Source organism: Carcharhinus amblyrhynchos, chromosome 17 (assembly GCF_965287045.1).
Source record: "Carcharhinus amblyrhynchos chromosome 17, sCarAmb.v2.hapA, whole genome shotgun sequence".
NCBI classification, from domain to species: domain Eukaryota; kingdom Metazoa; phylum Chordata; class Chondrichthyes; order Carcharhiniformes; family Carcharhinidae; genus Carcharhinus; species Carcharhinus amblyrhynchos.
The window spans coordinates 54,752,809-54,889,299 of record NC_137340.1 but is presented as its reverse complement, the minus strand read 5'-3'; the positions used below and the strand labels follow the sequence as shown (position 1 = coordinate 54,889,299).

Genomic DNA, 136,491 nt, shown 5'->3' with positions numbered 1-136,491 from the left:
GTGACTGACAGACAGAGACAGACAATCTGTCCCTTGGTACAGAACTCAAAACACACATTTGGAAAGCAACTCACACCTTTGGCTAACTCATGAATCCTGCTGGTATAACATCAAGCTGATCATTTATGCATCCTCGGTTCTTGACATCTTGTGCATTGGATCCAACATGTGAATGACTTGCAGCTGGCCGGAGGAGAAGCTCAGTAACTTTCCTCTTTGCTCTTTGTGTTCATTTTGAGCATCTCAAGGAAGGGCGAACCCAAGAATGTAGCAGTCCACCTTGACACTCATCAAGCAGAAGCAACTGGTTCACAGGATAGAAGACAGATGCACATCTCGGGAGCCACATGACCAGTAGGATGTTAAAAGGGAGACAAAAATAAATATTTTCCCCCAGATGGTTGTAAATCTGTGGCATTCTTTTCCCCAGAGGCTGAGTCATTGAACAGTGCAAAGGCTGAGTTAGATAGATTCTTATCTAAGAAAGGAGTTAAAGGTCATCAGGGTAGTTTTTAAAGTTTATTTATTAGCATCACGAGCAGCCTTACTTAACACTGCAATGTCGTTATTGTGAAAATCCTCTAGTCCCCACACCCGGCGCCTGTTCGGGTACACTGAAGGAGCATGGCCAATGCACCTAATCAGCATGTCTTTCAGAGTGTGGGAGGAAATTGGAGCACCCAGAGGAAATTCATGCAGACACGGGGAGAACATGCAGACTCCACACAGACAGTGACTCAAGCCGGGAATCGAGACTTGGTCCCTGGCGCTGTGAGGCAGCAATGCTGCCTAGGCATGGGGGCACAGCGTAGGAAGGAAAGTGGAGAGTTGAGGCCACAGTCAGATCAGACATGATCTTATGAATGGAGGAGCTGGCTCAAGGGGATAAATGGCCAACTCTTGCTCTTAATACGTATGTTCATATGTGACAAGAAGGCCCTTAACATCAATGCTAAAAACCTGGGGAATGCTAGCTGATGACAGGGGAAAATGCCAACACCACCTGTGTGCTGGCAGGTACCACTGTGATGGTCAGTGGCTAGGCCACCAACACAAAAAAAAATAGCCCACCCTGACACCTGACAACCACTTCAAACACATCACTTGTGACAAAGCCATCTGCTCATGGATCAATGTCTTAAACCATCAGTAAAAGTGATGTCATCAGCAGTGCTATCCAGCAGAACTTACTCAGCAATAGTCTGGTCATTGCCCCACACTGGGTGTCCATCAGGGTCACTCAGCTCCTGACCTAATTACAGCCTGATTCAAACATGGACAGAAGTGCTGAACTCGAGGTGAGGTGAGAGTGACAACCCTTGACATCAGGGCAGCATTCAACCAAGTGTGGCATCATAGAGTGCTAGCAAAACTGGAATAAATGGGAATCGTTGGGGGTGGAGGGGAACCTTCCATTTGTTGGAGTCATACCTGGTACATAGGAAGATGGTTGTGGTTGTGGAGGGTCAGTCATCTCAGCTCCAGGACATCACTGCAGGAGTCCCTCAGGGGAGTGTCCGAGGCCCAACCGTCTTCAGCTGCTTCATCAGTGACCTTCCCTCCGTCATAAGGTCAGAAATGGGGATGTTTAGTAATGAATGTATGCTCGTGATTCCTCAGGTAGTGAAGCAGTCCATTTCCAAATGCAGCAAGATCTGGACAATATCCAGGCCTGGGCTGACAAGTGATAAATAACATTTATGTTGCACAAGTGCCAGGTAATGCCCATCTCCAACAAGAGAGAATCTAACCATTGCTCCTTGACATTCAATGACATTGTCATCACTGAATCCCCCACTGTCAACATTCTGGGGGTTAGCATCGACCAAATTGAATCAGACCAGCCCTAAAAGAGCAGGTCAGAGACTGGAATTCTACAGAAAATAACTCACCCCCTGATTCCTGTCCACCATCTACAAAGCTCAAGTTAGGAGAGTAATGAATGGGTGCAGTTCCAAAAACACTGTGGAAGCTCAACACTATCCAGGATAAAGCAACTCACTTGACTGATGTGTGGAATGACCTCTAATCTCCAACTCCTGAATATTTCCAATATGTAGATGATCATTAGGTGTTTTGAATCAGCAGCTGCATGTGGGGGGTTCCTTACATGTCTTTTATGCTCCACCCTGTGATCAAACTCACTGTCAAAATGGACCAATGAACTCCCTTTCCTTACCATCCTAACTGAGGAATCCTGATTAGGTGCCATTTCTTTGCGCTTTTGGCGATCTCTTCCATCACTTTACTGGTGATCGAGAGCAGGCTAATGGGGCAGTAATTGGCCAGATTGGATTTGTCCTGCCTTTGTGTACAGGACATACCTGGGCAATTTTCCACATTATCAGGTACATTCTGGTGTTGTAACTGGAAGAGCTTGGCAAGGGGTGTGGCAGGTTCTGGAGCACAAGTCTATTGCTGGAATGTTATCAAAGCCCATTGCCTTTGCAGTATCCAGTGCTTCCAACTGTTTCTTGATATCATGTGGAGTGAATCAAATTGGCTGGAGACTGGCATCTGAGATACTGGGGACCACTGGAGGAGGCTGAGATGGATCATCCACTCTGCACTTCTGGCTGAAGATTGCTGTGAATGCTTCAGCCTGATCTACTCACACTGATGTACTGGGCTCCTCTGTTACGGAGGATGGAGATATTTGTGGAGCCTCCTCTTGTGATCTGTTTAATTGTCCACCACCAATCATGACTGCAGAACTTAGATCTGATTCATTATGGGATTGCTTAACTCTGTCTATTATTTGCTGCTTATGCTGATTGGCTCACGAGTAATCCTGTGTTGTAGCTTCACCAGGTTAATACCTCGTGTTTAGATATGCCTGGTGCTGCTCCTGGCATACCCTCCTACACTCTCCATTGAACCAGGGTTGATCCCCTGGTTTGATGGTAATGGTTGAGTGGGGGAAATGCTGGACCATGTGGCTACACATTGTGCTGGAGTACAATTCCACTGCTGTTAATGGCCCACAGTGCCTCATGGCTGCCCAGCCTTGAGTTGCTAAATCTGTTCAAAGTCTATCCCATTTAGCCTGGTGACAGTGCCATACAACACAGTAGAGGGTATCCACGAGGACTGCGCAGTGGTCACTCCTCCCGATACTGTCATGGACAGATGTATCTGTGTCTGGCAGGTTGGTGAGGATGAAACCAACAATGTCTTTTCCCACTTGTTGGTTCCTTCACCAGCTGCTGCAGTCCCAGTCCAGTTGCTATGCCCTTTAGGAGTTGTGATGTGGATATGCCGGCGTTGGACTGGGGTAAACACAGTAAAAAGTCTGACAACACCAGGTTTTAGTCCAACCGATTTATTTGATAGTAAACTCACTAGCTTTCGAGGGGATTCCCTCTTCTCCAGGTGAATGGAGAGTTCTGGCCTCGGACAGAACATATAAAGCACAGACAGTTTAGAGATTACTGATTAGAATGCAAATCTTTACACCTAACCTGCTGTTCAAGTCCTAAAGTGGCCGACAATGTGTGTGGAAGGAGCACCGATCACAGGTTACAGAGATGTGTATTGTCTCCAGACAGTACAGCAAGTGAGGTTTTGCAAACCCAGGCAAGTGACGGGGGTTACAGATAGTGCGACATGAACCCAAGATCCCTGTTGAGACCGTCCTCATGTGTGCGGAACTTGGCTATCAGTCTCTGTTCAGCGACTCTGTGCTGTCGTGAGTCGTGAAGGCCGCCTTGGAGAATGCTTACCCGAAGGTCAGAGGCTGAATGCCCGTGACCACTGAAGTGTTCGCCAACAGGAAGGGAACAGTCTTGCCTGGTGATTGTCGAGCGATGTTCATTCATCCGTTGTCGTAGCGTCTGCATGGTCTCCCCAATGTACCATGCTTTGGGACATCCTTTCTTGCAACGTATCAGGTAGACAATGTTGGCCGAGTTGCAAGAGTATTTACCATGTACCTGGTGGATGGTATTCTCACGTGTGATGATGGTGTCCGTGTCGATGATCCGGCATGTCTTGCAGAGGTTGCTGTGGCAGGGTTGTGTGGTATTGTGGTCACTGTTCTCCTGAAGTTCTCACCCAGAGTAAATTCTGTGCCCTTGTCTTTTCAGCTTTTTAGGGGGTTGATGCAACTCATCGACTTGAATGGCCATTTCAGAGGGTATTTAAGAATCAGCCATATTGCTGTGGATCTGGAGTGATGTGCAGGCTAGACCAGGTAAAGATGGCAGATTTCCTTCCCTAAAGGACATTAGCCAGATAGGTTTTTAACAACAATTGACAATGGTTTCATGGTAACCATTAGACTTTTCATTCAGATTTTTATTGATTCAAATTTGATTTGAATCCAGGTCACAGGAGTGCTGCTCTGGCTCTCTGGATTATTATTCCAGTGACAATATCACTGAATTACCACCTCCCAGCACCACGAGATGAACTGTTCCTTTGGACAACCAGCGGTAATGGGCAGAATAACCTCCCTCTGTGCTGAAATAATTCTGTGATAACACTCATAGACAAACCCTAAGAATCATCCTGTCATCTTATTCACCCTAATCCTCGCAAGTACAACCAAAAAGTTAATTTGTCCAATTTATTTTATTAATGGTATTATGGATCAGACACTGTCCTATTTAAGCTTTGTTTAAAAGCTCATTTACAATGGCTTCCTCTCACCCCGGGGCAGTTTAATGGACACAGCACAGGCCTGGCTGGACAAGGCAGATGAATAAGGTTTGAAATCCCATTTAATCTGGCCTCCTGGCCCGAGGGCTGTGAACAGATAGATGGGAGAGCCAAGGCAATCCCAGAATCACAGCTCATCCACAACACAGATGGATCTGCTGATTCCCAGCAAACATGTAGGTTTCAGCACAAGCTGATTTCCACGCTTTGTTAAAAGGCCAGCAAGCATCAAACAGATGGTTGGTGCAGTTGGCTGCGGATGTATCTGAGTGACCACAGCAACACTGGGCTCACACACAGCTAATTACTAAGAAGGAGTTTCTTTAGAGCAGGATCCCGCTGCACTGATTTATTTTTACAACAAAAACACATTGGAGTGGATTTGTTGTAGCTGATAAGCTGCTGAATATTTGCTGCAGTTTGTCGCAGCTGCCCTTGAGAAGGTGGTGGTGAGCTGCCTTCTTGAATCTCTGCAGTCCCTGTGCTGTGGGTTGACCCACTATGCCATTAGGGAGGGAATTCCAGGATTTTGGCCCAGCGACTATGGAGGAGCAGCAATATATTTCCAAGTCAGGATGGTGAATGGCTTGGTGGGGAACTTACAGGGGTGGTGTTCCCATGTATCTACTGACCTTGTCCTTCTAGATGGAAGTGGTCATGGATTTGGAAGGTGCTGTCTCAGGATCTTTGGTGAATTGCTGCAGTGAATCTTGTAGATGGTACACACTGCTGCGACTGAGCTCGGTGGTGGATGGAGTGACTGTTTGTAGATGTGATGCCAGTCAAGCAGGGCTGCTTTGTCCTGGATGGTGTTGAGCTTCTTAAGTGTTGGTGGAGCTGCACCCATTCAGGCAAGTGGGGAGTATTCCATCACACTCCTGACTTGTACCTTGTAGATGGTGGACAGGCTCTGGGGAGTCAGGAGGTGAGTTACTCACTGCAGTATTCCTAATCTCTGACCTGCTCTAGTAGCCACTGTGTTTATGTGGTGAGTCCAGGTGAGTTTCTGGTCAATGGTAACCCCAAGGAAGTTCACAGTGGGAGATTCAGTGAAGGTTACACCACTGAATGTCAAGGGGCGGTGGTTAGAGTGTGTCTTATTGGTGATGGTCATTGCCTGGCATTTGTGTGGAGCGAATGTTACTGCCACTTGTCAGCCCAAGCCTGGATATTGTCCAGCTGTTGTTTCATAAATGTCTGCATAAACAGGTTGTTTCACCAGGTTAGTTTGAGAAGATCATCTTAGTGATGTGGCAGGTGAAGGGAGCTGGAGGAGTTTCTGACTTGTCCAAAATCCAGGGCTTTACCCCACCTGTATTCAGTGGCCACACTTGGCCAACAGAAAACAGAGGCAGTGAGTTGAACACAGAAAGTCATTGCATTACACCCAATTTAACAGAGAGAAAGTGAGAGAGAGAGAAAGAGGCTTACACTCTGCAACCGAGAGAGCTACATCTAGTTTAAGAACATAAGAACTAGGAACAGGAGTCGGCCATCTAGCCCCTCGAGCCTGCTCCATCATTCAATAAGATCATGGCTGATCTTTTTGTGGACTCAGCTCCACTTACCCGCCCGCTCACCATACCCTTTAATTCCTTTACTGTTCAAAAATTTATCTATCCTTGCCTTAAAAACATTCATTGAGGGAGACTCAACTGCTTCACTGGGCAGGGAATTCCACAGATTCACAACCCTTTGTGTGAAGAAGTTCCTCCTCAACTCAGTCCTAAATCTGCTCCCCCTTATTTTGAGGCCATTCCCCCTAGTTCTAGTTTCACCCGCCAGTGGAAACAACCTCCCTGCTTCTATCTTATCTATTCCCTTCATAATCTTATACGTGTCTATAAGATCTCCCCTCACTCTTCTGAATTCCAATGAGTATATCCCCAGTCTACTCAGTCTCTCCTCATGAGCCAACCCTCTCAACTCCAGAATCAACCTAGTGAATCTCCTCTGCGTCCCCTCCAGTGCCAGTATATCATTTCTCAAGTAAGGAGACCAAAACTGTACACAGTACCCCAGGTGAGGCCTCACCAGCACCTTATACAGCTGCAACATAACCTCACTGTTTTTAAACTCCATCCCTCTGGCAATGAAGGACAAAACTCCATTTGCCTTCTTAATTACCTGCTGCACCTGCAAACCAACTCCTTGAGATTCCTGCACAAGGACACCCAGGTCCCTCTGCACAGCAGCAAGCTGCAATGTTTTACCATTTAAATAATAGTCCATTTTGCTGTTAATCCTACCAAAATGGATGACCTCACATTTACCAGCATTGTACTCCATCTGCCAGACCTTCACCCACTCACTTGACTATCTATATCCCTTTGCAGACTTTCAGCGTCCTCTGCACACTTTGCTCTGCCTCCCATCTTAATGTCATCTGTGAATTTTGACACTTGGTCCCCAACTCCAAATCATCGATGTAAACAATTATGGTCCCAACACTGATCCTTGAGGCACACCACTAGTCACTGATCGCTAACCAGAAAAACATCCATTTAACCCCACTCTTTGATTTCTGTTAGTTAACCAATCCTCTATCCATGCTAACACATTGCCCATAACACTGTGCACCTTTATCTTACGTAGCAGTCTTTGGTGTGGCATCTTGTTAAATGCCTTCTGGAAATCCAGATACACCACATCCACAGGTTCCCCTTTGTCCATTCTCAAAGAATTCCACCAAATTAGTCAAACATGACCTGCCCTTCATGAGCCCATGCTGCATCTTACCAATGGGACAATTTATATCGATGGCTCATTATTTCTTCCTTGACGGTAGATTCAAGCATTTTCCCTGCTACAGAAGTTAAGCTAACCAGCCGATAGTTACCTGCCTTTTATCTAACTCCTTTTTGAAACAAGGGCGTCACATTTGCTGTTTTCCAATCTGTGGGAACCACCACAGAGTCCAGCGAATTTTAGTAAATTACCACTAGAGCATTTGCTATTTCTCCTGCCATCTCTGTTAGTATCCTGGCTTGCATTCCATCAGGACCAGGAATTTAGCACCCATTATAACAGAAAAGAGAGGGAGAGAGAAAGGCTTACGCTCTGTGCAATCCGAGACAGAGCTTCATCTAGTTTAGCGCCCAATCTAACAAAGAGTTAGAGAGATGGGTTGCAAAAGACGGACAGAATAAGACTCACAGCCAGTGTGAGAGGGAACGTGTAGGTTTCAGCACCAGCTGATTTACATACTCTGTGAAAAGGCCAGTAAACATCGAACAGATGGTGGGTGCAGTTGGTTGGGGGTGAATCTAGTGACCACAGCAACACTGGGCTCACACACAGCTAAGAGTGAGTTACACCCAGTATAACAGAAGACAGAGAGAGGGGCTTACACTCTGTGCAACAGAGAGAGCTACAGCTAGTTTAGCTCTGAGAGAGAGGAATCACATGCTGTGTAGCTGGTGGATTTGGGGAAGGTAGATTGTGTTATCGTCTTGGACTGCTTGTCCATGAGACTGAGTCAGTTTGCAGCCTGTTCTGGGCTGAGAGGGTCCAGTGTTAACCGGACCGTGGATAAATCCATTTTACTGAACCATAGACTTGGAAACCTTAACACTGACAACCCCTTTGAAAATATTGGCATCAGAGGAGAGAAAGGCAGATCAGATTGAATGATATATTCTCACTGATGCTGTGGGATTGGTCATGGTTCAGTGCTTACTCTGAAATTTATTGTTGATATACAGAGTAGAGGTGGGATAAATGGCAATGTGAGTTTGCACTTGTTCAAATTCAGGAATCTTTATTGATGGCAGCCAAGGGAATGTTTGTGTGAAATGCAGCATCTGAAAGAGCAGTTACAATAACACATTGAAATACAGCACACTTACAACCAGGCCAGGCCATCTTGTTAATGAGAAAGTATTGGGTCAAAGGAATACAAAATACAATCAAAGACAGCCAGATCTTATCAGTTATAGTGAGCAGTGCAGTGGCACAGAAGTTAGCACTGCTGCCTCTCAGTGCCAGGGACTTGGGGTTCAATTCCCGCTTGGGTCACTGTGTGGAGTTTGCACATTCTCCCCATGTCTGCATGGGATTCCTTTGGATGGTCCAGTTTCCTACCACACTCCAAAGATGTGTGGGTTAGCTGGACTGGTGAGGCTAAATTGCTCCTTCATGTCAGGGAGACTAGCTGGGGTAAACCAATGGGGTTATGGGGATGGGGCCTGGGTGGGCTTGTGGTCAGTGCAGACCTGATGGGCCAAATGGCCTCCTGCACTGTAGGGATTCTATGATTCTATGACTCCATCCCCAGATCCGAGGAAAACAATACATGCAGAGGCCAAGAGTTACAGTGGAAAAGGGCAGCAGGCGAAACCATTTCTGTGAATATATCCCACATTTGTTGGTGATAACATTCCATTCCCTGCATCAGCCCCTGGACACATTACGCCTGACCCAGGTGGACACAGTGAGTGGACTCTCAGCCAATGTGGTGGTCTGTGATCCTGTAGACATCAAGCCCTTGGTTTTAGTTACGCCTCGAAGTCTTACATCTTTGTCTGGTCCTGCTAGAGATGTATAAGGGAATATCGGTGATCAAGGGCGATTTTAATCTACACATAGATTGGGCAAATCAAATTAGCCACAATGCCACAGAGGATGAATTCCTGGAGTGTTTACGGGATGGTTTTCTTGACCAATATGTGGAGGAACCAACTAGAGAGCAGGCCATCTTTGACTGGGTACTGTGTAATGTGAAGGGAATCATTGCCAATCCAGCTGTGTGAGACCCCTTAGGGGTGAGCAACCAGAACATGATAAAATTTTCTATCAAGATGGAGAGTGAAGTAGTTTATTGGGAGACTAGGGTGCAGAATCTTAATAAAGGAAACCATGAGGATATGAGGTGTGAGTTGGCCTTGATAGATTGGGGAGAGTTACTTAAAGGGATGACAGTGGACAGGCAATGGCAAACATTTAGGGAATGCATGGGGGAACTGCAGCAACTGGTTATTCCTGTCTGGCACAAAACCAAACTGGGTAAGAGGACAATCCATGGCTTACAATGGAAATTAGAGATGGTAACCAAATCTAAGGAAGAAGCATTCAGATTGGCCAAGAAAAATAACAGGTCTGGTTGGGAACAGTTTAGAATTCAACAAAGAAGGACCAAGGGGTTGATTACGGAGGGGGAAATACAGCATGAAAGTAAACTTGTAGGGAACAAAGACTGACACGGAGAGTTTCTATAGAAACGTGAAGAGAAAGAGGTTGGTGAAGAGAAATGCTAGTCCCCTACAGACAGAAAAGGGGGAATGTACAATAGGGGAGAAAGAAATGGCCGAGAAACTGATACATACTCTGGGTCTGTCTTCACAGGAGAGGAGACAAATCAGGCACCAGAAATGTTGGAGAATGCAGGATTTAGTGAGAGGGAAGAACTGAAGGAGATCAATATTAGTAGAGAAATGGTGCTGGCATTGAAGGTGGATAAATCCCCAGGGCCTGAGAATCTACATCCCAGAGTATTTAAGGGAGTGACTCTGGAAATAGTGGATGTGTTGGTGATCATCTTCCAGGGTTCTATAGACTCTGGAACAGTCCCTGCAGATTGGAGGGCAGCGAATGTCACTCCAGTATTCAGAAAGGGAGGTAGAGAGAAAACAGGGAATTATAGAGCAGTAAGCTAAACATCGGCAGTGGGGAAAATTCTCGAATCCATTATCAAGGACTTTATAGCGGAGTATTTAGAAAGCAGTGGCAGGATCAGACAAAGGCAGCATGGATTTATGAAAGGGAAATCATGGTCGACAAATCTGTTGGAATTCTTGGAAGATGTAACTAGTAGAGTTAACAAGGGGGAACCAGTCGATGTGGTATATTTGGACTTTCAGAAAGTGTTTGACAAAGTCCCGCACAAGAGATTATCGTGCAAGATGAAAGCGTATGGGATTGGGGAAAGTGTATCGAGATGGATAGAAAACTGGTTGGCAGAGAGGAAACAAAGAGCAGGAATTAATGGGTACTTTTCAAATTGGCAGGCAGTAAACTAGTGGGGTGCCACAGGGATCAGTGCTGGGACCCAGCTATTCACAATATATATTAATGATTTGGATGATGGAACAAAATAAAACATCTCAAAGTTTGCCGATGATACCAGGTTGGGTGGGAGGGTGAACTGTGTTGAGAATGCAGAGATTCTTCAGAATGATCTGGACAGGTTGGGTAAGTGGGCTAATCAATGGCAGATGCAGTATAATTTGGATAAACGTGAGGTTATTCACTTTGGAATCAAAAACCAGGCAGCAGATTACTACCTGAATGGGTGTAAATTGGGAGAGGGGAGTGTGCAGAGGGACCTGGGTGTCCTTGTGCACCAGTCACTGAAGGTAAGCGTGCAGGTACAGCAGGCGGTAAAGAAGGTAAATGGTATGTTGGCCTTCATTGCGAGAGGTTGAGTACAGGAGCAGGGATGTGTTGTAATTATACAGGGGCCTTGGTGAGGTCACACCTAGAGTATTGTGTGCAGATTGGGATCCTTTTCTGAGGAAGGATGTTCTTGCTCTCGAGGGAGTGCAGTGAAGGTTTACCAGGCTGATTCCGGGGATGGTGGGACTGATGTACGAGGAGAGATTGACCAGGTTAGGATTGTTTTCACTGGAGTTCAGACAAATGAGGGGGGATCTTGATGTGGAGATGCTAGCGTCAGACTGGTGTAAACACAGTAAGAAGTCTCACAACACCAGGTTAAAGTCCAACAGGTTTATTTGTAGCAAACACCACTAGCTTTCGGAACAGGCTGTTCCTTCATCAGGTGGCTGGGAGTTCTGATCACAAACAGGGTACAAAGACACAAACTCAATTTGCATGAATAATGATTGGAATGTGAGTCTTTACAGCTGATCAAGGCTTAAAAAGGTACAGACAATGTGAGTGGAGAGAGCATTAAGCACTGGTTAAAAAGGTGTATTGTTTCCAGACAGGAAAGTTAGTGAGATTTTGCAAGTCCAAGCAGTTTGTGGGGGTTACAGATAGTGTGCCCATTGTCGACTTGTCAGACTACGCACTTCAACCAGAAGTTCTCAGCTGAGGGCTCAGTTTCTGCCCCACCACCAAAAATGGACCCCATCAGTCTCACTGCAGACACACAGGAATTCATCAGGTGAATGAGGCTGCGGGAGTTCCTCCACAAACCCCAAGAGGCCAACAGCAAACACAATGAGACAGCCAATGAACTAGAACAGCCAACAGAGAGATCCGCAGTGCAGCAACCAAAGAGGAAAGAGTCCAATTGGACTCCTCCGGAAGGCCACTGCCCTCGACTTGACATGTAAGCCCAAGCCGTCAGGAGGTGTGTCAACACCAGATTCATCAACCGCACTCACAAGACAGCCCCGAACATCACCCAAGCACAACGCAATGCCATTGTCATCAAACCAGCAGACAAAGGGGGGCCATCGTCATTCTGAACAGAATGGATTACTGTAAAGAAGTGTACCGACAACTAAACAATGAGGAACACTACAGACAATTACCCACAGATCCGACCAAAGAACACACCCGTCAACTCAACAATCTGATCAAGGCCTTTGATCCGGACCTTCAGAGCACCCTCCGTGCTCTCATCCCACGTACTCCCCGCATTGGAGATTTCTACTGCCTCCCAAAGATTCACAAGGCAAACACACCCGGCTGTCCCATCGTATCGGGCAATGGAACTCTGTGTGAGAACCTCTCCGGCTATGTCGAGGGCATCCTGAAACCCATTGTACAAAGAACCCCCAGCTTTTGTCGCGACACTACGGACTTCCTACAGAAACTCAGCACACGCGGAGCAGTTGAACCAGGAGCACTCCTCAGCACTCTACACCAGCATCCCCCACAATGATGGCATTGCTGCAACTGCCTCAGCACTCAACACCAACAACTGCCAGTTTCCAGATGCAATTTTACAACTCATCCGCTTTATCCTGGACCACAATGTCTTCACCTTCAACAACCAGTTCTTCATCCAGACACATAGAACAGCCATGGAGACCAAATTCGCACATCAATATGCCAACATCTTCATGCATAGGTTCGAACAAGACCTCTTCACCACACAGGACCTTCAACCGATGCTGTACACTAGATACATCGATGACGTTTTCTTCCTTTGGCCTCATGGTGAACAATCACTGAAACAACTATATGATGATATCAACAAATTCCACCCCACCATCAGACTCACCATGGACTATTCTCTGGAATCAGTTGCATTCTTGGACACACGCATCTCCATTAAGGACGGTCACCTCAGCACCTCACTGTACCGCAAGCCCACAGACAATCTCACAATGCTCCACTTCTCCAGCTTCCACCCTAAACACGTTAAAGAAGCCATCCCCTATGGACAAGCCCTCCGTATACACAGGATTTGCTCAGATGAGGAGGATCGTGACAGACACCTCCAGACCCTGAAAGATGCCCTCATAAGAACAGGAATAATTTCAACATTCGATGTTTGCTACTTAACTGGATTTGAAAAATAGTAAGCAAGTCGGTTAATTTGAATTTTTAACATTTCTTTTGTAATACGTATGTTTTGAAATGTTCAAATTGTATTGCTGCCAGATTGCTTCAAGTGTTCACTGTTGTTGGTCTGGGATCCACTCTGGACCCAAACCATCCTGCATTGTCTAATTCTGTATTTTTACATGTTTCTCTGGCAGATATTCTGAAGGATCATGAGGCACCCAGTAAATTCCTTCAATACCTCCAGGTTACATTCTGGAACACAACTGGCTTTTGCCTGTCTAGCGCTTGCAATCTCCCTCTTCTCCTGGGTCCCTGATCTTACGCAGGAGGTTCTCCACCTTTGGGAACAGCCATTGAGTAATTCCCACCAACCCATCCCTGGGTCAGGGTGTCAAACACTTCGCAAGAGCATCCACTAAGGCCCCCTCCCCTGCTGTCTACCAGCCAGTGATACTCTATATGGAGTAGTCTCACTTTTATTATCTTTTATGTTGTTTCATTTTTTCATCCTTTACATTTTATTGCCTTACTGTCAACCAGTCAGTGCGTACAAATGTTGGTCATCCTCGAGGTTCTGAGGAGGCCTCAGCAAACAGTTAGTAACTAAACACGGGTATTAAATTCATCAATTCAACCTGGCGTCTGTTCTACACAGGGGCTTACCTTTTATCAGAGCTGTCAGCAGATTCTGTTCATGAAGTTAGGGCGTATAAAGTCACACAGTTTACAGAATACAAGTCTTTACAGCTAACCTGCTATTCGAGTCTTGGGCAGCACAGTAGTTAGCGCTGCTGCTTCATAGCTCCAGGGACCTGGGTTCGATTCCCAGCTCAGGTCACTGTCTGTGTGGAGTTTGCACATTCTCCTCGTGTCTGCGTGGGTTTCCTCCCACAGTCCAAAGATGTGCGGGTTAGGCTGATTGGCTATGCAAAAATAGCCCCTTAGTGTACTAGGATGCTTAGGTTAGAGGGATTATTGGGTATAATATGAAGGGATATGGGGATAGGGCCTGGGTGGGATTGTGGTCTGTACAGGCTCGATGGGCCAAAGGGCCTCTTTCTGCACTGTAGGGTTCTATGGTTCAACATTAAATTGATCTTTCTCTACAACTTAGCTATGACTATAACACTACATTCTGCACTCTCCTTTCCTTCTCTATGAACAGTATGCTTTGTGTAGTGTGCAAGAAACATTACACTGTATGCTAATATATGTGACAAGCATAAATCAAATCAAAAGAACAATAGATGTTTTACCAATGAATATATTCAAGATAGCACTTGATAGAATTTGGGATACTAAGGGAAGCAAGGAATGTATGGGAGGATGGAGTTAAGGTGTTTTGGTTTGATTTATTGCCATATTTATTGGGATGCAGTAAAAAGTATTGTTTCTTGTGTGCTATACAGACAAAACATACTGTACATATAGTACAAAGTTTATTTGTGTCACAAGAAGGCTTACAGTAACACTGCAATGAAATTACTGTGAAAGTCCGCTAGTTGTCACACTCTGGTGCCAGTTCGGGTGCACTGCGGGAGAATTTAGCATGGCCAGTGCACCTCACCAGCATGTCTTTCAGAGTGTGGGAGGAAACCCACACTGACATGAAGAATGTGCAAACTCCAAGCTGGGAATCGAATCCCGGGTCGCTGGTGTTGTAAAGCAGCAGTGCTAACCACTGTGCCATGGTGGGGGGGAGGGAAAGGAGAGAGAGTTCAGAATGAAGTGTTACAGTCATAGATAGGGTGTAGTGAAAGATCAACTTAATATACGAGTCCATTCAAAAGTCTGCTGGCAGCAGGGAAGAAGCTGTTCTTGAGTCAGTTGGTATCTCAGACTTTTATAAGAAGGTGGAAGAGGGAATGTCCAGGGTGCATGGAGTCCTCAATTATGCTGGCTGCTTTGTCGAGGCAGCGGGAAGTGTAGACAGAATCAATGGATGGGAGGCTGGTTTGAGTGATGGACTGGGCTTAGTTCATGGCCCTTTATAGTTTCTTGTGATCTTGGTCGGAGCAGGAGTCATACCAAGCTGTGATACACCTGGAAAGGGTGTTTCCTATGGTGCATCTGTAAAATTTGGTGAGGATTCCAGCTGGTATGCCAAATTTCCTTAGCCTCCTGAGAAAGTGGAGGCGTTGGTGGGCTTTCTTAACGAGTGAATATCAAACCTGTTTTTATTGACTGGTGAAGCAGCAGAAGGCGGTGCGAGGTCTCCACTTGCCCCTGACTGGTTGTATTCACATTTAAGAAGCACAGGAGGATGTGATAGAACTAAGAACACAATTGGTTTCAGTAATGGGTGATAAAGTGTTCCTTTAAACTGACGGAAGAAGCAATCCCTCAGACAAGTTGTGGATACATTTCCAAGAACATTGCAGCATCAGAGATGCTCCTAAACTGCAGGGAGTAAACTGCCCAATCTCTGGAATCAGCTATTTCACTGGATCAGCGCAGAATAACTCCGATTCTTTTAGATGGAGTTGCGGAGTCAGATAAAAGAAACAGAGAGCTTGTCTTCGAACTTCCACACAACATGGGAAATAAAAGCTGCAGGAATCCCAGCACCTTCTCATTCGCCATTCTCACTACAATAACAAGTCCTTTATTTCCGCGTGATAGTTCCGTCTTTCCAGCAAACTTTCCCAACTCCCACCCCCTCCCGGAACTGACAGCCAGCCCTCACTCCCCATTAGCCCAGAGGATCTTCAATCAGCTTCTACCCGCTTTGGAGTGAGGTTGAGTTGGGAGTTTGGGGATGAATGTTTGCTGAGTGTCTCTGGCTGGGATCATGGTGGAAGAAGCTTATCTCTGTGAGTCTGACAATGGGAAAATCATCAGGGTAAGAATCAACTGTTTTCTGCTCTGGAGAGTAACAACTGCGTTCTCGGTGAACTAGATAGTGTTCCCTTCACTTTAACATTCTTTATAAGCGAGTGCATTTAAAATGTCAGAACCTTTTTGAATAGTTAGAGTAGTTCGGAGTCGAGTGCTGTGCAATCTCTGGCTGTTCTATGTAACAATTCCGAGCCAGTAGGTAGACCCCACTCCAGAATCTGAAATTGCCTGGCTGTCTTTGGTCTGAGCACATTAGCCAGGCTGACATTCCAGTACTGTCCTGAGGGAGGCAGTGCTGTACTGCCAGAGGCAGGGTGGGGCCACATCTGCCTCTGCAGATGAGAGTCACCAATCCTATGATACTATTCAGAGAATGGCAGAGCTTCTCTTGGTGTTTTGGCCAATGCACCCCCCTCAATAACCCACTTAAAACACCTGACTGTTCCTCTTGGTGCTATATACACAGTCCTGTTGCATTTAACTAACAGTTGATGCACATTAAGCCAGCCCATTGTGTGTGAAGAGTTTTAGAATGTTTTATGAGGGCTGGGATCAGTCATGATGTCACCAAGTCTGGTCCCTTGATTAAAAAGGTATTTTTGGGTTTTAATTTGACTGTTGCCTTTAACAGACACAATTAGCTGTTATGTACAGGTCATGGATAACATTTACCTGCTGCAGTCTCAGAATCTTCCCCATCTCATTGGAAGGATTTTCATAAGCATCTTAAGAACCAGAAGCAAGAGTAGGCCATTCAGCCCCTCGAGCCTGCTCTAAGATCTCATCTCAGCCTCCACTCCACTTTCCTGCTTGTTCACCATCACCCTCCAAACCCTTACTAATTAAAAATCTGTCCCCCTTGTCCTTAAATTTACTCAATGTCCTGGCATCCACCACACTCTGGGGAAGTGAATTCCACAGACTCACAACCCTTTGAGAGAAATAATTTCTCCTGATCTCCGTTTTAAATCTGCTACTCCTTATCCTAAAACTATAACCTCGTGTTCTAGATTGCCCCACAAGAGGAAATATCCTCTCCAAATCTAATTTGTCAATTCCCCTCATTATCTTGTACACCTCAATTAAATCTCCTCTCGTTCTTCTGAATTGCAGGGGATAGAAGCTTAAACTGCCCAATCTCTGGAATCAATCTAGTGAACCTCCTCTGAACTGCCTCCACTGCAACCATATCCCTCCTCAAGTAAGGGGACAAAGCTGTACACAATATTCTAAGTGCAATCTCACTCATGCTTTGTACAGTAACAGCAAACTTCATTACTTTTATATTCAATTCCTTTAGTAATTAATGCCAAAATTCCATTTGCCTTCTTTATTACCTGCTGTAACTGCACACTACCCTTCTGTGATTCATGCACAAGAACATTCAGATCCCTCTGCACCTAAGCATTCTGAAGTTTTTCCCCAGTTTAGATAATAATTTGCCTTTGCACATTTCCTACCAAAATGGGCAACCTCACATTTATCCATGTTAAACACCATCTGCCAAATTTTAATCTCATTCACTTCACCTATCCATGTCCATTTATAAATTTCATATTGCAACTTACTATCCCACCTATTTATCAGTATTAATTTGAGAGGCTCAGTGAATGCAGTGGAAGTGTTGAAGGAATGCAGTGTCTGGCTTTACTTTTATTGACTGAATGCAATTGTTTGATTATATTTTAGTGAAGTTAAAAGTAGCATTTTTAACTCAAAAGTCAACCAGTGGACAAGAAACAGAGGAATTCATTGTGTACTAAAAGACCAGCTGAGCTGTTAGGGAGCAGATCAGAAACTCTCAGATACATTCTGAAGTTAGCCCAGACCCTAACTTTTTTTTTTAGGTATTAGAAATCATAGAATCCTACAGTGCAGAAGGAGGCCATTGGGCCCATCGAGTGTGTACAACCACATTTCCCACCCAGGCTCTATCCCCATAACTCCATGCATTTTCCACAGCTAGTTCCCCTGCACCAAGGGGCAATTTAGCATGGTCAATCCACCTAACCCACATATCCTTGGTGAAACAACTTCACATTAGTGTGACAATAAGGTGTTTCACTTCAGGTGTGACCCTATTGACCCACTAGGAATCTTTTATTAAAAAGATACTTTATTTAATAATACAGTTTAACTATAAAAAGAATTTGCATAACCTCTGCCAATTGAGCTGTTCAAAGATGACAAGTTATCAATCTTGACTACTAGCCTATCAATATTAATTCCAATTTAAGCAATATCCCCCATAAACATAAACCCCTCTTCAGAATCAGTTAACAAAAGTACAGAGGCTTACATAGATTGCTAGTCTCCTAGCCTTTTAACACCTGTGGACAGAGGTGTGGAAAGACATCTGTCTTTTGACTCTCAGACAACAGCCTCCAGAGAAAGATCTGTATTCAAACAGCAGAACTCCAGAGAAAGAGAGAGGAACAAAACTCTTGCCTTTTGCAGACATCTGGAAAAAGATTGCTATTTTCTAGTAGGTCCCTGACATCAATTTCCAGAGAGAAAGAAAGAGCTGCTGCTCTATTTAAATTTCAACAGCAATTGCCTGCTTGTCTCTGTGTACACCTCACAATGCCCATTCACATGACTTTCTCTTGTTAATCAATCCAATTAAACTCTCCTCTAAAACCCTAGAGGACAATCCTAAGAAAGCAACGCTGCTTTAACTCAGATCAAGACAAACACCCCAATAATTAGGAGCAATTACTCTTCTCTGTGCTCTGCGTGTGGGCTGCCAGTTGTGGACAAATCAGTTCCCTTTAAACAGAGTTGAATCTTAACATCTTCTTCACAAGAAACATGACACAAAACACGCTTCTGAAAAACACAGGAAGTCACACATGCTGCAGTGTTCAAATGCTTTATCTGTGAATATGAAATAGACAGGACCGAGCAGGAGTCTCAGCTTCATTCATGTGGCATCGACCCATCTTGTAAGAAGCTGGGTTAACCCATGGTGGTCAACTCGGTGTATGCTGACCTCTTCTCAGTGCAAACACCATGAATGCACAGCAGGACTGATGGGAAGCTGTCCAGTCTTGTTTGCCTGAGATCTGAGACAGTGGTGTAAATATACCAAGTCCTCACCAGTGAGTTGCTCTACACTGACGATAGTCCCAGTTAAAATAAATGTTAAGCATCTTTGGGAAAAGAGAGGGAATTTCAATCAGGCTACTGAGTTTGATTTCCTTTTTGTGTCCTTCACACTCTACCTAACCCCATTGTTTTTAGGGTCTCCTTAGTTCATTCAATTTTTCTGCCCTCTGCTCTTTCATTACCCTTTCTTCTATCCTAGTTTCCCTCTTGACTCTTCCCCTGTCACCTTTTCTCTTTTAATTAAATCATTTGTGAGATGTGGGCATTGTTGGCAAGGTCAGTGTTTTTGCCCATCCCTGATTGCCCTTGAATCGAGGGCAGTTGAGAGTCAATCATACTGCAGTGGGTCTGGAGTCACATGTAGGCCAGACTAGGTAAGCAAGGTTGATTTCCTTCCCTAAAACTCCAAAGATATGTGGGTTAGGTTGATTGGCTGTGCTAAATTGATCCTAGTGTCAGAGGATTAGCAGCATAAATATGTGGGGTTATGGGAAGGACCTGGTGGGATTGTGGTTGGTATAGATTTGATGGGCTGAATGGCCTCGATCTGCACTGTAGGGATTCTATGAATAGTGAACCAAGTGGGTTTATTTTTATTCATTTATGGGGACATGGATTGTACAACAATCATTGACTGTTGTGTGACAAGTACTTTAGTCATGGAAAATAGCCCATCTTCAAAGACTAGGAACACTCTGGAATGATTTGTATTTTTTTAAAAGAGAGTGTTCCTTCAATGGTTATCACATGGTCTCTGGTTGCTGTTCCCTGGAAAAGACAACATTTTCCAGGAAAACATAATTAAGCAGTTTGAGTGTAGCTGGAAACCTCTTGACCCCAGTGGAATGTTGCTAAAAGGATCACATTGTGGCTTATGGCTTTGAAAGAAAAATATGTTTTGAAAAACTTGTGTTTCTAAAAACTGGTGGCCTGTTTTGCTTGGTGGGGTTTGGATTTTGCCAGGACCACCCAACTTTACATGCCTGATCCAAGCAAAAGAGCTGAACTCCAGGGGTGAGGTGAGAGTGACTGCCCCTGAAATCAAGGCAGCATTTGAGCAAGTGTGGCATCAAGGAATCATTGAATGTTAAGGGGCAATGGTTAGATCCTCTCTTGTTAGAGATTGTCTTGCCTGGTACTTGGGTGGCCAGTTTTACCTTTTATCAACACACGTCTGAATGTCATCTCAGTCTTGCTACATTTGGACATGAACTGTTTCCATATCTGCGGAGTTGTGCATGGTGCTGAATTGTGCAGTTATTTGCGAACATCCTCATCTCTGACCTGGAAGGAAGCTGTCTGAGGAAGAGCTGAAGATGTTTGGCACTCAGACACTATCCTGAGGGACTCTTGCAGTGTGGCCTGGGGCTGAGAATGTCAAACTCCAACAGCCACATCTATCTTCCTTTATGCAAGATTTGACTTGAAACAGTGGAGGGATTTCCCTTTTTGGGACAAGTAGGAGAGGCTATTTGGATCCTCAATTAGATCATTTTTTATTTAACTGCCATTCCCCCATACTGTCCCCATATCCCTTGATACCCTTAATATCCAGAAATCTATCAGGCTCTGTCATGAACCTACTCAACAACTGAGCTTCCATGGTCTTCTGGGGAAGAGAATTCACTACCCTGTTAGTGAATAAACTCCTCCTCATCTCAGTTTTAAATGGATTATCTCCTGAGACTGTATCCCTTTGTTTCCAGGGGAAACATCCTTCTTGCATTTACCATGTTGAGCCCTGTAAAGATTTTGTCCACTTCAATGCAATCACCTCTCATTCTTGTAAACTCTATAGAATACAGGGCCTGCCTGCTCAAACTCCTCTCAATGGACAGTTTGGTGATCCTTCATTGCACTCTATCTATAGCAAATAGAGGGAAGGTAAGGAATCCAAAACCACACACAATACTCTAGGTGTGGTCGCAGCAAGGGTCAATACAATTGAATCAAGACATTTTTACTCCTATACTCAAATCCTTTGAATAAAGGCTAATGTATTTTTTTGCTTCCTAATTGCTTGCTGTACCTGCATGTTAGTCTCAGTGACCTATGAACAAAGACGGCCAAGTTCCTTTGGACATCAACACTTCCCGATCTCTCATTATTGAAGAATTAACTCTGTATTTATGTTTTTCCAACCAAAGTGGAATACCCCACATTTTCCCACGTGATATTTCATCTGCCATGTTCTTGCCCACCCACTGAGTCTGAATCCCCTGGGAGCCTCTTTGAGTCCTCCTCACAACTCCCTTTCCACTGAGTTTTGCCATCGGAAAACTTGGAAATATATTGAGTCCCACATCCAAATCATTGATATAGATTGTGAACAGCTGGGGCCCAGACACTGATCCTTGCCGAATTCCACAGGTCACAGCTGACCAAGTTGAGAGTGAACCATTTATCCTGTTACTGTTCTCTGTCCATTAACCAATTCTCAATTAATGACAATATATTACCCCCAATCCCATGAGCTGTAATTTTATTTACTAATATCCCGTGTGGGACCTTCCCGAATGCATTCTGAAAGTGCAAATACATCACATCGACTGCTTCCTGCTGATCTATTCTGTGAGTTAAAATGCAGTTTCAAAAAAGGGGCAGCATGGACAAGTTGGGCCAAAGGGTCTGTTTCCATGGCTGTAAACCTCTATGATTCTATGACTCAATGAGTTACATCCTCAAAAAAATTCCAACAGCTTTGTCAAACATGATTTCACTTTCATAAATCCACACTGACTCTTCCCAATTCCAGCATTATTTTCTAAATATCTAGTTATCCCATTCTTTATAATAGATTCTAACACTTTCCCTAGTACTGATATAAAGCTAAAAGATCTGCAGTTCCCTGCTTTCTCTCTCCTTCCCTTCTTAAACAGTGGGATTAGATTTACCACTTTCCAACCTTCAGAACCCATCCCAAAATCTATCGATTCTGCATCCACGATCTCTACAGCCATCTCTTACAACACGAGGTTCCTTAATTCCAGTTGGCCTCAGTTTTGGGAGAGCTTCTTGATGTCACACTTGGTCAAATGCTGCCGTGACATCAGGGGCAGTCAGTCACTCTCACCTCACTCCTGGAGTTCTGTTTGGATCCTGGATGTAAAGAGATCTGGAGTTGCGTGGTCCTGTGAAACCCAAAGTGAATATTACTGAGTAGGTTATTACTGAATAAGTGCCCCTTGAAAGCACTGTCGACAAGACCTTCCATCACATTGCTGATGGTGGCAAGTAGACTGATTGTGTGTGAACTGTCCGGAGTAGATTTGTTCCACCTTTTATATACAGGACAAACCTGGATAATAGATGCCAGCATTGTCACTGTACTGGAAGAGCTTGGCTAGGGGTACAGCTGGTTTTGGAGTCCAAGTCTACAGTGCTATTGCTGGAATATTGTCAGCCTTTTCACTATCCAGTGCCTTCAACCAATTCTTAATATCACATGGAATCAAATTGGCTAAAGACTGAGATCTGTGATGCTGGGGAGCCCAGGGGGAGGCTGAGATGGATCATCCACTCGGCTGAAGGTTGTTGTGAATACTTCAGTCTTACCATTAACGCTGATGTGCTGGGCTCCTCCGTCATTGAGGATGGGAATATCTGTGGACCCTCCTCCTCCAGTGAGTTGTTTAAATATCCACCACCATTCACGGCTGGATGTGACAGGACAGCAGAGCTTTATCAGATCAGTCAGTTATGTATTCATGTGCCACCAAGTCTAATGGAATCACAGGCTAGTAAAGCACAGAAACAGGCCATTCGGCCCCAACAATCTATGCTGGTGTTTATGTTTCACTCAAATCTCCTCCCACCTTCTCTCATCTAAATCTACCATGTGACCCTTTGTCCCATCTCTCTCAGATACTGGTCTAGTTTCCCCTTGAATGTATCTATACTATTGTATCGAGAGACTATGATTGTGGGTTTCACATTCTCACCACACCTTGGGGAAAGACATTTCTTCAGAATTATCATATTGGATTCTTTGGTGACTATCATAATCCCTTGTTAACTCTTTCTATATACTTCCCGTTCTCAGCTCTCCCTCTCCCTGAACCTCACACTCACCCCTTACCCCCATGACCATCCCATCCACAGAATCTCTCCCTCCCTCCCTCACTTTCTCCCCTCACTTCCACTCTCCGAAGCCTTCACTTCCTGAGAGGGTTTAGGAGAAGAAAACTGTGAGCAAAAAGGTTGGTGAGCAAGTAGAATGAGTTTGTAAATTATTAAACACTTCAATAATTGTATACTTGGTACACTATGTGCAGTTATAAATGTGCTTATCCTTTACAATCCAGTTCCACTTTTACATACCAAAATATCTCTTGAGAAATAAATCACAGTGAACCTATTTTCTAGTGAATAAATACCCTGACCCCATCTAACACTCCCAGGACAGATGCAGCACAGGGTTAGATACAGAGTAAAGCTCCCTCTACACTGTCCCCATCAAACACTCCCAGGACAGGTACAGCACGGGGTTAGATACAGAGTAAAGCTCCCTCTACACTGTCCCCATCAAACACTCCCAGGACACGTACAGTATGGGGTTAGATACGGAGTAAAGCTCCCTCTACACTGTCCCCATCAAACACTCCCAGGACACGTACAGTACGGGGTTAGATACAGAGTAAAGCTCCCTCTACACTGTCCCCATCAAACACTCCCAGGACAGGTACAGCACGGGGTTAGATACAGAGTAAAGCTCCCTCTACACTGTCCCCATCAAACACTCCCAGGACAGGTACAGCACAGGGTTAGATACAGAGTAAAGCTCCCTCTACACTGTCCCCATCAAACACTCCCAGGACATGTACAGTACGGGGTTAGATACAGAGTAAAGCTCCCTCTACACTGTCCCCCATCAAACACTCCCAGGACAGGTACAGCACGGGGTTAGATACAGAGTAAAGCTCCCTCTACACTGTCCCCATCAAACACTCCTGAGTAATAACTGGGCCTGTACCCTATTGAATTGAGTTAAAATAGCTCCAGATTCTTTTCAAGGAAATTTGTTTGTCCATCATTGTGTGTTTCTGCCCTTTTTGTTTTGAAAGGTTATATAATTTTCCTGCCACAAAGCAATGGGAATGCAGGAAGTGAGTTCTCGCTATGGACACAGTTTGCAGATTATGAAAAACTCACTGGTTCTTTAAGGATTAAGTTTGTGTTGGAATGGGAGGGATGGGGAAACGGCAGATGTGGCAAGTGAATTCATCACATCCAGTCAGGCTGGCTGTGGAATCTGATAACATATGTGTAGGTCAATAAAGCATCTGTCACACAAGAAACTGAAAGCACAAAATGACTACAGGGAGCGTGGACCAGATGGGATAGACCCTCGAATTGCTTGTCGTAAGGAGGGGGGCAATAGCTGGAACACAGATTAATATTTCATAGAGTCTTGTTACTTCCTCCAGGCTGGAGAGTGGCTCCTGTATTCACAAGATTCAACAAATAGGAGTGAGCCATGCGGCTGGTGAAAGCTGATCAGTTAATCAAGCATCTGCAGTGTGTGGATGATGGAATGAAGTATCTGCCTTTCTTTCTCTCCCTTTTACCCCTTACCTTCCTGTGTGGCCCTGTCCCACCTCCCACTACTCTGCTGCTCCCTCGCTCCGATTATCCTCCACCTCTTACCTTTCTGGACATTGCCTCATGTTCCTGTATTCAGATGTCAGTTAACTATTCAACAAGAGCAGGCCATTCAGCCCTTTGATGCTGTCCACCATTCAATTGTAAGCCCACCTCACTGACATGAATCATTTATATCCAAAAACAATCTTACATTTCAACAGACATTAGTGAATTAAAGCTTCTTCAAAGAGGTTGGTCTTAAAGGAAGTAAGAGAGGTTTGAAAATTCTCAGTTATAGTCATTGAGGTCTGCAGCACAGAAAAAGGCCCTTCAGCCCATCATGTCTGTACTAGTCAGTGGGCGAAGGCGCTTCTTCTGAATCCCCTGTTGGATTTCTTGGTGATGCTCTTGTATTGACAGCCTCGAGTTCCTTGTCCCCACAAGAGGAAACATTTCTCTGTATCCACTCAGTCAAAACCTTTCAGAATCAAACACCTCTGTTCAGTCACCCCCTCAGCCTTTTATGAAGAGAAAAGAAATCCAGCTGTGTTGTGAACGTAGCCCAGCCCATCACACAAACCAGCCTCCCATCCATTCACTCGGTCTATACTTGCCTCGGTAAAGCAGTCAACATAATTAAGGACCCCAAACATTCTCTCTTCCACCTTCTTCTGTCGGGCAAAGATACAGAAGTCTGTGGTCACATACCGACTGACTCAAGAACAGCTTCTTCCCTGCTGCTGTCAGACTTTTGAATGGACGTATCGCCCATTAAGTTGATTTTCTTATACACTAACGATGACTGTAACACTACATTCTGCACTCTCTCATTTCCTTCTCTATGAATGGTATGTTTTGTCAGTAGAACACGCAAGAAACAATACTTCTCACTTTCTACTAATACATGTGAAATAATAAGTCAGATCAAATCAGTCTTTCTATCCTTTGATGGCACGGTGGCACAGTGTTTAGCACTACTGCCTCACAGCACTAGGGACCTGAGTTTGATACCTGGCTCGGGTCACTGTGTGTGCAAAGTCTGTGTGGGTTTCCTCCGGGTGCTCCAGTTTTCTTGCATAGTCTAAAGATGTGCTGGTTAGGTGCATTGACCATGCTAAATTCTCCTTCAGTGCACCCAAACAGGTGCTGGAGTGTGGCAACTAGGGGATTTTCACAGTAACTTCATTGCAGTGTTAATGTAAGCCTACTAATACATGACACTAATAAATAAATAAACAAAACTTTCCTGATTATTTATACCCACACCTTTCTGATATCACCCTTGTAAATCTTCTCTGCACCCTCTCTAGTGTTTCTGTATCCTTTATTTAACACCCAGTGCACACAGATCTTGATGTGTTCTCTAACCAAGTTTCAATGCAGCTTACACAGAATTTCCCTACATTTCAATTCTATCCCTCCAGCAATAAAGTTTAGTGCTTGATTTGCTAATGTTTATGGTTAATCTGTGGAGTGTTGTTCAGTGATAGTTTATTTGTTTTCTGAAATCCCTTTTGTCCCACTCCCCCAGCTAGACTCACACCATCTAAGTAATAGTTGATCTCTCTATTCTTCCTGCCAATATTAATCAGTGTTGAGCCTCATTTGTTGATTGTTTGTCCATTCCCAAATCTATTAATGTCCTCCTGTAATTTACAGTAAGAAGTCTCACAACACCAGATTAAAATCCAACAGGTTTACTTGGAATCACGAACCTTCGGAGCACAGCTCCTTCATCAAGTGAGTGGACAATGTCCTCCTATAATTTGTTACAGTTCTCTTCAGTGTTGACAATCACTATTTTGCCCAATTTTGTGTCGTCAGCAAATTTAGAAGTTGTGTTTGATCTCCAAGTTCAGATTGTTGATGGGAGTTGTGAACAGCGGTGACCCCAACACTGGGTCTTGAGGAATCACCATTTCCCTCCTCCTGTTGCTCTGAATAACAATCTTTTACTCCCTCTCTCTGCTCTGCCTTGAAGCAAGCAATCCATTCTGCCCCTAACGTCCTGACTGCACAATCTCCAACCTCATCCTCTGGTCTATTCTGGGCATCTTATCAAGGGCATTTTGAAATTTTGGATAAATTACATCTACTGCATTACTATTCTCTAAAACCTTCCCATTAGGGGCAAGTTGTGGTGCAATGGAACATCCCTAACTCAGGACCAGGATATCTGGCGCTAAGTTCCACTTCAGGACTTGATAGTCATGGGAAACGTGTTGATAGTTTGGCCTTAGCAGGTTGATTCCAGCCTATAAATCTTTCCACACACCTGATGGCAGGTGACAGGAATGGGAGAGTTTTACGATCAGCCAACCTGCAGAAGACAACAGCAAATCATTGCAATACTTTGCCAAGCATCAACATGAACCAATCCAATGGAATTCCATGGTCACCAATGTGCTCTTTGGGCCTGATACCAAGAGGAGGAGAACCCCTGTTACTTCTTCAAAAAAAACCCTTAAAGTTGGTCAAGCAAGATTATCCTTTTGAAATCCATGTGGACTATTCATTCCTGGACGTCTCATTTCTCGATGTTCTTCCATTCTCTCTTTTAACAAGGATTCCATTACTTTAACTACCACTGATGTTAAACTGACTAGTCTATAACTTCCTGGACGTTGTCCCCCATCTTATATATAGGAGTCACATTACCCTCCCGTCTGCCAGTCCTGTAATAATGCCTCCCTTATCTCCTCTCTGTTTTAAATATTTGGATGCAATCCATCTGCACCAGATACTTGATGTTTGTTTAATTTATTCAACACATCCATTTTATAAATTTCAATGCTCTTAATTCCTTGCTTACCTCATCTTTCAGTGTCATGTTCATCTGAGCTATCTCACTGGGAAATACAGAAGCAATATGATTCAGGATTGCTGCCATCTCTCTGTCGTGACCTGTGTTATTATCCTGACTATTCGTGAACAATTCAATTCCCATCACTGTCTTTCTCCTTTTATAAATGTGCTATAAAATATTTACTGGTTTGTTTAATGTTCCTTGAAAATTTCATTTCATAATTACACTTTGCCTTCCCAATATTTTTTCACTTTTCCCTCTGAATCTCTTTGCAATCTTTGATCTTGCACTCCTCTACTTTCTATCTACTTAATAACTCTTTCCTAACCCTGGTTGGTTTTCTAATGATTTTCTTCATCCCTGGAATCTCAGTAGTGTTCTCTCCTTTTAGTGGGATATACTTTCCCCGCACCATGAACACAATTTTAAACGATTCCCGTGTTTATTCTGCTTGGTTGTTTTCCAGTTTTGCTGTCCATTTTATTTTTCCAAGTTCCCTTTCCAGCTTTTCACAAATCTGTTGGCCTGTCTTTTTGTGTCATACTTGTGTCCTGTTCTGACATAATTTGCATATTATGGTCACTATTGCCTAGATGTTGCCCTAGTTTTACTTGTCTTAGTTGCTCTTGGCTGCTAGCCCTACTTCATCTAAATGGTGAGTCTTTCTTTATTGGACACCTTATGTATTTGGTCAGGAGGTATCCAGTACACATTGTGGAATCGACATTCCCTCAGCCCATTTACCTACTCCTTTATCCAATTAATATCAGGGTAATTGAAATCCTCCATTATTTACTCGTCTTTTACTCAGTTTTTTGCAGAATAGAAATGTCATTGAAACGCTACAGTACAGAAAGAGGCCATTCGGCCCATCGAGTCTGCACCGACCACAATCCCACCCGGGACCTACCCCCATATCCCTACATATTTTATCCACTAATTCCTCTAAGCTACGCATTTTAGGACACTGAGGGGCAATGTTTAGCTTGGCCAATCAACCTAGACTGCACATCTTTGAACTGTGGGAGGAAACTGGAGCACCCGGAGGAAACCCACGCAGACACGAGGATTATGTGCAAACTCCACACAGACAGTGACCCGAGCCAGGAATCGAACCCTGATCACTGGAGCTGTGAAGCAGCAGTGCTAATCACTGTGCTACCGTGCCGTCCATTTAATTTGCCTTCATAGGAACGGAATACGCCATTCAGCCCATTGAGCCCTGCTGTGCCATTCAATACATAGAAACTAGAAGCAGGAGGAGGCCATTTGGCCCTTCTGGCCTGCTCCACCATTCATTATGATCATGGCTGATCGTCAAATTCAATACCCTGATCCCTTTAGCCTCAAGAGCTATATCTAATTTCTTCTTGAAGTCAGATAACGTTTTGGCCTCAACTACTTTCTATGGTAGTGAATGCCACACACTCAAATGTTTCCTCATCTCAGTTCTAAAAGGTTTGCCCCTTATCCTCAAATTATTACCCCTAATTCTAGACTCCCCACCAAGTGGGAACACTCTTTTTGATTCTACCCTATCTAACCCTGTTAGAATTTTATAAGTTTCTATGAGATCCCTTCTCACTCTTCTAAACTCCAGTGAATATAATCCTAACTGACATGGTCTCTCCTCATCTCTCTCTGAAGTGATATTTCCCTTATTTTGAAATTATCCCCCTTCATTTGACCTGATGTTGAGAGACTTCTTCCTGTTTGATTTGGAAATTCTGCTGGTGATCTGAAAACAAGGTTTTGCCTTTCTGAAGGGGAGAATTTGCACTTTGTGGTTTGTTTAGAGTCTTCCTGGTGTTTTGGGAAGCTGTTCTGACTGCATTCTGAGTCTATCAAGAGAACTGCAGACTTCAATCAAAGGACCCAAATCCAGTATCACGTGAGCATTAGTCTTTGCTGTGTCAAACCTGTTTAAAGGGTTATTTACAGGATTGGTTTTGAGTGGAATAGCATAGATATATATTTGTTGAGCATTATAGCATTATAATGGTTGTTTTGTTTTTTGTTTATAATTAATAAAAATTTTTGCTGATTTTCTTACTATACATGTTAACTACATTTTTAAATAAACTTTGTTTGGCAAAAGCTCCCTAGTGGGCCATTTGAATCATAGCTGAAGTCAAGGCGCAAAACTTATGATTCAGGCAGTCTTCATGAAACACTTTGGAGTTTCTGGAGGCAGAAACTCTAAAGGTCTTTTGGAGAGTGACAGGGAGGGACAAAGAGTACAAATAAGAGGTATGGTCAGAGGAGATAAGAATGGCTTTAAACTGGAGCGGAGGAGCAAGGTTCAGGTGAAGGGACTTGGAAATTGAAAGATAAAGGATGAGGCAAATAGAAAGTTAGATGGGGGGTAGGATCTGGTTAAGAGAGTCTTTCAGACAGTAATTGCAGACTCGATGGGCTGAATGGCATCTTCTGCACTATAGGGAATCTGGATTCGATGTAGAAGCTTATAGGTGGCATCAGAGGTCAGTGGTAGAATAGCAGGGGAGTTCTAGCTGGTGTCCTGACCAGTATTTTTTCCAAAATTAACATTACAAAAGCAGTTATCTAATCAGATTGCTGTATGTGGGATCTTACTGTGCGAAAAACTGCAGCAGGCGACGGTGCAGAGGGACCTCGGGGTCCTTGTGCATGAGTCGCAAAAACCCAGCTTGCAGGTGCAGCAGGTGGTCAGGAAGGCGAATGGGATGCTGGCCTTCATAGCGAGGGGGATTGAATATAAAAGTAGGGAGGTCTTGCTGCAGCTGTATAGGGCATTGGTGAGGCCGCAGCTGGAGTACTGTGTGCAGTTTTGGTCGCCGCACTTAACACAAGGATATTTTGGCCTTGGAGGGAGTGCAGAGGAGGTTTACTAGGCTGATACCGAAGTTGAGGGGGTTGAGCTATGAGGAGAGGCTGAATAAACTAGGCTTGTACTCGTTAGAGTTTAGAAGAACGAGGGGAGATCTCATTGAGACGTATAAGATGATGAATGGGATGGATAGGATAGAGGTGGAGAAACTCTTCCCGCTCAGAAAGGATAGTAGGACTAGGGGGCACAGCCTCAAGATAAGTTGGGGGGGGGGGAGGTTTAGTACGGAGTTGAGGAGGAACTTCTTCACTCAAAGGGTGGTGAATCTCTGGAACTCTCTGCCCGTTGAAGTGGTGGAGGCTGCCTCGCTAAATATTTTTAAGACACGGGTTGATAGGTTTTTGGTAGGCAAGGGGATTAAGGGTTATGGGGAGAGGGCGGGAATGTGGAACTGAGCCACGACAGATCAGGCATGATCTTATTGAATGGTGGGGCAGGCTCGAAGGGCTAGATAGAACTTAGAACATAGAACATTACAGCGCAGAACAGGCCCTTCGGCCCACAATGTTGCGCCGACCAATTAAAAAGCAATGACCCTCTAACCTAAACCAATCCCTTTTTGTCCATAAACCTATCCATGGATCTCTTAAACGCCCCCAAACTAGGTGCATTTACAACTGCAGCTGGCAGGGCATTCCAGTCCCTCACCACCCTCTGGGTAAAGAACCTACCCCTGACATCCATCCTATAACTACCACCCCTTAATTTAAAGCTATGCCCCCTCATGCTAGCTTTCTCCATCCGAGGAAAAAGGCTATCACTGTCCACCCTATCTAAACCTCTAATCATCTTGTATGTTTCAATAAGGTCCCCCCTTAGCCGCCTTCTTTCTAATGAAAACAACCTCAAATCCCTCAGTCTCTCCTCATAGGACCTTCCCTCCATACCAGGAAACATCCTGGTAAACCTCCTCTGCACCCTCTCCAAAGCCTCCACATCCTTCCTATAATGTGGGGACCAGAACTGCACACAATACTCCAAGTGCGGACGCACCAGAGTTTTGTACAGTTGCAACATGATGCTGCGACTCCTAAATTCAATCCCCCTACCAATAAACGCCAAGACACCGTATGCCTTCCTAACAACCTTATCTACTTGATTCCCAACTTTCAGGGATCTATGTACACATACACCTAGATCCCTCTGTTCATCCACACTATTCAGAGTCCTACCATTAGCCCTATACTCCACACATCTGTTATTCCTGCCAAAGTGAATTACCTCACACTTTTCCGCATTAAACTCCATCCTCCACCTCTCAGCCCAGCTCTGCAACTTGTCCAAGTCTCTCTGTAAACTATGACACCCTTCCTCACTATCTACCACACCCCCAACTTTGGTGTCATCAGCAAATTTACTAATCCGCCCAACTATACCCTCATCCAGATCATTTATAAAAATTACAAACAGCAGTGGCCCCAAAACAGATCCCTGAGGCACACCACTTGTAACCGAACTCCATGACGAATACTTACCATCAACCACCACCCTCTGTCTCCTATCTGCTAGCCAATTCCTGATCCAATTACCTAAATCACCCTCAATCACATACATCTGCATTTTCTGCAGAAGCCTTCCATGGTGAACCTTATCAAACGCCTTACTAAAGTCCATATGTACCACGTCAACTGCCTTACCCCCATTCACCTCTTTGGTCACTTTCTCAAAAAACTCAATAAGGTTAGTAAGGCACGACCTACCCTCCACAAAACCATGCTGACTATCTCCAATCAATTCATTACTCTCTAAATAACTATAAATCCTATCCCTAATAATTTTTTCTAAAACCTTGCCCATAACAGAAGTAAGACTCACCGGTCTATAATTCCCGGGGAAGTCTCTGTTCCCCTTCTTAAACAATGGGACAACATTCGCTATCCTCCAATCTTCTGGCACTATACCTGTGACCAACGACGACCTGAAGATCAGAGCCAGAGGCTCTGCAAACGCCTCTCTTGCCTCCCAGAGAATCCTAGGGTAAATCCCGTCCGGCCCAGGGGACTTATCTATTTTCAAACCCTCAAGAATATCTAGCACATCCTCCTTATCAACTGCAATACTGTCCAGTTTACAACCCTGTAACCCAGTGTTCTCCACAGCTACATTTATGTCCCCCTGCGTAAACACCGAAGAGAAATATTGGTTCAATGCCTCTCCAATCTCTTCCGGTTCCACACATAACCTCCCACTGCTGTCTCTAACTGGCCCTAATCTTGCCCTAACCAATCTTCTGTTCTTAACATATCTATAGAACGCCTTAGGATTCTCCTTAATCCTATCAGCCAAAGTCTTCTCATGTCCAACTCCTGCTCCTATTTCTTATCTTCTTATGTTCTTATATCCTGGCTCTGAGATTCTCACATTCCAACAGTGGCTGCAGTTGAAAAAATATCATAGTCAAGAAAGTGCTAAATGTACATCTTCTGTCTTTCTTAATCCACCCTCTGTCAGGCTCCCTCCCTCCCTCTCTGTCTGTTCCCTCTGTGTGTGTGTGTGTGTGTGTGTGTGTGTCCCTCTCGCTCACCCAGGGACTATCCACTGTCTTTCCCTAGTCTCAAATCAATCAGTAATTCTCTCAGTGATGAAGCTGCTGTGACTTTGCAATGTGCACATTCATCTGTAATAAAATAAAGCTTCTCTTGTAAATCCTGCTTCTAAATCTGTAAAACATTTGAAGGGAATATTTGTGGAAATTGGAAATCAGATAATTAAATTTCCTTGTCTGGATATATAGCCAGCAGTAACTGACAAACTCGTGAGAATGCATCAGCGGGAATGAGAGAGAATCTGATTCTTGTCCCAGATTTAAGGACAGTGTAGTTAAACAAGAGATTTTTCACCTTCTGAATATAAAAACAGAAGGAGGCCACTCAGCCCCTCTGGCTGTTATCTCATTCATTTAGATCATAGCTTGTCTGTATTTTAACTCCATTCACTCGCCTTAATTTTCTTACCCTACAAAAACCAATCCGTCTCCGTTTTCAGCTGACCTGAGGCTTTACTAGCTTTCTACAGGAGAGATGTCCAGCTTCCTATTCTACTTTCTGATATCAGTGCTGAACAGGCTGGTTCCTTGGCCCAGCCACCTACAGCTGCTTCATCAATGACCTTCCCTCCATTACAAGCTCAGAAATGGGGATGTTCGCCAATAATTGCACAATGTTCAGCACCATTCACCACTCCTCAAATACTGAAGCAGTCCATGTTCAAATGCAACAAGACCTGAACAGTGTGTAACCATGGACTAGACTTACCACTGATCAGAAACTGAACTGGAATAGCCACATAAATACAAGAGCAGGTCAAAGGCTGGGAATCCTGAGATGAGTAGCTCACCTCCTGACTCCCCAGAACCATCTACAAGGCACAAGTCAACAGCGTGATGGAATACTCTCCAGATGCCAGCCCCAACAACATCAGGATTCCTGATAAAATAACTCCCCAGGAGCCAGTGACCCTTCACCAGGTTCCCTTTATTTACAAACTCTATCCCACTCCTGGATTGCTTCAGGTACAGAGTCAGAATCCAGAGCAGCAGCGGGTCTGATCCTCCCAGTTTAATATGAACAGTGAGGCTCCCTGATTGGGCAGATAATTATGATCTCAATCAGGGAGCTCTTTTTGTCTTCGAACCAAACAAACAAAATCAAATCAACTCAAAAGGGGCAGCTTCCTAAGGGAGGACAACAGCCTGAAACAAAAGGAAACTTAAAACATCAAATTAAAATGTGATCAGGGAGCTCATACTCCAAAAAGCCAACCCCCAATACATCATCAAAGTCATTACACCGCCCCCTCCACCTCCCAAGTCATAGAATCATAGAACCTACAGTGCAGAAGGAGGCCATTCGGCCCATCGAGCCTGCACTGATAACAATCCCACCCGGGCCCTATCCCTGTAACCCCACATATTTACCCTGCTAGTCCCCCTGACACTCAGAGGCAATTTAGCACAGCTAATCCACCTAACCTGCACATCTTTGAACTGTGGGAGGAAACCAGAGCACCCGGAGGAAACCCACGCAGACACGGGGAGAATGTGCAAACTCCACACAGACAGTTACCCAATGGGCTAGAATGGAACCCAGGTCCCTGAAATACCTTGCATCTCGTATTGCCCCACTTATCACATTTCCAAGGATGGCCAACAGTATATCCTCTACGCAATGCAGTTGAGCTTCAGTCAACAGCCATTTTTTGGGAAGTTACATTATTTATTCTGCATACCAAACAATCTCTTACATTTCATTAAGTGTCGATCCGAATTCGCAACCTTGTTAAGAAACCCGTGACAGACTCCCCCGTCTCCTGGAGTGCAGGGTAAACAGGTACCTTCTCAGGATCAAAGGTGGCTTAGGGTCATAATATTCCCTCACTGGGTCTGCTAATTCCCGGGAGGAGATTGTATCTGCTGCCTCCAGGAAAGTTAAGCTGCAAATGCCGACAGTCTACACACAGTCAGAAGAATAATCCAATGCTTTTCATTTGCCACAATGTCATTAGGCCTATAAAATACACATTCTATATCTCGGGCCCAGTCCTCCACAGCCGGGTCAAAAGAGTCCAGTTTCCCAAATAGAGGCATGATGCTAAAACTGCTTTACCCCCAAGAGAAGCCGGCTGTTAGCGAGCAACTTCCTTAGGGTCATTCTTTTTCCTCGTCGCCACTGAAGTAACTCCTCAGAGACTGGTGTCCAGCAGATTCCCTTTATTTACAAACTCTATTCCACTGCCAGAGGGCTTCTGGTACAAAGTCACAATCCAGAGTGTCAGTGGACCTGGCACTCCCATATTACATACAGGTGAGGCTTCCTGATAGGACAGGCAATCATTATCTCAATCGAGGAGCTCATACTCAAAGAGGCAAACCTCATTGGCCTCATTGAAGTCATTGCACTTGACACCATCCAGGACAAAACAGCCTGCTTGATTGGCACCTAATCTACAAACTTTTACTCCCTGCACCACTAATGCACAGTGGCAGCCTTGTGTACCATCTACAAGATATAGAACAGTATAGGCCCTTCAGTCTCCAATGTTGTGCCAAGTTTTGTCTGAAACCAAGATCAAACTATCCCCCTCCCTATCATTCTGGTGTGCTCCATGTGCCTATCCAATAACCGCTTGAAAGTCCCTAAAGTGTCCGACTCCACTATCCCAGCAGGCAGTGTATTCCACACCCCAACCACTCTCTGAGTAAAGAACCTACCTCGGACATCCCTCCTATATCTCCCACCATGAACTTTATAGTTATGCCCCCGAGTAACAGTTACATCCACCTGAGGAAATAGTCTCTGCACGTCGATCTATCCCCCTCATCATCTTATAAACCTCGATTAAGTTGTTTCTCATCCTCCTCCGCTCTAAAGAGAAAAGCCCCAACTCATAAGAACATAAGAAATAGGAGCAGGAGTAGGCCATCTAGCCCTTCGAGCCTGTCCCGCCATTCAATAAGATCATGGCTGATCTGAAGTGGATCAGTTCCATTTTCCCGCTTTTTCCCCATAACCCTTAATTCCCTGTCTGTCAAAAACCTATCTACCCGTGACTTAAATATATTTAGCGAGGTAGCTTCCACCACTTCAATGGGCAGAGAATTCCAGAGATTCACCACTCTTTGAGTGAAGAAGTTCCTCCTCAACTCTGATCTAAACTGTCCCCGCCTTATCTTGAGGCTGTGCTCTCTAGTCCTGCTGTCCTTTCTAAGCGGGAAGAATCTCTCTACCTCTCCCTGTCCATCCCCTTCATTATCTTATACGTCTCTATAAGATCCTCCCTCAGCCTTCTAAACTCCAATGAGTACAGACCCAGTCTATTCAGCCTCTCTTCATAGTCTAACCCCCTCATCACCGGTATCAACCTAGTGAACCTCCTCTGCGCTCCCTCCAAGGCCAATATATCCTTGCGCAAGTGTGGCGACCAAAACTGCACACAGTACTCCAGCTGCAGCCTCACCAGTGCCCTGTACAGTTGCAGCAAGACCTCCCTACTTTTATATTCAATCCCCCTCGCTATGAAGGCCAGCATCCCATTCGCCTTCCTGACCACCTGCTGCACCTGCAGACTGGGTTTTTGCGACTCATGCACAAGGACCCCCAGGTCCCTCTGCACCGCAGCATGCTGCAGCTTTTCGCCCTTTAAATAATAATCCCTCCTACTATTATTCCTGCCACAGTGGATAACCTCACACTTGCTAACATTATACTCCATCTGCCAGGTCCTCGCCCACTCACTCAGCCTATCCAGATCCCTCTGCAGACTTTCCGCACCCTCCACGCAATTTGCTTTTCCACTCATCTTGGTGTCATCAGCAAATTTTGTCACCCTACACTCAGCCCCCTCCTCCAGATCATCGATATAAATAGTAAACAGTTGAGGCCCCAGCACCGACCCCTGGGACATTCCAATAGTCACTAACTGCCAATCAGAATAGCACCCATTGATACCAGCAATGGTATCCTCCTTCAACCTTTCCTCATAAGACCTACCCTCCAAACCAGGCAGCATCCTGGTAAATCTCCTCTGCACTCTCTCCAATGCTTCCACATCCTTCTTATAGTGAGGTGACCAGAACTGAACACAATATTCCAAATGTAGTCTTACCAAGGTCCGGTATAGTTGCAGCATAACCTCATGGCTCTTAAACTCAAGCCCCCTGTTAATAAACGCTAACACACTATAAGCCTTCTTCACAGCTCTATCCACTTGAGTGGCAACCTTCAGATATCTGTAGATATGAACCCCAAGATCTCTCTGTTCCTCCACATTCCTCAGAACCCTGCCGTTGACCCTGTAATCCGCATTCAAGTTTGTCCTACCAAAATGAATAACTTCGCACTTATCAGGGTTAAACTTCATCTGCCACTTTTCGGCCCCGCTCTGCATCCTATCAATGACTCTTTGCAGCCTACAAGAGCCCTCCACCTCATCCACTACTCCACCAATCTTGGTGTCATCAGCAAATTTACTAACCCACCCTTCAGCCCCCTCTTCCAAGTCATTGATAAAAATCACAAATAGCAGAGGACCCAGCACTGACTCCTGTGGTACACTGCTGGTAACTGGCCTCCAGTTTGAAAATTCTCCTTCCACCATCTCCCGCTGTCTTCTATGAGACAGCCAGTTACTTATCCAAACAGCCAAATTTCCTTCTATCCCACACCCACTTATCTTCTTCATGAGCCTACCATGGGGAACCTTATCAAATGCCTTATTAAAATCCATGTACACAACAGCAACTGCTCTACCTTCGTCCACACACTTAGTTACCTCCTCAAAGAATTCAATCAAATTTGTGAGGCAAGAATTACCCTTCTCGAATCCGTGCTGACTATCCCGGATTAAGCTGCATCTTTCCAAATGCAATTAGAAGTCTGACAACACCAGGTTAAAGTCCAGGAAGTTTATTTGATAGTAAATCCACAAGCTTTCGGAACACTGTTCCTTCGTCAAGTGAGTGGAAAGTTCTCATCAGAAACAGGGCATATAAAGGCACATACAGTTTACAGAATACTGATTAGAATGCGAATCTTTACAGCTAATCTTCTATTCAAGTCTTAAAGGTAGTGTGACATTTGGTTCATGTCTCACTATCTGTAACCCCCATGACATGCCTGAACTTGTAACATCTCATTTACTGTCCTGTCTGGAGACAATACACATCTCTTTAACCTATGCTTAATGCTATTTCCATTCACATTGTCTGCACCTTAAAGACTTGAATAGCAGGTTAGCTGTAAAGATTTGCATTCTAATCAGTATTCTGTAAACTGTGTGTGCCTTTATATGCTCTGTTTCTGATGAGAACTTTCCACTCACCTGGTGAAGGAACAGTATTCTGAAAGCTTGTGGGTTTACTGTCAAATAAACTTGTTGGACTTTAGCCTGGTGTTGTGAGGCTTCTTACTGTGTTTACCCCAGTCCAATGCCGGCATCTCCACATCTTTCCAAATGGTCATAAATCTTATCCCTCAGGATCTTTTCCATTAACTTACCGACCACTAAAGTAAGACTGACTGGCCTATAATTACCTGGGTCATTCCTATTTCCTTTCTTGAACAGAGGAATAACATTCACCACTCTCCAGCCCTTTGGCACTATCCTCGCATCTCTACATGATGACTATCCCTGTGGACAGTGAGGAACCAAAGATCAAAGCCAAAGGCTCTGCAATTTCCTTCCTTGCCGCTCAAAGTATCCTAGGATGTATCCCATCTGGCCCAGGGGACTTACCGACCCTCAGGTTTTCAAAATTGCTAATACATCTTCCCTCAGAACATCTCCTTCCTCCAGCCTATCAGCCTGTATCATCCTCTCATCCTCAAAAACATGGCCCCTCTCCTTGGTAAACACTGAAGAAAAGTATTCATTCGTCATCTCTCCTATCTCTTCTGACTCCATGCACAAGTTCCCACTACTATCCTTGACTGGCCCTAACCTCACCCCGGTCATTCTTTTATTTCTGCAGAAACTCACCAAAATTCCTTTGGCAGCACCTTCCAAACCCACAGTCAGTACCACCTAGCAGGACAAGGGCAGCAGGTACCTGGGAATACCGCCAGCTACAAGTTCCTCCTCCAAGCCACACATCATCCCGACTTGGAAATATATCGCCATTTCTTCACTGTCGCTGGATCAAAATCCTGGGACTCCCTCCCTCCCTAGCGGCATTGTGGGTGTACCTACACCTCAGGCTCTGCAGCGGTTGAAGAAAGTAGCTCACCAGCACCTTCTGAAGGACAATTAGCGATGGGGAATAAATGCTGGCCCAGCCAGCGACACCCACATCTCGTCAATGAATAAAAAAGGACACGTCCCATTGCCCTGAATGCACTGATGCAGAAGCACATGGACAAGCACACATATACAACACACACACTCACACAAATATACAGTAAGACATGTACACGCAGGGACACGTGTGTGTGTACACATGGATAATGACACAGGGACACTGACCCACACAAACTGTACGGTCTGATGTGAAATCTGCCCCTCATTCACACAACTTGTTTTAGTGTTTCTCACCCGCAGTGATTGGATCTCTCCTGGCTTGCCGTGGGGAGAGTTGAAACAAGTGGAAATGGTCTTTGCAATGCCCTAGCACTGAGTGTGAGGGGTTTTCTCAGTGAATATCAGTGCTTTTAATGCTGGAATTGTAAATTCAGACAGGATTCCACCCATTCTCCAGCACAAGATTGGAAATGTCAGTTCTCTCTTGCTGCCTCAGTTAGTTTTCTGTTCCAGCAGCCTGTCCATTTTAATATTGTAATAATAATCAGGCCATTGAGGTCAGCCTATTGGAGTATGAACTTATTGGAGTCCTTGCCTTGTGTCTAGCTGGGAGTGTCAGTTCCTCTGGCACTCTCGAGGATAGACTGCTGGCTGCGAGCACTCTGTGTACTGCTGTTGGAATTGGAAATGAAGGGATTCTGGTGAAGGGACTTCGACCTCTGAAGATTTGTTACAAACACTTCACTTTTTTATTTAGCCATTCTCTCCCTTCCACATTCTCCCCCCATTTCTCTCTCTCGGTGTATGTCCCACTCCACTGTTAACTCTGTCTCATCCTCCCTGTTTCTCTGCGTCTCTCCACCGATCACTATCACTATCTCTCTCTTGTGTTTCCCTCTCTGCATTATGCTGATTTGTCTCTCTCCGCTGCTCCCTTTTATCCTCACACTGTGCTTAGTTTCCCTTTTCTATCTTCCTGCTTGAAAATTTACTTCACCCAAACCACGTGTTACTGGTGGCAGTAAAAATGATACAGCCTGTGTGTATTTGCTAATAGCTGTAAAGGGATACATTCTGTTTAGAATAATGAGGAAGTCGGAGGGAGTTACGGACTATAAAACACAGTCCAGAGGCTGGGACAGTCTCATAAACTACACAGCACAAGGTAAATATATTCTGGCTGCCATCTCTGTAGCAAAGCTGCCAGGTACCAAGAACATTTTCCCACTCCATGCATGGATTCCCCTCAGCTCAGAGCTGTACTCTCACTCTTAATTTCTTTCTTTTCCTCCCCGTTCCTCAATACTAACAGTGCTGTCAGTCCTGCCAGCCTACTGAGTGCTGGTTCAGACAGCACACTGCCCCATTGGGGACCCATAGACTCATGTCCCAGTGCAAAACAGCCAATACTGCAGTGACTGTGAAACGGGACAGATAATAACCAGCTCACCAGGATCGAGGACTCAACTCCTACACTCCCCTGATTCATAGGAGAAGCCTGGCAATCCTGAGACAGCAGCATGGAATCATTATATTCACTCATCTGAAAGACAACAGGCTCTGACAGTACAACACTCTGTCAGTACTGACCCCCTGACAGTGCGGCACTCCCTCAGTACTGACCCTCTGACAGTGCGGCACTCCCTCAGCACTGACCCTCTGACAGTGCAGCACTCCCTCAGCACTGACCCTCTGACAGTCAGCAGTCCCTCAGTACTGACCCTCTGACAGTGCGGCACTCCCTCAGCACTGACCTTCTGACAGTGCAGCACTCCCTCAGTACTGACCCTCTGACAGTGCGGCACTCCCTCAACACTGACCTTCTGACAGTGCCCCAGTCCCTCAGTACTGACCCTCTGACAGTGCGGCACTCCCTCAGCACTGACCCTCTGACAGTGCGGCACTCCCTCAGCACTGACCCTCTGACAGTGCGGCACTCCCTCAGCACTGACCCTCTGACAGTGCGGCACTCCCTCAGCACTGACCCTCTGACAGTGCGGCACTCCCTCAGCACTGACCCTCTGACAGTGCGGCACTCCCTCAGCACTGACCCTCTGACAGTGCGGCACTCCCTCAGCACTGACCCTCTGACAGTGCGGCACTCCCTCAGCACTGACCCTCTGACAGTGCGGCACTCCCTCAGCACTGACCCTCTGACAGTGCGGCACTCCCTCAGCACTGACCCTCTGACAGTGCGGCACTCCCTCAGCACTGACCCTCTGACAGTGCGGCACTCCCTCAGCACTGACCCTCTGACAGTGCGGCACTCCCTCAGCACTGACCCTCTGACAGTGCGGCACTCCCTCAGCACTGACCCTCTGACAGTGCGGCACTCCCTCAGCACTGACCCTCTGACAGTGCGGCACTCCCTCAGCACTGACCCTCTGACAGTCTCCAGGTGTAGGAGTCACTCTGAGCTAAAGCTAACGGGTTGGTGTATATTTTGCGGAATATTCTGGAAATAGACAGCGACACTGTCTGTAGTGCAATCAGATGGATTCATGTTTCTTTTCTGTTTATCTGAACCCAAAATATTTAACAATCGATGGAATTGGATCTCAGACATGGTGATCCTCTCTCCGAGGCTGAGTTTCTCAGGGTTGACAGTTAATCTCTGTTATTTGCTCTCCTGTCACAGCACCTGACCTGGCCTCTCCTGTCTGTCGCAATCCTCACTTCCTTTGGTTCCTCCATGGCCTATGGCTATAATCTGGCAGTGGTGAACTCTCCAGCAGAGGTAAAGTCACTGACCACATCCAGAACCGCGTGGGGGCAGGAATGGGCGAGTGTGAGGCGGGGGGGGGGGGAGGTGGTGGTGTGGAGGGGGAGGGCGAGCGTGGAGGGGGAGGGCGAGTGTGAAGGGGGGATTAGCTGTGTAAATATGTGGGGTTACAGGAATAGTGCCTGGGTAATATGCTCTGTCAGTGTGTCGATGGGCTGAATGGCCTCCGGCACTGTGGGGATTCGATGATATCTTGCTGGAGGAAGCTATCAGTCTCTGAGTCACTCAAACCTCGGGACTGCCAAACTCACAAGGCGATCGGTTAAAGTTGCTGAATGCTTGTGTTTATAATTTAACTCATGGGAGATGGGCATCGCTGGCCGGCATTTATTACCCATCCCTAATTGCCCTTGAGAGGGTGATGGTGAGCTGCCTTCCTGAATCGCTGCAGTCTGTGTAGTGTAGGTACACCCACAGTGCTATTAGGAAGGGAATTCCAGGATTTGTGGGAATAAAAACATTGGGAATATCAGGAATTGACAATAACCACTGTCCAAGTGAGAGGAGCTTTAGCGATGTTCTGGTGTGAATCTGTCTGATTGTCACAAATCATTAAGATGCACAGCTGAGAAAGAAGCCACTCTGCCCATCATCCTCATGCCAGCTCTTTGCTGTGACTATCCAGTTAGCCCCAGCCCCCCTGCTCTATTGTTCAGTCGTTACCCACTTCACTTTTGAAAGTCACACCTGAATTATTTATCCTCAGTACATTAAAGATTTCTACAATGACACCATTCTGGAACGGTTCAACCAATCTCTGTCTGCCCCTCACTTGGTGCTGCTGTACTCAGCCACTGTCTCGGTGTTTGCTGTCGGTGGGATGTGTGGTTCACTGCTGGTCGGGATGCTTGTGGCAAAGTTTGGTCGGTAAGTATCAAAGGCATTGCCTTTCTCTGCCCTGTCTCAGCTGATCCACTGCAGTAACCCTCGTTCAAGCCTTTGCTGTCTCTAGCTGGACGAACCGAATGCAGTCCTGGCTCACAGTCCATCCTCTCTCTTACCTGTGTTTTAGCTGGCACCAAGTCCTGCTACCTAATGCCCCTACCCCTCCCCATCACATGCTCACTAACAGTGGCTGCAAAGCCCTGATTTGAACATGAATATTAATTTGGAATTGGGTCTTAGTTCCATTGCTCCCTATCTCTGGAATCTCTGTTCAACAAACACCAGCCACTCCAGAACCCCTGCTTTTAATTACTCCAAGAAGTCTGACAACACCAGGTTTAAGTCCAACCAATTTATCTTTAAGACTTGAACAGCAGGTTAGTTATAAAGATTCGCATTCTAATCAGTAATCTGTAAACTGTCTGTGCTTTATATGGTCTGTCTGAGGCCAGAACTCTCCATTCGCCTGACGAAGGGGCAAACCCCGAAAGCTTGCGAGTTTACTATCAAATAAATCGGTTGGACTTAAACCTGGTGTTGTCGGACTTTTTACTGTGCTCACCCCAGTCCAACGCCGGCATCTCCACATCATGATTTTAATCACTCCACCACTGGACGCCATTATCTGCTAAACTCTGGAATCCCGGCATCTCCACCCTCCCCACCCACCCACCCTCCCAGCATCTCAACCTCACTTTAATACACCTTAGATCCGACCTAAAGCGGAAAATGCTGGAAAATCTCATCACAGCAGCACCAAGATACTTGTCAATGTACCGATAAAGGAGTTACGGGAGGGAGCCGGAGTAGGACTGGAATGCTTCATATAACCCTTAAAGAGACAGGGATAACTGGGACCCATGTGGGCATCCAGAGCCACAACTTCCACTTGGAGGAAGCGAGATGAGTTTCAGGAGAACTGGTTCTGCCTTTCTCACATTCTGATCATATAATGGGCACTTTTAGCACTTTCTCAGCCCTCTGTATTCTCATTTACATTGCTGCTGTCCAGTTCCACCTCCCCACCCCGATGGTATAAATCTCTGCCGGCTCTCTTTGCTCTCAGCTCTGACAAAGGGTCATCCTGACTCAAAAATGTTGGCTCAACTCCTTCCCCACAGATGCTGTCAGACCCGCTGAGATTTTCCAGCATTTTCTGTTCTGGTTTCAGATTCCAGCACCTGCAGTATTTTGCTTTTATGAAAACTGACCGATTTGACCAAGCGTTAGGTCACCTGACCTGATATTGTGTTCCTGTGGGTTTGGTGTTAATTTCTCCCAAAGCATTGTGGGAAGGTTTTCGATGGGAGCGGCTACATAAATACAAGTTGTTGTTGTGCGGTCGAAGATTCTGCATGGACACTCTCGCTGTTGTGTGTTGGGGGCGCTCTCTATAATATGAGCTCTTTGGTCTCTGGATTGTATGGGAGAATATTCATTGAGAACCTCGGCCATCTCCTGCAGTTCCACCATAGAATCATTGAGGTTTACAGCATGGAAACAGGCCTTTTGGCCCAACTTGTCCATGCTACCCCTTTTTTTAGTCACAAAGCTAGTCCCCATTGCCTGCATTTGGTCCATATCCCTTACCTGGTCTGGTCTACTTCCACAGCTTCTCAACTACTTTCTGAAAATGGCCCAGCAAACCACAGAATCATAGAATCCCTACAGTGCAGTAGGAGGCCACTCGGCCCGTCGAGCTAGCACCAACAATCCCAATCCAGTCCCTATCCCCGTAACCCTGCTAGTTCCCCTGACACTAAGTGGCAATTTAGCACGGCCAATCAGCCTAACCCATGGAAATATATCGGCCACCCACTGTCGCTGGGTCAAAATCCTGGAATTCTCCCCTAACAGCACTGTGGGTATCCCTGCACCACAGGGACTGCAGCAGGTCAAGAAGGCCACTACCTTCTCAAAGGAATGGACAATAAAAACACCAGTCTAGCCAGCAGCGCCTACGCCCTGTGAAAGAATCAAAAAGATTGAAGGAGCGTTTCACACATGGAAATGAACCGAGAGCAGTGGGCGGGGGAAGGTGGGAGGGGGAGGGGGAGGGGGTGAGGGAATGGGATCGATGGGAGGGACCAAGAAGGCAATCCGCGTGAGGAGCCAGAAGACAATGATAGCGCGTTAAACAAGCACGTCACATCTATCTTCACTCAGGAGGAGGAGGAGGATGTAGGTACAGAATTCAGGTAGAGAGACTGTGAGGTTCTTGAACTGTTTGACACAGAGAGTGAAGAAGGATCGGGGGTTATGGTTGGCTTAAAAGTGGATAGATCTCAAAGTCTGGATGAATTATGCCCCAGTTGTGAGTTTGAGGGACCCGGGTTCAAATCCCACTCCGGCAGCTGGTGGAATTTGAATTCAATAGAAAACACCTGGAATTAAGAATCTCGTGATGACCGTGAAACCATTGTCGATTGTCAGGAAAAACTCATCTGGTTCACTAATGTCGTTCAGGGAAGGAAATCTACCATCCTTCCCTGGTCCAGCCTACCTGCAACTCCAGACACACAGCAATGTGGTTGACTCTTAAGGAATGGGCACTAAATTCTGACCCAGCCAGCGACACCCATGTCCCACTGATGAATAAAAAATAACTAAAAAGACTGCTGTGGGAGGCCAGGGAGGAAGTTACAAGAGCCTTAACCCAAATCCTTAATTCCTCTCTGGCCACGGGGAAATGTCCCAGAGGACTGGAGGACAGCTAACATGGTTACATTTTTCAAAAAGGTAAGCGTGCAGGTACAGCAGGCGGTAAAGAAGGTAAATGGTACATTGGCCTTCATTGCGAGAGGTTGAGTACAGGAGCAGGGATGTGTTGTAATTATACAGGGGCCTTGGTGAGGCCACACCTGGAGTATTGTGTACAGTTTTGGTCTCCTTTTCTGAGGAAGGATGTTCTTGCTCTCGAGGGAGTGCAGTGAAGGTTTACCAGGCTGATTCCGGGGATGGTGGGACTGATGTATGAGGAGAGATTGACCAGGTTAGGATTGTTTTCACTGGGATTCAGACGAATGACGGGGGGATCTCATAGAGACTTATAAAATTCTAACAGGACTGGACAGGGTAGATACAGGGAGGATGTTTCTGATGGTGGGGGAGTCCAGAACCAGGATAGATGCAGGAAGGATGTACCCAATGGTCGGGGAGTCCAGAACCAGGGGTCACAGTCTGAGGATTCAGGGTAGACCATTTAGGACGGAGGTGAGGAGACATTTCTTCACCCAGAGAGTGGTGAGTCTGTGGAATTCATTCCCACAGGAAGTAGTTGATGCCAAAACATTGAATATATTCAAGAGGCGGCTGGATATAGCACTCGGGGTGAATGGGATCAAAGGTTATGGGGTGAAAGCAGGATTAGGCGAATGAGTTGGATGATCAGCCGTGATCATAATGAATGGTGGAGCAGGCTTGAAGGGCCAAATGGCCTCCTCCTGCTCCTATCTTCTATATTTCTATGTAAGAAGTGTGGTAGAGATGAACCAGGAAATTACAGACCAGTGAGTCTCACATCAGTGCTAGAGAAACCATTGGAGAAAATTCTGAAGGAGAGAACTAATCTCAACTAGGAAAAGCTCGAGTTAATTCGGGATAGTCAGCATGGCTTTGTCAGAGGGAGATCATGCCCAGCAAATTTGATAGAATTTTTTGAAGAGGTGTGTAGACAAGAGTAGCGCAGTCAATGAGGTTTATATGGATTTCACAAAGCCTTTGGCAAAGTCCTGGGAGACTGATGAGGAAGTTGACACCGCAAGAGTAATGTGGCAAATCGGATCCAGAGCTGGCTGAGTGGTAGGAGACAGAGGGTGGTGGTATGAGGCTGTTCATGTGACTGGAGGCCAGAGTCCAATGGGATACCACAGGGACCTGTTTTCAGATCCTTATTGCTCATGATATAAAGAACAGTACAGCACAGGAACAGGCCCTTCGGCCCACCAGGCCTGTGCTGACACACAATGTCTTTTTAAACTGAATGGCCTTTTGTCTCTATGTGGTCCATATCTCTCTATTCACTGTCAGTTCATGTATCTGTCCAAATGCCTCTTAAAGTGCTATCGTATCTGCTTTTACCACCTCCTTCCAAGCATTTATCACCCTCTGTGTAAAAAAACTTTCCTCTCACATCTTCTTTAAACTTTCCTCCTTTTACCTTAAACCTATGTCCCCAAGTAATGATGTTTCTATCCCAGGAAAAGGACTCTGAATATCCATTCTATTCATGCCTCTTGTAATCTTGTAGACTTCTATCCGCTCACCCCTCAGCCTCCAAAGTTCAAGTGAAAATAAACCAAGTTTTTCCAATCTCTGCTCAGAGCTAATCTCCTCCAAACCAAGCAATGTCCTTGTAAACCTTTTCTGTTCTCTCTCCAAAGCCTCCACATTCTCTGGGTAGTCTGGTGGCCAGAACTATACACAACATTCCAAATGTGGTCTAACTAAAGTTCTATACAACTGCAACATGACTTGCCAATTTTTATATTCTGTGCTTTGACTGATGAAGGCAAGCATGCCATACACTTCCTTGACCACCTCAGCCGCTGGTGTTGCCACATTCAGGGAACTGTGGATCTGTACACCCAGATCCCTCTGTATGTTAATCTTTCTAAGGGTTCTGCCATTTGCTGTTTACTTCCCTCCTGCATTAGACCTTCCAAAATGCATCACCTCACATTTGTCTGGATTAACTTCCATCTGCCATTTCTCCACCCAGGTCTCCAGCATATCTATATCCAGCTGTATCCTCTGACAATCCTCCTCACTATCCACAGCTCCCCCAATCTTTGTGTTGTCTGCAGACTTACTAATCAGATGATTAGTGTATATGTATAAACAATATAGATGAGAATTTGAGGGATTGATAAGTAAGTTTGCAGCTGACATGAAGATTGGCAGGGTGATGAATAGTGAGGAAGAAGGTTGTAGATTACACGATGATTTTGGATGGGTTGGTCAGATGGGCAGAGCAGTGACGGATAGTATTTAACCCTGATAAGTGTGAGATGATGCACTTTGAAAGAAATAACAAGGGAATATTTAATGAATGGCAGGACACTGGGAAGCTCAGAGAAACAGAGGGATCTTGGGTGCTTGTCCACAGATTCCTGGAGACAGCAGGACAAATTAATAAGATAGTTAAGAAGGCATACGGGATACTTGCTTTTATCAGTCGTGGATTAGATTATGAGAGCAGGGAGGTAATGTTTGGAGTTGTACAAAACTTTGATTAGGCCACAGCTGGAGTGCTGTGTGCAGTTCTGGTCACCTCACGAGAGGAAGGATGTGATTGCACTGGAGGGGGTGCAGAGGAGATTCAGAGGAGGTGTTGCTGGGATGGAGTGTTTGAGCTATAAGGAGAGACTGGATAGTCTTGGATTGTTTTCTTTGGAACAGAGAAGACTGAGGGGGGACATGATTGAGGAGTATAAATTATGAGGGGTATGGACAGAGCAGATAGGAAGCAGTTGTTCCCTTTAGTTTAAAGGTTAATAATGAGAGGGCCATAATGTGAAGGTGTGGGGCAGGAGGTTTAGAGGGGATCTAAGGAGAAACTTCCTCATTCAGACAGTAGTGGGAATCTGGAATGTGCTGCCTGGGACAGTAGTGGAGATGGGAAACCTCAGAACTTTACAAAGTACCTGGATGAACACTTGAAATGTTGTAACGTTCTGGGCAAGATGTTGGGAAGTGGGATTAATGTAGATTTATTGTAGTGACTCAAGGGGCTGAACACCTCCTCCTGTTCCTTTCAAAAAGGAATTAATAATTATCAGAGGAGAAAAAATTTGGCAAGTTTATAGGGAGAAGGTGGGAGAGTGGGGGTAGGTACATCGCTCGAGCTGGCACAGAAATGCTGGGCTGATTGACTCTTTTCAAGTTGTACCCATTCTGTGATTCATGTGTTCCTAAGTTCCTGTATGAGATATCTAAGGGTGGTGGGAGGAATCACAGACTCCTGTTGACTTAGCCCTCTGTAAATCATAAGAACATAAGAAATAGGAGCAGGAGTAGGCCATCTAGCCCTTCAAGCCTGCCCTGCCATTCAATAAGATCATGGCTGATCTGAAGTGGATCAGTTCCACTTTCCCACTTTCTCCCCATAACCCTTAATTCCCTTGTCTGTCAAAAACCTATCTACCCGTGACTTAAATATATTTAGCGAGGCAGCCTCCACCACTTCAACGGGCAGAGAATTCCAGAGATTCACCACCCTTTGAGTGAAGAAGTTCCTCCTCAACTCTGATCTAAACTGCACCCCCCGCCTTATTTTGAGGCTGTGCCCTCTAGTTCTAAATCATCAACATCACTACAGAGCTTAAAGTAAAATAAAAATAGCCAGAAGCTTCTGTGAGTGATAGGCGCTGTGGGATCATCACTTCACTCTTACTGTTCAGTGCCTCACCGGAGCTCCATCTGTCTAGCTGGGATTTTACTCCCAACTTCTTCAGAAATGCAGAGTGTGTCTTCAGTGGAACTTCTCGTTCACTGAGAGGAAGACAAGTCACGTTTCTTTATTCCACACCAGCTGCTGTAATGTTGAAATGTTCCAGTGTTTTTGAGGTGAATATGTCAATGTGTAGAGTTGTTAGTGGGTGAGGTTGGTGCTGGGGTGGGTGGTGGAACCGGAGGTATTGTCAGGTTGGGTCAGAGGGGAGTCACCTGGTAGGGACATGCCAGGCTGGGTCAGGGGTTCGGGAGGGGAGTCGAGGGGTTGATTGGCGAGTTGGAGGGTGAGGGCATGGTCAGTGTGAGTGATTGAGGAATCTATTGTATCGTTACCCAGGAATTAGACGGGGGATTTTTCTAACATTTCCTGGGTAACTATCCAGGTAAAGGAACACCTGCCCAAGATATCCGACTCTTAACTCAGAGTTGGAGACTTATTCAAAGATCTCTAGGAATCCAGAGAGTTATCCATTGGAAGCTCAGACTTCCCACTTAATTCCCATGGGGTCTTTGGATCCCACAGCAGATCTGGGAGAGGGAGGTTCATCCATTCTCCGACAATCCAGAGAATGGCAGGTACATGAATGGGAAGTGGAGGTGCTCGCTGTTGTGGGAGGTTGGATGTTTCACTGGTGAGTGTCTCCCACTGCCCATCTCTCCCATTGGTTAACAGGAAGGGGACCCTGGTGTACAGCACGCTCCTGATGTTACTGGCCGGACTCCTGATGGGATTCAGCAAAGTTCTGCACTCTCCAGAAATGGTCATCCTGGGACGCTTCATGACGGGGATCCACTCAGGTAGACAATGAGATTCTGCTGCTCACTTACTCACCACTACTCTCAGAGTAACTGTTCACTGAGAGAGATTTAGAATTGGGTGGAGCGAGAGAGAGAGAGCGGGAAGAATAATAGTAAAGAGAGAGAGGAACGGGATTAGAGGGATCAGTCACAGAGTGTGAGACGGGGAGACAGATAAACAGATCGAGAGAGAAGGATAGAGAGAAGCACAGATAGATTGTTAGAGATGGAGAAAGAAAGGCAAAGAGAGGGCCTCAGATAGAGAGAAAGAAAGAGGGACAATGAGAAAGGGAGAAGGATAGAGATGAGGTGCGAAGGTAACAAGTGGACAGGTTTTAAAGGCTGTGACATTAGTCCCAATAGCAGCTTCTGTCAGCACCTTAACCATTCTTTCCTGCCTGCAGGTATTTCCCTCAGCGTTGTCCCGATGTATCTGGGAGAAATTGCTCCAAAGAATCTGCGAGGATTCCTGGGCTTAGTCCCCACGATCTTCATCTGTTTTGGGGTGTTTACAGCCCAGGTGCTGGGTCTTAGTGAGCTGATGGGGAAGGTAAGAATTCCACACCTTGTCTCCTGCCTGTTTATCCAGTGTCTGATTCCCAGAAACTCACAGTGAATATCACATTCCAGCCAATCCATATACACAGGGATTTGTCTCTGACAGCTGATCTGAACACAGTAAGAAGTCTCACAACACCAGGTTAAAGTCAAACTTTTTGTACTTAAACCTGGTGTTGTGAGACTTCTTACTGTGTTTACCCCAGTTCAACACCAGTATCTCCATGTCATGACTACCAGCTGATCTGAAGACAGCTCCATTGAATCTGTTCCCACTCTGACCAAGAACTCAATCTCACATTTCCACAAAAACAAACAGACTCCATCCCTCTTCCTGGGGCTGTCTAACGCTGGGCCAGTCTGCCCATAACCCTAGTGTATTTCACCCTGATATCAGCTTCTGAACAAGTATTTGTGCCGTCGCTAAGTCCCTGTGTACCACACGCTTTCTCTTCCACTTCTACTCTGCAGCATCCTCCAGTTTCAGTTTGCCTGCTCCTGATTCCCTCATTCCCACCCTTGTTGCCTCTGTGCTCACTATTCCAATTCACACCTTGTTGGTCTCAAACATTCCACACTCTACAAACTTGAAGTGATCGGAAATCCTGCCATCCATGTCCAAATCCCGTTCCCACTCACCGCTGTGTTTATTGATCAAGGTCGGTTCCTCGTAAAACAAAAGCTCCATGTATAATCCTCGTCTTTGTTTTCAGTTGAGGGAGGCACGGTGGCAAAGACGTCACAGCACTAAGGACCCGGGTTCGATTCCCAGCTTGGGTCACTGTCTGTGTGGAGTCTGCATGTTCTCCCCATGTCTGCATGGGTTTCCTCTGAGTGCTCCAGTTTCCTCCCACACTCTGAAAGATGTGCTAGTTGGGTGCATTGGCTGTGCTAAATTCTCCCTCAGTGTACCTGAACTGGCACCGGAGTGTGGCGACTAGGGGATTTTCACCGTAACTTCATTGCAGTGTTAATGTAAACGATACTTTTAACACTAATAAATAAACTTTAAAATCCCTCCCCATCTCCATCAGGCCCACGCCCCTCTAATTCAGACTTCCTGAACATCCCAGTCTCCATCACCTGAGCATTGCCAGCTATCTCCTGGGCTCAAATCTCTAATTCCTCCCTCTACCTCTCCCACCTCCAAATGGTTTCCTCACTCAAGATGTTTCTTAAAACCAGCCTCTTAGACCAAACTTTTGGTCACCTGATCTAATATCGCTTCCTGTTGCTTGGTGTTATGTTTGATAATATTTCAGTGAAAAAGCCTCGGGATGTTTTCCGTGAAGTTGCTGTTGTTGTGTACAATCCTGGGAACATGTCGGGGGCTGTTACCCTGCCTTGAAGGGTAATAATAAGTACTTGCATTTCTAAAGTATCATTCACATCGTCAGGACAACCTAAAGCTTCACAGCCAATGAAGTACTTTTGAAGTGTAGTCCCTCTGTAATGTGGGAAACACAGCAGTCAGTTTGTGCACAGCAAGATCCCACAAACAGCAATGTGATAACGACAAGATATAATTCTCAAGAGGATGCTGGAGCAGAGGTGCCTGGGTGTCTATGTACGTAGATTATTGAAGGTGGCAGGACAGGTGGAGAGAGCAGTGAATGAACCTTACAGTATCCTGGGCTTTAACTCTTAAGAGTACAAGATCGGGGAGGTTGTGCTGAACCTGTACAAGACACCAGTTAGTCCTCAGCTGGAATATTGTGTACAGTTCTGGACGCTACACTGTAGGAAGGATATGTACGCATTGGAGCGAATGTGAATGGTTCCAGGGATGAGAAACTTCAGATCTGAGGGTAGATTGGAGAGGTTGGGACTGTTCTCATCAGAGGGAGGAAGGCTAAGAGGAGATTTGATAGAGATGTTCAAAATCATGAGGGGACCGGACAGAGTAGATAAGGAAAAACTGTTCCCACTCGTAACAGGATTGAGAATGAGGTAGTGTTCCTCTCCACCCCGCTCACAACCTCTCTCCCGCAAAATACCTCCACCAGTTTACATACCCCCAGCGTACCCTCCCCATTGTAGCTGCTCCAGTGTCCTCAACCCTGATGTACCTGCCCCCCGAGTACTCGCCGTGGTGTACCTGCCCCCCGAGTACTCGCCGTGGTGTACCTGCCCCCCGAGTACTCGCCGTGGTGTACCTGCCCCCCGAGTACTCGCCGTGGTGTACCTGCCCCCCGAGTACTCGCCGTGGTGTACCTGCCCCCCGAGTACTCGCCGTGGTGCACCTGCCCCCCGAGTACTCGCCGTGGTGCACCTGCCCCCCGAGTACTCGCCGTGGTGTACCTGCCCCCCGAGTACTCGCCGTGGTGTACCTGCCCCCCGAGTACTCGCCGTGGTGCACCTGCCCCCCGAGTACTCGCCGTGGTGCACCTGCCCCCCGAGTACTCGCCGTGGTGCACCTGCCCCCCGAGTACTCGCCGTGGTGCACCTGCCCCCCGAGTACTCGCCGTGGTGCACCTGCCCCCCGAGTACTCGCCGTGGTGTACCTGCCCCCCGAGTACTCGCCGTGGTGTACCTGCCCCCCGAGTACTCGCCGTGGTGTACCTGCCCCCCGAGTACTCGCCGTGGTGTACCTGCCCCCCGAGTACTCGCCGTGGTGTACCTGTCCCCCGAGTACTCGCCGTGGTGTACCTGCCCCCCGAGTACTCGCCGTGGTGTACCTGCCCCCCGAGTACTCGCCGTGGTGTACCTGCCCATTGTGGGTTCGCCCCTGGTTGGTGACGGCCTGTTTTAGGATCTGAACAGATTGTTGCTAATTTAGCTGAAGTGTTAGATTTTGTGCGGACTTGTTCCATTGCTATTTACAAAACTACATCCGTGTTGCTTTCATTTTATTTTGTCTGTTTTTTTTCCTGCCTATTTCTTACTTTCTTCCTCCTCGTCCCTCCCTCTCTGTCTCTCCATCTACCTCTCTTTCTCTGACTCTCTTTCTCACTGCCTCTCTCACTCCCTCTCCCTCTCTCTCACTCCCTCTCTTTCTATCTCTCCTGCCTTTTGTCTCTCCTTTCCATCCCTCTCCCTCTCTCAATCTCTCTCTCCCTCCTTCTCTCTCTCTCCCACCCACTCTTTCTCCTTCCCTCCCTCTCTCCCACCCTTTGTCTCTCTTTCTTTTCCTCTCCTTCCTTCTCTCTCTCCCTCCCGCTGTGCTTTGTGTCTGATTACAGGAGAAGGAGTGGCCTCTCTTGCTGTCTCTGATCATGATTCCAGCACTGGTTGAGCTGCTGTTTCTGCCGTGGTTCCCGGAAAGTCCTCGCTATTTGCTGATTCAGAAAGAGGATGTGGCAGCCACAGTGCGAGGTCTGACCCTGGGGGAGAAGCGGGATGGGGGGGGCGGAGGGTGCAATGGGGGGGGAGGATGGGGTTGGCGCAGGGAGGGAGGAGAGGGATAGGAGGGGTGAGAGGGTGGACAGGAGTGGGGAGTCAATGGGGGAAGCAAGGAGGGGGGCACAGAGGGAGATTGGGGTTTGGGAAGGAGGGAGGACGGGGAGGGGGGAGGTGGCAGGGAGGGTGGATCGGGTGAGGGAGATGGGGTACAGAGGAGAGATGGGGTACAGGTCATGGGGAGACAGGGCAAAGGTTTGGTTTGGAAGGGGAGTGAGTGGAGGGGGAGGCAGCAGGAGGCTGGCAGTACAGTGTCGACCTGAATAAAGTGGATTAGAAGTGTCTGCCTTCCGGAACGGGACCCCTCTCCACTGCCAGCCTGATAGAAACACTCAGCTCTGTCACTCAGGCCTGAAAGTAGAAAGAAATTTAGATTATTTGACTGGAAGGAATCCCATAACTTTACGGGTTATTTAATTGCTGGCTATGCGACTGTATGGGGCTTCACTCTGAGGTGGAGTTCTGTACGGAAAGGATACTTTTCCTAGGGCTGTTTAGTTTCATAATCCCTCTGTTCCCTCCGTGTTGGGGAGAGCCAGCAGCCAGGCAGTGGGTTTGGGCAGGTCACTGCTGGATTGTACCCAGAAAGAGACAACGCCAGGGCCTGGGTTTTAACTGACCCGCCAGACAGTGAATATCCGGATAGTCTATTTCACACAGGACAGAACCCCCTGATTTCCCCTCCCCCTCTGCCTGAAACTACCAATAACTCAGCGCAGTGGTTAGCGCTGCTGCCCACACCCAGTGCCATCACTGGGCCTGGGTGGGATTGATGTTATTACAGCCTCGATGGACTGAGTGGCCTCTTTCTGTGCTGAGGGATTCCACTGATTCTGTGAATTTTTCTGCAGCCTTTCTGCTGGTGAGCAAGAAAGAGGTAGAAACTGGAGCCCCCACCCGTACAGGCACAGCCTGGGGACAACGCAGCCAGTCTACAGACGGCCAGAGGAGCTGGAGTGGGGCCATTCGGCCCACCTAGCCCATTCAGTGAGATCAGGGCTGACCTGGGCGTGGCCTTAACTCCACTTTCCTGTCCCCCCCCCCCTCCCCCATTGAGTTGTAAGCAAGCCATGGAGGGGTCAGAGGTGAAGTATTTGGGGTGTCACTGGGTGAGTGTCTTTGGTAATCAGTGGAGACTGATTAGATGGTGGGACAGATTAACTGGCCACTGAGAGTTGAAAGAATGGTTAACACCCAGCCCCAGGGAGCCAGGGAGTGGATGTGTTGACTGATATCTGGCTCCATTCCTCAGCCCTGACATGGTATCGGAACAGGTACAGGAGCAATATACAGATGGAGATTGAGGAGATGCAGGAAGAGCAGCGATCCTTGGCCTCCTTGGAAACCATCTCGGTTGTCCAGCTGATAACTGACCGCTCGGTCCGGTGGCAGCTCGCCTCGGTCATCATCATCAACATTGGCATGCAGCTCTCGGGAATAGATGCGGTAAGTGAGAGCGGGACTGAGCGTACAGCAGGTTCAGCAATAGGCGAGAGGATAGAGGAAAGAAAGATGCTTGGTACAGCATCTGGAGTGGTCACATTGTCCCAGAGTAATTACATACAGTGAAGAACCTTTTGTAATGCAGGAAGTACCACTGCACAGCAAGATCCCACTAGCAGCGGTGTGATAAACACCAGATCATCTGTTTTAGTGACATTCACTGAGATATGCATATCCTCCAGGATACCACGGATAACTCCCCTACTCTCCCCCAAACAGTCAGCAAATTGTTTGCATCCACCTGACAGAGGAAAAATGTGGCCTCAGTGACACCTCTGACAGTGCGGCACTCCCTCAGCACTGACCCTCTGACAGTGCGGCACTCCCTCAGTACTGACCCTCTGACAGTGCGGCACTCCCTCAGCACTGACCCTCTGACAGTGCGGCACTCCCTCAGTACTGACCCTCTGACAGTGCGGCACTCCCCCAGTACTGACCCTCTGAGAGTGCAGCATCCCCTCAACACTGACCCTCTGACAGTGTGGCACTCCCTCAGTACTGACCCTCTGACAGTGCGGCACTCCCTCAGCACTGACCCTCTGACAGTGCGGCACTCCCTCAGTACTGACCCTCTGACAGTGCGGCACTCCCTCAGTACTGACCCTCTGACAGTGCGGCACTCCCTCAGTACTGACCCTCTGACAGTGCGGCACTCCCCCAGTACTGACCCTCTGAGAGTGCAGCATCCCCTCAACACTGACCCTCTGACAGTGCAGCACTCCCCCAGTACTGACCCTCTGAGAGTGCAGCATCCCCTCAGCACTGACCCTCTGACAGTGCGGCACTCCCTCAGCACTGACCCTCTGACAGTGCGGCACTCCCTCAGCACTGACCCTCTGACAGTGCGGCACTCCCTCAGCACTGACCCTCTGACAGTGCGGCACTCCCTCAGCACTGACCCTCTGACAGTGCGGCACTCCCTCAGCACTGACCCTCTGACAGTGCGGCACTCCCTCAGCACTGACCCTCTGACAGTGCGGCACTCCCTCAGCACTGACCCTCTGACAGTGCGGCACTCCCTCAGCACTGACCCTCTGACAGTGCGGCACTCCCTCAGCACTGACCCTCTGACAGTGCGGCACTCCCTCAGCACTGACCCTCTGACAGTGCGGCACTCCCTCAGCACTGACCCTCTGACAGTGCGGCACTCCCTCAGCACTGACCCTCTGACAGTGCGGCACTCCCTCAGCACTGACCCTCTGACAGTGCGGCACTCCCTCAGCACTGACCCTCTGACAGTGCGGCACTCCCTCAGCACTGATCCACACTTTCTAATTCTGAAATATGTTCTCACTGAGACATGTCTAACTAATGAGTTTGATCACAGTATTTGGTGAATAGAGTCAGCGTGGTTTTATGAAAGGCAAATCATGTTTGACTAACTTGCTGGAGTTCTTTGAAGTGGATAATGGGAATCCTGTAGATGTAGTATATCTGGACTTCTGGAAGGCATTTAATAAGGTGATTCACAAAAGGTTAATTCACAAGGTTAGATCACATGGAATTAGGGGTAATTTGTTAGCTTGGATAGGGGACTGGCTGATGGACAGAAGATAGAGAGTCAGGATAAATGTTTTTTTCTAGATGGCAAGGAGTAACTAGTGGGGTGCCACAGAGTTTGGTCTTTGGGTCCCAGCTATTTACAATCTATATTAATGACTTGGATACAGGGATAGAAGGTTCTGTAGCCAATTTTACAGATGGCACAAAAAGACGGGACAGTAAGTTGCAATGAGGAAATAAGAACCTTACCAATGGATATAGATAGGTTCGGAGAGTGGGCCAAAACGTGGCAGATAGAGTTTAATGTGGATAAGTGTGAGGTCATGTATTTTGGTCAGAAAAATGGGAAGGCGACTTCTTATCTAAATGGGGAGAGACTTCAGGGTGCTCTGGTGCAGAGGGATCTGGGTGTCCTCATTTTTGAGTCACAGAAAACTAGCATGCAGGTACAGCAGATAATAAAGAAAGCGAATGGAATGTTGACATCTATAGCAAAAGGAATAGAATATAAAGGAAAGGAAGAATTGCTGCAACTATACAAAGCATTGGTGAGGCCACACCTGGAGTATTGTGCACAGTTTTGGTCCCCGTATTTGAGGAAAGATGTAGTGACATCGGAGGCAACTCAGAGGAGGGTCACTAGATTGATTCCAGAGGTGACAGGGTTGTTACATGAAGAGAGATTGAACAGTTTAGGCCGATATTCTCTGGAATTGAGAAGAATGAGGGGAGATCAGATTGAGATATAGAAGATGATAAAAGGTCTGGATAAAGTAAACGTGGAGCGGATGCTTCCTCTTGTGGGACATTCTAGGACCGGGGTCAGAGTCTTACAATAAGGGGCAGCAAATTTAAAACAGAGTTGAGGAGAAGCTACTTCTCCCAAAGGGCTGTGAATCTGTGGAATTCACTACCCCAAAGTGTGGTGGATGCTGGGACAGTGAGTAAATTTGAGGAGGAGTTAGACAGACCTTTTATTGGGAATGGGTTGAAGGATTATAGGGAGAAGGCAGGAAAATGGGGATGAGGAGCATATCAGCCATGAACGAATGGCAGAGCAGACTCGATGGGCCGAATGGCCTAATTCTGCTCCTATATCTCATGAACTTATGAATACATCAAACTAAGAAACTTCATAGAATATTTCTCCCAGCACTGTGTTGTGTGATTAGTGCCAGTTACCCATTGAACTATCTCCTTTCAGATCTGGTTCTATACAAACAGGATATTTGAAAATTCAGGGATTCCTGGACCATATATCCAGTACACCACAGTGGGGACTGGTGCTATTGAGGTTGTGGCTGGACTGATTGGGGTAAGTCAGCTTTGGAGTTGCTCAAAGATACTAATTGTTATTTTTTATTTCTTAACGGGATGTGGGCATTGTTGGCTAGGCCAGCATTTATCGCCCATCCCTAATTGCCCCTGTGTGTTGTTAGGGAGGGAGTTCCAGGATTTTGACCTAGCAACAATGAAGGAAAGCGATATATTTCCATGTCAGGAGGGTGAGTGACTTGGAGGGGAACCTCAAGGCCGTGGTGTTCCCAGGAATCTGCTGCTCTTGTCCTAGATGGTTGTGGTCTTGAGTTTGGAAGGTGCTGCCTCAGGAGCCTTGGTGACTTGTTGATGTGCCCTGGGTAGATGGTACCCACTGCTGCCACTATGTGTTAGTGATGGAGGGATTGCATGTTTGTGGATAGGGTGCCAATCAAATGGGGTTGCTTTGTCCTGGATGGCATTGAGCTTCTCGAGTGTTGTTCCTCACAAGTTCAGCCCACAGAAACAATTCCAAAAGTTTCTCTCATTCTATAAGCTTCCATTTGAGAATTGACCGAGGCAGCACTGATCGCTGAAAACAGTAACTCAGAGTTGTGAGGCATGAGATCCGATTCACATTCGGGCCCACTCCCTCACATGCTCGCTATTTTTCCAATTCATTCTCCTTTGATTTTACCCTTATTTCTCTTCTCTTTGTTTCCCTCTCTCAATTTCTCTCCCTTTCTTCTTTTTGTCTCTTTTTCTGCATTTCACTCACTGTATTTCTCTTGCTTTCTTGATCTCTTTATTCTTCCCTCTCTCACCCTCTCTCAGTTTTGCTCTCTCCTTCCTCTCTCTATCCCTTTTGCTCTGTCTCACACTCTGTCCTTTTTTTCCCTCCCTCTCTATTCCTCCGTCCGTTCCTCTCTCTCTCTCCCTACCCCTTTCCTGCTCATCTTACCTACCTTTTTCTCAAGAATCTTGGCTGGATTATTTGTCCTTGTTGCTCCTCAGCACACACAGGGCTTGCAGCAACTTGTGTTTGAGGAATGGATTCTGTGTCTCCCTGACTAACAGTGGAATTTACTCTGTAAGCTGCTCTCGCCTATTTTAAGTGGAGCCTGACCCACGCTATATAACACTGAATAAGATTTTTGACAATTAAAGAGACTAATGGTGGTGGTTTTTGGTCCCAGGAGTGAAATTGCTGGGTGCATTTTGCCTTTAATAAACAGAAGATGGTGTAGATTTGAGAATGAATCCTCTCTTGCAGACTGGGCGAAGGCTCCAGCTCTGTTATACTGGGGAAGTGAAAAGACCCTCCTAGAACTACAGCTAGAACTTTAACCCCAGCCGCACACAGTTACTCACGGAAACTCACAGCGCTGTCACTGATATTGGTCCTGGGTGAGAGATCCAATGTGGCCCAGTGGAAATGTAAGGATTGGTTATAAAATTACAACCATTTGTTAAACTGTCCTGCACTTGTTTACCTCCGCCTCCTGTTGGTGGAATTCATTCTGCGCAGATTCCAGGAGGTTTGTGAGAAGCATTGTGGTATTTGGGGGATATTTACTGGCAGCATTCAGCCGTGCAGGACTCGGTTACCCAGAGACAGGGATTGTTCTTCCACAGCAGACAAAGTTACAAAGAGATTCAACTGACACGTTAGAAATCATGAGGAAAAATCTGTTTTCATTGGTGGGAAAATCAGTGGGCAGCGGGAACAGACTAGGTGAAGAATGATTTTTGACACAGAATTGTTGTGATCGGGAGGGTTCTGCCTGAAAGGGTATTAAATACAGATTCAATAGGAATGGGAATTTGCAGAAATACTGGAAAAGGGAAGATTCGAAAGGGTTTGGGCAAAGAGCAGAGGCACTAATTGGACACTTTCAAAGAGCTTGCACAGATTTGATGGGCTGAATGGCCTTCTTTTGTGCTGTATTTATATCACATTACTAGCCCTACTGAAACTGGGTGGAAAAGGAAAAGAAAGGAGCTACATTAATTAACTCAGATTTCATCCAACCTGTAATGTATCACAGGTCGATAATGTGGAACCTGAGTGCTAAACCCCATTTATACATCCATTGGCAACGCATTCCCGGGTATCTGTTATTTTGTATATAAACCCCTCTGAACCTCTCGATCAGATTCCAGTCTATAACTCACTCCCAGGTATCTGTTATTCTATATATAAACCACCCCGAACCCCTCGATTAGATTCCAGTCTGTAACTCACTCCCGGGAATCTGTTATTCTATATATAAACCACCCCAAACCCCTCGATTAGATTCCAGTCTGTAAGTCACTTCCGGGTATCTGTTATTCTGTATATAAACAACCCCGAAACCCTCGATTAGATTCCAGTCTGTAACTCACTCCCGGGTATCTGTTATTCTATATATAAACCACCCCGAACCCCTCGATTAGATTCCAGTCTGTAACTCACTCCCGGGTATCTGTTATTCTATATATAAACCACCCCGAACCCCTCGATTAGATTCCAGTCTGTAACTCACTCCCGGGTATCTGTTATTCTATATATAAACCACCCCGAACCCCTCGATTAGATTCCAGTCTGTAACTCACTCCCGGGTATCTGTTATTCTATATATAAACCACCCCGAACCCCTCGATTCGATTCCAGTCTGTAACTCACTCCCGGGTATCTGTTACTCTGTATATAAACCACCCCGAACCCCTCGATTAGATTCCAGTCTGTAACTCACTCCCGGGTATCTGTTATTCTATATATAAACTATCCCGAACCCCTCGATTAGATTCCAGTCTGTAAGTCACTTCCGGGTATCTGTTATTCTGTATATAAACAACCCCGAACCCCTCGATTAGATTCCAGTCTGTAACTCACTCCCGGGTATCTGTTATTCTGTATATAAACCACCCCGAACCCCTCGATCAGATTCCAGTCTGTAACTCACTCCCAGGTATGTGTTATTCCAAGCCTGTGCTGCATATCTGTTATTCTGTATATGATTCCCATTGACCTAATTAGTTCCAAGCCTGTGACTGATGCCAGAGTATCTGTAAAGTTTCCTCTCCCCATTTGAAACTTAAGGACTCTGTGATTTATGAGTTTAAGAGGACCTGTGTTTGGTCAGCTCTGAGGAGTACTGGATTTTGGGCCTTTGACCTCATTGCAACATTGGAGCTGGTTTGGGTGATGATTTGGGTATTACAGGTCCCAAGGTGGGGGGAAATGTTGGGGCAAGTTGCAGAGGTGGAATTGGTAGAAGATGGAGTAAAATCAGTTGGGCTTCAGGCCAGGGGCCAGATGTTTCAGTTTGAGGTCACAGGCACCTTTTCTTTGTACCCGACCATCCTGCTCCCTCCCCACCCACCAACACCCACCCCCGAGTCTGGTGATATGGTGGAATTCCAGTGTTCCAGCTGATAAAGCAGCTGGTGGATTGGCTGAGTTACTGTGTACAGAGTGACTCACATTCCCGCTCTGACACTGACTGTACAGAGTGACTCACATTCCTGCTCTGACACTGACTGTACAGAGTGACTCACATTCCCGCTCTGACACTGACTGTACAGAGTGACTCACATTCCCGCTCTGACACTGACTGTACAGAGTGACTCACATTCCCGCTCTGACACTGACTGTACAGAGTGACTCACATTCCTGCTCTGACACTGACTGTACAGAGTGACTCACATTCCCGCTCTGACACTGTACAGAGTGACTCACATTCCCGCTCTGACACTGTACTGAGTGACTCACATTCCCGCTCTGACACTGACTGTACAGAGTGACTCACATTCCTGCTCTGACACTGACTGTACTGAGTGACTCACATTCCCGCTCTGACACTGACTGTACAGAGTGACTCACATTCCCGCTCTGACACTGTACAGAGTGACTCACATTCCCGCTCTGACACTGTACTGAGTGACTCACATTCCCGCTCTGACACTGACTGTACAGAGTGACTCACATTCCTGCTCTGACACTGACTGTACAGAGTGACTCACATTCCCGCTCTGACACTGACTGTACAGAGTGACTCACATTCCCGCTCTGACACTGTACAGAGTGACTCACATTCCCGCTCTGACACTGTACTGAGTGACTCACATTCCCGCTCTGACACTGACTGTACAGAGTGACTCACATTCCCGCTCTGACACTGTACAGAGTGACTCACATTCCCGCTCTGACTCTGACTGTACAGAGTGACTCACATTCCCGCTCTGACACTGACTGTACAGAGTGACTCACATTCCCGCTCTGACACTGACTGTACAGAGTGACTCACATTCCCGCTCTGACACTGACTGTACAGAGTGACTCACATTCCCGCTCTGACACCGACTGTACAGAGTGACTCACATTCCCGCTCTGACACTGTACAGAGTGACTCACATTCCCGCTCTGACACTGACTGTACAGAGTGACTCACATTCCCGCTCTGACACTGTTCAGAGTGACTCACATTCCCGCTCTGACACTGACTGTACAGAGTGACTCACATTCCCGCTCTGACACTGACTGTACAGAGTGACTCACATTCCCGCTCTGACACTGACTGTACAGAGTGACTCACATTCCCGCTCTGACACTGACTGTACAGAGTGACTCACATTCCCGCTCTGACACTGACTGTACAGAGTGACTCACATTCCCGCTCTGACACTGTACAGAGTGACTCACATTCCCGCTCTGACACTGACTGTACAGAGTGACTCACATTCCCGCTCTGACACTGTACAGAGTGACTCACATTCCCGCTCTGACACTGACTGTACAGAGTGACTCACATTCCCGCTCTGACACTGTACAGAGTGACTCACATTCCCGCTCTGACACTGACTGTACAGAGTGACTCACATTCCCGCTCTGACACTGTACAGAGTGACTCACATTCCCGCTCTGACACTGACTGTACAGAGTGACTCACATTCCCGCTCTGACACTGACTGTACAGAGTGACTCACATTCCCGCTCTGACACTGTACAGAGTGACTCACATTCCCGCTCTGACACTGTACAGAGTGACTCACATTCCCACTCTGACACTGTACAGAGTGACTCACATTCCCGCTCTGACACTGACTGTACAGAGTGACTCACATTCCCTCTCTGACACTGACTGTACAGAGTGACTCACATTCCCGCTCTGACACTGTGCAGAGTGACTCACATTCCCGCTCTGACACTGACTGTACAGAGTGACTCACATTCCCTCTCTGACACTGTGCAGAGTGACTCACATTCCCGCTCTGACACTGACTGTACAGAGTGACTCACATTCCCGCTCTGACACTGACTGTACAGAGTGACTCACATTCCCGCTCTGACACTGACTGTACAGAGTGACTCACATTCCCGCTCTGACACTGACTGTACAGAGTGACTCACATTCCCACTCTGACACTGACTGTACAGAGTGACTCACATTCCCGCTCTGACACTGACTGTACAGAGTGACTCACATTCCCGCTCTGACACTGTACAGAGTGACTCACATTCCTGCTCTGACACTGACTGTACAGAGTGACTCACATTCCCGCTCTGACACTGTACAAAGTGACTCACATTCCTGCTCTGACACTGTACAGAGTGACTCACATTCCTGCTCTGACACTGACTGTACAGAGTGACTCACATTCCTGCTCTGACACTGACTGTACAGAGTGACTCACATTCCCGCTCTGACACTGTACAGAGTGACTCACATTCCCGCTCTGACACTGACTGTACAGAGTGACTCACATTCCCGCTCTGACACTGACTGTACAGAGTGACTCACATTCCTGCTCTGACACTCTACAGAGTGACTCACATTCCTGCTCTGACACTGACTGTACAGAGTGACTCACATTCCCGCTCTGACACTGACTGTACAGAGTGACTCACATTCCCGCTCTGACACTGTACAGAGTGACTCACATTCCCGCTCTGACACTGTACAGAGTGACTCACATTCCCGCTCTGACACTGACTGTACAGAGTGACTCACATTCCTGCTCTGACACTCTACAGAGTGACTCACATTCCCGCTCTGATACTGACTGTACAGAGTGACTCACATTCCCGCTCTGATACTGACTGTACAGAGTGACTCACATTCCCGCTCTGACACTGACTGTACAGAGTGACTCACATTCCCACTCTGACACTGACTGTACAGAGTGACTCACATTCCTGCTCTGACACTCTACAGAGTGACTCACATTCCTGCTCTGACACTGACTGTACAGAGTGACTCACATTCCCGCTCTGACACTGTACAGAGTGACTCACATTCCCGCTCTGACACTGTACAGAGTGACTCACATTCCCACTCTGACACTGACTGTACAGAGTGACTCACATTCCCACTCTGACACTGACTGTACAGAGTGACTCACATTCCCGCTCTGACACTGTACAGAGTGACTCACATTCCCGCTCTGACACTGTACAGAGTGACTCACATTCCCACTCTGACACTGACTGTACAGAGTGACTCACATTCCCACTCTGACACTGACTGTACAGAGTGACTCACATTCCCGCTCTGACACTGACTGTACAGAGTGACTCACATTCCCACTCTGCCACTGACTGTACAGAGTGACTCACATTCCCGCTCTGACACCGACTGTACAGAGTGACTCACATTCCCACTCTGACACTGACTGTACAGAGTGACTCACATTCCCGCTCTGACACCGACTGTACAAAGTGACTCACATTCCCACTCTGACACTGACTGTACAGAGTGACTCACATTCCCGCTCTGACACTGTGCAGAGTGACTCACATTCCCGCTCTGACACTGTACAGAGTGACTCACATTCCCGCTCTGACACTGACTGTACAGAGTGACTCACATTCCCACTCTGACACTGACTGTACAGAGTGACTCATATTCCCGCTCTGACACTGACTGTACAGAGTGACTCACATTCCCGCTCTGACACTGTACAGAGTGACTCACATTCCCGCTCTGACACTGACTGTACAGAGTGACTCACATTCCCGCTCTGACACTGTACAGAGTGACTCACATTCCTGCTCTGACACTGACTGTACAGAGTGACTCACATTCCCGCTCTGACACTGTACAAAGTGACTCACATTCCTGCTCTGACACTGTACAGAGTGACTCACATTCCCGCTCTGACACTGACTGTACAGAGTGACTCACATTCCCGCTCTGACACTGTACAGAGTGACTCACATTCCCGCTCTGACACTGACTGTACAGAGTGACTCACATTCCCACTCTGACACTGACTGTACAGAGTGACTCACATTCCCACTCTGACACTGACTGTACAGAGTGACTCACATTCCCGCTCTGACACCGACTGTACAGAGTGACTCACATTCCCGCTCTGACACTGACTGTACAGAGTGACTCACATTCCCACTCTGCCACTGACTGTACAGAGTGACTCACATTCCCGCTCTGACACCGACTGTACAGAGTGACTCACATTCCCGCTCTGACACTGACTGTACAGAGTGACTCACATTCCCGCTCTGACACCGACTGTACAGAGTGACTCACATTCCCACTCTGACACTGACTGTACAGAGTGACTCACATTCCCGCTCTGACACCGACTGTACAAAGTGACTCACATTCCCACTCTGACACTGACTGTACAGAGTGACTCACATTCCCGCTCTGATACTGTACAGAGTGACTCACATTCCCACTCTGACACTGACTGTACAGAGTGACTCACATTCCCGCTCTGACACTGTACAGAGTGACTCACATTCCCGCTCTGACACTGACTGTACAGAGTGACTCACATTCCCGCTCTGACACTGTACAGAGTGACTCACATTCCCACTCTGACACTGACTGTACAGAGTGACTCACATTCCCACTCTGACACTGACTGTACAGAGTGACACACATTCCTGCTCTGACACTGTACAGAGTGACTCACATTCCTGCTCTGACACTGACTGTACAGAGTGACTCACATTCCTGCTCTGACACTGTACAGAGTGACTCACATTCCCACTCTGACACTGACTGTACAGAGTGACTCACATTCCCGCTCTGACACTGTACAGAGTGACTCACATTCCCGCTCTGACACTGACTGTACAGAGTGACTCACATTCCCGCTCTGACACTGTACAGAGTGACTCACATTCCCACTCTGACACTGACTGTACAGAGTGACTCACATTCCCACTCTGACACTGACTGTACAGAGTGACACACATTCCTGCTCTGACACTGTACAGAGTGACTCACATTCCTGCTCTGACACTGACTGTACAGAGTGACTCACATTCCCGCTCTGACACTGTACAGAGTGACTCACATTCCCGCTCTGACACTGACTGTACAGAGTGACTCACATTCCCGCTCTGACACTGACTGTACAGAGTGACTCACATTCCCGCTCTGACACTGTACAGAGTGACTCACATTCCCGCTCTGACACTGACTGTACAGAGTGACTCACATTCCCGCTCTGACGCTGTACAGAGTGACTCACATTCCCGCTCTGACACTGACTGTACAGAGTGACTCACATTCCCGCTCTGACACTGTACAGAGTGACTCACATTCCCGCTCTGACACTGACTGTACAGAGTGACTCACATTCCCGCTCTGACGCTGTACAGAGTGACTCACATTCCCGCTCTGACACTGACTGTACAGAGTGACTCACATTCCCACTCTGACACTGACTGTACAGAGTGACTCACATTCCCGCTCTGACGCTGTACAGAGTGACTCACATTCCCGCTCTGACACTGACTGTACAGAGTGACTCACATTCCCGCTCTGACACTGACTGTACAGAGTGACTCACATTCCTGCTCTGACACTGACTGTACAGAGTGACTCACATTCCTGCTCTGACACTGACTGTACAGAGTGACTCACATTCCTGCTCTGACACTGACTGTACAGAGTGACTCACATTCCCGCTCTGACACTGACTGTACAGAGTGACTCACATTCCTGCTCTGACACTGACTGTACAGAGTGACTCACATTCCCGCTCTGACACTGTACAGAGTGACTCACATTCCCGCTCTGACACTGACTGTACAGAGTGACACACAATCCCGCTCTGACACTGACTGTACAGAGTGACTCACATTCCCGCTCTGACACTGACTGTACAGAGTGACTCACATTCCCACTCTGACACTGACTGTATAGAGTGACTCACATTCCCGCTCTGACACTGACTGTACAGAGTGACTCACATTCCCGCTCTGACACTGACTGTACAGAGTGACTCACATTCCCGCTCTGACACTGTACAGAGTGACTCACATTCCCGCTCTGACACTGACTGTACAGAGTGACTCACATTCCCGCTCTGATACTGACTGTACAGAGTGACTCACATTCCCGCTCTGACACCGACTGTACAGAGTGACTCACATTCCCGCTCTGACACTGTACAGAGTGACTCACATTCCCGCTCTGACACAGACTGTACAGAGTGACTCGCATTCCCACTCTGACACTGACTGTACAGACTGACTCACATTCCCGCTCTGACACCGACTGTACAGAGTGACTCACATTCCCGCTCTGACACTGTACAGAGTGACTCACATTCCCGCTCTGACACTGTACAGAGTGACTCACATTCCCGCTCTGACGCTGTACAGAGTGACTCACATTCCCGCTCTGACGCTGTACAGAGTGACTCACATTCCCGCTCTGACACTGTACAGAGTGACTCACATTCCCGCTCTGACACTGACTGTACAGAGTGACTCACATTCCCGCTCTGACACTGTACAGAGTGACTCACATTCCCGCTCTGACACTGACTGTACAGAGTGACTCACATTCCCGCTCTGACACTGTACAGAGTGACTCACATTCCCGCTCTGACACTGACTGTACAGAGTGACTCACATTCCCGCTCTGACACCGACTGTACAGAGTGACTCACATTCCCGCTCTGACACTGTACAGAGTGACTCACATTCCCGCTCTGACACAGACTGTACAGAGTGACTCACATTCCCACTCTGACGCTGTACAGAGTGACTCACATTCCCGCTCTGACACTGACTGTACAGAGTGACTCACATTCCCGCTCTGACACTGACTGTACAGAGTGACTCACATTCCTGCTCTGACACTGACTGTACAGAGTGACTCACATTCCTGCTCTGACACTGACTGTACAGAGTGACTCACATTCCTGCTCTGACACTGACTGTACAGAGTGACTCACATTCCCGCTCTGACACTGACTGTACAGAGTGACTCACATTCCTGCTCTGACACTGACTGTACAGAGTGACTCACATTCCCGCTCTGACACTGTACAGAGTGACTCACATTCCCGCTCTGACACTGACTGTACAGAGTGACACACAATCCCGCTCTGACACTGACTGTACAGAGTGACTCACATTCCCGCTCTGACACTGACTGTACAGAGTGACTCACATTCCCACTCTGACACTGACTGTACAGAGTGACTCACATTCCCACTCTGACACTGACTGTACAGAGTGACTCACATTCCCGCTCTGACACTGACTGTACAGAGTGACTCACATTCCCGCTCTGACACTGACTGTACAGAGTGACTCACATTCCCGCTCTGACACTGACTGTACAGAGTGACTCACATTCCCGCTCTGATACTGACTGTACAGAGTGACTCACATTCCCGCTCTGACACCGACTGTACAGAGTGACTCACATTCCCGCTCTGACACTGTACAGAGTGACTCACATTCCCGCTCTGACACTGACTGTACAGAGTGACACACAATCCCGCTCTGACACTGACTGTACAGAGTGACTCACATTCCCGCTCTGACACTGACTGTACAGAGTGACTCACATTCCCGCTCTGACACTGACTGTACAGAGTGACTCACATTCCCGCTCTGACACTGTACAGAGTGACTCACATTCCCGCTCTGACACTGTACAGAGTGACTCACATTCCCGCTCTGACGCTGACTGTACAGAGTGACTCACATTCCCGCTCTGACACTGTACAGAGTGACTCACATTCCCGCTCTGATACTGACTGTACAGAGTGACTCACATTCCCGCTCTGACACTGTACAGAGTGACTCACATTCCCGCTCTGATACTGACTGTACAGAGTGACTCACATTCCCGCTCTGACACTGTACAGAGTGACTCACATTCCCGCTCTGACACTGACTGTACAGAGTGACTCACATTCCCGCTCTGATACTGACTGTACAGAGTGACTCACATTCCCGCTCTGACACTGTACAGAGTGACTCACATTCCCGCTCTGATACTGACTGTACAGAGTGACTCACATTCCCGCTCTGACACTGTACAGAGTGACTCACATTCCCGCTCTGACACTGACTGTACAGAGTGACTCACATTCCTGCTCTGACACTGACTGTACAGAGTGACTCACATTCCCGCTCTGACACTGTACAGAGTGACTCACATTCCCGCTCTGACACTGACTGTACAGAGTGACTCACATTCCCGCTCTGACACTGTACAGAGTGACTCACATTCCCGCTCTGACACTGTACAGAGTGACTCACATTCCCGCTCTGACACTGTACAGAGTGACTCACATTCCCGCTCTCACACTGTACAGAGTGACTCACATTCCTGCTCTGACACTGACTGTACAGAGTGACTCACATTCCCGCTCTGACTCTGACTGTACAGAGTGACTCACATTCCCGCTCTGACACTGTACAGAGTGACTCACATTCCTGCTCTGACACTGACTGTACAGAGTGACTCACATTCCCGCTCTGACACTGACTGTACAGAGTGACTCACATTCCCGCTCTGACACTGTACAGAGTGACTCACATTCCTGCTCTGACACTGACTGTACAGAGTGACTCACATTCCCGCTCTGACACCGACTGTACAGAGTGACTAACATTCCCGCTCTGACACTGTACAGAGTGACTCACATTCCTGCTCTGACACTGACTGTACAGAGTGACTCACATTCCCGCCCTGACACCGACTGTACGGAGTGACTCACATTCCCGCTCTGACACTGTACAGAGTGACTCACATTCCTGCTCTGACACTGACTGTACAGAGTGACTCACATTCCCGCTCTGACACTGACTGTACAGAGTGACTCACATTCCCGCTCTGACACTGACTGTACAGAGTGACTCACATTCCTGCTCTGACGCTGACTGTACAGAGTGCCTCACATTCCCGCTCTGACACTGACTGTACAGAGTGACTCACATTCCCGCTCTGACACTGACTGTACAGAGTGACTCACATTCCTGCTCTGATACTGACTGTACAGAGTGACTCACATTCCCGCTCTGACACTGACTGTACAGAGTGACTCACATTCCCGCTCTGACACTGTACAGAGTGACTCACATTCCCGCTCTGATACTGACTGTACAGAGTGACTCACATTCCCGCTCTGATACTGACTGTACAGAGTGACTCACATTCCCGCTCTGACACTGTACAGAGTGACTCACATTCCCGCTCTGATACTGACTGTACAGAGTGACTCACATTCCCGCTCTGACACTGACTGTACAGAGTGACTCACATTCCCTCTCTGACACTGACTGTACAGAGTGACTCACATTCCCGCTCTGACACTGTACAGAGTGACTCACATTACCGCTCTGATACTGACTGTACAGAGTGACTCACATTCCCGCTCTGACACTGTACTGAGTGACTCACATTCCCGCTCTGATACTGACTGTACAGAGTGACTCACATTCCCGCTCTGATACTGACTGTACAGAGTGACTCACATTCCCGCTCTGACACTGTACAGAGTGACTCACATTCCCGCTCTGATACTGACTGTACGGAGTGACTCACATTCCCGCTCTGATACTGACTGTACAGAGTGACTCACATTCCCGCTCTGACACTGTAGAGAGTGACTCACATTCCCGCTCTGACACTGTACAGAGTGACTCACATTCCCGCTCTGACACTGTACAGAGTGACTCACATTCCCGCTCTGATACTGACTGTACAGAGTGACTCACATTCCCGCTCTGACACTATACAGAGTGACTCACATTCCCGCTCTGACACTGTACAGAGTGACTCACATTCCCGCACTGACACTGACTGTACAGAGTGACTCACATTCCCGCTCTGACACTGTACAGAGTGACTCACATTCCTGCTCTGACACTGACTGTACAGAGTGACTCACATTCCCACTCTGACACTGACTGTACAGAGTGACTCACATTCCCGCTCTGACACTGACTGTACAGAGTGACTCACATTCCCGCTCTGACACTGTACAGAGTGACTCACATTCCCGCTCTGACACTGACTGTACAGAGTGACTCACATTCCCGCTCTGACACTGACTGTACAGAGTGACTCACATTCCCGCTCTGACACTGACTGTACAGAGTGACTCACATTCCCGCTCTGACACTGACTGTACAGAGTGACTCACATTCCCGCTCTGACACTGTACAGAGTGACTCACATTCCCGCTCTGACACTGACTGTACAGAGTGACTCACATTCCTGCTCTGACACTGACTGTACAGAGTGACTCACATTCCCGCTCTGACACTGTACAGAGTGACTCACATTCCCGCTCTGACACTGACTGTACAGAGTGACTCACATTCCCGCTCTGACACTGTACAGAGTGACTCACATTCCCGCTCTGACACTGTACAGAGTGACTCACATTCCCGCTCTGACACTGTACAGAGTGACTCACATTCCCGCTCTCACACTGTACAGAGTGACTCACATTCCTGCTCTGACACTGACTGTACAGAGTGACTCACATTCCCGCTCTGACTCTGACTGTACAGAGTGACTCACATTCCCGCTCTGACACTGTACAGAGTGACTCACATTCCTGCTCTGACACTGACTGTACAGAGTGACTCACATTCCCGCTCTGACACTGACTGTACAGAGTGACTCACATTCCCGCTCTGACACTGTACAGAGTGACTCACATTCCTGCTCTGACACTGACTGTACAGAGTGACTCACATTCCCGCTCTGACATCGACTGTACAGAGTGACTAACATTCCCGCTCTGACACTGTACAGAGTGACTCACATTCCTGCTCTGACACTGACTGTACAGAGTGACTCACATTCCCGCCCTGACACCGACTGTACAGAGTGACTCACATTCCCGCTCTGACACTGTACAGAGTGACTCACATTCCTGCTCTGACACTGACTGTACAGAGTGACTCACATTCCCGCTCTGACACTGACTGTACAGAGTGACTCACATTCCCGCTCTGACACTGACTGTACAGAGTGACTCACATTCCTGCTCTGACGCTGACTGTACAGAGTGACTCACATTCCCGCTCTGACACTGACTGTACAGAGTGACTCACATTCCCGCCTCTGACACTGACTGTACAGAGTGACTCACATTCCTGCTCTGATACTGACTGTACAGAGTGACTCACATTCCCGCTCTGACACTGACTGTACACAGTGACTCACATTCCCGCTCTGACACTGTACAGAGTGACTCACATTCCCGCTCCGATACTGCCTGTACAGAGTGACTCACATTCCCGCTCTGACACTGTACAGAGTGACTCACATTCCCGCTCTGACACTGACTGTACAGAGTGACTCACATTCCCGCTCTGACACTGACTGTACAGAGTGACTCACATTCCGCTCTGACTCTGACTGTACAGAGTGACTCACATTCCCGCTCTGACACTGACTGTACAGAGTGACTCACATTCCTGCTCTGACACTGACTGTACAGAGTGACTCACATTCCCGCTCTGACACTGACTGTACAGAGTGACTCACATTCCTGCTCTGACACTGACTGTACAGAGTGACTCACATTCCCGCTCTGACACTGACTGTACAGAGTGACTCACATTCCCTCTCTGACACTGACTGTACAGAGTGACTCACATTCCCTCTCTGACACTGACTGTACAGAGTGACTCACATTCCCTCTCTGACACTGACTGTACAGAGTGACTCACATTCCTGCTCTGACACTGACTGTACAGAGTGACTCACATTCCCGCTCTGACACTGACTGTACAGAGTGACTCACATTCCCACTCTGACACTGACTGTACAGAGTGACTCACATTCCCTTTCTGACACTGACTGTACAGAGTGACTCACATTCCTGCTCTGACACTGACTGTACAGAGTGACTCACATTCCCGCTCTGACGCTGACTGTACAGAGTGACTCACATTCCTGCTCTGACACTGACTGTACAGAGTGACTCACATTCCCGCTCTGACACTGTACAGAGTGACTCACATTCCTGCTCTGACACTGTACAGAGTGACTCACATTCCTGCTCTGACACTGACTGTACAGAGTGACTCACATTCCCGCTCTGACACTGACTGTACAGAGTGACTCACATTCCCGCTCTGACACTGACTGTACAGAGTGACTCACATTCCGCTCTGACACTGACTGTACAGAGTGACTCACATTCCCGCTCTGACACTGACTGTACAGAGTGACTCACATTCCCGCTCTGACACTGACTGTACAGAGTGACTCACATTCCCGCTCTGACACTGACTGTACAGAGTGACTCACATTCCTGCTCTGACACTGACTGTACAGAGTGACTCACTTCCCGCTCTGACACTGTACAGAGTGACTCACATTCCCGCTCTGACACTGACTGTACAGAGTGACTCACATTCCCGCTCTGACACTGTACAGAGTGACTCACATTCCCGCTCTGACACTGTACAGAGTGACTCACATTCCCGCTCTGACACTGTACAGAGTGACTCACATTCCCGCTCTGACACACTGTACAGAGTGACTCACATTCCTGCTCTGACACTGGCTGTACAGAGTGACTCACATTCCCGCTCTGACTCTGACTGTACAGAGTGACTCACATTCCCGCTCTGACACTGTACAGAGTGACTCACATTCCTGCTCTGACACTGACTGTACAGAGTGACTCACATTCCCGCTCTGACACTGACTGTACAGAGTGACTCACATTCCCGCTCTGACACTGTACAGAGTGACTCACATTCCTGCTCTGACACTGACTGTACAGAGTGACTCACATTCCCGCTCTGACACCGACTGTACAGAGTGACTAACATTCCCGCTCTGACACTGTACAGAGTGACTCACATTCCTGCTCTGACACTGACTGTACAGAGTGACTCACATTCCCGCCCTGACACCGACTGTACAGAGTGACTCACATTCCCGCTCTGACACTGTACAGAGTGACTCACATTCCTGCTCTGACACTGACTGTACAGAGTGACTCACATTCCCGCTCTGACACTGACTGTACAGAGTGACTCACATTCCCGCTCTGACACTGACTGTACAGAGTGACTCACATTCCTGCTCTGACGCTGACTGTACAGAGTGACTCACATTCCCGCTCTGACACTGACTGTACAGAGTGACTCACATTCCCGCTCTGACACTGACTGTACAGAGTGACTCACATTCCTGCTGATACTGTCTGTACAGAGTGACTCACATTCCCGCTCTGACACTGACTGTACAGAGTGACTCACATTCCTGCTCTGATACTGTCTGTACAGAGTGACTCACATTCCCGCTCTGACACTGACTGTACAGAGTGACTCACATTCCCGCTCTGACACTGTACAGAGTGACTCACATTCCCGCTCTGACACTGACTGTACAGAGTGACTCACATTCCCGCTCTGACACTGACTGTACAGAGTGACTCACATTCCCGCTCTGACACTGTACAGAGTGACTCACATTCCCGCTCTGATACTGACTGTACAGTGTGACTCACATTCCCGCTCTGATACTGACTGTACAGAGTGACTCACATTCCCGCTCTGACACTGTACAGAGTGACTCACATTCCCGCTCTGATACTGACTGTACAGAGTGACTCACATTCCCGCTCTGACACTGACTGTACAGAGTGACTCACATTCCCTCTCTGACACTGACTGTACAGAGTGACTCACATTCCCGCTCTGACACTGTACAGAGTGACTCACATTCCCGCTCTGATACTGACTGTACAGAGTGACTCACATTCCCGCTCTGACACTGTACTGTGTGACTCACATTCCCGCTCTGATACTGACTGTACAGAGTGACTCACATTCCCGCTCTGATACTGACTGTACAGAGTGACTCACATTCCCGCTCTGACACTGTACAGAGTGACTCACATTCCCACTCTGATACTGACTGTACAGAGTGACTCACATTCCCGCTCTGATACTGACTGTACAGAGTGACTCACATTCCCGCTCTGACACTATACAGAGTGACTCACATTCCCGCTCTGACACTGTACAGAGTGACTCACATTCCCGCTCTGACACTGACTGTACAGAGTGACTCACATTCCCGCTCTGACACTGTACAGAGTGACTCACATTCCCGCTCTGACACTGACTGTACAGAGTGACTCACATTCCCGCTCTGACACTGACTGTACAGAGTGACTCACATTCCCGCTCTGACACTGTACAGAGTGACTCACATTCCAGCTCTGATACTGACTGTACAGAGTGACTCACATTCCCGCTCTGACACTGACTGTACAGAGTGACTCACAGTCCCGCTCTGACACTGTACAGAGTGACTCACATTCCCGCTCTGACACTGACTGTACAGAGTGACTCACATTCCCGCTCGACACTGTACAGAGTGACTCACATTCCCGCTCTGACACTGACTGTACAGAGTGACTCACATTCCCGCTCTGACACTGTACAGAGTGACTCACATTCCCGCTCTGACACTGTACAGAGTGACTCACATTCCCGCTCTGACACTGTACAGAGTGACTCACATTCCCGCTCTCACACTGTACAGAGTGACTCACATTCCTGCTCTGACACTGACTGTACAGAGTGACTCACATTCCCGCTCTGACTCTGACTGTACAGAGTGACTCACATTCCCGCTCTGACACTGTACAGAGTGACTCACATTCCTGCTCTGACACTGACTGTACAGAGTGACTCACATTCCCGCTCTGACACCGACTGTACAGAGTGACTAACATTCCCGCTCTGACACTGTACAGAGTGACTCACATTCCTGCTCTGACACTGACTGTACAGAGTGACTCACATTCCCACTCTGACACTGACTGTACAGAGTGACTCACATTCCCGCCCTGACACCGACTGTACAGAGTGACTCACATTCCCGCTCTGACACTGTACAGAGTGACTCACATTCCTGCTCTGACACTGACTGTACAGAGTGACTCACATTCCCGCTCTGACACTGACTGTACAGAGTGACTCACATTCCCGCTCTGACACTGACTGTACAGAGTGACTCACATTCCTGCTCTGACGCTGACTGTACAGAGTGACTCACATTCCCGCTCTGACACTGACTGTACAGAGTGACTCACATTCCCGCTCTGACACTGACTGTACAGAGTGACTCACATTCCTGCTCTGATACTGACTGTACAGAGTGACTCACATTCCCGCTCTGACACTGACTGTACAGAGTGACTCACATTCCCGCTCTGACACTGGTACAGAGTGACTCACATTCCCGCTCTGATACTGACTGTACAGAGTGACTCACATTCCCGCTCTGACACTGACTGTACAGAGTGACTCACATTCCCTCTCTGACACTGACTGTACAGAGTGACTCACATTCCCGCTCTGATACTGACTGTACAGAGTGACTCACATTCCCGCTCTGACACTGTACAGAGTGACTCACATTCCCGCTCTGACACTGTACAGAGTGACTCACATTCCCGCTCTGATACTGACTGTACAGAGTGACTCACATTCCCGCTCTGACACTGTACAGAGTGACTCACATTCCCGCTCTGACACTGTACAGAGTGACTCACATTCCCGCTCTGACACTGACTGTACAGAGTGACTCACATTCCCGCTCTGACACTGTACAGAGTGACTCACATTCCTGCTCTGACACTGACTGTACAGAGTGACTCACATTCCCGCTCTGACACTGACTGTACAGAGTGACTCACATTCCCGCTCTGACACTGTACAGAGTGACTCACATTCCCGCTCTGACACTGACTGTACAGAGTGACTCACATTCCCGCTCTGACACTGACTGTACAGAGTGACTCACATTCCCGCTCTGACACTGACTGTACAGAGTGACTCACATTCCCGCTCTGACACTGACTGTACAGAGTGACTCACATTCCCGCTCTGACACTGACTGTACAGAGTGACTCACATTCCCGCTCTGACACTGTACAGAGTGACTCACATTCCCGCTCTGACACTGACTGTACAGAGTGACTCACATTCCCGCTCTGACACTGACTGTACAGAGTGACTCACATTCCCGCTCTGACACTGACTGTACAGAGTGACTCACATTCCCGCTCTGACACTGACTGTACAGAGTGACTCACATTCCCGCTCTGACACTGTACAGAGTGACTCACATTCCCGCTCTGACACTGACTGTACAGAGTGACTCACATTCCTGCTCTGACACTGACTGTACAGAGTGACTCACATTCCCGCTCTGACACTGACTGTACAGAGTGACTCACATTCCCGCTCTGACACTGACTGTACAGAGTGACTCACATTCCCGCTCTGACACTGACTGTACAGAGTGACTCACATTCCCGCTCTGACACTGACTGTACAGAGTGACTCACATTCCCGCTCTGACACTGACTGTACAGAGTGACTCACATTCCCGCTCTGACACTGACTGTACAGAGTGACTCACATTCCCGCTCTGACACTGACTGTACAGAGTGACTCACATTCCCGCTCTGACACTGACTGTACAGAGTGACTCACATTCCCGCTCTGACACTGACTGTACAGAGTGACTCACATTCCTGCTCTGACACTGACTGTACAGAGTGACTCACATTCCCGCTCTGACACTGACTGTACAGAGTGACTCACATTCCTGCTCTGACACTGACTGTACAGAGTGACTCACATTCCCGCTCTGACACTGACTGTACAGAGTGACTCACATTCCCACTCTGACACTGTACAGAGTGACTCACATTCCCGCTCTGACACTGTACAGAGTGACTCACATTCCCGCTCTGACACTGACTGTACAGAGTGACTCACATTCCCGCTCTGACACTGACTGTACAGAGTGACTCACATTCCCGCTCTGACACTATACAGAGTGACTCACATTCCCGCTCTGACACTGACTGTACAGAGTGACTCACATTCCCGCTCTGACACTGACTGTACAGAGTGACTCACATTCCCGCTCTGACACTGTACAGAGTGACTCACATTCCCGCTCTGACACTGACTGTACAGAGTGACTCACATTCCCGCTCTGACACTGTACAGAGTGACTCACATTCCCGCTCTGACACTATACAGAGTGACTCACATTCCCGCTCTGACACTGACTGTACAGAGTGACTCACATTCCCGCTCTGACACTGACTGTACAGAGTGACTCACATTCCCGCTCTGACACTGTACAGAGTGACTCACATTCCCGCTCTGACACTATACAGAGTGACTCACATTCCCGCTCTGACACTGACTGTACAGAGTGACTCACATTCCCGCTCTGACACTGACTGTACAGAGTGACTCACATTCCCGCTCTGACACTGACTGTACAGAGTGACTCACATTCCCGCTCTGACACTATACAGAGTGACTCACATTCCCGCTCTGACACTGACTGTACAGAGTGACTCACATTCCCGCTCTGACACTGACTGTACAGAGTGACTCACATTCCCGCTCTGACACTATACAGAGTGACTCACATTCCTGCTCTGACTCTGACTGTACAGAGTGACTCACATTCCCGCTCTGACACTGACTGTACAGAGTGACTCACATTCCCGCTCTGACACTATACAGAGTGACTCACATTCCTGCTCTGACACTGACTGTACAGAGTGACTCACATTCCCGCTCTGACACTGTACAGAGTGACTCACATTCCCACTCTGACACTGACTGTACAGAGTGACTCACATTCCCGCTCTGACACTGACTGTACAGAGTGACTCACATTCCCGCTCTGACACTGTACAGAGTGACTCACATTCCCGCTCTGACACTGACTGTACAGAGTGACTCACATTCCCGCTCTGACACTGTACAGAGTGACTCACATTCCCGCTCTGACACTGACTGTACTGAGTGACTCACATTCCCGCTCTGACACTGTACAGAGTGACTCACATTCCCGCTCTGACACTGACTGTACAGAGTGACTCACATTCCCGCTCTGACACTGACTGTACAGAGTGACTCACATTCCCGCTCTGACACTGACTGTACAGAGTGACTCACATTCCCGCTCTGACACTGTACAGAGTGACTCACATTCCCGCTCTGACACTGACTGTACAGAGTGACTCACATTCCCGCTCTGACACTGTCCAGAGTGACTCACATTCCCGCTCTGATACTGACTGTACAGAGTGACTCACATTCCCGCTCTGACACTGACTGTACAGAGTGACTCACATTCCCTCTCTGACACTGACTGTACAGAGTGACTCACATTCCCGCTCTGACACTGTACAGAGTGACTCACATTCCTGCTCTGACACTGACTGTACAGAGTGACTCACATTCCCGCTCTGACACTGACTGTACAGAGTGACTCACATTCCCGCTCTGACACTGTACAGAGTGACTCACATTCCCGCTCTGACACTGACTGTACAGAGTGACTCACATTCCCGCTCTGATACTGACTGTACAGAGTGACTCACATCCCTGCTCTGACACTGTACAGAGTGACTCACATTCCCGCTCTGATACTGACTGTACAGAGTGACTCACATTCCTGCTCTGACACTGACTGTACAGAGTGACTCACATTCCCGCCTTGACACTGTACAGAGTGACTCACATTCCCGCTCTGACACTGACTGTACAGAGTGACTCACATTCCCGCTCTGGCACTGTACAGAGTGACTCACATTCCTGCTCTGACACTGTACAGAGTGACTCACATTCCCGCTCTGACACAGACTGTACAGAGTGACTCACATTCCTGCTCTGACACTGACTGTACAGAGTGACTGACATTCCCGCTCTGACACTGACTGTACAGAGTGACTCACATTCCCGCTCTGACACTGACTGTACAGAGTGACTCACATTCCCGCTCTGACACTGTACAGAGTGACTCACATTCCCGCTCTGATACTGACTGTACAGAGTGACTCACATTCCCGCTCTGACACTGTACAGAGTGACTCACATTCCCGCTCTGACACTGACTGTACAGAGTGACTCACATTCCCGCTCTGACACTGTACAGAGTGACTCACATTCCCGCTCTGACACTGTACAGAGTGACTCACATTCCCGCTCTGACACTGACTGTACAGAGTGACTCACATTCCCGCTCTGACACTGACTGTACAGAGTGACTCACATTCCTGCTCTGACACTGACTGTACAGAGTGACTCACATTCCCGCTCTGACACTGACTGTACAGAGTGACTCACATTCCCGCTCTGACACTGACTGTACAGAGTGACTCACATTCCCCGCTCCTGACACTGACTGTACAGAGTGAATCACATTCCCCGCTCTGACACTGTACAGAGTGACTCACATTCCCGCTCTGACACAGACTGTACAGAGTGACTCACATTCCCGCTCTGACACTGACTGTACAGAGTGACTCACATTCCCGCTCTGACACTGAATGTACAGAGTGACTCACATTCCCGCTCTGATACTGTACAGAGTGACTCACATTCCCGCTCTGACACTGTACAGAGTGACTCACATTCCCGCTCTGACACTGACTGTACAGAGTGACTCACATTCCCGCTCTGACACAGACTGTACAGAGTGACTCACTTTCCGCTCTGACACTGTACAGAGTGACTCACATTCCCGCTCTGACACTGTACAGAGTGACTCACATTCCCACTCTGACACTGTACAGAGTGACTCACATTCCTGCTCTGACACTGACTGTACAGAGTGACTCACATTCCCGCTCTGACACTGACTGTACAGAGTGACTCACATTCCCGCTCTGACACTGTACAGAGTGACTCACATTCCCGCTCTGACACTGTACAGAGTGACTCACATTCCCGCTCTGACACTGTACAGAGTGACTCACATTCCCGCTCTGACACTGTACAGAGTGACTCACATTCCCGCTCTGACACTGTACAGAGTGACTCACATTCCCGCTCTGACACTGTACAGAGTGACTCACATTCCCGCTCTGACACTGTACAGAGTGACTCACATTCCTGCTCTGACACTGACTGTACAGAGTGACTCACATTCCCGCTCTGACACTGTACAGAGTGACTCACATTCCCACTCTGACACTGTACAGAGTGACTCACATTCCTGCTCTGACACTGACTGTACAGAGTGACTCACATTCCCGCTCTGACACTGTACAGAGTGACTCACATTCCTGCTCTGACACTGACTGTACAGAGTGACTCACATTCCCGCTCTGACACTGTACAGAGTGACTCACATTCCCGCTCTGACACTGTACAGAGTGACTCACATTCCTGCTCTGACACTGACTGTACAGAGTGACTCACATTCCCGCTCTGACACTGTACAGAGTGACTCACATTCCCACTCTGACACTGTACAGAGTGACTCACATTCCTGCTCTGACACTGACTGTACAGAGTGACTCACATTCCCGCTCTGACACTGACTGTACAGAGTGACTCACATTCCCGCTCTGATACTGACTGTACAGAGTGACTCACATTCCCGCTCTGATACTGACTGTACAGAGTGACTCACATTCCCGCTCTGACACTGTACAGAGTGACTCACATTCCCGCTCTGACACTGTACAGAGTGACTCACATTCCCGCTCTGACACAGACTGTACAGAGTGACTCACATTCCCACTCTGACACTGTTCAGAGTGACTCACATTCCTGCTCTGACACTGACTGTACAGAGTGACTCACATTCCCGCTCTGACACTGTACAGAGTGACTCACATTCCCGCTCTGACACAGACTGTACAGAGTGACTCACATTCCCACTCTGACACTGTACAGAGTGACTCACATTCCTGCTCTGACACTGACTGTACAGAGTGACTCACATTCCCGCTCTGACGCTGTACAGAGTGACTCACATTCCCACTCTGACACTGTACAGAGTGACTCACATTCCCACTCTGACACTGACTGTACAGAGTGACTCACATTCCCACTCTGACACTGTACAGAGTGACTCACATTCCCGCTCTGACACTGACTGTACAGAGTGACTCACATTCCCGCTCTGACACTGACTGTACAGAGTGACTCACATTCCTGCTCTGACACTGACTGTACAGAGTGACTCACATTCCCACTCTGACACTGTACAGAGTGACTCACATTCCCGCTCTGACACTGACTGTACAGAGTGACTCACATTCCTGCTCTGACACTGACTGTACAGAGTGACTCACATTCCCGCTCTGACGCTGTACAGAGTGACTCACATTCCCACTCTGACACTGTACAGAGTGACTCACATTCCCACTCTGACACTGACTGTACAGAGTGACTCACATTCCCGCTCTGACACTGACTGTACAGAGTGACTCACATTCCTGCTCTGACACTGACTGTACAGAGTGACTCACATTCCCGCTCTGACACTGACTGTACAGAGTGACTCACATTCCTGCTCTGACACTGACTGTACAGAGTGACTCACATTCCCGCTCTGACACTGACTGTACAGAGTGACTCACATTCCCGCTCTGACACTGACTGTACAGAGTGACTCACATTCCCGCTCTGACACTGACTGTACAGAGTGACTCACATTCCCGCTCTGACACTGACTGTACAGAGTGACTCACATTCCCGCTCTGACACTGACTGTACAGAGTGACTCACATTCCCGCTCTGACACTGACTGTACAGAGTGACTCACATTCCCGCTCTGACACTGACTGTACAGAGTGACTCACATTCCCGCTCTGACACTGACTGTACAGAGTGACTCACATTCCCGCTCTGACACTGACTGTACAGAGTGACTCACATTCCCACTCTGACACTGTACAGAGTGACTCACATTCCCGCTCTGACACTGTACAGAGTGACTCACATTCCCGCTCTGACACTGACTGTACAGAGTGACTCACATTCCCGCTCTGACACTGACTGTACAGAGTGACTCACATTCCCGCTCTGACACTGACTGTACAGAGTGACTCACATTCCCGCTCTGACACTATACAGAGTGACTCACATTCCCGCTCTGACACTGACTGTACAGAGTGACTCACATTCCCGCTCTGACACTGACTGTACAGAGTGACTCACATTCCCGCTCTGACACTATACAGAGTGACTCACATTCCTGCTCTGACTCTGACTGTACAGAGTGACTCACATTCCCGCTCTGACACTGACTGTACAGAGTGACTCACATTCCCGCTCTGACACTGACTGTACAGAGTGACTCACATTCCCGCTCTGACACTGACTGTACAGAGTGACTCACATTCCCGCTCTGACACTGACTGTACAGAGTGACTCACATTCCCGCTCTGACACTGACTGTACAGAGTGACTCACATTCCTGCTCTGACTCTGACTGTACAGAGTGACTCACATTCCCGCTCTGACACTGTACAGAGTGACTCACATTCCCACTCTGACACTGACTGTACAGAGTGACTCACATTCCTGCTCTGACACTGACTGTACAGAGTGACTCACATTCCCGCTCTGACACTGACTGTACAGAGTGACTCACATTCCTGCTCTGACTCTGACTGTACAGAGTGACTCACATTCCCGCTCTGACACTGTACAGAGTGACTCACATTCCCACTCTGACACTGACTGTACAGAGTGACTCACATTCCTGCTCTGACACTGACTGTACAGAGTGACTCACATTCCTGCTCTGACACTGACTGTACAGAGTGACTCACATTCCCGCTCTGATACTGACTGTACAGAGTGACTCACATTCCCGCTCTGACACTGACTGTACAGAGTGACTCACATTCCCGCTCTGACACTGACTGTACAGAGTGACTCACATTCCCGCTCTGACACTGTACAGAGTGACTCACATTCCCACTCTGACACTGACTGTACAGAGTGACTCACATTCCCGCTCTGACACTGACTGTACAGAGTGACTCACATTCCCGCTCTGACACTGTACAGAGTGACTCACATTCCCGCTCTGACACTGACTGTACAGAGTGACTCACATTCCCGCTCTGACACTGTACAGAGTGACTCACATTCCCACTCTGACACTGACTGTACAGAGTGACTCACATTCCCGCTCTGACACTGACTGTACAGAGTGACTCACATTCCCGCTCTGACACTGTACAGAGTGACTCACATTCCCGCTCTGACACTGACTGTACAGAGTGACTCACATTCCCGCTCTGACACTGTCCAGAGTGACTCACATTCCCGCTCTGACACTGACTGTACAGAGTGACTCACATTCCCGCTCTGACACTGACTGTACAGAGTGACTCACATTCCCGCTCTGACACTGTACAGAGTGACTCACATTCCCACTCTGACACTGTACAGAGTGACTCACATTCCTGCTCTGACACTGACTGTACAGAGTGACTCACATTCCTGCTCTGACACTGACTGTACAGAGTGACTCACATTCCCGCTCTGACACTGTACAGAGTGACTCACATTCCCGCTCTGACACTGTACAGAGTGACTCACATTCCCGCTCTGACACTGACTGTACAGAGTGACTCACATTCCCGCTCTGACACTGACTGTACAGAGTGACTCACATTCCCGCTCTGACACTGTACAGAGTGACTCACATTCCCGCTCTGACACAGACTGTACAGAGTGACTCACATTCCCGCTCTGACACTGACTGTACAGAGTGACTCACATTCCCACTCTGACACTGTACAGAGTGACTCACATTCCCGCTCTGACACAGACTGTACAGAGTGACTCACATTCCCGCTCTGATACTGACTGTACAGAGTGACTCACATTCCCGCTCTGACACTGACTGTACAGAGTGACTCACATTCCCGCTCTGACACAGACTGTACAGAGTGACTCACATTCCCGCTCTGACACTGTACAGAGTGACTCACATTCCCGCTCTGACACTGACTGTACAGAGTGACTCACATTCCCGCTCTGACACAGACTGTACAGAGTGACTCACATTCCCGCTCTGACACTGTACAGAGTGACTCACATTCCCGCTCTGATACTGACTGTACAGAGTGACTCACATTCCCACTCTGATACTGACTGTACAGAGTGACTCACATTCCCGCTCTGACACTGACTGTACAGAGTGACTCACATTCCCGCTCTGACACTGACTGTACAGAGTGACTCACATTCCCGCTCTGATACTGTACAGAGTGACTCACATTCCCACTCTGATAATGTCTGATGCTTTTTCTGTTCCTTTCTCCATTTCAGACTTTGACAATCGAGAGGTTGGGGAGGCGTCCGCTGCTGATTGGTGGATTCAGCTTTATGGGATTTTCCTGTGCTGGTATTACCATGTCATTGCTATTTGAGGTAATTCCTAATTTACTCAAATCTGATTGATCAGATATTTAAGGAACTGGTGGCTCTCTGTACAAGGCTCACTTAGTGCTCACACTACACACAGGAAAGACGTGAACAGCCAAGAAAGGACTTGCATTTCTATAGCGCCATTTTCCACCTCAAGACACCCCAAAGCATTTTCCAGCCAATGATGTAATTTGACCCCAGCTGGAATATCATGTTTAACTTTGGGCACTGCATTTCAGGAAGGATCCAGGAGAGAGTGCAGATATTTACTAAAATAGCCCTCAAGGTGAAAAACATCAGTTATGTGCCTGTCTGTTGGGTGTGTGCGTTGCATGGGTGCGTTGCAGGTGTGTGTTGCAGGTGTGTGTACGTGTATGTGTGGGTGGGTGGAAAGGCGTTCGGAAGAGCAGCTTCTGTGGTTAGCACTGCTGCCTCACAGTGCCAGGGACCCAGGTTCGATTCTGGCATTGGATGACTGGGTGGAGTGTTCACTTTCTCCCCGTGCCTGCATGGGTTTCCTCTGGGTGCTCCAATTTCCTCCCAATTGCTCCAAAGATGCACAGGTTAGAGTGGATTGGCTGTGTTAAATTGCCCATTAGTGTCCAAAGGTGTGTGGGTTAGGGGAATTAGTGGAGTAAATATGTGGAGTGAATGGGATAGGGCAGGAGGTGGTCCTGAGTGAGATGCTCTGGAAGAGGGTCAGTGCAGACTCAATGGGCCAAATGGCCTTGTTCTGCACCATAGGGATTCTATGATAAGTCCTGTACGTGTGAGGTGTAAGGTAGAGTACTGTAACCTTCTGTCATTAGGGAATATGAAAAACTTGGCTGAGAATATCAGATAATAAAACTTTTACAAAGTAGTTTTAATGCACAGATTTTCATATTTATATTCTATGTTGCTCTATAATCCACAAACTGTAACGATACATCGAGTGTTACTGAGCTGTTTTATTGCTGTTCTGTCATTGCTGGTATCTGGGGTCAGATTCATTTTCCAAGTGTTAAAATGGGATCATATTGGGCAGTAATCTGGAAAGCTGTTCTCGAATCGGGGAGCAGAGCCTCCGGCGAAGGAATCTTCCTTCCTCAAGTTTGAGGTGCGAGGGGCAAGGTTTAAAGGAGATGTACGAGGTAAGGTTTTTACACAGAGGGTGGCGGGTGCCTGGAACTCGCCGAATGGGAAGGTAGCAGAAGCAGATGAGTTTTAAGGAGCATCTGGACAAATCCATGAATAGGATGGGAATAGGGGGATATGGTCCCCGGATGGGTAGAGGGTTTTAGTTCAGTTGGGCAGCATGGTCAGTACAGGGTTGGAGGGCCAAAGGGCCTGTTCCTGTGCTGGAATTTTCTCTGCTGTTTGTTCTAATTCAGCTGGCGAGATCTTTCACCCTGGGGTTTGTGGATGCTGATCGGATGAGGATATTCCATGAATCAATAGGTTTCTGGATAGTCAGACAGTTGAGGATCCAATGGGAAAATAGATTTGGGTTGGAGTATCAGCCATGGCGGCACGGTAGCTCAGTGGTTAGCACTGCTGCTTCACAGATCCAGCGTCCTGGGTTCAATTCCCGGCTCGGGTCACTGAGTGTGTGGAGTTTGCATGTTCTCCTCGTGTCTGCGTGGGTTTCCTCCGGGTACTCCAGTTTCCTCCCACAGTCCAACGATGTGCGGGTTAGGTTGATTGGCCATGCTAAGATATTGCCCCCTAGTGTCCAGGGATGTGTAGGTTAGAGGGTATAATATGTCGGGATATGGGGGTAGGGACTGGTGGGATTGTGTTCGGTGCAGACTTGATGGGCCGAAGGGCCTCTTTCTGCACTGTAGGGTTTCTATGACTCCATGATCTTACTGAATGGAGAAATGGGTTAGAGGATCCAAGTGACACACTCTGCTGAGGCCGGGATTCTCCCAAAACAAAACTGAGTGCCCAACGGCTGGGGAAAAGGGGAGTATTTCCAGCCTGTTTTTTAGGCATACTAACTGGAATGAGTCTCTGACACAATGCAGAGTCCCTCAGTGTGATTCATGCTGTAAAGTGGTGGGTGGGACCTATTCCTGCCCATAAGCTCTACTACCGAGCAGTACAAGGGCAGCAGAAGCATGGGAACACCACCACCACCATGTGTATCCCCCAAACCCTCTCATCATCCTGACTTGGAAATAAATCGCCGCTACTTAACTGTCACTGCGTCAAATCCTGGAACTCCCTTCCTAACAGCATCATGGGTGTGCCTACACCACATGGGCTGAAGTGGATCAAGGAGGTAGCTCACCACCACCTTCTCAAAGAGCAATTAGGGTTGGGCGATAAATGATGTTCTGGCCAGTGCATCCATATCCAATGAACAATTAGAAAAAAACTATCCCTGTGACCAAGCTTTGGATCACCTGACTGAATATCTCTCATGTGATTTGATGTCACGGTTAGTCCGATTTGTGCTCCTTAAGCACCTTGGGACATTTAACCATGTGACAGGCGACACGTAAATGCAGGTTGATGTTGTTACTGAAAAGCTGGTTGATCAGTGAGCTAAAGGTACAAGGTTCAGATCGAGCTGATCTGAAGCTGAGATCAGTGGAGGATTCTGTAGAGATTTCCTGGAACCCGGGAGGGAACAATCAGACAATATATCTTCCTATTTATAAAATATTGCAATGTGAGGATTGATTGAGAGTCTGGGTGAATTTAGTTGGGTGATGGTGAGTGTTGGACAGCTATCTGTCTGGATGATGGCTCAATGCTGGGATTGAGGACAGGAAATAAAACTCCAGATATCAATGTTCATCTAAACAGTGGCTCCACTGTGAGAGGGTCAGTACTGGGGGAGTGCCACACTGTCAGAGGGTCAGTACTGAGGGAGTGCCGCACTGTCAGAGGGTCAGTACTAGGGGAGTGTCGCACTGTCAGAGGGTCAGTACTGGGGGAGTGTCGCACTGTCAGAGGGTCAGTACTAGGGGAGTGTCGCACTGTCAGAGGGTCAGTGCTGAGGGAGTGCCGCACTGTCAGAGGGTCAGTGCTGAGGGAGTGTCGCACTGTCAGAGGGTCAGTACTGAGGGAGTGCCGCACTGTCAGAGGGTCAGTACTGAGGGAGTGCCGCACTGTCAGAGGGTCAGTACTGGGGGAGTGCCGCACTGTCAGAGGGTCAGTACTGAGGGAGTGCCGCACTGTCAGAGGGTCAGTACTGAGGGAGTGCCGCACTGTCAGAGGGTCAGTACTGAGGGAGTGCCGCACTGTCAGAGGGTCAGTACTGGGGGAGTGCCGCACTGTCAGAGGGTCAGTACTGAGGGAGTGCCGCACTGTCAGAGGGTCAGTACTGAGGGAGTGCCGCACTGTCAGAGGGTCAGTACTGAGGGAGTGCCGCATTGTCAGAGGGTCAGTGCTGAGGGAGTGCCGCACTGTCAGAGGGTCAGTACTGGGGGAGTGTCACACTGTCAGAGGGTCAGTGCTGAGGGAGCGCCGCACTGTCAGAGGGTCAGTACTGGGGGAGTGTCGCACTGTCAGAGGGTCAGTACTGAGGGAGTGTCGCACTGTCAGAGGGTCAGTACTGGGGGAGTGTCGCACTGTCAGAGGGTCAGTACTGAGGGAGTGTCGCACTGTCAGAGGGTCAGTACTGAGGGAGTGTCGCACTGTCAGAGGGTCAGTACTGGGGGAGTGTCGCACTGTCAGAGGGTCAGTACTGAGGGAGTGTCGCACTGTCAGAGGGTCAGTACTGAGGGAGTGTCGCACTGTCAGAGGGTCAGTGCTGAGGGAGTGTCACACTGTCAGAGGGTCAGTGCTGAGGGAGTGTCACACTGTCAGAGGGTCAGTGCTGAGGGAGTGCCGCACTGTCAGAGGGTCAGTGCTGAGGGAGTGCCGCACTGTCAGAGGGTCAGTACTGGGGGAGTGCCGCACTGTCAGAGGGTCAGTACTGAGGGAGTGCCGCACTGTCAGAGGGTCAGTACTGAGGGAGTGCCGCACTGTCAGAGGGTCAGTACTGAGGGAGTGCCGCACTGTCAGAGGGTCAGTACTGGGGGAGTGCCGCACTGTCAGAGGGTCAGTACTGAGGGAGTGCCGCACTGTCAGAGGGTCAGTACTGAGGGAGTGCCGCACTGTCAGAGGGTCAGTACTGAGGGAGTGCCGCATTGTCAGAGGGTCAGTGCTGAGGGAGTGCCGCACTGTCAGAGGGTCAGTACTGGGGGAGTGTCACACTGTCAGAGGGTCAGTGCTGAGGGAGCGCCGCACTGTCAGAGGGTCAGTACTGGGGGAGTGTCGCACTGTCAGAGGGTCAGTACTGAGGGAGCGTCGCACTGTCAGAGGGTCAGTACTGGGGGAGTGTCGCACTGTCAGAGGGTCAGTACTGAGGGAGTGTCGCACTGTCAGAGGGTCAGTACTGAGGGAGTGTCGCACTGTCAGAGGGTCAGTACTGGGGGAGTGTCGCACTGTCAGAGGGTCAGTACTGAGGGAGTGTCGCACTGTCAGAGGGTCAGTACTGAGGGAGTGTCGCACTGTCAGAGGGTCAGTGCTGAGGGAGTGTCACACTGTCAGAGGGTCAGTGCTGAGGGAGTGTCACACTGTCAGAGGGTCAGTGCTGAGGGAGTGCCGCACAGGTGAATTTCCATATTTTGGGTTCAGTATTAAACCAACGCCCTGTGTGCTATTTCCAGTAGGTGTAAAAATTTCTGAGGCATCACTGGCAAGATGATGTTGGGAAGTTTTCCACATAACATCACAGAAGTGATGTTAGGGGTAAGTTTTTCACTCAGAGGGTGGTGAGTGAATGGAATTGGCTGCCGTCAGTGGTGGTGGAGGCGAACTCGCTGGGGTCTTTTAAAAGACTTCTGGATGAGTATATGGGGTTTAATGGGATTGGGGGTTATAGATAGGTTTATAGATTGGTAGGTGTTGATGTGATCGGCGCAACTCGTGGGCCGAAGGGCCTGTTTGTGCTGTAGTGTTCTATGTTCTATGTTCCCACATATATTTACCGCTTGGCAAACACAAAAGCAAATTGTCTGGTCATTTATCACACTGCTGTTTCTGGGATCTTGCTGTGTATGAGTTGAATCCTGTGTTTCCAAAATGCAACAATTCAGAAACGTATTTCACCGGTTGTGAAGAGCTTTTTAATATCCTGAGATGGTGAAAGGCATCACATAAATAAAGGGCTTTGTTTTTTTTTGCAATGTATGTTTTACTCCAACACTGAGACTGCATTGATTTGTCTGCCTGCTGTACTGCTGTGATGGCAGGTTCCCTGGATGCACTATGCCAGCGTTGCCTGTGTTGTGGGGATCATCGCTGGATTCTGTGTCGGACCAGGTATGGAAAGAGTTTCTCTCCGTGCAGACATGTGCCCTGTCCGTCTGCTGCTCAGACGATCGTTCAGGTTGTGCTGCCTCAGACGGAACCGTCCCAGCTCTCTCCTGGCAGGCCCCCTCAGCCTCCAACACCTGGAAACTTTCCGCTTCCAAAACTCGGGTTTGCTTAATTTTTAAAACTATTTGGAAAACGCTCCCTGGTCTCACCCCTCCCGGTCTGTATTGTGTCCTCCAGTTCCACAAACCCCCTCCCCAGATGTAACCCTCTCCCCTAACACTGGCCTTGTGTGCATCTCCACTGTTACCAGCTGTGCCTTCAGCTGCCCCTTTAATCATCCATCCTATTCACTCCCGATGTGGTTTGGTTTTATAACACTGCTGTGGATTTCCTTTCAATGAGTCACTTTGTTGAAGGTGTTACATAAATGAAAATCATTGTTGCTGACCAGTCTAACCAGTCAGATGGATCCAATCTCTGTAATGTGCTTCACAGAAGCATTATCAAACAAAACTATAGTCACAGAATCAGTACATTGCTAAAGAAGGCCATTCGGCCCATTGAGTCTTCACTGACCACAATCCCACCCATAATCCCATGCAGTTACCCTGCTAATCCCCTGACACTAAGGGGCAATTTAGCACGGTCAATCAACCTAAACCCCATGGACTGTGGGAGGAAACCGGAGCACCCGGAGGAAACCCACGCAGACACGGGGAGAACATGCAGTCTCCGCACAGACAGTGACCCAAGCCCGGAATTGAACCTGGGTCCCTGGTGCTGTGAGGGCAGCAGTGCTGACACACCGTGCCGCGCAAAATCACATATGCTTTAAGAAGCATGAAGAGGAGAGAGAGGAAGAGGTGGCGGGGCTTTGGGAAGGAATTCCAGAGCTTAGGATCCATGCAACTTCACACCGATGGGGGAAGGATGGAAATCGCTGTCCTCCAGTTTAGTGTCTTTATCTGAGAGCTGACCCCTCCAAGGTACTGGAGACCCTCCCTCACTGACGCCTGGAGTAAGTCTGTGCTGAGGAAAAGCAGCACACACCGTGCTGACCTGGTGACTGTGGGGGCGAGGGGGGTTGGAGGGGGGGAGGGGGTGGTATTTGATTTCACAGCACCGGAGCCTTTCACCTCACGGACCCCCTTAAAAATGTTACCCTCCCAAACTGCCGAGGTTGTGGAGCAGTAACGAGCTGTGAGTGAGCAGGAGCGCGGTGGGAATGATAAATGTGGGTCTTGGCATTTTAGGTATTTGATTTATTGGTCTTGTCCATGAAGAATATATTCCATTTACAACAGAGAATGTATTCAGTGTAATTACATCTTTAATTAGTACTTTTCATGCATCATTGTATATAAACAATGATGAATATATCTTCCCTGTTATTCTTAATGAACAATGGCGCTCAACTCTGAGTTCAGATCCATTTTATCACATTAAGCTCTGTCATGGCCATTATGCAAAAATAATGCAAATCTGCACTAAATTGTTCCTAAACGCACCCTCTGAGTATTAGATTAGATTCTATCGCCATCCCTATTTAAGTAAATGGCAAAGCAAGCCAAGCATTGGAACATACGACACAGCAGATGACATTTAATTTTTACATTTCAATCTTCACTCTCTGCTTGCAGTGGGACAGGTCTGCGGAGCAGCCAGGGGTGGAGGGGCCCTGGCTGACGGGGGGTTTCTGAGTCAGGGGGATAGAGGGAACCCACACCGGGCTGGCACTGGGAGCAGGAGGTTATTGAGAATACATCCTGCTTGGATTTGGAAAGGTCACATTGCCTGTGCAGGTTGTGAGAATGTGCACAACACTGGAGCTTCTTCAAGATTTGTGCAAATAGAAAAAAATAGCACATTGGCACCGATTGCTGTTGTAAACTAACTAACTTCTTCCTCTCTCTCCTTATCTTCCCCTGTTCCATGTTCTTGAGGATGTGTTTTTCTCTCTCTCACATCTGCCTGTTGTTTGTTCTCCCTGTATGCCTATCCCTCTCTCTATCCCAATCGGCCTATCATCAATTTCCCGTTTGCCCTATCACATCTGGATGATCACTTCCATCATCGCTATAACTCTCTTATCTTTCTCTCTATTTAACTTCCTCTCTCCCTATCACTCTCACTTTCTATTTCTCTCCGTCTCTGTGTCCCTTATCCTCTCTATTCTCTCTTTCCCTGTCTGTTTCTCCCTCTTTCATTGTTTTACCCGTTGTTTGTTTCCTCTCTCATTTGTTTACCCACTTTTTCTCTCTCAATCACTATTTCCTTCTCTCTCTTCCACTTTCTCTCTCTTTTTTCTCAGTCCCTCCCTTTCACTCCCTCTCTCTCCCCTTCTTTCCCTCTCTCCCACCCTCCCTCTCCCACCCTCCCTCTCCCTCTCGGTCTCTCCCTGTATGTCTCTCCCACCCTCCATCTCCCTCTCTCTCTCTCGGTCCCTCTCTCTCCCTCTGTCCTTCAGCCTCTCCCCCTCTCCCTCTTTCTCTCCCACTCTCTCTCCCTCTCTCCCCTTCTTCCCCGTCTCCCTTGCTTTCCCTCTCTCTCCCTCTCTGTCCCTCTCTCTCCCCCTTTCTCTCTGCCTCTCTCTCTCTCTCCCCCTCCCTGTTTCCCTCCCTCCCTTGGTGACTCTGGGGGTACAGCGGGGGTTCCCTTTCTCATGACCGCTGAGCTCTTTACCCAGTCGCATCGTCCAGCAGCTTACATCATCGGAGGGACCCTCAACTGGCTGTCGAATTTCACTGTAGGTTTTGTATTCCCGTTTCTTCAGGTGCGTATAGCAGCAGCATTCCATATTCAACACAAACCAGCTGCTTTCAACAATCTAACACTCATAATCAAAACGAGGGAGTCTTCAACACAATACCACATGGTGCATTATCAAATAATATGTACAATTCTACCCAGTAAAACATGGCGCAGCACTCCCTCAGCACTGACCCTCTGACAGTGCGGCGCTCCCTCAGCACTGACCCTCTGACAGTGCGGCGCTCCCTCAGCACTGACCCTCTGACAGTGCGGCGCTCCCTCAGCACTGACCCTCTGACAGTGCGGCGCTCCCTCAGCACTGACCCTCTGACAGTGCGGCGCTCCCTCAGCACTGACCCTCTGACAGTGCGGCGCTCCCTCAGCACTGACCCTCTGACAGTGCGGCGCTCCCTCAGCACTGACCTCTGACAGTGCGGCGCTCCCTCAGTACTGACCCTCTGACAGTGCGGCACTCCCTCAGTACTGACCCTCTGACAGTGCGGCACTCCCTCAGTACTGACCCTCTGACAGTGCGGCACTCCCTCAGAACTGACCCTCTGACAGTGCGGCACTCCCTCAGCACTGACCCTCTGACAGTGCGGCACTCCCTCAGCACTGACCCTCTGACAGTGCGGCACTCCCTCAGTACTGACCCTCTGACAGTGCGGCACTCCCTCAGCACTGACCCTCTGACAGTGCGGCACTCCCTCAGCACTGACCCTCTGACAGTGCGGCACTCCCTCAGCACTGACCCTCTGACAGTGCGGCACTCCCTCAGTACCAGCACTGGGAGTTTCAACCTGGTTTAAGGTTTAAAGTCCTTGAGGCGGGTTTGATCTACAGCCTCTTCAGACAGTCCTACATCGGTCGATCTCGGATCTCTGACATTCCGGGTGGGGGGGTAGTTTTGGGTAGAATGGGGCAGGAGCTCTAGCTTAGCCGTGGGTTTGAATGAGTGTGTAATTTATCACATGTATTCTGTGTTTGTGCAGATGTCCGCTGGAGCTTACTGTTACCTGGTGTTTTGTGGGATATGCTGGATTGTCGCTATCTACGCCTATGTTGTGATCCCGGAGACCAAAAACAAAACCTTCATGGAGATCAGTCAGATGTTTTCCTCCAAGAACTCAGCCAGATATCACACATCACTCAATGAGGTTCAGCTGAAGAAGTTTAAGGGATACGGAACCTTAGAAAATAGTTCGACACATTTTGAAAGTTCTAGATTTTTTTAAGAAACTTATTTTATGGATGAATAAAGTGCAGGAGAATGGATGGACCAGGTGATGCTTTCTTTTGTCTGATGTTTATGTTATTATTAATGGATAATTAATTCAACATCCCAGAGATCTCTCCAGGTGTGGAAATGACCCTCCATTGGACCATCTCCAACCCTCACTCATTCTGCCTTCGGATCTCAAACACTACTGGTGTTCCAGCACCCACCTCCCTCCACTTTCCCTCCCCAATCCTAAAACATCTACAGGTTTTTACAAACCGCACTCATCACCAAATCACTGCTCCATGGCTCTCCTTAACGTTTGGTCTCTTGCTTTTGAGACAGACTGTTGGGAGCTCAACCTGCAGCAAGCCAGCGATGACCATGAATGAAAGAAGTTTTTTTCTGAAAACCACTCCAGAGACCTGAGGCACACAGTCCAAGTGAACTCTCCTGTTACCGCACCAAAAGAACGAGTGCAGCACTGTCAGGGGTGCTGACTTTCAGATGAGATGTTAAACCAAGACCCCACCTGTCTTCTCAGTTAGATGAAGTGATCCTCAATGTGAGGGTCCGTCATTGATGATGACATTGGTGACAAAAAGAGAGCAGTCCCACAGCCACCGTTCTGGAGAATAACATGGGAGTTATCTCCAGTGACCCTGTGATGCTTTATCCCTCAACCAATATCACTGCAACCCAATACATAGCAATATATCCACCCTATTATCATAGGAAACAGAGTCCCAACTCCTGTACTCAGTTGTTTGCATTGGCTCCCAGTCTAGCAATATCTCAATTTTAAAGCTCTTTCCTCATTTTCAAATCCCTTGCCTCTCCCTATCTCTGTCATTCCTCCAACTCTACAACTCCCTGAGATCTCTGCACCCTGATCTCTTGCACATTCACAATTTCCATTGCTCCATCATTGGCAGCCTTGCCCTCAGCTGCCTGGGGCCCAAACTCTGGAATTCTCTCCCTAAACCCCTTCACCTTTCTATTTTTTTAATTCCTGGGACATGGGCATCGCTGGCTGGGCCAGCATTTATTGCCCATCCCTAGTTACCCTTGAGATGATGATTGTAAGCTGCCTTCTTGAATCGCTGCAGTCCCTGTGGTGTGGATTGACCCACAATGCCGTTAGGGAGGGAATTCCAGGATTTTGACCCAGCGACTGCAGAGGAACGGCGATATATTTCCAAGTCAGGGTGGGGAGTGGCTTGGAGGGGAACTTGCAGGCGGTGGTGTTCCCATGTACCTCCTGTCCTTGGCTTTATGGATGGAAGTGGGCTTGGAAGGTGTTGTTTTGTGAATTGCTGCAGTTTTTTTAGACACAGCTCCATCTCAGATTATCACTGCTGTGACGTACGTGGACATATTTAAGTACATTGAAGACATTGTATAGGTGGAAGCTGCTTAATGTTATAAAACAAAGTGAGTCCAGAGGGTGTGAGCTCAGATTCCACTGTGAATTCCATTTTATACATCTGGAAATAAAAACTGGATCTCAATAAAAGTGGCCATGAAGCTGTTCGATTCATGTAAAAACTCAACTGGTTGATGAATGTCCTTTAGGGAAGGAAACTTGCTGTCGTTATCCTGTCTGAACATACATTTGACTCCAGGGCCACATCAGCGCGGTTGTTTCTAAACTGCCTCTGAGGTGGACAAGTAATAAGGACAACAAAAAATGCAGAGTAAGTGCTGGCCTTGAATAAAGATATCTTTAGCAATCACAAACTCAAAAAGGCCACAACTAATTATAATGTTTACAGTCCAACCTTAAACCTGTCCAACTTTCTTTCCTCCTTTAAGACAAGTATGAACATAAGAACTAGGAGCAGGAGTCGGCCATCTGGCCCCTCGAGCCTGCTCCGCCATTCAATAAGATCATGGCTGATCTTTTTGTGGACTCAGCTCCACTTACCCGCCCGCTCCCCATAACCCTTAATTCCTTTACTGTTCAAAAATTGATTTATCCTTGCCTTAAAAACATTCAATGATGGAGCCTCAACTGCTTCACTGGGCAGGGAATTCCACAGATTCACAACCCTTTGTGTGAAGAAGTTCCTCCTCAACTCAGTCCTAAATCTGCTCCCCCTTATTTTGAGGCCATGCCCCCTAGTTCTAGTTTCACCCACCAGTGGAAACAACTTCCCTGCTTCTATCTTATCTATTCCCTTCATAATCTTATATGTTTCTATAAGATCTCCCCTCATTCTTCTGAATTCCAATGAGTATATCCCCAGTCTACTCAGTTTCTCCTCATGTGCCAACCCTCTCAACTCCGGAATCAACCTAGTGAATCTCCTCTGCACCCCCTCCAGTGCCAGTATATCCTTTCTCAAGTTCGGAGACCAAAACTGTACACAGAACTCCAAGTGTGGCCTCACCAGCACCTTATACAGCTGCAACATAATCTCGCTGTTTTTAAACTCCATCCCTCTAGCAATCAAGGACAAAATTCCATGTGCCTTCTTAAAACCTGTCTGTTTGATGGAGCTTTTGGTTTTCCCTATGTAGCCCAGTGTTAAATTTTTTTTATGGTTGTAAATGCCTTGGGAAATGTTGCCATGTTAGGGTTGCTATGTAAATGCAAATTATTGTTGCTGATGGGTCAGAGCTCTCTGGCACGTGTCTGGGGAGTGTTAGCCACAGTCTGTCTGCTCCCCTAGGCCACCAATTAGTAATCTGATGTCAGCGAGTGCTGCCTGATCTTTCTTTACTTCCTTCTTCCCGGATAGTTTAACGTCTTTGGGGCTGACCCACTAAAGTCACAATTGGCCAGGGAAACCGGCCAGGGGTTACCTTTGTGGTTATGGCAGAGGAGGGCGGGGTCTGATGGTGCTTAATGCAGTTCCATCAGACCTGCCAAGGAGTGAAGGTTAAAATAGTCACGTGCTGTCAATGTCCAGATCTGCATCCACCCCTGGACTGAAGCAACTACAGATGAGTGGATGGAGAAAAGCAATGCCTTGCTCAGCTAATCCCTGGGATGAAGGGGATGTCCTGTGAGGAAAGGATGGCCAGGTGTCTACCTATTGGAGTTTAAAAGAATGGGAGATGACTCTTATAGAAACATCCTGAGGAGAGGGAGGGGGTTTACCTGGGAGGGGAGACTAGAACAGTTTAAAACTTTGGGGTCTACTGATCAAGACTGACATCAGGAATCTTTTTCTCTCAGAGGGTCATTCATCTGTAGAATTCTTTTCCCCAGAGCGCAGTGGAGGCTGGGTCATTGAATTTATTTAAGGCCGAGTTTGATGGAATTTTAATGAACAAGGCAGTGAAAGGTTATGGGGGACCTGCAGGAAAAGGAAAATGAGGCTGCTATCAGGTTAGCCATGATTTTATCAAATGACAGGGCAGGCTAGAGGGGCCAAATGGCCGAAGGCTTTTGTTTCCTTGTTGACACTATAGGAAACAAAGTGAGGTGTTAATGAGAAAAAAAGAGGTTAGGAGATAATTGATAATCCAGAGTAATGTCACACTATCTATCAGCAATGAGTGTCAGAGATCATTGTTCAGACTCGGAGAATGAGTTAGAAAGCTGGCAATTTGATATAATTTACGATAGATTCCAGCCAGTGGTGTTTAGTGGGAGTTGCAGCCACTGGTCATTACTAGAGGCTGCAGGCCCTGATTTTTTTAAAAACTTTATTCCAATCCAATCAAGTCAAATTAAAGCCAATTCAGAATCCCAACAAGTTGAGACATTCCCAGCCCAAGCTGACAAGACAGGGCTCTCACCTCCTGTCTGGGGCTTGATCTACGTGATCCAAGCTGATTGCAGAAGGTAAAGCTCCTCCTCCAAGGCTTGATCTCATTTCCATCTTAGCCAAAAGGCCGAGCAGCCAGTGGTGTTTCACTGGGGGCTGCAGCCAGTGGTGTTTGAGTGGGGGCCTCAGCCAGTGGTGTTTGAGTGGGGGCTGCAGCCAGTGGTGTTTCACTGGGGGCCTCAGCCAGTGGTGTTTCACTGGGGGCTGCAGCCAGTGGTGTTTCAGTGGGGGCTGCAGCCAGTGGTGTTTCACTGGGGGCCTCAGCCAGTGGTGTTTCACTGGGGGCCGCAGCCAGTGGTGTTTCAGTGGGGGCCTCAGCCAGTGGTGTTTCACTGGGGGCCTCAGCCAGTGGTGTTTCAGTGGGGGCTGCAGCCAGTGGTGTTTCACTGGGGGCCGCAGCCAGTGGTGTTTCAGTGGGGGCTGCAGCCAGTGGTGTTTGAGTGGGGGCTGCAGCCAGTGGTGTTTCAGTGGGGGCCTCAGCCAGTGGTGTTTCAGTGGGGGCCGCAGCCAGTGGTGTTTCAGTGGGGGCTGCAGTTGTTTCTCTCCTCGGGTTTGTGTTGTGTGTCCTATTATATGGGCAGTTGAGTTTAATGGGGATTGAAAGTGAGACTCCATTTAAAGAGCCTTTATTTTATTTTTGCTAAGCTAAGAGTATATTTATACAGTAAATTAAAAAAATGAATCACAGGCACTCTCGGTTCTCCCAAACCACTCATGTTGTCAGACCTTGTGTTGTCTTCATTTGTATCACCTTAATTTAGTGTTAATTATATTCCTCATTTGCAGAGAACAAGCATTAGCAGCTCACCGGGGGAATTAGAGGCACATGGAACTTATACCCAGAGACAGTCAGGCCCATTAGTAAACACAGTGCCAGGGGGAGGGGAAGAAGCAGAAATAACATTAAACAGGTATTTCGGAGCAGGATAATCACATTGTACAACACACTGGCTTATGGGTAAGATGCGAAGGCTGATCCAGCCCCTGTCCGCCCCCTCCCACCCTTCCCCCCCTCCCCCCACACTCCCCCCCCTCCCCCCACACTCCCCCCCCCCCCCTCCTCCTGAGGCAAATCATCCATCTGTGATGTGAGCCTCGCTGCTAAAGAGTGTGCAGATGAGCCAGGGGCTGGGTAAATGCTGCCAGCGAGCTCTCCTTATTCTGTGCTTTACTGGATAAAGCTGACTGGGCAGATTACACATCACTGGTGCCCACTTCAACGTCAAAATGAATCACGTCTTTTTTTCTTAGAAAGAAGCAAGCCACGTACCAGGTCAGCACACGAGCTGAAATTCAAATCCATTCCACTCCCGCTCCCCGATTGCCCCTCCGGAATATGCAGCCAAAGTGAAATGTTAGCCATGGCTGGTGGAAACCCATTGGTTCCTTTCACAATATTGTCCATCTGTACACGACATCGTTAGAACGGCAAATATTTCCAGAGGGCCTCACGGGAGAGATAATGGGACAGAATTTGACAGCGAGCCGCATAAGGAGATATTGGGAGGGGCAGCGGGAAGCTTGGGTGAAAGGGGTGGTTTTTAAGGAGTGTCTTAAATCCAGACAGAGAGGTGGAGGGGCGCAGGACCAGCGTTCCAGAGCTTCAGGCTCAAGCAGATCAGGACCCGGACACCAAGATTGAAATTGTGGATGCCAAGAATTGAAGGGCCAGGAACGGGAGGAACGCAACTATTTCAGCAGGTGGTGAGGTTAGGAGAGATTGCAGAGAAGGTGACAATGTGGAGGGGTCTGAAAATAAGGCTGAGAATTCTAAAATCCAGGCTTTGGCTGGATAAAACAATGTTGTCCAGTGAGGCCGGACTGCCGGGTGAACAGGATTTGCTGTGGGTTCGGATATTGAGAGCAGAGATTTTAAACAGTATGTTCCCCTGGGACTGACTGTAAAGGGAAACTGCCTTACACACAAGTCACTGCAGCAGATGTGCTGTAACTTAGTTACCTGCTCTATCCTGGGCGATTAACTACCAAGCTCCTCTCTCTATCTCCTGCTCCCTTTTCCCTCGTTCTGGCCTTACCAGCTCCAGCTGAAATGTATCCACCTTCGTCAGGTGATCAGCTTCCTCACTCACCTGATGAAGGGGCAGTGCTCTGAAAGCTCGTGATTCCAAATAAACCTGTTGGACTTTAACCCGGTGTTGTGAGACTTCTTACTGTGCCCACCCCAGTCCAATGCTGATATCTCCATATCACTATATCCACCTGTCAGTGTTCCACAACCCTGTGTCCAGTGACAGTGTATGGAGGTCTCAGTGTGCTTTAGAATCAGAGCTCACACTTATTTGTTGTTTATGTTGGGTTGGGAATATATCAGCACAGGCCTTGGATCAGAGCAGTACAGGGATTAACTGTACTCCCTGTGCAGTACTGCTGGAGTGCTGCTTTGTCAAAGGCGCTGCGCATGGTCTTACAGTCCCATCCCACTCAACTTCCCTCCCCCCACCCCCTCTGCTGGGGAGAACCCTGGCTCGTTTTCTTGCACTATGTGGTGTAAGATTACATTTTCAAACTTGCCTGAGAAATGACTCTGTGACTCTTCCATTTCCTCGCTCCTTCGATACTTAGAATTTTTCGTCTAAAATTCCACCCACTGTCTTTCAACTGGGACAGAGGGCAGGATTTTACAGCCTCGCTCGAGCGAGACTGGACGTTCCTGCCCGAGATCAACAGAGATTTCCATGTCAGGTCCTCGCCTGCACTGACTCTGTGGCAGGTGAGGTGATAATGTTCCAGCCATTAAATAGAAACTCCAACTACCTTCTAAGGGAAAGGAAAAACTTGCAATTCTATAGCACCTTTCACAACTCAGGATGTCCAAAAGAACATTACAGCTAATAGTTGTTGACATATAGTCACAATTAGGTCAGAATCACGCAGCCAGTTTGTGCACAGAATGATCCCACATGGCAATGAGGTACTGTGATTTTCATTGAAGGGGAAATAATTCTTGGGGTGAACGCCACTGCTCTTCTTCAATAGTGACCTGGGGATTTTTTACTTACACTCCAGATGGCAAACAGGGGGTGGGATTCTCCAGGAATCTGTGCCCCAAGACTGGAGATTTCCATCCTGAGCTCAGTGGACCTTTAAATGATCTGCCAGATATTCTGTCTTACCTGTGACCATTCCTACAGCAGGCGAGATGGGAAAATTTCAGCCTGGTTCCAAAGATGACGCCTGGGACAAGTGCAGCACTTTCTCAGTAGTCCATTTGGGGTAACAGCCTCGATTCTGGGCTGGAATTTCTGGAGTTGGGATTGAATCCACTGCCTCTCGGCCCAGAGGTGAAAATTGTCCCCACTGAGATAGGGCAGATACCCGTCCCACCCATGGCACTATAACAAGAAAAGATAGTCTGTTCTCCCTGGGGTCCGAGTCAATTTGTATCCCCCCCACCTTCTACAATAAAATAGATTAATTTCAGTTGCTCTTTGTGGGATCCTGCTATGTGCCTCATGCTGTGATGGGTGGCAGAATGGCCATACTTCAATGATTGTGAAGTTCTGAGGAGGTGATTGGATAAATGAATGTGATATCCTCGGTGGAGAATAAGGCACCGCTCCACAAACCTGAGCACTGACACCTTTGAGGAAAGATATTGCTGAGAGTGTGTCATCCTGGTTGGACAGTGTGCGCTGCCTCTGGGACATGTGAGACCACAGTGTAGGCGGCAAATATAGAAATTGACAGGTTTTTTTTTAACAGCTGAACCAAAACTGACACATCACCTAAAGCAGAGAAGGCAAGAAGGGATAGACTATGATATCTGTGTCAAGGGATGTGGGGAGTGGACAGGAACATGGAGCCAAAGCAAAAGATCAGCCTTTATAATATGGAATGATTGACTAGCAGAGGCAGTTTGAGGGGCTGAATGGTCCACTCCCTACAATTACAATGTTCTTATGGTAGTTCTGTGAGAGTGGAGACAGGGGGACATGCAGACTATGGCCTAGTGGTATTGTCTTTAAACTATTAATTCAGAAACTCAGCTAATGTTCAGGAGACCCAGGTTCGAATCTGCTGCGACAGATGGTGGAATTAGAATTCAATTTAAAAAATCTGGAATTAAGAATCTACTGATGACCATGAAACCATTGTTGATTGTCAGAAAAACCCATTCGATTCACCCATGTCCTTTAGAGAGGAAAGCTACTGTCCTTACCCGGTTTGGCCTGCATGTGACTCTCAACTGCCCTCTGAAATAAGAACATAAGAAATAGGAGCAGGAGTAGGCCATCCAGCCCTTCGAGCCTGCCCCGCCATTCAATAAGATCACGGCCGATCTGATAGTGGTTCAGTTCCACTTACCCGCCTGCTCCCCATAACCCTTAATTCTCTTATCGATCAGAAATCTATCTACCTGTGATTTAAACACATTCAATGAGGTAGCCTCCACTGCTTCAATGGGCAGAGAATTCCAGAGATTCACTACCCTCTGGGAGAATAAGTTCCTCCTCAACTCTGTTTGAAATTGACTCCCCCTTATTTTGAGGCTGTGTCCTCTAGTTCTTGTTTCCTTTCTAAGAGGAAAGAATCTCTCTGCCTCTACCCTATCCAGCCCCTTCATTATCTTATACGTCTCTATAAGAATCCCCTCAGCCTTCTACGAGTACAGGCATAATCTACTCAATCTCTCCTCATAGGCTAACCCTCTCACCTCCGGTATCAGCCTGGTGAACCTTCTCTGCACTCCCTCCAAGGCCAATATATCCTTCTGCAAATAAGGGGACCAAAACTGCACACAGTACTCCAGGTGCAGTCTCACCAGTACGCCGTACAGTTGCAGCAAGACCTCCCTACTTTTATATTCAATCCCCCTTGCTATGAAGGTCAGCATCCCATTCGCCTTCTTGATCACCTGCTGCACCTGCAGACTGGGTTTTTGCGATTCATGCGCAAGGACCCCCAGGTCCCTCTGCACCGTAGCATGTTATAATTTATCACCATTTAAATAATAGTCCATTTTACTACTATTCCTTCCAAAGTGGATAACCTCACACTTGCCAACGTTATACTCCATCTGCCAGATCCTCACCCACTCACTCAGCCTATCCAAATCCCTCCGCAGACTTTCCATGTCCTCCTCGCAGTTCACTTTCCCACTCATAGAACATAGAACATAGAACATAGAACATTACAGCGCAGAACAGGCCCTTCGGCCCACGATGTTGCGCCGACCAGTTACAAAAACAATGACCCACTAGCCTATACCAATCCCTTTTCGTCCATAAACCTATCCAGAGATCTCTTAAACGCCCCCAAACTAGACGCATCTACAACTGCAGCAGGCAGGGCATTCCAATCCCTCACCACCCGCTGGGTAAAGAACCTACCCCTGACATCCGTCCTGTAGCTACCCCCCCTTAATTTAAAGTCATGCCCCCTCGTGCTAGCTTTCTCCATCCGAGGAAAAAGGCTATCACTATCCACCCTATCTAAACCTCTAATCATCTTATATGTTTCAATAAGATCCCCTCTTAGCCGCCTTCTTCCCAACGAAAACAACCCTAGATCCCTCAGTCTCTCCTCATAGGACCTCCCCACCATACCAGGCAACATCCTAGTAAACCTCCTCTGCACCCTCTCCAACGCCTCCACATCCTTCTTGTAATGCGGGGACCAGAACTGCACACAGTACTCCAAGTGCGGCCGCACTAGAGTAGTGTACAGTTGCAACATTACACTGCGACTCCTAAATTCAATCCCCCTACCAATAAACGCCAAGACACCGTACGCCTTCTTGACAACCTTATCTACTTGATTCCCAACTTTCAGGGATCTATGTACACACACACCTAGATCCCTCTGTTCATCCACACTATTCAAAGTCCTCCCGTTAGCCCTATACTCGACACATCTGTTGCTCCTACCAAAGTGAATTACCTCACACTTCTCCGCATTAAATTCCATCCGCCACCTCTCGGCCCAGCTCTGCAACCTATCTAAGTCTCCCTGCAGACTATGACACCCTTCCTCACAATCTACCACACCTCCAACTTTGGTGTCATCAGCAAATTTACTAATCCACCCAACTATACCCTCATCCAGATCATTAATAAAAATTACAAACAACAGTGGCCCCAAAACAGATCCCTGAGGCACACCACTCATCTTTGTGTTATCAGCAAACTGTTACCCCACACTCAGTCCCCTCCTCCCAATATGAAAATCTCTTCAGCAGCTCAGCAGCAAAGTTTACATTTATGTAAATACCTCATGTACATTTCGAGTTGATGTAATGGCAAGCTGTCAGAAATGAGAAATTAAATTGTCCTGAGTTTTACAGAACAAAGCATATCGCAGGCATATGGATACAAGAAATTAACTCAATCCCAGTGTATTAGGTGTACCATTCTTATTTAATGCAAGGATGCCTGATGAAGTGATTAATTCTCCTTTACTCAGTATATTCATATCCTTCATGAAAAAATATCCAACTCAGTCTAAAATATACTCAACAGCTGGACATCCACAAAACATTCTGGTAGATAATTCTAAAGATTCAAATCAAATTTCTGACTAATACTCTCCACAAGTTGCCCTGAAATATTATTCTTAGATTTTGTCCACACAGTCTAGACTGGTATGTATAGATTATTCGGTGAATACATGCATTTCAAGTGAAAAAAATAACAAAATGAGTTCTGGATGTGGCCCTGTGAGACAGAGAGTTTGAGATGCACAGTTGATTTTAAGTCTGTCTCTAGATTAGCAGAATTATCGGAAACTCTGATGGAGATTGGTACAAACTGGGCACTGCCCTGAAAACCGGGAGAAGTGAGTTAAACACCTATAATTTGGATAATGTGTGAATGACAGGATCTGTAAAGGGACAGAGCCCAGACAGAACCAAACAGGGATAGATAGAGAGATGGAGTCAGATCACAGCAGACAATGGAGGAAAGAGTCATACAGAAAGAGACAACTTGGAGTGAGAGAATCAGAGCTTCATGAAAAGAGATTGTACCAAAACGGGAGTGGTGATAAAGGTGGATTGCCACTTCCCTGCTAGTTACATACCTGGGCATCAAGCATTTCCGCTGCCAACGTCTTGGAATTTGGTGTGAAGTCATTTGTAACGTTTCTTTTCCTGGTGGATGTCTGATTAACTATTATTGAAAATAACCAGTGGAGATTAAATGTAATCTGATTTACATATAATTGAATGGTCTAACTTGTGCATGTGTTGTATAATTACATACTCACTTTCAGTTTTTTTTAATATAAGTGGAACAAGAACCTACCATGAAGAAAATACAGCTTTCTTATTTGATTTCTCCTGCAGTGAACTGATTCGGAGAGTTTTTATGCTACATAATATTTCATCATTTTTGGGTGATGTGTTTTAATCATTTCATAACTTTGCTTCGCACTTTTTTCCCCATTTCCATTCAGTCTGGCCGGAACCGCTGCCATTGAATCAGGAGGTGATTGATTTGGAGGGAAGTATCCTGGTTGGTGTTCTCACGTATTTGGCCTTTTCCCCTTCTGTATCGGAAAGGTGCTGCATATTTAGCTTTTTGGAGATGCTGCAGTGCATTTTGTAGAAGGTACACACTGCTATTGCAGAGCATTGTGGCGAATGAGTGAAACTTCAGTGTGGTTGATTGTGTACCAATCCAGGTAACTGCACTTGTCCAACACCACTTTGATATTATGATGAAAGCAGTCATTCAGGGGCTTGGCCAGGTTCTAAAGTTAGGGGGAGCGAGCACATAAAAAAGGCAGCATGATGCATACCAAATCATTTTAAATTCATTATACATTTTTACTTGTATTTAAAATCAAAACATAATAAAAACACGTGTTATTTAATTATTTTACATTTTAAAGGTAAAATGGAATCAAAACTTTGTCTCGGCTGCCTGTTGGTCGCAGTGGCTGTATATTTATGTCCTTTACGGTCTCTGCAGTTATCCTGGTGATTGCGTGCCCTCTCGGGAGACTGAGTGCCTTCCTCGCTGCCTGAATCCCCACATCCATATTGCATCCCGCGATCGCAGGACACGGATTGAGGACTTCAGATCTCAGGAAGAGATCTGAGGGGTCCGTGAGGAACACCCCATTGAAAAGGTGCCTCTTTTGAAGAATGTGCTCAGGGAGAGCAGTCACTCCCCCCACCCCCCTCCCCCCACTGCTCCCCCACTAACCAAGCCACTGCTTTGTGTAATTTGAGACTGGGAGTCCTGCTTCTCCAGAACCCAGTCCCATCAATAACTAACCCATATAAACACAAACTACTTCCTTCGTCATCATAAGATCCTAGATCTACATTTTTTTAAAGTATAGAGACCCTGGTCTTTGAGTTTATCTCAATGATTTAGTCAGTATCTGTGGCTCAGATCTGACTTTTTATTTGCCTGCCTGGCTGCTGCTGTCCTTTGTCCTTTCAGAACCATCGATTGAATTATCTTTGCCTGGTAATGGGGAAGGATTCCAGAGTTATAGACTAAGATTTCTGCTCAGCTTTCCCTCCCTTCCTGCCCCTGTGGAGTTGTCTGGATCCCTGATCCGCCTGTTGGGAGGATGGTTTCACTCCTGGGAAAGTGTGAGACCAGAGGCCACACAGTCGCAGAATTAACTGGTGCTCATTTAAAACAGATCTGAGGAAGAATTTCTTCTCTGAAGAGTGAATCCTTGGAATTCTTTACCCCAGGAAACTGTGGGGGCCGAGTCATAGAAACATAGAATCATTGAATCCTACAGTGCAGAAAGAGGCCATTCAGCCCATTGAGTCTGCACTGACAATAATCCCATTTAGGGCCTATCTCCATAACCCCAAATATTTACCCCACTAATCTCTATAACCTACGCATCCCAGGACACTAAGAGGCAATTTAGCACGGCCAATCCACCTAACCTGCACATCTTGGACTTTGGGAGGAAACTGGAGCATCATGTGTCAACATTATGCCAGTGCATCGTGGGAGCTATGCGTACCATCTATAAGATGCACTGCAGCAACTTACAGAGGGTTCTTCAACAGCACCTCCTAAATCTACAACCTTGCCCATCTAGATGGACAAGGATGGCACGTGGGAATACAACCACCAACGAGATCCCCTCCAAGTCTCACGCTATCCTGACTTGGAAATATATTGTGGTTCCTTCACTGTTGCTGGGTCAAAATCCTGGATCAAATACCTACACACTATGGATAGTACAAAAAGCAGCTCACAACTACATTTTCAGGGATTATTAACACTGAGTTGAGAAGGAATTTCTCCAGCCAGAGGGTGGTGAATCTGTGGAACTCATTGCGACATAGGGCTGTGGAGGCCAGACCATTGATTGTACTTAAGGCAGAGATAGATCGGTTCTTGGTCAAAAAGAGGGGTAAGAGTTACAGGAAAAGGCAGGAGAATGGGGATGAGAATCAAGTCAACAATGATTGAATGGCAGAGATGACTCGATGGGCCAAATGGCCTAATTCTGTTCCTATAGCTTATGATCTTATGGTCTTACAGGCTGGCCTAACCTGCAAGGCTCACATTCAAGAATGAATTCAAAACATGACAAAATTACAAGGGAATATAAAGTAGGCTGGAACAGGGAATGGGACATGAGCTGGATTAGACACTTTTTACTTCTGGGAGTTGGGCTCAGATCCAACTCAGAGCAATGGGCTGAAAGATAGAAAGTTCATGATGTGTAGGTGCATCGTGACAAAGCTAAATCTGCAACTCACCTCAGTGTGATCAGAATAAAACTACTCTCCATTTTGCACAAGATTACAATGTCACCCAGACAAGTTAAAGGATCAGGTAAAAAAAATTGCAGCTTGCTGCTGTGCAGAGGGACCTGGGTGTCCTTGTGCAGGAATCTCAAGGAGTTGGTTTGCAGGTGCAGCAGGTAATTAAGAAGGCAAATGGAGTTTTGTCCCTCATCGCCAGAGGGATGGAGTTTAAAAATAGCGAGGTTATGTTGCAACTGTATAAGGTGCTGGCAGCTGGATTACTATGTACTGCTTTGGTCTCCTTACTTGAGAAAGGATATACTGGCACTGGAGGGGGTGCAGAGGAGATTCACTAGGGTGATTCCAGAGTTGAGAGGGTTGGCTTATGAGGAGAGACTGAGTAGACTGGGGATATACTCATTGGAATTCAGAAGAATGAGGGGAGATCTTATAGAAACATATAAGATTATGGAGGGAATAGATAAGATAGAAGCAGGGAAGTTGTTTCCACTGGTGGGTGAAACTAGAACTAGGGGGCGTGGCCTCAAAATAAGGGGAAACAGATTTAGGACTGAGTTGAGGAGGAACTTCTTCACACAAAGGGTTGTGAATCTGTGGAATTCCCTGTCCAGTGAAGCAGTTGAGGCTCCCTCAATGAATGTTTTTAAGGCAAAAATAGACCAATTTTTGAATAGTAAAGGAATTAAGGGTTATGGTGAGCGGGTGGGTAAGTGGAGCTGAGTCCATGAAAAGATCAAGCCATGATCTTATTGAATGGAGGGGAAGGCTCAAAGGGCCAGATGGCCGACTCCTGCTCCTGGTTCTTATGTTCTTATGAACGGCAATGTGTCACAGTGGAGTGTTAGAGAATGAAAGCACATGAATGAGGCTGCATACAGAGAGGCTTATTTTATATCGAACCACTCTACAGCTGACCTGGCATGCTTCAGACGGGACTATCTGAAATGGATCTATTCCAATCCCTCTCACTGACACCATCCATCCACAGTCTCTCCCAAAGTGGTGGCATGGAAATCCTATTCAGTCCCATTGGTTCAACATCACAGCAAAGGCCCACTGGCCCTGATAGATTCCACTCATCCATTTCATCGGCTTTACATTACAGCCCTAGATCCAAAACACTGCATCAGTTCCCGGGATCACTGTATCAGTTCCCAGGATCACTGTATCAGCTCCCAGGATCACTGTATCAATTCCCACAATCACTGTATCAGTTCCCAGGATCACTGTATCAGTTCCCAGGATCACTGTATCAGTTCCCAGGATCACTGTATCAGTTCCCTGGATCACTGTATCAGTTCCCAGGATCACTGTATCAGCTCCCAGGATCACTGTATCAATTCCCACAATCACTGTATCAGTTCCCAGGATCACTGTATCAGCTCCCAGGATCACTGTATCAGTTCCCTGGATCACCGTATGAGTTCCCGGGATTACTGTATCAGTTCCCTGGATCACAGTCTCAGCTCCCTGGATCACTGTATTAGTTCCTGGGATCACCGTATCAGTTCCCTGGATCACTGTATCAGTTCCCTGGATCAATGTATCCGTTCCCGGGATCACTGCATCAGTTCTCCGGATCACTGTATCAATTCCCACAATCACTGTATTGGTTCCCAGGATCACTGTATCAGTTCCCAGGATCACTGTATCCATTCCCTCGATCACTGTATCAGTTCCCGGGATCACTGTATCAGTTCCCGGGATCACCTTATCAATTCCATCGATCACTGTATCAGTTTCCTGGATCACTGTATCAGCTCCCAGAATCACTGTATCAGTTCCCGGGATCACCTTATCAATTCCATCGATCACTGTATCAGTTCCCGGGATCACTGTATCAGTTCCCAGAATCACTGTATCAGTTCCCTGGATCACCGTATGAGTTCCCGGGATTACTGTATCAGTTCCCTGGATCACTGTATCAGTCACTGGGATCACTGTATTAGTTCCTGTGATCACCGTATCAGTTCCCTAGATCACCGTGTCTGTTCCCTGGATCACTGTATCAGTTCCCGGGATCACTGTATCAGCTCCCTGGATCACTGTATCAGTTCCCTGGATCACTGTAACAGTTCCCGGGATCACTGTATCAGTTCCCTGGATCAATGTATCCATTCCCGGGATCACTGCATCAGTTCTCCGGATCACTGTATCAATTCCCTCGATCACTGTATGAGTTCCCAGGATCACCAAAACGGCAATGTATCAGTTCCCGGGATCATTGTATCAGTTCCCTGGATCAATGTATCAGTTCCCCGGATCACTGTATCAGTTCCTGGGATCACTGTATCAGTTCCCTGGATCACTGTATCAATTCCCGGGATCACTGTATCAGTCCATTCGATCACTTTATCAGTTCCCTCGATCACTGTGTCTGTTCCCGGGATCACTATATCAGTTCCCTGGATCACTGTATCAGTTCCTGGGATCACTGTAATAATTCCTGGGATCACTGTATAAATTCCCGGGATCACTGTATCAGTTTCCGAATTCACTGTATCAGTTCCCTCGATCACTGTATCCGTTCCCTCAATCACTGTAACAGTTCCCGGGATCACTGTATCAGTTCCCGGGATCACTATATCAGTTCCCGGGATCACTGTATCAGTTCCCTGGATCACTGTATCAGTTCCCTCGATCACTGTATCAGTTCCCTGGATCACTGTATCAGTTCCCGGGATCACTGTATCAATTCTCTCGATCACTGTATCAGTTCCCTGGATCACTGTATCAGTTCCCTCGATCACTGTATCAGTTCCCTGGATCACTGTATCAGTTCCCAGGATCACTGTATCAGTTCCCAGGATCACTGTATCAATTCCCTCGATCACTGTATCAGTTCCTGGGATCACTGTATCAGTTCCCGGGATCACTGTATCAGTTCCCGGGATCACTGTATCAGTTCCCAGGATCACTGCATCAGTTCCCTGGATCACTGCATCAATTCATGGGATCACTGTATCAGTTCCCTGGATCACTGTATCAGTTCCCAGGATCACTGTATCAATTCCTGGGATCACTGTATCAGTTCCCTGGATCACTGTATCAGTTCCCGGGATCACTGCATCAGCTCCTGGTAACACTGTATCAGTTCCCGGGATCACTGTATCAGTTCCCAGGATCACTGTATCAATTCCTGGGATCACTGTATCAGTTCCCGGGATCACTGCATCAGTTCCCAGGATCACTGTATCAATTCCTGGGATCACTGTATCAGTTCCCTGGATCACTGTATCGATTCCCGGGATCACTGTATCAGTTCCTGTGATCACTGTATCTATCCCACTGGATCACTGATTTGATTTGATTTGTTATTGTCTCATGTACTGGGACACAGTCAAAATTATTGTTTCTTGGTTGTTATACAGACAAAGCATACCATTCATGGAGTACACTGGGGAGATGCAAAGGAGAGAGTGCAGAATTTAATGTTACAGTCAAAGCTTAGATGAAGAGAAAGATCAACTTAGTATAAGCTGGATCCATTCAAAAGTCTGACAGCAGCCGGGAAGAAGCTGTTCTTGAGTCGATTGCTACATGATCTCAGATGGTTGTATTTTTTTCCCGACGGACAAAGGTGGAAGAGAGACTGTCTGGGGTACGTGGGGTCCTTAATTACGCTGCTGCTTTATTGAGACAGCGGGAAGTGTAGACAGAGTCAATGGACCCGATTTTACCATTTTGATTCTAAGTGCTAAATCTGGGAGTGTTTTGGGTCACAGGTGCCCCCATACACACACTGCCTGCAAAAAAACACAGAGGTTCTGAATTACACTGCAGAAACATGGAGGCAGGGCTTAATGCGCCCAAAATGCTGCAGTTCCCATCGGAGCCTCCAACTGCGTATACACAGTAAAACAAACAGAAAAACGTTCCCCTGTTACACCGCTCCTGGGCCCGATAATACCTCCCCCAGCTCCCACAGACACTGGCCCACCCCCACAGCATAACTGTCCCTCTTATCCCCCCATCCCCCCACTACCCAAACCAATCATGTCCCCCTTGCCCCCAACACTCCCACTGATCTCATGCAGAGTGACAGCGGACCCCACCTCCCCACACCCCCCCCCCCACTCTAGAGGCATCTGACCACTTCCTCCCCCCACCCCTCCCCCCTTCCACCACTGTTCAGAGAGCCAGAAGCTCGGAACTTACCTTCTCAGAAGCGGGAGCGCCCGATTCGGACCTTTGCAGACCAGGTCTGTTTCGTGCTGAACCTGGATGGGTGAATGCAGGGGGAAGTGCCGGTAAAGTTGGGCATCCAACCTATTAATTCAATTTAAATTCATGTAAATACATTTAAATGGCCGTCGCACCCATTTCAGCACAGTCCCAGTTGTGACCGTTTTAGGCGTTTGGTAAAGGGGGAACCAGCGCAGAGGCGATCGCACATCACGTTATTCACCTCACACCCAACTTCACCAAGTTTTCACGCCCGAGAACAAGCTCAAAATTGGCCCAATATATGGGATGCTTTATGCTTTGGGATTCATTCATGTCCCTTTGTAGTTCCTTGTGGTCTTGGGCAGAGCAGATGCCCATACCAATCTGTGATACAACCAGAGAGAATGCTTTCTAAGGTGCATCTGTAAATGTTGGTGAGATTCATAGCTGACATGCCAAATTTCCTTAGTCTTCTGAGAAAGTAGAGGCGTTAGTGGGGCTTTCTTAACTATAGTGTCAGCGTGGGGGTGGGGAGGGGAACTAGGACATGTTGTTGGTGATCTGGAACCTAGAAACGTGAAGCTCTCGACCATTTCCATTTCATCCCTGTGGAGGTAGACGGGACATGTTCTCCACAACGCTTCCTGGAGCTGATGACAATTTTTTTCGTTTTACTGACATTGAAGGAGAGATTATTGTCATCACACCAGGTCCCCAGGTTCTCTCTTTCCTGTACTCTGTATCTATTCTGGATCACTGTATCCATTCCCTGCATCACTGTATCTGTTCACTGGGATCATTGTATTTGTTCCCGGAATGACTGTATCCACTCCCGGGATCAAAGTATCAGTTCCCGGGATCACAGCATCTGTTCCTCCTGCGTCACTGTCTCTGTTTACTGGGTCACTGTATCAATTCCTGGGATCATTGTGTCTGTTCCCGGGATTACTGTATCAGCTTCCGGATTCGCTGTATCAGTTCCCTGGATCACTGTATCTGCTCCTGGGATCACTGTATCAGCTCCCGGGGTCACTGTATCGGTTCCCGGGATCATTGTATCAGCTCCAGGGATCACTGTATCTGCTCCCTGGATCACAGTATCTGCTCCCAGAATCACTGTATCTGCTTCCAGGATCACTGTATCAGTTCCCTGGATCATAGTATCTGCTCTCAGGATCACTGTATCAGTTCCCGGGATCACTGTATCTGCTCCCGGGATCACTGTATCTGCTTCCGGGATCATTGTATCTGCTCCCGGGATCACTGTATCACTTCCCGGGATCACTGTATCTGCTTCCGGGATCACTGTATCAGTTCCCGGGATCACTGTATCTGCTCCCAGGATCACTGTATCAGTTCCCGGGATCACTGTATCAGTTCCCGGGATCACTGTATCTGCTCCCAGGATCACTGTATCAGTTCCCTGGATTGCTGTATCTGCTCCCGGGATCACTGTATCTGCTCCCAGGATCACTGTATCAGTTCCCTGGATTCCTGTATCTGCTCCTGGGATCACTGTATCAGTTCCCTGGATTGCTGTATCAGTTCCTGGGATCACTGTATCTGCTCCTGGGATCACTGTATCTGCTCCCGGGATCACTATCAGTTCCCTGGATTCCTGTATCAGCTCCCGGGATCACTGTATCTGCTCCCAGGATCACTATCAGTTCCCTGGATTCCTGTATCAGCTCCCGGGATCACTGTATCAGTTCCCTGGATTGCTGTATCTGTTCCCGGATCACTGTATCAGCTCCTGGGATCACTATCAGTTCCCTGGATTCCTGTATCAGCTCCCGGGATCACTGTATCTGCTCCCAGGATCACTATCAGTTCCCTGGATTCCTGTATCAGCTCCCGGGGTCACTGTATCAGTTCCCTGGATTGCTGTATCTGTTCCCGGGATCACTGTATCAGCTCCCGGGATCACTGTATCAGTTCCTGGGATTGCTGTATCAGTTTGTTTCTGTGTTATAATTTTGGTGCTGATTTGAAGTTATATCACAGCGATTGAATTCTTCTTCTACTCTCTCTAATCTCTTGTAAAGATTTGATGAAGTTAGTCAAGCGCAATGTGCCCTTTACAAATCGGTGTTGGCAGTCACTGATTAACCCCACACCTTTCTAATTATTCATTAATGTTATCACCTATTCTGCTTTCACAGTTTCCCCGCTGCTCCTGTGGTGTCGTTAACTGATGCACAGTTACCTGAATATCAATTTTCCACATGTTTCTTCCCAGATGTAAGATTCACCAGCCTACAGCCTAATTGGTACAACTCCCATTTCAAAGAATCAAGAGTTATTCTGGTGATTGTGCCAAAATGCCTTGAAGTATGATCCAACAGGGTTTGCTGAGAAGGATGAACATATACCAGTTCCATCATAACATTCTTACCTTGGGATCAGCAGTTTGTGAGTTTATGCCCAATTCCCAAAAGCTGAGCACAAAATTCCGGATGGTCCCTGTGGTGCAGGATGTTGGGAGGACTGCAGTGTCAGAGATGCTGTTTGATGGTTGAGATTTTGAGCCAATTGGCTGTAAACATAGCACAAAAAATATACAACACTACAGCACAAATGGGCCCTTCGGCCCACAAGTTGCGCCGATCATATCCCTACCTACCAGGCCTATCTATAACCCTCAATCCCATTAAATCCCATGTACTCATCCAGAAAGCTCTTAAAAGACCCCAGTGAGTTCGCCTCCACCACCACCGACAGCAGCCGATTCCATTCACTCACCACCCTCTGAGTGAGAAACTTACCCCTGACATCTCCTCTGTACCTGCTCCCCAGCAGAAAGAGATTTGGAAATATAATGGTGTTGTGCAAGGCACTACAGAAATGCAGGCTATTCCTTCCTCATCCAACCGGCCACTTGGGAAGCAACTGCAGCAATTAGGCTTAAGGAGCAGATATAATCTACTGTTATAAAGCGGAGGTGAACCCTCCCTCTGAGAGGAAACACCTACCCATACCTAGGAGGACCTCACCTCATAACCTATTAAAGTGAGTGTGAAGTGATACGATCCGCTCTTCAGCAATTTTTAGGGGTTAAATCAAAATAACTCCCTCTCTCTGTAAAATCAACATAGAATCATAGAACATTACAGCACAGAAACTGGCCTTTTGGCCCTTCTTGACTGTGCTGAACCATTTTTCTGCCTAGTCCCACTGAACTGCACTTGGACCATATCCCTCCACACCCCCCTCATCCATGAACCTGTCCAAGTTTTTCTTAAATGTTAAAAGTGACCCCGCATTTACCACTTTATCCGGCAGCTCATTCCACACTCCCATCACTCTCTGCGTGAAGACCCCCCCTCAATATTCCCTTTAAACTTTTCCCCCTTCACCTTTAACCCATGCCCTCTGGTTTTTTTCTCCCCTAGCCTCAGTGGAAAAAGCCTGCTTGCATTCACTCTATCTATACCCAGCAAAATCTTATACACCGCTATCAAATCTCCCCTCATTCTTCTAAGCTCCAGGGAATAAAGTCCTAACCTAATCAGCCTTTCTCTGTAACTCAGTTTCTCAAGTTCCGGCAACATCCTTGTAAACCTTTTCTTCACTCTTTCAACCTTATTAATATCCTTCCTGTAATTAGGTGACCAAAACTGCACACAATACTCTAAATTCAGCCTCACCGATGTCTTATACAACCTCACCATAACATTCCAACCCTTATACTCAATACTTTGATTTATAAAGGCCAATGTTCCAAAAGCACTCTTTACAACCCTATCTACCTGTGACGCCACTTTTAGGGAATTATGTATCTGTATTCCCAGATCCCTCTGTTCTACTACACTCTTCAGAGTCCTACCATTTACCCTGTACGTTCTACTTGGTTTGTCCTTCCAAGGTGCAATACCTCACACTTGTCTGCATTAAACTCCATCTGCCATTTTTGGCCCATTTTCCTAGTTGGTCCAAATCCCTCTGCAAGCTTTGAAAACCTTCCTCGCTGTCCACTACACCTCCAATCTTTGTATCATCAGCAAAGTTACTGATCCAATTTACCACATTATCATCTAGATCATTGATATAGATGACAAACAACAATGGACCCAGCACTGATCCCTGTGGCACACCACTAGTCACAGGCCTCCACTCAGAGAAGCAATCCTCCACTACCACTCTCTGGCTTCTTCCGTTGAGCCAGTGTCTAATCCAATTTACTACCTCTCCATGTATACTTAGCGATTGAACCTTCCTAACTAGCCTCCCATGCGGGACCTTGTCAAAGGCCTTGCTGAAGTCCATGTAGACAACATCCACCACCTTCCCTTTATCCACTTTCCCGGTAACAAGTAACACTTTATTTATCTAACTCATAGTAAACTGGTTAAATAAGCTATTAACAAACCAACTAAAACACTATTCTCATGGAATGCTGTTCAGATAAATACAATTCCCACTCATTAACAAGAAAAATAGAATTTCTGTGGTTCTCTAAATTACAACCAGGTTTTGTGTCTTTCGGAATATTTTGGGCCTTCTCTATTGATTCTTTCTTCTTTACAATCTAGACGCAGCTTTGAGCTAAGCACTGTGAGCTGTCGCAGGTGGCAGCCGATCTCCTCTGTCGCACTGTCCCGTTCCGTTTATATCCGTGATGACAAATTAATATCCCCCACATTAGGATTGGTCCTAGGTTGCCAAAACCATTGGATTTAAATGTAATAGCTTCTTGGTAGCTAAGTGCCTAATTCAAATTGATAGGCTGAATTCAAATGCCTAAAAGCCTGTTGCCTTGGTAACCCTGCTGCTTGGCCCTCTGATACAAATGTTTCATTTTGGGCTCTCAGTGTACTAGCATTTTTTTTACTTTCTAAGCACAGAAAAAGCACCACCTTTTAAAGGGACCACACAATGCTTTTTCTAAAAATTTCACAATTTTACAACCACCAACATACAATTACTCCTTCACAACACCTACAAGTCCTATGTTGTGTGTGTGAATCTAACTCTGGGATAAGTGGAGAGAGCAGTGTAAACCAAAACCTCAATTCCAGAGTGGATGATATGAGGGAATGGCAGAGTGCTCAGGACAGAGGGAAGCAGCCAATGGATGATAAGAAAATGCAAACTCTTCAGAAAGGAAATAAAGACACGTGCAGGGTATATATAAAGTGACAGGTGTAGAAAAGGTGAGAAATGGAATCGAACCGGGGAGGTGATGGCCAAGTGGTATTATTGCTAGATTATTAAACCAGAAACTAATTTCATAGAAATCCTACAGTGCAGAAAGAGGCTATTCGGCCCATTGAGTCTGCACTGACCGCAAACCCACCCAGGTCCTACCCCCATATCCCACATATTTACTCACTAATCCCTCTAACCTACACATCTCAGGACACTAAGGGGCAATCTTAGCATGGCCAATCAACCTAACCCACACATTTTTGGACTTTGGGAGGAAACCAGAACACCCGGAGGAAACCCACGCAGACATGAGGAGAATGTGCAAACTCCACACAGACAGTGACCCGAGCCGGGAATTGAACCTAGGTTCCTGGAGCCGTGAAGCAGCGGTGCTAACTACTGTGCTGCCGTGCCACCCCAATGCTCTGGGGACCTGGGTTCAAATTCTGCAAATTCAATGAAAAGGAATTTGATGACCATGAAACCATTGTTGATGAAAAACCCATCTGGTTCACTAGCGTCCTTTAGTGAAGGAAATCTGCTGTCCTTACCTGGTCTGGCCTACATGTGACTCCGGAATCATAGCTATGTGGTTGACTCTCAACTGCCCTTGTGCAACTAAGAATGGGTAATAACTGCTATAGGAAGTCTCACAACACCAGGTTAAAGTCCAACAGGTTTATTTGGTAGCACAAGCCACAAGCTTTAGGAGCACTGCCCCTTCATCGGGCAAGTGGGAGTTCTGTTCACAAACAGAGCATATAAAGAAACAAACAATTTACAAAATAATGGTTCCAACTAATTCCAATAACAATAATGATTAAATAATGGTGCCCTGTTTGTGAACAGAACTTCCACTCACTGGATGAAGGGGCAGCGCTCCGAAAGCTCGTGGCCTGTGCTACCAAATAAACCTGTTGGACTTTGACCTGGTGTGGTGAGACTTCTTACTGTTTACCCCAGTCCAACGTCAGCATCTCCACATCATAAATGTTGGCCAGCGAGCGACACCCATGTCCCATGAAAGAATTTTAAGAAGTAGGTCTTTTATGGAGACAGTAGCTCATGATTTTTTGAATAAGTTACAGATGTTGGACAAGTTTTCTGAGTTTCTGAGGATACTTTATCTCTGCCTCGTTTCAACATATCCTTAAAGCTACCTCGATGACCAAGCATTTGTCACTTGTAGTAAAGACTTGTTATGTAACTTAGTGACAAGCTTTGCCTGATTTATGTTCCGATACCTTGGGAGGTTTTACTGGGTTAAAGTTGCTATATAAATGTAGATGGTTGTTGATATATCAGGAGCTAATTCGACAGCAAGCTGAAGCCTCTCTGCAGCAGGAAACTCAGACCCAGCCCAGAAGTCCTAGGAGTAGCAGTAGGCCGTTCAGCCCATTAGGTCTGCTCTATCCACCGCCATTCATTGAGATCATGGCTGATCTGATATGATAAGCCTCAACCCCACTTTCCCACCTCATCCCCATAATCTTTGATTTCCTGACTGATTAAAAATCTGTCTATCTCAGTCTTGAACACATTAATGATCCCACCTCTACAGCCCTCTGTGGGAAAGAATTCCACAGATTCACTCCCCTCTGAGAGAAGAAATTCCTCCTCATCTCCATCTGAAATGGGTGACCCCCTTGCTCTGAGATTCTGCCCTCTGGTCCTGGACTCTCCCTCACAGGGAAACAACCTCTCAGCATCAACCCTGTCCAACCCCCTGAGAATCCGATACGTCTCAATAAGGTCATCTCTCATTCTTCTAAACTCCATTGAGTTCCGACCCGACCCACTCAACCTCTCCCCATCAGAAAATCCCTCCATATCCTGGGATATCCAGCCTTTTCGGGCTGGAGGCCAGTGACCAGTGGTGTGCCGCAGGGCTCAGTACTGGGACCTCTCCTCTTTGTAGTATACATAAACGACTTGGAAGAGAGCGTAAGTGGTGCGATCAGCAAGTTTGCGGATGACACCAAGATGGCGGGGTTGGCGGATACTGAAGTGGACTGTCAGGTGATACAACAGGATATAGATAGGTTGGTGCATTGGGCAGATAGGTGGCAGATGGCATTTAATCCTGACAAATGCGAGGTGATGCAATTTGGAAGGAATAATGCAGAGAGGAGCTATGTGATAAAAGGTAGACCGATTAGGAGTATAGAAATACAGAGGGTCCTGGGAGTGCAGGTTCACAGGTCTATGAAGGTTGCGACACAAGTGGAGAAGGTTGTTAGGAAGGCTTATGGAATGCTAGCCTTTATAGGAAGAGGTATGGAGTTTAAAAGCTGCAGTCTAATGCTTCAGTTGTACAGAACGTTGGTTAGACCGCATTTGGAGTACTGCGTCCAGTTCTGGTCACCTTACTACCGGAAGGACGTGGAGACCCTGGAGAGGGTGCAGAGGAGGTTTACCAGGATGTTGCCTGGCATGGAGGGACTGGGTTACGAGGAAAGGTTGGAGAAACTGGGACTTTTCTCCTTGGAAAGACAGAGATTGAGGGGGGACATGATAGAGGTATATAAGATACTGAAGGGAATAGATAGAGTCAACAGTGAGAGACTGCTCCCTAGACTGGGTACAAATACGAGAGGTCATGATTTAAGGGTGAGGGGGGAGAGGTATAATTTGGATGTGAGAGGAAGGTTCTTTACGCAGAGGGTCGTGGGGGTATGGAACGCGCTACCGAGTAGGGTGGTGGAGGTGGGAACGTTGGACTCGTTTAAGGTTCAATTAGACAGACACATGAGCGAAACGAGGATGGAGGGTTATAGTAGGGGCTATTAAATAAGGTCAGATCCTCGGGAGACACCGGAAATGCAGACTTGTAAGTTAACGTTTTTTGTCTTTTTATTCCGCAGGTGGAGGTCCACCTCATTGTCAAACGAGGGGCATGCACACGGTGGGTCGTGCGTGGGCTGCTCTTGGAGGTTCCGGGAGTGGCCTAGTACTTCGTGTCGGTGTGTGTGCTTGATCCTGGACCGGTAGATAGGCGCCGCAACAGCTTGGTGACTAGCGCTGCTAGCTGTGCAGATACATGGATTTGGGCCGGTGTCTGTGGGAGTTTGTGCATTCTCCCTGTGGTTGCGTGGGTTTCCTCCGGGCGCTCTGGTTTCATCCCACACCCCAAAGATGTGCTCTTAGGCTGATTGGTTTACCAAATTGACACTATTCTCCCCTGAATCTGGCTAAGTTAGGGGTTCCATTCGTAGACACGCAGGGTAGAATAGGTGTAGGGTGATGCGGCGGCGCGGGCTCATTGGGCCGAAGGGCCTGTTTCCTGTGCTGGGTTGTTCTTTGTTCTTTATTAACTTCCTGACAAGGCTTGCAGAATATCATCATCATTGTCTTCATTTCATGAATGTTAAACAGACTCTGCAAGAACCGGTCCAGCTGAGTGGAGGCTCCAACTGATCCACACGGACCAAGAAGCCAAACTGAATTGTTTTTAAAGTGGGAGGAAGCGCAGGCTTGTTGGATATTTAAACTGAACGGATATTCGTCCCAGTTGAATGAAGCCAATTCCAGGTGTCTTACCGCAATGCAGACTTTCCCAGCAACTAAAAGGAACTGCTGGAAATTCCCAGAAGGGCCGGCAGCCCCTGTGGAAGGAGAAATAGAATTAATGTTTCAATTTGATTATCTTTCAACAGAACAGTCCTGGTGTGATGGGATTGAACCGGAGTGAGGCACCTCCTCCTGTTCCTATTTTCCTTTTCCCATTTCTGCTGATGTCATCAACGTGAATCATTGGCTGAGATTTTCCAGCTGTTCACATCCCGCCCCCCCTGCTATCGGCGAGAACGGAGAATTTGGCGCTCAGCGAGATCTCCGATCACTACAGCAGGACAGGAGAATCCCAGCAGTGGGTCAGGTCAGTGAATCGAGCCGTTAATTCTGTTTCTCCCTCCACAGGCGATGCCTGTTCCGACATTGTTAGCACACTTTAACTCAGGCACTGGGAGAGATGGATAACCCGAAACCCTTCCCACTTCCAGCCTCGGGTACACCCTAAAAATTAGCGTCAAACTGGCAGCCATTCTGACCTCTTTGCTTTGCCAGAGTTGTGTTAAAATAAACGTGCTGAGCTCAGATGGATGATACCATTCAGTGTCCGAGCCCTGGAAGTTTAAAATTCATGTTATCTGTGGGATACGTTCAGACAGACAGTTCAAGGAGGGGAGAGTGCGTGTGGAGGTACTTTTGAGGGTGATATGTGAGGCAGTCCTGAAGTTTATTTGTTAGTCACAAGTAGGCTTACATTAACACTGCAATGAAGTTATTGTGAAAATCCCCTAGTCGCCAGGCTCCAGAGCCTGTTTGAGTACACTGAGGGAGAATTTAGCACAGCCAATGCACCTAACCAGAACATCTTTCAAGCTGTGGGAGGAAACCAGGGCACCCGGAGGAAACCCACACAGACACGGGGAGAACATGCAAACTTCACACAGACAGTGACCCAAGCCGAGAATTGAACCTACGTCCCTGGTGCCATGAGGCAGCAGCACCAATCACTATGCCACCGTGCCGCCCATATCTAGGGAACACCACAACCAATTTTCACATAGCAAGATCCCACAAACAACAAAGAGATAATGACCAGATAATTATGAAATGGTATTAGATGTGGGATAGACACAGGTAAAGATAAGGAGAGCTCCCTTGCTCCTCTTCAGATAGTGTTGAGGGGTTTATTATGAACACCTGAGAGAGCAGACAGAATCTCAACTGAAAAACGGCACCTCCAACATTGCAGCATTCCCCTAGCATTAGCACTGTGAGTGTCAGCTCGGATTATGGGGCTCATTTCTGAGATGCAGTTTGTACCCATAATCTTCTGACTCGGAGGTGAACATTCTAACCCCGATCCACAGCAGCAAGGAAGAGAATTCCTACAATAAATTTTCTGTTTATCCAACATTGCAAGAGGAACCTGAGCCCCGATTTTATTCAATACCTTTGATAGATCCACATTAGTCTTTATCAATGTCCAATCCCCCCAACCACACTGCCTCAAGTTAGTTAGTCTATTTCCCAGAACTTGAACAGTGACTGTCTAGGATCATAGAATCTCGACAGTGCAGGGTCTGTCTGGCATCTCCTGAAAAACACCCTTCAGACACACATTTTTTCCCTTTCTCTGAATTCCCACATCTCCCCCACTGCAAAAGCAGCCTCTCGGACACTTTAATTTTTATACACAAACTTTCCCTCTTCAGGAGTTTATTGGAAAACCCAATTCCACCCAGACCTGAACTCAGCCAGTGGAACTGTAGAAAAGTCCTGTTTCCCACTGCATAACAGTACAACTGGAAAATCTCCCTGTCTCTAATCTCCCTCCTCTAACCTCTCTCTCTCTCTCTCTGTCTCGCTTTCTCCAGTTACCTTATTTCTCTCAATTTTGTCAATATTATTATTATTGTCATGTTCCTCAGTTGTTTCACTATTCTTCCTAACTGGGAGTTCATTCTCTCCATCCTCCCTGCCTCACAACAGTGACTACATTTATAAATTTACAGGGGAGGCAATGGCCTAGTGGGATTATTGCTAGACTATTAATCCAGAAACTCAGCTCATGTTCTGGGGACCGGGGTTCGAATCCCGCCACAACAGATGGTGGAATTTGAATTCAATCAAAAATATCTGGAATTAAGAATCTACTGATGACCATGAAACAGAAGATAGGGGCAGGAGAAGGCCATTTGGCCCTTCGAGCCTGCTCTGCCATTCATTGCGATCATGGCTGATCATCCAACTCAATAGCCGAGACCTGCTTTCTTCTTGTAAGCTTTGATCCCATTCGCCCCAAGTGTTATATCCATCTGCCTCTTGAATACATTCAATGTTTTGGCATCAACTGATTCCTGTGGGAATGAATTCCACAGGCTCACCACTCTCTGGGTGAAGAAATGTCTCCTTACCTCTGTTCATTGCTGATTGTCAGTAAAATCCATCTGGTTTGCTAAGGGAGGGAAATCTGCCATCCTTACCCAGTCTGGCCTACATGTGATTAACTCTCAACTGCTCTCCAAGAGCAAAGAACAAAGAACAAAAACAGCCCGGGAAACAGGCCCTTCGGCCCAACGAGCCCGCGCCACCATTTTAACATTACCAGTCCCCCACTCCACCCATGACCCTTATCTATTGTTTATGGCATTCCACATTGAGGGAAAACTAATTTAGGGACAATTTATTACCTCCAATCAGTCTAATAGCACATCTTTGGGGTGTGGGAGGAAACCGGAGCACCCGGAGAAAGCCCACGCAAGCACGGGGAGAATGCGCAAACTCCCACAGACACCGGCCCAAATCCATGTGTCTGCACAGCAAACAGTGATAGTCACTGAGCTGTCGTCTTGCCCAGTATCTGGTCCAGTTTAGGCACACACTAATGACATGAAGCATTAGGCCAATCTCGAACAATCAAGAGCAGCCCTAGTACAACCCATCGCGTGTATGCCCCTCGTTGGACAACAAGGCGGACAGACTTAAAACCTGTGAATTAAAAGAGAAAAAACATTATTATCATACCATATCCATTTACCTTACCAGGGACATCCCAATGCTAATGAACCTTATTTAAAACAATCTCCTATATCCTCCCATCTCCAACCCACTCATGTGCCTGTCTAAGTTACTCTTAAACAACTCCAGAGTGCCTGCCTCCACCACCTTACTTGGCAGAGCATTCCATACCCCCACTACCCTCTGTGTGAAAAACCTCCCTCTAATATCTGTGTTGTACCTCTCCCCCCTCACCCTAAGCCCATGGCCCCTCGTACTGTGCGTCTCTAACATAGGAAATAGCTTACCTCTGTTCAGTCTATCTATACCCTTCATAATCTTATATACCTCTATTAGATCCCCCCTCAGTCGGCGTCTTTCAAGGGAAAACAGCCCCAATTTGCTCAATCTTTCCTCATACCCCAGTCCTTCCATACCAGGCAACATCCTGGTAAACCTCCTCTGCACCATCTCCACAGTCTCCACATCCTTCCGGTAGTAAGGTGACCAGAACTGGACACAGTACTCCAAATGCGGCCTAACCAACGTTCTATACAACTGCAACCTTAGGCTCCAGCTCTTATATTCTATACCCCTTCCTATAAAGGCTAACATACCATAGGCTTTCTTCACAACCTTCTCCACTTGTACTGCCACCTTCAAAGACGTGCACTTGCACCCCCAGGTCTCGCTGCGATTCTATACTCCTTATGGGCTTACCCTTTATCATATAACTTCCCCCTACATTATTCCGGCCAAAATGCATCACCTCACATTTATCCGGATTAAACTCCATTTGCCATGTATCTGCCCAATCAACCAGCCTATCAATATCCTGCTGTATTGCCAGACACTATTCCTCACTGCCCACCAATCCAGCCATCTTCGTGTCATCTGCAAATTTGCTGATCACACCACTTACTCCCTCTTCCAAGTCATTTATATATACTACAAAGAGAAGAGGTCCCAGTACTGAGCCCTGCGGCACACCACTAGTGACAGACCTCCAGCTAGAAAAGGACCCCTCCACTACTACTCTCTGTCTCCTCTTTGCAAGCCAATTCTCAACCCATCTAGATACCTGACCACATATCCCATGAGCCTTAATCTTTTCTACCAACCTACCATGAGGGACTTTGTCAAACGCCTTACTGAAATCCATATTGACGACATCAACGGCTCGTCCTTCGTCAACCGTTTTTGTCACCTCCTCAAAAAATTCTACCAGATTCGTAAGGCAAGACTTCCCCTTTACAAAGCCATGCTGCGTATCCCTAATCAGATCACAATGCTCTAAGTGCTCATACAACCTATCCCTAAGAATCCTCTCCATCAACTTACCTACCACTGACATCAAACTCACCGGCCTATAGTTACCCGGGTTATCCCTCCCACCCTTTTTAAATAACGGTACCACGTTCACTATCCTCCAGTCCTCTGGGACCTCACCTGTGTCCAAAGAAGAGACAAAGATTTGCGTCAGAGGCCCAGCAATCTCATCTCTCGCCTCCCTAAGCAGCCTGGGATAAATGCCATCTGGCCCCGGAGATTTATCGGTTTTAATGCTACCTAAAAGCCCTAACACTTCTTCCCTCGTAATCGATAGATCCTTCAATTGGTCTACAGCTCCCTCGATGACCGTACCAGACATCAAGCCCCTCTCCTTCGTGAATACCGACGCAAAGTATTCATTCAGGATCTCCCCCATTCCCTCAGACTCTAAGCACAATTCCCCTCCTCTGTCCCTGAGAGGACCGATTTTACCCCTAGCCACCCTTTTGCTCTTAACATAGGAGTAAAACGCCTTTGGATTTTCCTTAATCCTACCTGCCAAAGCCATTTCATGCCCCCTTTTTGCCCTCCTAACTCCCCTTTTGAGATCCCTCCTACTCTCTCTGTATTCCTCCACCACTCTCTCCATTCCCAGTTGCTTAGACCTAACATACGCCTCTCGTTTCTTCCTAACCAGGACCTCAATATCTCTAGTAATCCACGGCTCTCTAATCCTACCTTTCCCATCCTTCCTCTTAACCGGCACATGACTTTCCTGCACCCATTGCAGTTTTCCCTTGAAAGACTCCCACATGCCTAACGTGGACTTGCCCTCCAACAGCCTATCCCAGTCTGTATCCCTAAGCTCCTGCCTAATCCGGCTGTATCTAGCCTTCCCCCAATTTAGCACCCTCCCCTTAGGACAGCACTCATCTTTTTCCATTAGTACCCTAAAGTAGACAGAGTTGTGGTCACTATTAGCCACATGTTCACCTACTGCAACCTCAACCACCTGACCCGGCTCATTGCCCAGAACTAAATCCAGTATAGCCCCCTCTCTAGTCGGACTATCTACATACTGCTCCAAGGACCCTTGCCATACACATCTTACGAATTCCTCCCTGTCCAAACCCCCAGCTCTAGGCACTTTCCAATCCACCCCAGGGAGATTAAAATCTCCCATTGCAACAACCCTGTTCTTCCTACACTTATCCAAAATGTCTCTACATCTACCCTCTTCCACTGCCCGCGGGCTGTTGGGCGGCCTGTAGTACACCCCTAGCATAGTAATGGCTCCCTTCCTATTCCTCAACTCCACCCACAGAGACTCAGTTTCCAACCCCTCCATGTTATCCTCCCTCTGCACCGCTGTGATCTGCTCGCTAACTCAGAGTGCCACTCCCCCTCCTCTTTTCGACCCTCCCCTGTCACGCCTAAAACACTTATACAACTTGGGGATGGGCAATAAATGTTGGCCAATCAGCGATGTCCATCTCCCACAAATGAATTAAAAAACTTAATTTGCATTAAAGCATTTTGGGATTGGGCCTGAGGGTGTGAAAAGTGCAAATTCTTTCTTTTATTCCCTGCATCCTCTTTGCATCAGATCCGAGTCATTTCCCTCCCTTCGACCCATGCGCTACCTCGAATACACAGACCGAGGCAACGTTCACCTCTGGCAGTCTAACTCCAGCTTTAAAAGACCAAGGCCTGTCCTTAGCTGTCTCCTGATTTGCCTGTTCCATTTTATAACCCTGGATCTGCTCTGTTGGTGCTCTTTGGGTTTCGAAGTTTGGTTGCCCGATTTTAAAAAAATAACACGTGCGGCGGCATTTAAACAACAGTCTTGGTAAGTGCCGAATAGCGCCGTCACGCGGCTATTAATAAGCAAAGCAAATAAAACCCTGAGTAAAAGATTAGGCTCCTATCGAGTGTTCCAGCTGTTATCTGGTTTATCTGCTGCACTCAGAGTGTGTGAGTGTGCCTGTTTGAACCAGGCCGGATAAGTAGGCCAGTGTGATGATGGCTGTATATATTTTACCAGGAATTGCTCTTCCTGAGGGAATTAAATGCCTTACAGCGGTCACATTAAGTCAGTGTCCCTCTCTTCCATAACCGAAAACTGGAACCCTCGTCATCGTCCTCCCTTTCATGTACCCTTGCTCTGATGAATTATTTCCTTCTCTTGCTCTTTCCCTGTTGTCCCACCTTGCCTTTTTTAATCAGGATAAAAACAATCTCTGTAATGAATGACACTTCCTTTTAACGTACAAGAATTTTACATTTTTTTTTAGAACACACACATTTTAATTAATGGCAACAGATTTTCTTTTCAGAAGGTCTTTAATGTGTGCTTATTGCTGTCTTCTCCCTGTAGTTTTAGAAATATTATGTTGACTGATATATTCTGTCCTTGCTGCTCCCTTGATGGGACCAGCTGTCAGAGCTGGGATGATGACATTAACAGAGAGAGAATGAGATGACAAATTCCAGTTATCAGAGAACAAGGCCGGTGACAAATCGGATTTCGACTCACGAGAAGCCCCATTACACTGTAATAAAAAAAGATGGATGATCTCTCTGCCGGGGCCGTGCTTAATGCGATTTCAGCGGTCTCACTGGGTTCCAATTAAGCCAGAACAGAGGGAGAGAGCTGGAAAAACAGCAAGGCAAGCTGCACTAATTGTGTCTGCACAGCCAAAGGCACAATCCCCTCCTCTCAGCTGTTCCTCTCTCTGTTGTTCTCTCCACACAGAGCGTCACAGCAATAAAAAAGATTTCTAGTAATCAACCCAGTCCACAGGAAAATCTGTTGAATAATTGATAAAATTAGTTAAATCTGCAGTTACACAAATAATACAATCCCTTTGCTTCAATTGTGTTTATTGAGATGTCTCTCATCTGTCTCCCCATTCCCTCACTGTGTACCTGCCTGTCTGATCGGCCTCACATCACTCTCTTCCTGCCAACCCCTACCTCAGCTTGTCTGTCTCCACATCCATCTATCTGCCTATCCCACTGCAGCTCTCACAATCAACCTGCAATAAATCTCCGAGCTTAATATGCATTTTCTCCCAAGAATAACAGCAAACGTAATGGGGTGAAGATTATACGGAGACTAAAAGGCAGCTGGAACAGACATTGAGCCCAAAGTGGAAGTGTTATTCACTCAGAAATAGACTATTAGAACATTTACGGTATGTATCTGTCCATAACTATAGCCCTCTATCAGCCTTCCTTTCTATCAATTTATCTCTTTCTATCTTTCGATCTCTCTATCTTTTTTATATTTATATCTATCTCTTTCTCCTCCTTTCTTTCTCCTCCTTTTCTATCTCTCTAGCTATTGATTTCATTTCCTTCAGGACATGAGGATATAGTTAACAGGGATTAATAATTAAAAATAAAGGCCCTCACCATGGACAACCACAGTTATAGACCTTCCTCTCCAAATATAGCTTACATTTCCCTCTCTTTCTCCTGCTGTTTTAGTTTCTCTGTGGCTTTATCCGACTCTGTCACAACCCTTTCATTCTCTGCCTCATCTTCCTGTCCTCTTCTGCACTAATCTGTCTCTTTTCATCTTCCTCGATATCTCACCACCCTCTCACCTCTCTGCCCCTCCAAACTCTCATTGTCCACCCCTATCACTCATTCTCTCTACAAACAGGTCAGTGACAGCTCACCTGCATCAAATCCATACAAACTCTACAATGCAGAAGGAGGTTATTTGGCCCATTGAGACTGCACTGACCACAATCCCATCCAGACCGTATTCCCATAACCCCACATATTTACCCTGCTAATCCCCCGATACAAGGATCAGTTTAGCACGACCAATCCACCTAACCCACATGTCTTTGGAGTGTGGGAGGAAATGGAAGACCCAGAGGAAACCCACGCAGACACAGGGAGAACGTGCAAGCTCTACACAGACAGTGACGCAAGCTGGGAATCAAACCCTGGTCCTTGGTGCTATGCGGCAGCAGGGCTAACCCACTGTGCCACCGTGCCACCCCTGACTGGCTGTAACCGAGGTCAGCCTCATGATGAAACATTGGCCTAGCACAGATTCAATCACCTTCACCTTATTGTTACTTTCCTAAAATGAAGGAATGATGGAGTCCCTCATCCTGTGGCGTTGCTCTGGGATATTCCCGGATCCGGAGCATACTTGTGACAGTTGAATGAAGAGGGTGTCCTGTTAAACCCACTGCCCGCACATTCTCCCCATCGGAACCCAGATCACTGAAGTCACTCACAATCTTCAGGTTGGGGGTCGAAGGATTCAGGAAAATAACTCATCCATTGGTAAAATAAAAAAGCATTTAGAAAATATTGAAAAACAAACACCAATGAAGCTTCGCCGCATGAAACAAATGTAATATTCTTTTAGAATGTGGCCACCGGGAAGTCTCAATCAGTGAGAAAACATTTAAATATTGTCTCCTCATCCCTCACCATCACTCGCCAAATTCCCAAGCTTTTCCCTCCAGAGTGCTGAACGTTAGCATTGCCCTCAGGTTCAGAGCCAGTGTTAATTCCATCCTCATCACAGGGAATTAAGTACAACAGATTCCCATTTCTATAGCAACTTTCACCACCTGACAACATCCCAAAACACTTCATCGCCAATTCCTACTGAAACGCAAGAGATGCAGCACCAGGAGTGTCAGCCGGGTTTTATGTTTCATTTTCCGAACATGGGGTTTGAACCCTCATCTTTCACTGAGATACAGCTGATACTGCAGGGTCCTTGCCCAAACTTCCCGTGTGCTGGTCCCTGGCAGGAAGTGTGCGTACGTTAATATTGGGTAAATTCACAACTGTGATACATCCAACACTCAAACAATCTGTCAGCTCACAAATCTAAATTCATCACATAATGAATCTTAAAATCCCTACAGTACAGAAGGAGCCATTCAGTCCATCATGTCTGCACTGACAACAATCCCACCCAGACACTATCTCCATAACCCTACATAAACAGCGAAGTTATGTTGCAACTGTATAAGGTGCTGGTGAGGCCACACCTGGAGTACTGTGTACAGTTTTGGTCTCCTTACTTGAGAAAGGATATCCTGGCACTGGAGGGGGTGCAGAGGAGATTCACTAGGTTGATTCCGGAGTTGAGAGGGTTGGCTTATGAGGAGAGACTGAGTAGACTGGGGATATACTCATTGGAATTCAGAAGAGTGAGGGGAGATCTTATAGACACGTATAAGATTATGAAGGGAATAGATAAGATAGAAGCAGGGAAGTTGTTTCCACTGGTGGGTGAAACTAGAACTAGGGGGCATAGCCTCAAAATAAGGGGAAGCAGATTTAGGACTGAGTTGAGGAAGAACTTCTTCACACAAAGAGTTGTGAATCTGTGGAATTCTCTGTCCAGTGAAGCAGTTGAGGCTCCCTCACTGAATGTTTTTAAGGCAAAGATAGATAGATTTTTGAACAGTAAAGGAATTAAGGGTTATGGTGAGCGGGCGGGTAAGTGGAGCTGAGTCCACACAAAGATCAGGCATGATCTTATTGAATGGCGGAGCAGGCTCGAAGGGCCAGGTGGCCGACTCCTGCTCCTATGATCTTATATTTACCCCACCAATCCCTCTAGCCTGTACATCCCGGAACACTAAGGGGCAATTTAGCACGGCCCAATGCACCTAACCAGCACATCTTCAGACTGTGGGAGGAAACTGGAGCACCCGGAGGAAACACATGCAGACACGGAGAATGTGCAGACTCCATACAGACAGTGACCCAAGCCAGAATCGAAGCCAGGTCCCTGGAGCAGTTAGGCAGCACGACTAACCACTGTGCCACTGTGTCACCCCCGGTCACAGAATAAGCAGTGCTGGTGGAACGGCAGTGCTGCAGTGCACTGGGGGCATGATAAGCTATGAAACTGAGGTGTCAGTTATAAGAACATAAGAACATAAGAAATAGGAGCAGGAGTAGGCCATCTAGCCCTTTGAGCCTGCCCCACCATTCAATAAGATCATGGTTGATCTGAAGTGGCTCAGTCGTGGCTCATTGAGTGCAGTACTGAGGGAGTGCTGAACTGTCAGAGGTACGAATGCTAAACTAAGACTGTGTCTGCCTCCTCAAGTGAATAGAAAATATCCCTTGGTGCTAATCAAAAGAATGCTCCCCAGTGACCTCACTAACATCACTGATCATTATAACAATGCTAATTGTGGGATCTTGCTGTGCAAAAATTTGCATCACAACAGAGAGTACACTTTTAAAGTACTTCATTAAACATAAAACCCTTGGGGGCATCCTGAGGTTGTGAAAGGTACAATATAAATGCAAATTCTACTCAGAATGACTTCAATTTATCAGTAACATCTTTTTTGGCACCTTCAACATTGTTAAATGTTATTTATCTTGAACCCTGGCAAACATTCATCCCTCCAACACCATCACAAACAAATGTCCATGGCTATGGAGAGAAGACAGTTGTGTGGAACTTGTTGAGTTACTTTTGTAGAGGGCCAGCCCAGAAACAATGGGCTGAATGGTCTCCCACTCGGCTGTTTTATGGCGATACAAACAGATTACCCAGACATTATCATGTTGTTATTTATGGGATCTTGATGTGCACAAATTGGTTGCCAAATGTCCTACAATAGTGACTACACTTCAGAAGTACTTGATTGCCTACAAAGAACTTTGGGATGTCATGACGGGTGCTACAGGAAGGCAATGGGTTGATTATTTACAGATGGAACCAGGTAAAAGCCCGATCCATACTGTATCTGATTTCAGAGCCAGGAGTATGGAAGGTATAGAAGAGAATAGCAAAGAGCTGGTGCCTGTACACAACCTGTTACAATCCAATAGTAACTGGGATTGGGCCACAATTCTCACCATCATCCAGGACAAACATGAGAATGTTCTCACGGAAGTGTTGAACCAGCGAGATATCTTTCTCAGGGAGCCAAATATGTACTTAACCTTCCCAAGACCCTCATAGCTGTCTGTGCTGACGTCACTGAGGCATACAGCGTGGGCTGGGGAATAACTTTACCCAAATTTATGATGAAAGGCCATCACCCTGAAAGATTAACACAGCTCCTCTCCCCACAGATGCTGCCTGGCCCACTGGGTATTTCCAGCAATTCCTGTTTCTATTGAACTGAAAGACATCAAACACTCCCAGGACAGGGACAGCACGGGGTTAGATACAGAGTAAAGCTCCCTCTACACTGTCCCCATCAAACACTCCCAGGACAGGGACAGCACGGGGTTAGATACAGAGTAAAGCTCCCTCTACACTGTCCCCATCAAACACTCCCAGGACAGGTACAGCACGGGGTTAGATACAGAGTAAAGCTCCCTCTACACTGTCCCCATCAAACACTCCCAGGACAGGTACAGCACGGGGTTAGATACAGAGTAAAGCTCCCTCTACACTGTCCCCATCAAACACTCCCAGGAAAGGTACAGCACGGGGTTAGATACAGAGTAAAGCTCCCTCTACACTGTCCCCATCAAACACTCCCAGGACAGGTACAGCACGGGGTTAGATACAGAGTAAAGCTCCCTCTCCACTGTCCCCCCATCAAACACTCCCAGGACAGGTACAGCACGGGGTTAGATACAGAGTGAAGCTGTCTCTACACTGTCCCCCATCAAACACTCCCAGGACAGGGGCAGCACGAGGTTAGATACAGAGTAAAGCTGTCTCTACACTGTCCCCATCAATCAATCCCAGGACAGGTACAGCACGGGGTTAGATACAGAGTAAAGCTCCCACTACAATGTCTCCATCAAACACTCCCAGCATAGATACAGCACAAGGTTAGGTACAGGGTAAAGCCCCATGTACACTGTCCCCCATCAAACACTCCCAGGACAGGCACAACACGGGGTTAGATACAGAGTACAGGTCACACACACACACACACACACACACACACACACATGGAGATACACACACACACACACACACAAGCAGATACACAAGAGGTAAACACATGCAGACACACAAACTAACATGCAGGCTCACACACAGACAAACACATGCAGATATACACACAGTTGCATAGCCTGCTGTTAAACTACATCTATCCCTTTGACTCTTGTACAGAAGGACGGTTATCATGGACTCTGTGGAATATCCAAGGTTAAGGGCTGATTTGATTGAGGATTTTAGAGTTTCGAAAGGAATGGATGGCACAGTTAGAAACTTCTTCCTATTGGTGGGGGAGTCCAGGATAACGAGATCAGGCCGTTCACAGGGAACTATCTCTTTCTGTAAAGGGTGGTCAGAACTCACTCTCAAACAGCAGGTTCAGACAGCAAATTAAACCTCAAATTGATAGCGTTTTGCTGGATAAAGTTATGAAAGGGATTGGAACCCAGGCAGTTGGATGGAGTTCAAATACATTTTTGGGTTTGTTCAGGTCTGAATGCCAGTCTGAGCTGGAGGGGCCGGCTGTTCGCAGCTACAAGGAGGTGAATGGAGATATAAATGGCAGGTTTTTATTCTGTATTCTCTGCAGCAATGACCATGACTCCTTTAAATAGGGTTAGCATGAAACTTTGGAGACTGGGAATGACAGCAGTGATCTGACTGCCACTTACTGCGTGCTGGAGCTCCCTCCCCCACTCCTTCCTGTCTATATCGCACTGACCAGCCATTATTTATCACAGTTGAGAGCGAGTACAAGGTCACCATGGTCTGCATCCCCCATAAATAACTGGAAACTGCTTTATTAAACTTGGAACCAACAGGGCAGCCCAGTTCCAGCACAGAGCAACAGCAGACAGGCTGAATCAGGGCCTTTTAGTCATTCCAGCATTGATCTCTGGTTACAGTCTGTGAAAGTGCTGTGTGTGTATGCACTCTTGGGTGTGCATGTGCGTGATTCCATGTGTATACATACATGTGTGTATGTTAGTGCACACGCATGTGTTTCCATGTCCGAGTGACTGTACGCAGTCCGTGTCTGGGGCACTAATGGTTGTGCATGTCTTTGAGCTGACCTTGTGGAGATTTACATTGTTCCGACCAGGACCATTCCCACACAACACATGGATCTTGTGACAACACAGACGGTTACAGGGAAGGACGCCGGACACACACAGATAGCACAAGACTTGGCACTTCCGAGCCTGTGCCTCAGAACGCGTTGGATTCGCTTGATGACCATGGGCTATCGGTTACACCTGGTCAGTTGGACTTGGCACTGTGAAATCCGTCAGTTGCTTTGTGCCCTCAAGTTAAACTCCTTCCTGCTTCAATAATATCAATTAAAAGTTCAGATCACAGGCCAGCAATGTCCTTTCAGCAACTGGCACATCCCTGCCTTTCAGTCACGTTAACCCTTTCCTGACTCACATTTATTTTCAGTTCTGCCTCAGTGAGAAGCAGACCCTGGAAGTCAGTGCCAGTGGGAAGCCTGGCACTGCCCTCGGGATCCCTCCCCAGCCCTGGCTGACCGGCTGCAGGGCTGCTGAGGCCCCACAATAGACCTCAGCGACTAACACTCCCGTCACTGAGTCAGAAAACTGTAGCTTCAAGTTTCATTCCAGAGAATTGAACACAAAAATCTCGCCTGTAACTCCAGTGTCTTACCAAGGGAGTGCTGCACTGCCAGCGGTGTCATCTTGGGATGAGATATGAAATGTCTCTTTCTGCCCTCAAAGATGGAGGTGAAAGATCCCATGGCAATCTTACAAAGAGCTTCCCTTCGCAATTGCAGCTGAGGCGAGATCAATTGTGAATTTTAAAATAGAAATTGATAGATTTCTGTTAGTTTAAAATATTAAGGGATATGAAGCAAAGGTGGGTAAATGGAATTAGGCAGTAGATCAGTCATGATCTTACTGAATAGCTGAATGGCCTCATCCTGTTCCTAAGAGCAGCGAGTTGTCCCAGTGTCCTAACCGGATTGTATCCTGAAACCTAAATCACAGGTATGGATGATCCAGTCTTTATTGCATTGCTGATGTGGGATCTTGCTGTGTACAAATTGGCCACTACATTTCCTACAGAATAATAGTCACTGCCCTGCAAAGGCATTTAATTGGCTAGAAACCATATAATCTCCTGAGGTTCTGAAATATGAAATATAAACCCCTTTTCTCTTACTTGTGGAGTTACTGAGTGAAACAGAATAATAATGCTTGCAGAAACAATACAGAGTGAGCCCCTGTTGTCAAGGAATCTAGCAGTGAGAAAACTATACAATATTATAATGTGAGCAATTTTGGGCCCCGTACCTAAGGGAGGATGTTCTGGCCTTGGAGAGGGTCCAGAGGAGGTTCACAAGAATGATTCCAGGAGTAAAAAGCTTAATGTATGATGAGTGTTTGAGGACTCTGAGTCTGTACTCATTGGAGTTTAGAAGGATGATGGGGAGCTTTTATTGAAACTTACAGGATACTGCGGGCCCTGAATAGAGTGGATGTAGAGAAGATGTTTCCATTAGTAGGACTGACTTGGATCTGAGGGCACAATCTCAGAGTAAAGGGACAATCCTTTAAAACCAAGATGAGGAGGAATTTCTTCAGCCAGAGGATGGTGAATCTGTGGAAATCATTGCCACAGGAGGCTGTGGAGGCCAGGCCATTGAATGTATTTAAGACAGAGATAGATAGGTTCTTGATTGGTAAGGGATTCAGAGGTTATGGAGAAAGGGCGGGAGAATGGGGCTGAGAAATTTATCAGCCATGATTAAATGGCGGAGAAAACTTGATGGGCCTAATTTTTTAACAATTCATTCACGGGACATGGGCATCGCTGGCAGGCCAGATTTATTGCCCATCCCGAGTTGTCCTTGAGAAGGTGGTGGTGAGCTGCCTTCTTGAATCGTGTGCTGTGGGTTGACTCACAATGCCCTTAGAGAGGAAATTCTAGGATTTTGACCCAGTGACTGTGAAGGAACGGTGATGTATTTCCAAGTCAGGATGGGGAGTGGCTTGGAGGGAGCTT

General features: G+C 47.2%; 1 protein-coding gene across 1 annotated transcript; it reads left to right on the top strand.

Moving 5' to 3' along the window:
* The first annotated feature begins 15,931 nt into the window (after positions 1–15,931).
* LOC145354265 (solute carrier family 2, facilitated glucose transporter member 5-like) lies at positions 15,932–95,017 on the top strand. Its single transcript, XM_080205354.1, has 12 exons — positions 15,932–15,982; positions 41,716–41,814; positions 42,566–42,726; positions 49,871–49,995; positions 50,400–50,545; positions 53,736–53,868; positions 55,205–55,398; positions 58,163–58,273; positions 85,595–85,696; positions 90,925–90,994; positions 93,637–93,764; positions 94,735–95,017. The coding sequence occupies exons 1-12, from the start codon at positions 15,932–15,934 to the stop codon at positions 94,975–94,977; spliced, it is 1,563 nt and encodes a 520-aa protein (XP_080061480.1). The 3' UTR covers positions 94,978–95,017.
* The last annotated feature ends 41,474 nt before the right edge of the window (positions 95,018–136,491 follow it).

Coding starts and splice junctions, on each gene's coding strand:
- LOC145354265 (XM_080205354.1), top strand. CDS start 15,932: ATGGTGGAAGAAGCTTATCTCTGTGAGTCTGACAATGGGAAAATCATC. Junction 50,546..53,735: donor TTAGTGAGCTGATGGGGAAG/GTAAGAATTCCA, acceptor GTCTGATTACAG/GAGAAGGAGTGGCCTCTCTT. Junction 53,869..55,204: donor TGTGGCAGCCACAGTGCGAG/GTCTGACCCTGG, acceptor TCCATTCCTCAG/CCCTGACATGGTATCGGAAC.